Source organism: Pseudophryne corroboree, chromosome 8 (genome assembly GCF_028390025.1).
Source record: "Pseudophryne corroboree isolate aPseCor3 chromosome 8, aPseCor3.hap2, whole genome shotgun sequence".
Taxonomy (NCBI): Eukaryota; Metazoa; Chordata; class Amphibia; order Anura; family Myobatrachidae; genus Pseudophryne; species Pseudophryne corroboree.
This window is the reverse complement of record NC_086451.1, coordinates 436155079-436299257: the sequence shown is the minus strand read 5'-3', so window position 1 is coordinate 436299257 and position 144179 is coordinate 436155079. Positions and strand designations below refer to the sequence as shown.

At 47.8% G+C, this 144179-nt stretch overlaps 1 protein-coding gene and 1 long non-coding RNA gene across 7 annotated transcripts; one reads left to right on the top strand and one right to left on the bottom strand.

Annotated features, from left to right (window-relative positions):
- Window positions 1-30967: 30967 nt before the first annotated feature.
- VARS1 (valyl-tRNA synthetase 1) lies at window positions 30968-76224 on the bottom strand. Of its 6 annotated transcripts, none has more exons than XM_063938052.1 (31): window positions 76125-76224; window positions 74280-74619; window positions 73864-74007; window positions 59356-59470; window positions 57798-57952; window positions 57615-57702; window positions 48716-48816; window positions 47524-47651; window positions 47108-47272; window positions 46929-47010; window positions 46728-46847; window positions 45251-45359; window positions 45037-45125; window positions 44794-44884; window positions 44427-44551; window positions 44145-44248; window positions 43663-43821; window positions 43260-43350; window positions 43002-43107; window positions 42282-42352; window positions 37929-38054; window positions 37620-37724; window positions 37455-37523; window positions 37288-37366; window positions 36545-36672; window positions 35922-36077; window positions 35453-35659; window positions 34142-34253; window positions 32245-32420; window positions 31994-32143; window positions 30968-31217 (listed from the first exon to the last, which is right to left on the bottom strand). In XM_063938052.1, the coding sequence occupies exons 2-31, from the start codon at window positions 74592-74594 to the stop codon at window positions 31149-31151; spliced, it is 3735 nt and encodes a 1244-aa protein (XP_063794122.1). In that variant the 5' UTR covers window positions 74595-74619; window positions 76125-76224; the 3' UTR covers window positions 30968-31148. The 6 variants fall into 6 exon arrangements, with proteins under 6 accessions (XP_063794122.1, XP_063794121.1, XP_063794120.1 ...); XM_063938051.1 differs by lacking the exon at window positions 76125-76224 and adding an exon at window positions 75204-75296; XM_063938050.1 differs by lacking the exon at window positions 76125-76224 and adding an exon at window positions 75192-75292.
- A 130-nt stretch (window positions 76225-76354) lies between these two features.
- On the top strand, window positions 76355-127505 carry LOC134947926 (uncharacterized). The gene is made up of 3 exons (XR_010182863.1): window positions 76355-76411; window positions 90464-90498; window positions 127173-127505. It is a non-coding gene; the product is annotated as an uncharacterized LOC134947926 (long non-coding RNA).
- Window positions 127506-144179: the final 16674 nt, after the last annotated feature.

Here is a 144179-nt window from a genome sequence, read left to right as displayed (position 1 = left end):
GATAACAGATGGGATCCGGTCCTGGAGTGCTGAGCCAGCCTTAGGAGGCATCTGATGGGTAAGAAATGGCGTCCAGATACCCGGATCGTGACAGCACCCCCCCCTTTAGGAGTGGCCCCAGGACACTTCTTTGGCTTTTGAGGAAACTTGGAATGGAATCTCCGGACCAAGGCAGGAGCATGGACATCAGAAGCATTGGTCCATGAACGTTCCTCAGGACCATAACCCTTCCAGTCAATAAGATATTGTAGTTGACCGTAACGGTGACGTGAGTCCAGGATCTTGGCCACTTCATACTCAATGCCTCGTTGAGTTTGGACTTTCGGAGTTGGAGGAAGTGAGGAATGAAACCGATTCAAGATCAGCGGTTTCAACAGGGAAACATGGAATGTCCTGGGTATTTTTAAGAAGGGAGGCAACTGGAGTCTGTAAGCAACAGGATTGATGACTTGTTCAATCTTGAAAGGACCGATATAGCGAGGTGCAAACTTCATACTGGGAACTCTTAACCTCAAATTCTTCGTGGATAACCATACCCGATCACCCACTTTGAGAGCAGGAACTGCTCGACGCTTCTTATCCGCAAACTTCTTGTACCTGAACGATGCCTTGAGCAGAGCTGATCGTACGCTCTTCCAGATATTGGCAAACTGATGCAAGGTGATATCCACTGCGGGAACAGAAGTTGCTGGAAGCGGTTGGAACTCAGGGACTTTAGGGTGGAATCCAAAGTTAGTGAAGAATGGTGTTGAAGCAGATGAAGAATGATACTGGTTGTTATGACAGAACTCGGCCCAGGGAAGTAATTGAACCCAGTCATCTTGAGAGGAGGACACATAGATGCGGAGGAAGGCCTCCAAGTCCTGATTCACCCTCTCGGTTTGACCATTGGTCTGAGGATGGTAAGCCGTGGAAAACTTTAGCTTGACTTGGAGGACTTGACATAAACTTCGCCAGAATTTGGCTGTGAATTGAACTCCTCGATCTGAGATAATTTCTTCAGGAAGACCGTGGAGTCGGAAGATCTCTTGTGTGAATACTTGAGCCAACTTGGAAGCTGACGGAAGACCGGTGAGAGGAATGAAGTGTGCCATCTTGGTGAACCGGTCAACTACCACCCAGATGGTATTGAACTTGTTGCACATGGGTAAGTCTGTAATGAAATCCATCGACAAGTGGGTCCATGGTCGACGGGGAACGGATAGTGGAACCAGTTGCCCCGCAGGCGACTGGCGGGATACTTTATGTTGGGCACACTTTGGGCAAGATGCAATAAACTCCAAGACGTCCTTTTTCAGAGTTGGCCACCAATAGGACCTAGAGATAAACTCCAGGGTTTTTTGGATACCTGTATGTCCGGCAAAACGGGAAGCATGGGCCCAATGCATGAGCTTCTTCCTTAGCATCGGCTTCACAAAACTTTTCCCTGATGGGGGCGTAGAGTCCATCCCTACCGTGGAGAATGCCAACGGATTTATAATAGGATGCTTGTCTGAAGACTCTGACTCATTTTCTTGCTCCCATGAGCGGGAAAGGGCATCGGCCTTGCGATTCTGAGAGCCCGGACAGAACTGGAGTTTAAAGTCGAACCTGGAAAAGAAAAGTGCCCATCTGGCCTGACGAGGGTTGAGACATTGTGCGCCCTTCAGGTATAAAAGGTTCTTGTGGTCTGTAAGTATGGTGATTGAATGAGAAGCTCCCTCCAACAGATACCTCCACTCTTCTAGAGCGAGCTTGATGGCTAGCAACTCCTGGTCGCCAATGGCATAGTTGCGCTCAGCTGGGGAGAACTTCCGGGAGAAGAAACTGCAAGGGTGTAAATGGCCATCTTTAGCCCTCTGAGATAACACCGCTCCTACTCCAACGGAGGAGGCATCCACCTCTAAGATGAAAGGAGAGTCGATGTCCGGCTGTTTCAGAACAGGCGCAGAGATGAACCTTTGTTTTAAAAGATGAAATGCTTGCATGGCTTCTTCAGACCACTTGGACGGGTTAGCACCCTTCTTAGTGAAAGCAGTAATAGGCGCCACAATGGTGGAAAAGTCTCATATAAACTTTCGGTAATAGTTGGCGAACCCTAAGAACCTCTGGACCCCTTTGAGGGTTAAGGGTACCGGACAATTTTGGATTGCTTGTAGTTTCTCAGGATCCATCTCTAGTCCGGAACCGGACACAATGTACCCTAGAAACGGAATGGACTTGACTTCAAAGACGCATTTTTCTAATTTGCAATAGAGATGATTGACACGGAGACGGGACAGAACCTCTTTAACCCAAAAACGATGTTCCTCTAAATCGTTGGCAAAAATGAGGATATCGTCTAGATAGACCACGACATGACGGTATAGAATGTCTCTGAAGATCTCATTGACAAAATGCTGGAAGACAGCTGGAGCATTGCTCAATCCGAAGGGCATGACGAGGTACTCATAATGTCCGTCACGGGTGTTAAAGGCGGTCTTCCACTCGTCACCCTCACGGATCCGGATGAGATTGTATGCACCTCGCAAGTCCAGCTTTGTAAAGATGGTAGCTCCGCTAACTCTGTCAAAGAGCTCAGTAATCAGGGGTAAAGGATAACGGTTCTTGATGGTAATGTCGTTCAAACCTCTGTAGTCGATGCACGGCCGCAGACCACCATCTTTCTTTTTTACAAAAAAGAAGCCTGCGCCGGCTGGAGAAGAAGAAGGTCGAATGAACCCCTTTGCTAGGTTCTCTTTAATATATTCCTCCATAGAATGCGTCTCAGGCAGAGACAACGGATAAGTTCGGCCTCGAGGTGGAACCTTCCCTGGAACGAGATCAATCGGACAGTCCCATTCTCTATGAGGAGGAAGGATATCAGCAGAAGCTTTACTGAACACATCCGTGAAATCTTGATATGGAGGAGGTGGAACATCAGACGACCTGGGGGAGGAAGAACAGACAGGCAATACTTTAAACAAACATGTCTCAGCACAGGAGGAACCCCATGCCAGGATTTGCGTAGTCGTCCAATCAATTGTAGGATTGTGAAGACGGAGTCATGGAAGGCCCAGGACCACAGGATGTGTGGCTCTTGGAATCACTAAAAAAGAAATAAGTTCGGAATGAAGAACTCCCACTCTCAGACGAACTGGTAGAGTCCTTAAAGAAATAACTGCATCAAAAATTTTGCTGCCATCCACGGCAGTTAAAGAAATGGACGAAGGAAGTCTCTCGGTGGGTAGGGACCACCGTTTAACATAGGCTTCGGTAATAAAGTTCCCAGCTGCTCCGGAATCAAGGAGGGCAATGACGTTCCGATAACGTTGAGCAACTTGAAGCGAGACTGGGAGATTACAATCTTGAGGAGATGGAGAGGAGATCATTACTCCTAGCCGGCCCTCTCCTTGGCGAGCTAGGATTTGGAGTTTCCCGGACATTTGGGACAGGCATTAATGGTGTGAGACGGAGCTGCACAATAGAGACAGAGAAACTCGGAGAGACGTCTTCGGCGCTCAGCAGGAGTTAAACGGGAACGGCCAAGTTGCATGGGCTCATCTTTAGATGGTGACAGTTGACGAGGAGGAGGAGCAGAAGATTTTGGAGCAGATGATCTTCCACGCTCAGTTGCTCTCTCTCTGAAACGTAAATCAACTTTCGTGCAGAGTGAGATTAGCTCATCTAACTTAGAAGGTAAGTCTCTGGTAGCTAACTCATCTTTAATACGCTCAGATAAGCCATGCCAGAATGCAGCATACAGGGCCTCGTCGTTCCATGCCAGTTCGGATGCCAGGATCTGGAACTGTATCAGATATTGTCCTACAGTACGTGACCCCTGGCGTAAACGGAGAATCTCGGATGAAGCTGAGGTTACCCGGCCTGGCTCGTCGAAGATGCGCCTGAATGTTGACACGAAGGCAGTGTAGGAAGATAGCAGGGTGTCGGACCTCTCCCATAACGGTGATGCCCAATCAAGGGCTGAGCCACTGAGAAGAGAAATAATGTAGGCAATTTTTGTACGGTCACTGGGAAAATTGCCAGGTTGTAGCTCAAACTGAATCTCACACTGGTTGAGAAATCCCCTGCAGAATCTTGGAGATCCGTCAAATTTTGCTGGCGTTGGAAGATGAAGACGTGGAGCAGAAATGGGTAAGGTGGGTGGGGTTATAGCTGGAGTCACTGTGGTTGACGCACCAGACGCGCCTGATCCACGGAGAGTTGTCTGAATCCCATCCAGCCGAGTAGAGAGATCCTGGAGACAGCGGATGATGTGGCCCTGTGCAGCCTCCTGATGTTCTAGTCGGGCTGCCAGTTCTTGCATCGGCCTGGCCGCTTGATCCTGGTCTCCGGCTGGATTCATTAGGTCAGTGCTTACTGTCACAACTGAGGGCCTGAGCTGATGGAAGGCAGCCTCAGTTGTAGGGGCTGAGATGTACCGGAACCTGGGAGGTTGTATCAGACCCCTGGACATGTAAGTAACATGAAGAGAAACCGCCCGAAGGCGTGACCACGACAACTTGAGTAAAAGTCAATGATATTTATTTATGACAAACTCCATGCATCACAGTAGCAGTAAAAAGAAACATAAAAATCAGCAGAGAAATAATAATACAGTTCCTGGGTACTACAGGGTGGCAGGGGCCACAGAGTTCTGGTGGTATGAGACAGTTCGTATTATCTGCAAGTTGGAAAGTCCTTACCAGGCTCAACTGTAGCAATGAGGAAAGCCCAGGGTCGTACCAGCTGGTGTTCCAGGGAAAGCTGGACTGCTGTAGATAAAATGCTGCTGTGGGTACTGGTTAGAACCAGACAGGTGTTGGCACGGAGTGGATACTGGCTGGAACCAGTTAAATAATAAATAAAGCTTGAGAGCGATGCAATATAGATGAAATGTAGAATTTGAGAGCGGAGAAATAATAATACCGGTGGAGAGTGGTAAACTGCAGAAAGGACACCGGCCCTTTAAGAGAAGCTGTACACTGCTGGAAGCTGAGCTGGAAGCAGGTGATGTTGTAGCTGGAAACAGGTGAGTCCATAATGGATCGGAGAGTCAGGCTACACCGCAGATGGAATGCTGGTGCGGGTCTCTATAGCAGAAGTCTGGAGACAGGAGCTGGAACCTGGAAGACAATCACAGGAGAGAGACAAACTGGAACTAGGTTTGACAACCAAAGCACTGACGCCTTCCTTGCTCAGGCACAGTGTATTTATACCTGCAGCAAGGAAGGGATTGGCTAGGCAATTATGCAGATTATCAATACTGAGAACAGATTGGTGGAAATGATCAGCTGACAGAATCCAAGATGGCTGCGCCCATGCAGACACTTGGAGGGAAGTTTGGTTTGTAATCCATGTGGTAATGAAAACAGTAATGGCGGCGCCGGCCACCGGAGACAGGAGGCGCCAGGCTGACAGATGCACATCCAACCACGCGGACACAGCGGAGGCCGCGGCTGACGTAATCGCCACTCAGACACTCTGCATGCAGAAGTTCAGGGACGGCGGCGGAGGCCGCGGGAGACGCCATGCCAGGTGTAATATGGCGTTTACTGTGACAGCGTCCCAGAGTGACAGGAGAGGATACAGGAATGTACACATCAGGATAACAGATGGGATCCGGTCCTGGAGCGCTGAGCCAGCCTTAGGAGGCATCTGATGGGTAAGAAATGGCGTCCAGATACCCGGATCGTGACAGTTAAGTCCGGGAGAACGGGCATTCGCCGACTTAACTTGAGCTGAATTGAATAGGGACGGGAGCTGATTCCTGAAATTCAGAGAATTGAATCGACCACTATGATTTCACACATTGTTATGAAAATGTGTATTGAAAGTGTTCGCCCTTTGTCATCACTTGCTTGAATGTTTGACGATCATTGTGCTTTAGCTCTTCAATACATGCCATAACAAAATCCAGTAAAAACAGATAAAAAAAAAAACGATTCAACTGTTTAACACTGAGAATGGCTGAGGGATGCTATTGCACCTGAGCAAATATATTTTTTGTGCATGAGTGAACCATTGCATTGTTTTTTTCCCCCAGCATATTCTTTTGATGTGATGGTTAATCACCATTGCATCGAAAGGTTTGATAGCGGGCGTCCCCGCCAACATTTGATAGCAGTCTTCCGATATCCATCCCTAGAATTGCCACTGCTGATAGGTCTCTCTCACATCGAATGAGACGGGGTCTCTGGCAGTCTGGCTGGATGCCAACTCCCTCTATACTGTATGGACTAAGAGGCATCCGGTAATGCAGCCCGGGATCCCAGTTTTAAATGGCCGTAAGGGTGAGATGTACTTAAGCAGTGATAAACGTGGAGAAGTGAGCCAGGGGAGAAGTTGCCTACGGCAACCAATCAGCATTGATGTAACATTTATAATTTGCATACTGTAAAAGTATACAGAGCAGCTGATTGGTTGGCATGGGTAAACTCTGCACTTGCTCATTTCTCCACTTTTATCACTGCTTAGTACATATCCCCCTTCCTGGTGTTGATTTATAACAGCTAACGCCATTTTAACAGGTAGGGCTGTTGGTGGACGGAGTTACCTCGCTTCTGTGTTTGGAAATCATTCATCAAGTAAAGGCCGCCATTGCACCTCGGGCTGTGTGCCAATAGCTCCTCCCATTATACCAGCTCAGTACATATTGCTGGGGCTACATTTTATAGAGGGTGGTGGCTGTTTTACAGGTATATTTTATAGTCTTGCTTGGCATAGTTATCTCTGGAGTTTGTGTATTAAAAGACGATTTTTCTTTTTCTCAGTAAGCAGTGTCTGTGCGAATTGTTCTCTGTTTTCTTCTATTAAAATATGGCAGAAAAAGGGAACGCTTCAACGGCATAAAGCTACTAAGCCATTATATAGTATATACGTGTTCGGGAGGTGGTTGATAGATAGACAGTTACAAGGCCATCAGTCAATAGGTCGACACTATAGGGTCGACAGTCAAAAGGTTGTCAGGGTCAAAAGGTCAACTTTTTTTTTTTTAGGGTTTTTCATGTTTTTTACAACTTTTGTTGCATTTACTATCCAAGTCACAAACTATTACCTTTAGTAACCTTGTGACGGGTGGAGCTAAGCGAAGTGAGTCAGCAGGCCCGAAGCGTGGCAAGCGAAGCCAGGCCGCAAGGGGATGCAGTTGACGAATTTATGGGAAATGTTTAAAACACAAAATAACAAAAAAAAACCCCTACTTTTTTTGTGTCAACCTTTTTCATATCGACCTTGTTGACCATGTCGATCTTTATAATGTCTATCTTCTGTGTTACACCCATGTGTCAGGCATAATTTGGTTCAGGGTTTGCCATAGGGAGCCTCTGCCCAGCTTGTAATATGGTGGATCTGTGCCGAGGATGACTCATCTGATGAGCTCAGGCATTGGTGGGGTTCTAGCACTAAAAAAAAACAGTGCATGGGTGACCTGATGTCCAAATCCAGGTGAGCCAACCATATAATTCTATCAGGGGTGTATCTTCCTATTGGCCAGGATGGCACTTGCCAGGGGCGCCGGCCAAGGAGGGGGCTCCGCATGGCAGTGCCACCCGCGCCAGGGGGTAGAATGACATAGTAGTTCTCACTGAGTACATCCCTTAGCAGTGCTCATCCACTCCTGGACCCTCAGAAGCGTATTGCACTCTGACACTCTCTGTGACTACGGTCTCAATGATGGTGAATATAGCCAGGGAGCGGGGTACTTCCAGGTATGGGGGGGGGGAGGGGGCGAGTCACTTCCTCTTCCTCATCCGCTCGCCTTCTCATTGGTCCCACGCGATCTGTCACCAATCACTACAATCAGCACCAGTCAGCAGTGCAGCGTGACCAGACCTGTACATTTTCTGCGGTACCGTAGCTGCACTGCATGGTCTATCCTGGCAGTCTGGATCACAAGTTACAAAGAGCTCAGTATGGAGAGGTATCTAGACCAGTAACTGTCTGTCCAGCTGTGTTGAGACTACAAGTCCCAGCACACCTTGTCAACTGGATTTGCTGGGACATGTAGTGCCATCACACCTAGAGAGCGTTTTTTAACTGTATGTATGTGTGCATATATCCCCTCAGTGTCCCTGTCCACATCCTCCCCGTAATTCCCCCTCAGTGTTCCTACCCGCACCATACCTGTAACTGCCCCCTCAGTGACCCTGCCCATACACTCCTGTAATTCCTTCTCAGTGTCCCTGCCCGCACCCTTCCCATAATTCCCTCTCAGTGTCCCTACCCGCACCCTTACCGTATTTCCCCCTCAGTATCCCTGCCTTCACACTCCTTGTAATTCCCTCAGTCTCCCTACCTGCACCCTCCCCGTAATTCCATCTCCATGTCCGCACCCTCCTTGTAATTCCTCAGTGTCCCCGCCTGCACCCTCCCTGTAATTCTCCCTCAGTTTTCCTGACCTCAGCCTCCCTGTGACTTCCCCCTCAGTGTCCCTGCTCACACACTCCTGTAATTCCCTCTGTGTCCATTCCAGCACCCTCCCTGTAATTGCCCCTCAGTGTCCTTGACCTCAGCCTCCCTGTAGCCCCTCCCACTCATTTTCCCCACCCAAACCCTCCCTGTAATTCCCCCATAGTGTCCCTGACCTCAGCCTCCCTGTGACTCCCCCCCTCAGTGTCTCTGCCCACACCCTCCTGTAATTCCCCTGACAATGCTAAATTCCTTTGTCGTATAAACAACCCTTTATGAAGCTAAGAACACTGTACGCTGTTTACTTAAGAAGTACCGTAATGGTACGCTAGTTGCGTAACGATCGCTCAGCCGTAGGCGAGACGCTCAAGCGTCACGTTCGCTCACGGCCCAGGGATCACAGGACACGTTATTGGTTATGTCTAGGGTAATGATTCGCTATGGCGTAGCTTACGCTCGAGACCACGAGGAGGTCACCAGCGATGCAGACGCTCACAACACTATACCTTTATGATAAAACCTTATACCAATGAAATACACTGAATACCTTAATGTGAGTACAGGGTGTAAGTGCAACCTTGTGTAACCTGACTAACTACAAAGCTGCTTGAGCGTCACCGACGCTCAAGTGAACACTTAACACTATAGAAAATACACAGATACTGGTTTAGGTTCCAAGGCCTATTAACTGTATTATATCTAATATACTTGTAAAAGGGGATAACAGTACAAATGATACACTACAATATAACAGAGACTTCCTAACCACAGAACTAAACAATAAATACAAAAGGACAATACTACTCTGACCTAAATGAAATACAATACAATACTATCTAATACAATACAATACTAGCCTAGTCTAGGGGAGATATGAGAGAACAGAACAGAGAGAGAGAGAGAGAGAGAGAGAGAGAGAGATATTGGCTCACAGAAAGACAATGATAACGGAGAGAAACTTACGCACAAAGGGTATGATCGCCTGCGCCTCGATATCCAGCTCCCGGCTATCAGCAGATAACCGTTGATGAGAGAGTGAGTGCTGGATGTGGTCGGCCTGCCTATTTATGCCCCACACACAATGCAATCTCTTGGTCCTACAATCCCATTGTCCATTGGCCGAAGGAATTCGGCCCTGCATCATAACAAAAGGTCATAGGGTGATTCATACAGGTGGGCTGTGACGATTTCCAACAGCTCAGGTGGGTGGGAAACTGGGTTTTCCGCCGCATACCTGAGTATGTGTAATTAATAGAAATGGACATAAACTTCTTATGTCCATAACTATTCGCACGAGCGATTAATACACTCCAAACCAACACCGGAATATTGCTAATTAAATACTCTTCCGATGGGTACCAAACACTGCTGTATGATTCCTGTTAGACCCTTCGTACGATATAAAGAGGGATTCCTCAGCTCTGGGACATTGTATTTTAACCAAACTTTCAGAATCTATCAAAGGGACCATGATCTATAAACTTCATTAATTGTGAACATTTGTAACGAATGAGTCGCACGCTACGACTACATAAACTCTACCGTAAATACGCATACCGCGCCTGCGAGTGCACGTTATTGCGGGTATGCGCATCCACGGGAGAGCGCACGCACGCGCAGCGCGGACCAGTGTGCGGTGCAAATATGGCAACGTGCATTGAGACATTTTTCTGACTTTGACAGTCCACCCTTTGGCAGTCAATAATAACTGCCACAAAACATTTAAGGAGAAAAATGTAAGTCAGGGGTTAATTGATTTCCATGGTTGGGTAGGGGAGGAGAGAGGAGAAGGTGTGAAGAGGGTATGACCTAGTGAGATAGCAGAAGCATGTGTGTATGAATCCATGTTTGGGGGGTCATGTATCATCGTGCCGTACGTGTTGTAAATCAAGCTTCGAGGTATTGCGAAGTATACATTTGAATTCCTTCTTATCCTGTGGTACAGGTCTGTGGATGGGCTGTCAAACTCTACCGAGCTCATTTCGGCTGTGGTTGTAACAAAATGGGGATGCACATTTTAGTTGATGATACATGAATGGGGGAGGTATGTGGTTGCTGATATCTGTGCCTGTATTCCCTATCGTCTATGTGTGTCGTTACCTGAGGGTTGTAGAGATGAAGATAAAGAACACTTACGAAAAATGCAATGATATTCTATGTCAGGGAAATGTACATCTGTTGTTGAAGTTGTGTTCGGTATCTGTTGAGAGTCGTCTTCTTTGCGCTGTATTGCTCCTTAGGCATGAGCAACAAGCTTTGTCAGTGCCATCAGATTTACAAAAATGTTGGGCTAGCGTGAGTTTAAAAATACTAGGGAAACTGGGGATCCATGGCAAAGTTCATCAAGTGTCCATATTTAAAGTTGTCAAATCTTCTTCTTTGGTGCTTGTCTGTTGTCTGTATACATCTCGTCTCGTCAGCTTCCTCGTCCAAGGGTGTCTTTGTATCTTGGAGAAAAGCAGAAAAACAGGTGAAAGAAACGGACCGTATAATCGCATTTTCATCACATTCTGGTTTCTATCATTGGGTCATAAATCAAATCCAGGTTAATTACAGTTTCCTCACTCCTCAAGCTCATCACTTTTGTACTTTGTTTGCACCTCATTAAAGCCTGCCCGCATCTAAATATCAATCCAATCGATATAACGACACCCAAGATACATAGTAGAAACTTTCCAACATCCATTATGACTCCTTGAGCCCAGTCCCCCAAACCGGAGAACCAATTTCGCGGGTTCAACCATGACACCCAACCAGTCAGCTCATTACCTACAGCAGCAAGGGTGAGATTGTGTTTTCGACGAAATTCCCACTTCAATTGGAGAATATCGTCCATCTTTTGGTCTATGACCTCTACCGGATCCTCGGTGCTATTTGTGATATACGTGCAACACTTTATGCCGTACTGTGTTGCCAATGTAACACAATATCCGCCTGTTACTGCTGTAAGATAATTAAGAACCATCCTATGCTGAACTAGTTCTGTTTTGTAAGCTTGAAGTTCTCTTCCAGTGTATCTAAACGTGTCATCATACATTTCAGTGATATTATCTAACAAATTGGCGAGTGCGGAAATGTATCTATAATTCATCACTCCCCGAGCGGTACGAGTGAAATCTAACGCTACCAGAACCTGAATCCCGGTGGATTCATGGATAAGATCAGAGGCCGGATGCTCTAACCTTTCTGACAGTTGTCTTTTAACTCGGTGCTCGTAATGAGTGTGAGTATAAGGAGCTTGGGCACCACGGTGTATGTCTTTCATTTTGTCATGTGTAACAGTCATCACTTCAGGCAATACTTTTCCAATATAACACAATCCTTCAGAGTTTGGGGCAAGCCACTTGTACGCCTTTCTCCCGCATATGAAATATGCATCATCGGGGAGAACATATGGGACGGAGAAGGACATGACCATGTTACAAACCTTCCAGGTGAAATCTCCTGACCCTAATTCTTCCATCTGCCTAATGCACGTATCAGTTTGTATGATATGTGCACAGTATCCTGGTGATACCTCTCCAACTCTAGTAATCCTATTTCCTAAGGTATATCGATACCGAAAAGATTTTCCTCTACTGGCTATATGGCGTACGAGCTCTGTATCTGTAGGCATTCTATCTGCTCTGTGTGAAAAGGTCATGGTAAGGTTGCTCCATGACACTTCCCAATTTCCCGGTTTTCTGGGATTGGAGATGTTAAAACATAAGAGGGACCTATCCACATGGTATTGGTGGAGCTTCAAACTAGGAGGGCTGGAGATATTAAACCTCCGGTCCACCGGTCTCCCACCACTTAGCTCAAGTACCTCCCCTAACGTTAAAGGAAATGGTACTAGCCCTGATTTGCTGTGACCCTGAGGTACTTGAGAGCATACCCAACAATCTGTTTGGTTTAACACGTTACCCACTAAGGAGTGATAGTCACTCAATGGATGCCGGTCCATATGGATATTAAAACTGGATTGGCATTACTTTGTTACAGAGCCTACAGATACAACTTTCTTTTTGAACTAACATTCCTTCACAGTTGTTTACAAATAACATGGTTGTTAGATCGTGCCCGGTACTCGCCTTTGCTTGGTGATTGGGTTGCTATTGGAAATTTACACCTCCGTCTCAGTCATCAGGACCTTTCTGGATCCTTTCTCGACCTCACTGGTACTCTCACCGAAACAGACTGCTCTGGTCAACATCATGGTTAACGGGAAAAATCCATATCACAGTCTCTTGGGGCAAGTCCATCTTACAGGAGGAGAAAAGAAGAAATTTGTAAATGGGGTATAAGAAAATCAGTTTGAGGGGGAGAGAACTCGTTACGATAATAAGTTCTCTCGTCTTGTTGTTCTTCTTGTTCTGCTGTCCTCTCAAAGGTGTTGTCTCTCAGTCTTCAAAAACGATCATTCTGGTGATGCAATATTCCTTCCTAACCGACGATCTTTCTGTAAGGAGCAAAAATCTGGCATTACCATTGGTCCAACTGAGGGGTGACATAGCATCTTTAAACCATGGAAACATGAGTGAGAAGAGAGAGAAAAAAAAAAAAAAAAAAAAAGAGATAGAGAACAATTCATGTGCATATATACATTACATAACTCGACAATAACCATCAATAAGAAAAGAGAAACAAAGCATTTTTAAACATTGTAAGAAAACATTGTTAGCATTAGAAAAACATTGTCAGACTTATTAGGCTGTCATATCTATGTGTCTACTGGTCTCCTTGAGCAGTCCCTCCCCACCAGCACCTGCATTACTCCACTGTCTGTATCTGGCCAGAAATACATTGTGGCGGAGGTCATGCTGGGGTTTGGTAGACTTCTGCAAGGACCAAGTGGATATGCAATGTGTGAATTCTTACCAATAATCGTCAGAGATGGGGATAGAGAGAGAAAGAAAAAACATTTTTCACAAATACATTTACAACGTTTAACCTGGTCATTCCTGTGTCTTCAGTGAATGACCTCCCACTTCATTAACCGTTACTTCAGGCTTGCCTCCATTCCTAATAATCACCTTTCCTGCCTATGTGATCCTTGATTATAATGGTGTGTATTGTAATTTTGCTCATTTCTTGGTCTAGGGGGTCTAACTTTATGTGGGTTATTACAGTTGCTAGCATAATGCCCTTCTCTTTTGCACAGATCACAAATCCTTAAGTTCCTCCATGTGCCAATGGCCTGGGGTTTTGGTTGATTTGATGCCTCCTCAAACGCTTGGATGCTCATCACCATCAACCGCTTTCCCTGTACCTACCTGATTCCTTGGATACCATGATTATGTCGTTGTCTAGGGGGTTGGTATGCCTTCTGTGAATCTTTGATCATACAGTTAGATCTTTCCTAGGATCTGGGTAATCAGACATGATTGATCTCAATTCTGTCCGGGACCAGGGATGGCGCATTGCACTGTCCTTGACGGGAATGGTTCCCTGATCGTCAGTCTTCCCATTGGGGACTGTGATCACCCTGACAGGACTAAACTCAATTACATCATCTTGTTTTGGTCTTATAATATGGGGTACATTTGTTTGTGCGTGATATAAAACATTGTACGTACCTGTGGACACGACCTCACCTGACCCTCCGTTAGGGGGTTTGATTATTGCCTTTACCAATTTGGTCGTGTCCACCTGGATGTCTTGTAGGATGGCTTCTGGAAGAGGTGCCGACATCGTTCTGGGCTCACTTTCTTGTTTGTATTCCTGAGGGAGGTTTGACATGGGGTGCAGCTTGCACAGGTTAATAGTTGTACATTCAACAGTATTACAATAATCATTGTTACATTTATTACACTTATTCTTATAATCTATATTACAGTTGCTAAGAGCGTTTTTATTGTTCCACCTTTGTGCTTTTCTCTCCGCAATCAACTCCTCTCCTGCTGCCATATCTCTCCTCTCAAGATAAGAGTCAGAAAAGTCAATAGACTCTTTTTGTAATTCACTTTCCTGTTGCCATAACTGTAAATATTCATGATGTTGAATTCGTCTCTTTGTTGATTTTACGAGACATATCCTCCTCCTTAAATTTTGTAACACTACTGGACTGAAGCTACCTATTCTTGGGAATTTTTCCCTGTCTTGTACAGTCATTCTCTCCCATTCATCACATAAAACTTCACATATCGTGCCGACCCGATGGATCGGTTCTCTGAATCAACCCGAACCGAGGTTGATCGCCCCCTACCTGAACAAATGGCCCCCATAATCTGCAGGCGTTGCCTATTCCTCCTTGAATATCAAGGCTTTCAGCGAACCCTTACAAACAAACCAAGATGTCCTTGGGCAGGCCGGCGGTGGTGGTTTATCAAGTACCCCACTTACTTCTCGCCCACGTTGGCCTGTGCTGCAATCACTGTAGCCAGAGCTGCTGTACCCAACCCAGGGCCCCTGTGAACCTTTATTTACTGGGGCGTGCTGGACCTACCAGTCCCCAGTAAGTATCGGTTGTTGGATAGTTCCCGAGTGACCAGCGAACTTCCCTTCCAAAAATAAAAAATTACACAAATCACGTCAGAATGTACAAATAGCGTTTGTGACCACTTTACTCTAATGGTATTAGGTCAGATTACTAACTACTGCACACAATTACGTGCGGTCCAATCGTTCAGTACACGAGCACTACTTGTCATGTACTGAAAGATCAATGGAATCTATGTTTCCGGCTGCGATTCCTTCAGCCAGAGCTTGTATGGCCTATATGGGTTCTGCACCAACACCCCAGGCGTTGTGCCACTGGACTTTTATAGCGGACCTTTTACCTTACGACCTCCTGGTCTTGTTACCTTATGGTCCGCTATACTCTAATGCTCAAATATTATTTAACCAGGGATGCCTCCCTAGCCACCGTATATGTCACTTACACGTATGTCCCTTGACGAGTACCCGGCTTTCCTTTTGGTTCCACCTTAAAGTTATATAAACTTTTGTATACAAAACACACTCACTCAACACATGTACACTTTTGTTTCTATATCTATTTCTGCGCAGAAATTGTCTTTAGGCCAAAAGTGTTACCAATTAGGAGCAGGATCTGTTAAACTAAATTTCAGATTTTCCAAAAATAGATTCGCGTTATCTACCGCTGTGCGTTACTTATCGCCTTGCGTTAATTATCGCTTTGCGCTAATTCAACTTTTTCGTGACTTGAGCTACGTGAGCGTAACCGGACGCTACGTTGCGTAATGAACGCTGCGTGCGTCTGCCTTTTGGATTGCGTACGCTAGTCTTTGTTAGCGACACGTGTACGCAATGCAAAGGATCCACCGTAACACAATATATTTATTTATCAATGTAGGTGATCCCTGATCATCTACCGCAATCCACACTGACTGCCTTGTATCTTCAGACAAACCGTGTGTTGTTCTATACTTTAACTATTACCTCTACTATTAAATAACAGCAAATCTCCTTTTAGCACTTTCTATCAACTATAAAATTTGGCAAACAGGAATAGTGATATACGAAAAATGAAACAGAAATGCAGATATATGTATGCGTGCGTGTATACGCAGGACAGAAGAGAAATAAAACAGTTTTAAAAGACACAAGCGTTTTGTTCTTACTTCCGGTTACCGGGTTCCTTCAGCACTCTTTATCTAAGCGAAGCAGACGCTTATCCCGCCAGCACTATGAGACAATCTCCCACCCTTTGCTGGAGGGATAGTGTCTGCTGATCTACCTAGTGCAGATATGAGAAGGATAGGACGAGTCCCCAATTGACAATGCTAAATTCCTTTGTCGTATAAACAACCCTTTATGAAGCTAAGAACACTGTACGCTGTTTACTTAAGAAGTACCGTAATGGTACGCTAGTTGCGTAACGATCGCTCAGCCGTAGGCGAGACGCTCAAGCGTCACGTTCGCTCACGGCCCAGGGATCACAGGACACGTTATTGGTTATGTCTAGGGTAATGATTCGCTATGGCGTAGCTTACGCTCGAGACCACGAGGAGGTCACCAGCGATGCAGACGCTCACAACACTATACCTTTATGATAAAACCTTATACCAATGAAATACACTGAATACCTTAATGTGAGTACAGGGTGTAAGTGCAACCTTGTGTAACCTGACTAACTACAAAGCTGCTTGAGCGTCACCGACGCTCAAGTGAACACTTAACACTATAGAAAATACACAGATACTGGTTTAGGTTCCAAGGCCTATTAACTGTATTATATCTAATATACTTGTAAAAGGGGATAACAGTACAAATGATACACTACAATATAACAGAGACTTCCTAACCACAGAACTAAACAATAAATACAAAAGGACAATACTACTCTGACCTAAATGAAATACAATACAATACTATCTAATACAATACAATACTAGCCTAGTCTAGGGGAGATATGAGAGAACAGAACAGAGAGAGAGAGAGAGAGAGAGAGAGATATTGGCTCACAGAAAGACAATGATAACGGAGAGAAACTTACGCACAAAGGGTATGATCGCCTGCGCCTCGATATCCAGCTCCCGGCTATCAGCAGATAACCGTTGATGAGAGAGTGAGTGCTGGATGTGGTCGGCCTGCCTATTTATGCCCCACACACAATGCAATCTCTTGGTCCTACAATCCCATTGTCCATTGGCCGAAGGAATTCGGCCCTGCATCATAACAAAAGGTCATAGGGTGATTCATACAGGTGGGCTGTGACGATTTCCAACAGCTCAGGTGGGTGGGAAACTGGGTTTCCCGCCGCATACCTGAGTATGTGTAATTAATAGAAATGGACATAAACTTCTTATGTCCATAACTATTCGCACGAGCGATTAATACGCTCCAAACCAACACCGGAATATTGCTAATTAAATACTCTTCCGATGGGTACCAAACACTGCTGTATGATTCCTGTTAGACCCTTCGTACGATATAAAGAGGGATTCCTCAGCTCTGGGACATTGTATTTTAACCAAACTTTCAGAATCTATCAAAGGGACCATGATCTATAAACTTCATTAATTGTGAACATTTGTAACGAATGAGTCGCACGCTACGACTACATAAACTCTACCGTAAATACGCATACCGCGCCTGCGAGTGCACGTTATTGCGGGTATGCGCATCCACGGGAGAGCGCACGCACGCGCAGCGCGGACCAGTGTGCGGTGCAAATATGGCAACGTGCATTGAGACATTTTTCTGACTTTGACACCCCCTCAGTGTCTCTGCCTGTACCCTTCTGTAATTCCCCCTCAGTGTCCCTGCCCGCACACTCCCTGTAATTGCCCCTCAGTGTCCCTGACCTCAGCCTCCCTGTAAGCCCTCCAACTCATTGTCCCTACCTGCACCCTCCCTGTAATTCTCCCTCAGTGTCCCTGACCTCAGCCTATCTGTAACTCCCCCCTCTGTGTCCCTAGGTGCGGGAGGTGAGAGGCGCCAGTTCCTTACTTTGGCAGGGGCGCTCAGACCCCTAGATACACCCCTGAATTCTATTACAGCTTTTATCCAGTAGGTACCCCTCCTCTGTGTCAGGATGCTAATCCTTACTGTCACAATAACATTATCTCAACCCTCCTCTACATCCCACTCCATGAGTTTTTGTGTTCATTGCAGCATCTATTGATGGGTTAGGTGATGCATCCTCTTCTTTTATTCCTATATGGCTGTCTAAGGTTCAATTTTTAGAAGAGTCTGAGTCAGATATTTCTCTGGATGAAAAGGAGCATATTTTGGAGGAAGCGGATTGTGATGACAATTTTCCAAGGGAGCAGGGTTCATCTTCTACACAAGCAGACGATGACCATTGGACAAGTCCTCAATTTTGAGCGTTGCACTGTACCTAAAAGTACAGTTTTTCTCATTTAAATGTTTAAAAAAAAGGAAGTTTCTTTCTTTTTCTCTTCTTACTGATTTTTTTTCAGAGGCTTGGAAAAACAGAGAGGTGGATCCAAGTTCTTAGATCTCCCAGTCTTTTTCCTGGGACGATTTAGAAGAATGCGGGTTGATGCACCCATAGAGACCATAGACAGTCTCACGATGGCAATCCCTATTTTTAGACCCAAGGGCTGAAAAGATGCAGCAGACAGAAGATGTGAAACTGCGGTAAAAGCTATTTTTGTCTCTACAGGAACTACTCAACGTCCGGTACTAGCTGCTTCATGGACTAATAAAGCAATAGAAAAGTTTAAGGTAATCCTTCTATAAACAGGTTATAGAAGGATTACCATCTGATACATCTAGAGCAGACATGTAACCTATTCTAGAACAGGTTAGAGTAACTTTATCCTATTCAGGATAAGCTACATGGGAGTCGGCTTTAGGCCTTTCAAGGATATCAGATCTGGCGGTTTCTGCCAGAAGGACTTAGTTAAACCTTGAGAAGCAGACCTTGGGGGGAATGTAATAGGGTGTGAGAATCAGAAAGTGAGAGATTTTTCCTGTTTTTTTAAACTGGCAATCAAAAACCAGGTTGATTTTGCCATGTAAATGGTTGCCACTTTAAAAAAAATAGGAGAAATCTCCCAAAATCTCTCACTTTCTGATTCTCACAACCTATTACATCACCCCCCCCCCCAAACCCCCCAGTGTCTATAAAGACTCTTGAAGCTTTGACCTCTTCAGGTTTGATACCTCTTGGTCCAGATTAAACACTATTATCATTGAAGCTAGTCATGACAGGAATTCGTGTTTACCTGTAAAATCTCCTACACCAGTTTCCAACCAATTTTGTCCCTTTTGGGCATCTTTTCAAACCAGAGCTGCCCCTACTAGTAAATGTTAGGGTGCAGGGAGTGTAGGTCATTAATCAGATGTCCGGCACAAGTATTCAGTCCAGGCTCAAAAACCAGCAAAGAAAACTTGTGCACGACAGCCTCTTTCCCTACCCCAGATCAACCGTGGTGGAATGTTGTCTCCTTATTTTTCGAGATCGGTGGATGGATGCCACTACAGATCACTGGGTAATAGGGATCACCCCTAATGGGGTCTTCTATCAAGTGTTTCTTTGTCACCGCTCCTCCAACAGATCCTACAAAGAGACTTCCTACTCAAAATTCCATTCAGTACTTACATTTTGCAGGAATAATGGTTTAGGTTCAGAAAGAACAGGAAAATTTTACACCAGATGTTTTTTTTCTTCAGAAAATGGATTTATCAGTATGGCCATTTCTAAATGTAACATTTCTGAATATTAAATTACGTAACAAAATTCATGATAGAGTTTCTGCTCAGTAATAAACAGCTGGAAAAGGGAAAAATTCTAGCTATGTTAGATAGAAAGGACACTTTTTCCACATACACATTTGGGAAGGCCATCACTGCCTACTGAGGTTGCTCCAAGAAAACAACATTTTAAGCGTAGAGGGCTTCCAATTGGACTCGCAATAGCACCCTGAATATTTACAAAAAACTGGACTACTCAGAACTCATTGCGTCACAATTATTCCCAATCTAGATGATTTGCAGATAAAGGCAAAATCATCAACAGTTCTTAGTCTCATTTCCAAATAGTGGTGGAGACTTTGCAATTCCGTGGTTGGATTCTAAATTGTCTAAAATCAAATTTGGTGCATCAAAATGCTTGACTTTTTTAAATCTGGTTTTCAACACAATCTCCTTTAGGGTGTTTCTTACAGGAAAAATAAAAAGATTTGTACAATCAGGAGACAGACCAGGCAATCAAGTTTCGGTTCTCCTCAGCATGACGTTACAAGGATTATCTGGAAAATACCCTGCACGGGTCATTTATTCTCCACAATTCATGGTCAGGCGGTCTTCCTAACCTGTGTTCTTAGGGCTTTCTGAATGGCGTGCTGCTATGGTTGTGTCTTTGGCGATACTGCGCATTGTTAAAATGAACCCTACGATACAAAATCCATCTATGACGCGAGTTTTATTCTTTTCTTGAATGCATGGGAACTCAGATAGTTCAGTTGACTCAGGTAGGTCACCAATCAATTCTTTGGTGGTTGACATTAGAGATTCTTGCATGGGGCATCTGTCAGTTACCAATTGGGTTCTTGTGACAATAGCCCCCAATGTACTGGGTTGGAAGGCGGTGACTCTACATCTCTGATTGCGGGGACTGTGGTCACTAGACGGATCATGTCTCCCAATAAATGTCTTAGATTTTCTTGCAATTTAAAAGGTTCTCTTGCAAGCTGATTCATATTACAGTCAGACAATGTCATAGCGGTGGCCTACACCAAGCATTAAGGGGAAACCAGGCAAATATTTCATTGTGTGGAAAGATTGGTCCTGGAAATTTCAGCAATCTAAATCCAAGGAGTCAAACATTGTGAAGCGGAGTACCTGAGCCCCCACAGAATAAATCCAGGTAAGTGGTCTCTTAATCCGGAAATGTTTCTACAGTTGGTAAATTGTTGAGGGAAAGCCATATATGAACTTAATGACATTCAGGTTAAATCACAGGCCTCCTCTTTACAGAGCAAGAGCTCAAGATCCAAAGGCGTTTATAATAGATTCCATTCCATGGAGTTTATCGGGCATAGGCGGTCATTCCGAGTTGATCGCTAGCTGCCGTTGTTCGCAGCGCAGCGATCAGGCTAAAAATCGGCATTTCTGCGCATGCGTATGGTACGTAGTGCGCACGCGCGTCGTACTTTCACAAAAGCCATTGCAGTTTCACACAAGGTCTAGCGACGCTTTTCAATTGCACTGCTGACCGGAGTGATTGACAGGAAGTGGGTGTTTCTGGGTGGTAACAGACCATTTTCGGGGAGTGTTAGAAAAAACGCAGGCGTGCCAGATAAAAACGCAGGAGTGCCAGATAAAAACGCAGGAGTGGCTGGGGAAACGGAGGCGTGGCAGGTCAAACGCAGGGCGTGTGTGTGACTTCAAAACAGGAACTAAACAGACTGAAGTGATCGCAAGGTAGGAGTAGGTCTGGAGCTACTCTGAAACTGCATGTTTTTTTTTTGTAGCCGCTCTGCGATCCTTTCGTTTGCACTTCTGCTAAGCTAAGATACACTACCAGAGGGCGGCGGCTTAGCGTTTGCACTGCTGCTAAAAGCAGCTAGCGAGCGAACAACTCGGAATGAGGGCCATACATCTTTCCACCTCAGAGAAACAGGCATTGGGTTTGCTCATTCATGCCGATCCTTGGCCTTTACCACCACACCCTGGCTTACCAAGTCAGCTGCTTCCCTCCCCTTAAATTTGACTGCTTTGAGAAATTCCTAAGGTAGCAGCAACCCCCATTTCAGAAGAAAAAGAAAACAGCACTCTTTGGGGTACTCATCACTGAATCCGTTCTCTCATCCTCTGTCATGTTTTGTTTCTTGTTCTTTTATTCTTATTGATGTTATGTTTAGTGTGATAGTTATTAAAGTCTTACTGGGCTTTACAAGTTGTTTTGAAGGCTGATTAGCTGTAGCTAACAGGTGGGATGTACAGGGGAGGAACTTTCAAATACAAACAATTCTAATAATGATATTTACAGTATATAGCACTTTTCTCCTAAAAGGACTCAAAGTGCTTTACATTTACAGTTACAGCACAAAATACAAAACAAGCTAAACAAGAGACATTAGTAAAATGCTTGGGGGAACAGGGAAGTCTTAAAGCATTCTAGAATAGAGGCTCTTGAACTGTGCAGGGAAGTGAGTTCCAAAGAGTCAGAGCCGCATGGCTAAAGGCTCGATCAGCAATGAATGACGGGAGATTCTAGGTAATGGTTATAGACCTTCATCATCAGATTGCAGTAATCGACTGGGACAGTAAGAGATCAGAAGCTGCTTCATGAACCCTGGGCCCTGGTCATGAAGAGCTTTGACAGTTAGTTAGCCAACCTTAAAACGATTCACCATTTTACAGACAACCAGTGAAGGGTGTAGATAATGGGTGTTACTGTATGTGGCTGGAACGGGGCTGGTTGGTTAATAGCCTGGCAGGTGCGTTTTCTAAAATCTGCAAGCGGTTCAATTCTTTTGCTGTGAGATCAAAGTAGAGGGCATTGCAGTAGTCCAGGCAAAATGCTAGATTCTGGCTATGTTGATTGTGGCTTATACCTGATAATTGTCAAGCCACCATCCAGGACAAAGCCCATGTTAAGTGTTTTGAAGTTCTGAACCCCCAAGCGTTAAGACCTGTTGGTTGGCTATGCTGCCATCTTGTCCTTTGACCTTTCATCAGGACTTCTGTTTTATCAGGGTTCAGTCTCAGCCAACTGGCACTCATCCAGACAGCCATATAGGGTTGTTATTGGGTTCTCAGTACCTGGAGCAAAACACAGGTACAGTTGTGTATCATCTGCATAGCAGTGGTAGACCAGGCCATGACGTCTGATTATTTCACCCGGTGGTATCATGTATACTGCAAAAGCATGGGAGATAGTATAGAACCCTGTGGAATACCGCATGGCAGTGGCACTGGTGATGATGGGTATAATCCAGAACAAACTCTGTGTGACTTGCCCGTAAGAAATGATTTGAACCAGTTACGGACTGTGTTACCAATCCACAGAATATTTTCAGGCGCTCAATTAGAATCCCAGTGTCCACGGTATCAAATGAGCTCCAGGAGCATTAAGATAACAGTCACCTCTGTCTCTTGCCATCATAAGATCATCAAGCTCACATTCCAGGGCGGTTTCATTGCTAGGTCTTCTTCTAAATCCTGTCTGGAATGGATCATAAATATCATGGCTTGTCAGACGGGTTTCTAGTTTCTCAATAACCTTTCCTAGAAAAGGAAGGTTTGATACAGGTCTGTAGTTGGTCATGCAGTCAGGGTCTAAATTAGGTTTTTAAGAAGTAGTCTAACAATTGCTTCCTTTAGTGGTTCAGGAAAAATGCCAGTAAAAATAAGAATTTACTCACCGGTAATTCTATTTCTCGTAGTCCGTAGTGGATGCTGGGGACTCCGTCAGGACCATGGGGATTAGCGGCTCCGCAGGAGACAGGGCACAAAATTTAAAAGTTTGACCACTAGGTGGTGTGTACTGGCTCCTCCCCCTATGACCCTCCTCCAAGCCTCAGTTAGGATACTGTGCCCGGACGAGCGTACACAATAAGGAAGGATTTTGAATCCCGGGTAAGACTCATACCAGCCACACCAATCACACCGTACAACTTGTGATCTGAACCCAGTTAACAGTATGATAACGTAGGAGCCTCTGAAAAGATGGCTCACAACAATAAACAACCCGATTTTTTTGTAACAATAACTATGTACAAGTATTGCAGACAATCCGCACTTGGGATGGGCGCCCAGCATCCACTACGGACTACGAGAAATAGAATTACCGGTGAGTAAATTCTTATTTTCTCTGACGTCCTAGTGGATGCTGGGGACTCCGTCAGGACCATGGGGATTATACCAAAGCTCCCAAACGGGCGGGAGAGTGCGGATGACTCTGCAGCACCGAATGAGAAAACTCCAGGTCCTCCTTAGCCAGGGTATCAAATTTGTAGAATTTTACAAACGTGTTCTCCCCTGACCACGTAGCTGCTCGGCAGAGTTGTAATGCCGAGACCCCTCGGGCAGCCGCCCAAGATGAGCCCACCTTCCTTGTGGAGTGGGCATTGACAGATTTAGGCTGTGGCAGGCCTGCCACAGAATGTGCCAGTTGAATTGTGCTACAAATCCAACGAGCAATCGTCTGCTTAGAAGCACCCAGCTTGTTGGGTGCATACAGTATAAACAGCGAGTCAGATTTTCTGACTCCAGCCGTCCTTGAAATATATATTTTCAATGCTCTGACAACGTCCAGCAACTTGGAATCCTCCAAATCGCTAGTAGCCGCAGGCACCACAATAGGCTGGTTCAGGTGAAACGCTGATACCACCTTAGGCAGAAAATGAGGACGCGTCCTCAATTCTGCCCTGTCCGAATGGAAAATCAGATATGGGCTTTTATACGATAAAGCCGCCAATTCCGACACTCTCCTGGCTGAAGCCAGGGCCAGTAGCATGGTTACTTTCCATGTAAGATATTTCAAATCTACCGATTTGAGTGGCTCAAACCAATGGGATTTGAGAAAATCCAAAACTACATTGAGATCCCACGGTGCCACTGGGGGCACAACCAGGGGCTGTATATGTAGTACTCCTTTTACAAAAGTCTGGACTTCAGGAACTGAAGCCAATTCTTTCTGGAAGAAAATTGACAGGGCCGAAATTTGAACCTTAATGGACCCTAATTTGAGGCCCATAGATAATCCTGTTTGCAGGAAATGTAGGAATCGACCCAGTTGAAATTCCTCTGTCGGGGCCTTCCTGGCCTCACACCATGCAACATATTTTCTCCAAATGCGGTGATAATGTTGTGCAGTCACCTCCTTCCTGGCTTTGACCAGGGTAGGGATGACCTCTTCCGGAATGCCTTTTTCCCTTAGGATCCGGCGTTCAACCGCCATGCCGTCAAACGCAGCCGCGGTAAGTCTTGGAATAGACACGGTCTCTGCTGAAACAGATCCCTTCTTAGAGGTAGAGGCCACGGATCTTCCGTGAGCATCTCCTGAAGTTCCGGGTACCAAGTCCTTCTTGGCCAGTCCGGAGCCACTAGTATCGTTCTTACTCCCCTTTGCCGTATAATTCTCAGTACCTTGGGTATGAGAGGCAGAGGAGGGAACACATACACTGACTGGTACACCCATGGTGTTACCAGAGCGTCCACAGCTATTGCCTGAGGGTCTCTTGACCTGGCGCAATACCTGTCCAGTTTTTTGTTGAGGCGGGACGCCATCATGTCCACCATTGGTCTTTCCCAATGGACTACAATCATGTGGTGAACACTGCTGACAGTGCTATCACATGATTTTCCGCCCAGCGAAGAATCCTTGCAGCTTCTGCCATTGCCCTCCTGCTTCTTGTGCCGCCCTGTCTGTTTACGTGGGCGACTGCCGTGATGTTGTCCGACTGGATCAACACCGGCTGACCCTGAAGCAGAGGTTTTGCCAGGCTTAGAGCATTGTAGATTGCTCTTAGTTCCAGTATATTTATGTGAAGAGACGTTTCCAGGCTTGACCACACGCCCCGGAAGTTTCTTCCTTGTGTGACCGCTCCCCAGCCTCTCAGGCTGGCATCCGTGGTCACTAGGACCCAGTTCTGTATGCCGAATCTGCGGCCCTCTAACAGATGAGCACTCTGCAACCACCATAGCAGAGAGACCCTTGTCCTTGTCGACAATTTTATCCGCTGATGCATCTGCAGATGCGATCCGGACCATTTGTCTAGCAGATCCCACTGAAAAATTCGTGCATGGAATCTGCCGAATGGAATCGCTTCGTAAGAAGCCACCATTTTTCCCAGGACTCTTGTGCATTGATGCACAGACACTGTCCCTGGTTTTAGGAGGTTCCTGACGAGTTCGGATAACTCCCTGGCTTTCTCCTCCGGAAGAAATACCTTTTTCTGAACAGTGTCCAGAATCATCCCTAGGAACAGCAGACGTGTCGTCGGGATCAGTTGGGATTTTGGAAAATTCAGAATCCACCCGTGCTGTTGGAGCACTACTTGAGTTAGTGCTACTCCGACCTCCAGCTGTTCTCTGGATCTTGCCCTTATCAGGAGATCGTCCAAGTAAGGGATAATTAATACGCCTTCTCTTCGAAGAAGGATCATCATTTCGGCCATTACCTTGGTAAAAACCCTGGGTGCGGTGGACAATCCAAACGGCAGCGTCTGAAACTGATAATGACAGTTTTGTACCACGAACCTGAGGTACCCTTGGTGTGAAGGGCAAATTGGGACATGAAGGTAAGCATCCTTGATGTCCAAGGACACCATAAAATCCCCTTCTTCCAGATTCGCTATCACTGCTCTGAGTGACTCCATCTTGAACTTGAATTTTTGTATGTACAGGTTCAGAGATTTCAGATTTAGAATAGGTCTTACCGAGCCGTCCGGCTTCGGTACCACAAATAGCGTGGAGTAATACCCCTTTCCCTGTTGTAGAAGGGGTACCTTGATTATCACCTGCTGAGAATACAGCTTGTGAATGGCTTCCAATACCGTCGCCCTGTCTGAGGGAGACGTTGGCAAAGCAGATTTTAGGAACCGGCGAGGGGGAGACTTCTCGAATTCCAACCTGTAACCCTGAGATACTACCTGCAGGATCCAGGGGTCCACCTGCGAGTGAGCCCACTGTGCGCTGAAATTCTTGAGGCGACCCCCCACCGCCCCTGAGTCCGCTTGTAAGGTCCCATCGTCATGCTGAGGCCTTTGCAGAAGCCGGGGAGGACTTCTGCTCCTGGGAAGGGGCTGCTTGCTGCAGTCTCTTACCCTTTCCTTTGCCTCGGGGCAAATATGAATGTCCTTTTGCTCGCTTGTTCTTATAGGAACGAAAGGACTGCGGCTGAAAAGACTGCGTCTTTTTCTGCTGGGAGGGGACTTGAGGTAAAAAGGTGGACTTCCCGGCTGTTGCCGTGGCTACCAAATCCGATAGACCGACCCCAAATAATTCCTCCCCTTTATACGGCAATACTTCCATATGCCATTTGGAATCCGCATCGCCTGACCACTGTCGTGTCCATAGACTTCTTCTGGTAGATATGGACATCGCACTTACTCTTGATGCCAGAGTGCAGATATCCCTCTGTGCATCTCGCATATAAAGGAATGCATCCTTTAATTGCTCTATAGTCAATAAAATACTGTCCCTATCCAGGGTATCAATATTTTCAGTCAGGGAATCCGACCAAGCCACCCCAGCACTGCACATCCAGGCTGAGGTGATTGCTGGTCGCAGTATAACACCAGTATGTGTGTATATACTTTTTAGAGTATTTTTCAGCCTCCTATCAGCTGGATCCTTGAGGGCAGCCGTATCAGGAGACGGTAACGCCACTTGTTTGGATAAACGTGTGAGCGCCTTGTCCACCCTAGGGGGTGTTTCCCAGCGCGCCCTAACCTCTGGCGGGAAAGGGTATAACGCCAATAACTTCTTTGAAATTAGCAGTTTTTTTATCAGGGGTAACCCACGCTTCATCACACACGTCATTCAATTCCTCTGATTCAGGAAAAACTACAGGTAGTTTTTTCAGACCCCACATAATACCCCTTTTTGTGGTACTTGCAGTATCAGAGATATGCAAAGCCTCCTTCATTGCCGTGATCATATAACGTGTGGCCCTACTGGAAAATACGTTCGTTTCTTCACCGTCGACACTAGATTCGGTGTCCGTGTCTGGGTCTGTGTCGACCGACTGAGGCAAAGGGCGTTTTACAGCCCCTGACGGTGTTTGAGACGCCTGTACAGGTACTAACTGGTTTGCCGGTCATCTCATGTCGTCAACCGACTTTTGCAGCGTGCTGACATTATCACGTAATTCCATAAACAAAGCCATCCATTCCGGTGTCGACTCCCTAGGGGGTGACATCACCATTACCGGCAATTGCTCCGCCTCCACACCAACATCGTCCTCATACATGTCGACACACACGTACCGACACACAGCAGACACACAGGGAATGCTCTGATAGAAGACAGGACCCCACTAGCCCTTTGGGGAGACAGAGGGAGAGTTTGCCAGCACACACCAAAGCGCTATAATTATATAGGAACAACCTTATATAAGTGTTGTTTCCTTATAGCTGCTTAATATATATAATATCGCCAAAAAATGCCCCCCCTCTCTGTTTTTTACCCTGTTTCTGTAGTGCAGTGCAGGGGAGAGCCTGGGAGCCTTCCTAGCAGCGGAGCTGTGTAGGAAAATGGCGCTGTGTGCTGAGGAGAATAGGCCCCGCCCCCTATTCCGGCGGGCTCTTCTCCCGGTTTTTCTGAGACCTGGCAGGGGTGAAATACATCCATATAGCCTCATGGACTATATGTGATGTATTCTTTTTAGCCAGAAAGGTATTAACATTGCTGCCCAGGGCGCCCCCCCCAGCGCCCTGCACCCTCAGTGACCGCCGGTGTGAAGTGTGCCTGAGCGCAATGGCGCACAGCTGCAGTGCTGTGCGCTACCTCATGAAGACTGAAAAGCCTTCAGCCGCCGGTTTCTGGACCTCTTCTTACTTCGGCATCTGCAAGGGGGTCGGCGGCGCGGCTCCGGTGACCCATCCAGGCTGTACCTGTGATCGTCCCTCTGGAGCTAGTGTCCAGTAGCCTAAGAAGCAAATCCATCCTGCACGCAGGTGAGTTCACTTCTTCTCCCCTAGGTCCCTCGTTGCAGTGAGCCTGTTGCCACCAGGACTCACTGAAAATAATAAAACTATCAAAACTTTTACTCTAAGCAGCTCTTTATGAGAGCCACCTAGATTGCACCCTGCTCGGACGGGCACAAAAACCTAACTGAGGCTTGGAGGAGGGTCATAGGGGGAGGAGCCAGTACACACCACCTAGTGGTCAAACTTTTAAATTTTGTGCCCTGTCTCCTGCGGAGCCGCTAATCCCCATGGTCCTGACGGAGTCCCCAGCATCCACTAGGACGTCAGAGAAAGCATTGAACTATTTTTAAAAATACAGGGCCAATTATGTCTATACAGACCAATCAGAAGCTTGCTTTGGGCAGGACCCATTTCACAAGTGGTGGGATGCAATGTCCAGATAACTTCAGCAATGTCTGTTACATCCATTTTCAAATTGTAGTTTGGAAACGTGCCCAGTTCCTCAATGCACCCTCTACGCCACAAAGTAGTAGTAGTATCGCCTAGCTGGATTCACAGAAACAGATTTAAAGGTGACAGCCTTTTTTTCTATCTATTGAATAACTCCAGCATTAGGTATACACCCTTTAACTCTCTACACTTTTACTCTCCCCCAAGTGTTGATTCATCTCCCCATCAATGAGATCACCAAAACAGCTGGAAGAGGCAGTATTCAGAATTATTTAAATAAGATGTCTGCAATTTCAGGACTTTGGGGTACATTTACTAAGCAGTGATAAGAGTGAAGAAATGAGCCAGTGGAGAAGTTGCCCATGGCAACCAATCAGCACTGAAGTAACATCTATCATTTGCATACTATAAAATGATACAGCGCTGCTGATTGGTTCATGGGGAAATTTCTCCACTGGCACACTTCACTGCTCTTATCACTGCTTAGTAAATGTACTCCTTTGTCTTTTAAAATCAGTTGAAAAGCAACATGTTTAATACCTCTTTCACACCAACATCAAAATCTCGGGTTTTTTCACGTGAATGCACAACAACCCGGGATTTCGGTATGTGTGAATGCAAATTACCTGGGACAAAGTCCCCCGGACCTCCTCTTTGACAGGGTTGGGCTGAGACCTGGGAATTTGCCGGCTTGACAGACCAGCAAATTCCCAGGTTGCATGTGTAAAAGGGGTATAAGTGATCTTTATATAAACTGGTCAAACTTTTGAAATATCCTGGTTCTTTTCTAAAATGTTCTCTCTCTACATTCAATCATCAAGTGCATTTAGGAGGTCATTCAGACCCGATCGCACGCTAGCTTTTTTTTGCAGCGGTCAGGTCTGAACTGCACATGCGTATGCTCCACAATGCGCAGGCGCACCGGCAGCCGCGATCGCCAGACAGCAACGGCTTTTACGAAAAAAGCGATCACAAGAAGATTGACAGGAAGAGGCCGTTTGTGGGAGTCAACTGACTGTTTCCAGGGAGTGTCCGGAAAAACGCAGGCGTGCCCGGCCATTTGGAGGGAGGGTTCCTGACGTCAGCTCCAGGCCAGATCATCGCAGCGGCTGAGTAAGTCCTGAGCTGTGCAGAGACTGCACAAGCGATCGCACCCCAGCACAGAGATTACCCCCTGTAGGCGGCGATTACCTGATCGCAGCACTGCAAAAAAAACGCCTGTGTGCGATCAGGTCTGAATCACCCCCTTAGACCTTTATTGTCAGAGGCATCTCTTTACTGAAGACCCTACTTTACAAGAGAGTTCATGTGTCCCAACCTCCGATACATCCCCAAAAACCAGGCTCCGATACATATAAACTCAAGTAATGGCAGGTATGAGGAAGGGAAGGGAACTTTTCTGATGTCACGCTCCATCTCCTTGCACCTCAATACCCATTTTTGTAGCCAATGGGATCCTCGGAACCTCTCACAGCAGCACAGGACATTTCAGAACAGTGTGGTGGTCTTGTGAGAGGCAGTGCCCTATCCTGCTGTGATTGTGTTAGTGAGGATGGGGGCAGGCTCATAAGGTGAAGAAGGGATTGAAGACAGAAGGAAGTCACAGACTGAAAGTTATGTAGTGGAAGTAGCAGGGTCTGCTAACAGCACAGAATATATTAGGAGATGGGTGATGTGTTATGAGGACAGGGCTACATGTGACAGTGTTATAACGTGAGGAGGTGAAAGGAGGCAGCAGGAAGCCACAGACTAAGTTATATAATGGAAGGAGCAGGGTCCCCAGCAGCACAGAGTGTATCAGGAGATGGGTGATGTGTTATGAGGTCAGGGCTGCATGTGACATGGGCAGTGATATAATGTGAGGTAGGCAAAGGGGAAAGCTACAGAGTTATACAGGAAGGAGCGGTATCCTGGCAGGACAGAGTAGCGCTCTATTACACTGATTGTGATTCAATCTCACTATGGCGAAACACAATTCATACAAGCCAGTTGTAAATGATCCAATCTGCTGGGGCAAGGACATATTTCCGAGAACACTTAAAATATTTCTTATTCCCGACGTTTGTAATGTTACAGCAGATTTAACAAACATAAATGTTCGTGTCCCAGCTGCCCCAGGACACCAGACAGTGTTTTCTTTCTTGGTTTGTAGAGGTTTTATTACATGTAGCAGGGCCTGTGCTGCATCAACGCTCTCACACACGTGACCTCCCTCGTTCAACAGCTGGGGGTTGTTTAGTTTGTTTGTTTTTATTTAAAAAAAGAAAGTTCTAGAGCAGAATATGGGCCGATGAGACCATCCCGGGTCAGGTATCACACCATCTTCTGAAAGCTGATCATGGCTTCCTCCACTTTCTGGTATTCTGTGTCCAGCTGTTTCATCTGGGTAAAGACAGAGAGCAGGAATGTAAGGAAAGAGGTAGAGGTATTAGGGTAGATTTACAAAAAGAAAAAAAAGTCTAACAAGGAAACAGTGGATGTGCTGCACACTAGCAACCAATCAGATTACAGCTATCCTTTACCTAACACCATATACAAAATGAGAGCTCGATAGAAGTTATTAGTAATTCTGGGGTCTATTCATGAAGCAGTGAAAAGTGTGGAGAAGCAAGCCTGTGGCGAAGTTGCCCATGGCAACCAATCAGCTGCTCCATAGAATTGTATAGTATGCAAATTATAAATGTTACTTCAATGCTGATTGGTTGCCATGGGCAACTTCTCCACTGACTCACTTCTCCACACTTTTCACTGCTACACGAATAGACCCCCTCAGCCCCCATAGAGACGTGACATGAAAGGAGGACAGCGAAACATACGAGCTGTGTGCTACATCCATATGTAGGGATTCAGCTGGCACCGAGTGATTCTGTGCTGCATCCTAACACTACTTTAGATATTTACATACTGGGAGGGGCCTACATTATACAAACTGCACCCTCTAAAATCTAGTAGGAAATCAGGATATGGATAGTCAGATGCCAGTTAAAGTTCTGGACTTTGCACATCACTAAAAACATACATTTTAAAAGGTTAAAAATGAACTAAGTAAAACACACAGATGTGAAAAAGAAAAGGGTTTAGAACAGAAGAGAGTATATTTCCCCCTGCAAGACGACTGTATAGGTGTGTTACCTGCAGGAGCTCTCCCCCCCACTCACCTTGTCGGAGTCCTGTTGTTGCACTGCAGAAGGGACCTTGCTGTGATAATCTTCCCCTCCCATCCGCTCGCGCAGTTTTTCTAGCTGTCTTCCCAGCTCGGCCTCTTTTACCTTCAGTTTGGTCAGCTCCTTCTCTGGATCAATTAGTCCCTGCCAAGAATATGGGGGGGGGGACAGGAGTTATTTTCCACAGTACGGCCACATATAACTTGCCTATATCATACAATTTCAGTGTGTGCGAGAGGGATTACCTTGAGAATTAGGTAGACAGTGGCTTTGTCAGCGGCAGTGTTGACGGCGCTCCACTCTGGGGCAGGGTCCTGGGGCTGTAGGATCACCAGAGAGCCCGAGGAAGAGAGGACGGTGATATACTGGGTGTAAGCAGCAACCACGGATTTGTTAGCATCATCATGACACCTCACGTAACCTGGGGAAATCCAAGAAGCACACGTACTGGGGTCACAAATCACTGCGGGACTTGCAGGAACAGAAGCCAGAGCAGAGGGAGGAAAGCAGACAGATCCTAAGGTGAATGCCAGCTGCCCACTACGGAACTAGCATAGGTGGGTACCACAAGTGACAATCCATTACATTTCCTATCAAGTGTATGTTTCCCTACTACATAAATGAGATTCAACCGGCCATGACTATCAAGTTACACATCCCCAGTTCAGCTCTATGCCTAAGGCTTGATGGTCCCTAGGACGTTAGAGAAAGTCTCTATGGCACGGATGTCATGTGATCGCTCAGAGCCAATCGACTGCAGGCTGGCAACCTGATGCCGCAGGTGGTTTCTCTGCAGTTCAGTGAGCATGCTCCCGCCAGTACCTGTGTTGTTCAGCTAAGGAGTCGACTACTCATACCTACAATGGAAGACAGTCAGCTTCATGCTAGTATGTAAAACGGGAATGTAACAAACAGTAAATGCTGTATACATTTAGTTATAGCTTGTCCATTCTTAATGCACAAACTACTATATACTATTACTTGGCAGCCAGCAAACTATTACAGAGCGGACAAGACCCCTAACAGAAGTATGCAGATGACAAGTTCATCTCATATAGGGCGGGATGTACGAAGCCTTGAAAAATGATAATTTCACTGCGATAAAGTAGCAGCCAATCACCTCCTGTCATTTTTAAAACCCAGCCTGTGACATGGCCGTTAGGAGCTGATTGGCTGGTACTTTGATCACTTTTCTTAACTCAGTACATCCCGCCCTAGAGTGCCTTATTCATTTAGAACAGAGCTGCATTTACAGCTCTGTACTGTTAATGTGCAACCTGCATCCTTGCTGCAAGATCTCCTCCTATAGACATATTTAGGGCAAAGTCTGAAGTCTACATAATAGCACAGACCACACCTTGATGGCAAACGATGTGTATATACATTAACCACACAGACCTAACAATGCTCAACAGAGAGGCATTAACAAGGCTTTTACTTCATGCTGAATATATCCCCGGCCTAGATAACTACGCTGGTCTAGCCGGCGCCCCCCTTCAGACTTGATTCATTATCCTGCCGAATGTTTCTGTTCTCCCACTTGAATCACAATATTCCTTTCTGTAAAACGTTCCTCTGTTCTAGCACATACACCACTGTCACACTGGAGCGTGCTGCTGCAGAGTATGGAACCATGTAGGGATGACGGCGCCATCTAGTGTTCCAGCAGCTGCCTGCATGATGTATGAAGAATACAGAGGTCTGTAGTCACAGATGTTTCAATATCAGAACGGTGTTAGGACACTATAAATCACTGCAGTAGACATCGGTCTTTAATATATGGGAAGCGGTTTCTGATATTACGCATCTTGTTCCTATTCACACTATTATCGTTACGGTGGCTACGTCAGTAATTCTTTGTAACCGGAGCAAAAAGACAGATTTAATCATGAGATACAAGGTGTTCTCTTAGATCTCATTTATTCTGACTGCAGAGATGCTTATTCTGATATAGAAAATTTTTACACCTTTTGTAATGGGAGCCACATATTGCCACACTTTCTCCCTCTACTCAGTTATGTTTTAAAGGACCTTTGAATCTACCATGTGGTATCTAGTGCGCCACACTACTTCATTTGGGGTACTTAGTTATCACCTTCTACCAGGGTCGCTGGTTTTACAATGACACCAGTGTGTACTCACAGTCAGCCTTTGTCTTGGTGAGGTTATAGTCAGCCCGCAAAGACCGAATAGACTTTACAATAAGCAAAGCAAGATCCATATTTCTCTCAATTTCCTCATCTCGCCAATGGAACTGCAGACACGAAATTCAAAGTTTAACTAATGTTCAAAAATATTGTTTGAGATAATTTGCCCTCAAAGTGTTCACTGTACCCTCTAGCCAGACTCTCCTTCCCCTGCCAGAGCAGTCGCCAGCACATCGTCCAACCTGCCCACCTGGCACCATTTTCTACCACACACCGTCCACCCCGACAGCATCTTCTCCCACACACCGTCCACCCTGCCGCAGTCATCTCCCACACACCGTCCTCTCTGCCACAGTCATCTCCTACACACCATCCACCCCAACACCACCTCCCACACACCGTCCACCCCAACACCACCTCCCACACACCGTCCACCCCAACACCACCTCCCACACACCGTCCACCCCAACACCATCTCCCACAGTCATCTCCCACACACGGTCCACCCCAACACCACCTCCCACACACCGTCCACCCCAACACCACCTCCCACACACCGTCCACCCCAACACCACCTCCCACACACCGTCCACCCCAACACCACCTCCCACACACCGTCCACCCCAATACCATCTCCCACAGTCATCTCCCACACACGGTCCACCCCAACACCACCTCCCACACACGGACCACCCCAGCACCACTTCCCACACACGGTCCACCCCAACACCACCTCCCACACACGGACCACCCCAACACCACTTCCCACACACGGTCCACCCCAACACCACCTCCAGTACATTGTGTACCCCAACACCACCTCCCACACCCCAACAACACCTCCCACACACCGTCCACTCCAACACCATTGAGTCCACTGTCCACCCCTAAAGCGTCATCTCTCAAACACTGTCTACCCTGTCACCATCATCGTCCCCACACTGTCCACCCCAACACCATCTTTCACACACCGTCCACCCTGCCAGAGTCATCTCCCACACACCATCCACTCAAACACCATCTCCCACACACTGTCCACCCCTACAGCGTTATCTCTCAAACACGATCCACCCTGCTACCATCATCGTCCCCACACTGTCTATCTCAACACCACCTCCCACGCACCGTCCACCCCAACAGTTATCGTCTTTTTTTTTTTTTTTTTTTTTACATAGTATTAGAAACAATCTATTAATGTGTGGTTTATCCTTGCTGAGAAACCTCTCTCCTCAGTTATTACTTATAGTCTCCTTCTATCTGTCCTGTATTTAGATTCTCTCCACCACCCAGGTGCGGCAGCGCTCACCTCAGTAGTCTCAGGATAAGGAGTGACAGAGATACTGGGGAACTGTTGGGAGGAACGTCTGGGGAGTCTCTGATACAGCTCTTCTGTGATAAATGGCATGAAGGGGGAGAGAAGACGGAGACCGCCGTCCAGACACGAATACAGAGTGTTCCGTGCTACCGCTATGGCTATTTCATCCGAGCCGGAGAACACAGGCTTCAAACACTCCTGAGAAAACAGATAGAGGGAAAGCTAAGAGACAGGTGAAGTCTAGAACAAGGACGTGTGGATCGGGGAAAAGAGGATGAAAGAGAGACAAGTAGGGAATGACAGAAAAAACTAGTGCACATCAAAGAGGAGAACACAAAGTCATTGACAGGATGAAAAATATCAAGGTGAAAATCCCGGGGGATTCAGCATAGGGAGGCCAATGTGAAAAGGTGAAGATAACTGCAGGGACCAAGAACCATGGGAAAGGTCGGAGTCTTACTAGGTAGACGTCACACAGATCGTACAGCCAGAAGTTATACACCGCCGTCGTAATCCCCGGGAAATCATAGCTGCGAAAGCCAGCGTTACACAGCTCCACGGCTAAACTGAGGCGGCTCAGGATCCAGAGGTCCGCCATGCTTTCCTGTCCAGTGGGCTGAAATAGATCGACCAGACAGCATTTCTTTTAGGATTAACCGTGTGTAATATTATATCATTTTCCATGCAAAAGAACACAGCTGACATTTTTAAATCAGGGGCTTGAGAAAAGTTGTGTAAAGGAATATGGCAACAGGCAGTGACCAACTTAGTTTCTATGTAAATAGAGCTAAACAAGATCAGGCAAGTTCTGCTTTAAAGGAAATGTGACGGGGGCAAATTTCTACGTTATCGTCACAGTGGGAGTCACACAAACCCTGTGTACAACATCCACGTGACCCCAACCTTTGTGACTACACATACTCATGTATAAAGTGGATTTATTGTTCTCATCATTTGCAACGGGGTGAAGTCAAAAGTGTCCAATTTGTCTGTGCTACAACAAACTAGAAACACAATGAGGACATCACCAGAACCAGAGGAAGAGCCCATAAACCACAGACCCACAATTATTACACTACTCACCAGTGAAGAGTCAGGGGGGGTAAATTTATCTCCCAGGCCTCTCATGGCAAACTTTGTTGCATTCCAGAGCTTGTTGCAGAAATGGCGATAACCAAGGATCCGGTTGACATCCATGTTAATATCACGGCCTGAGAGAGAAAGACGACAATATTAAAAGCCACCAAAGTTACTCAACGAGTTAGGAAACTCTGGCACGTTCCCTAAACCAAACCCGTATCATATACACACAGGACTATGGTGGTCATTCAGAGTTGATCGCTCGCTAGCAGTTTTTAGCAGCCGTGCAAACGCTATGCCGCCTCCCACTGGGAGGGTATTTTAGCTTAGCAGAAGTGCAAACGAAAGGATCGCAGAGCGGCTACAAAGTTTTTTGTGCAGTTTCAGAGTAGCTCAATACCTACTCAGCGCTTGCGATCACTTCAGACTGTACAGTTCCTGTTTTGACGTCACAAACCCGCCCAGCCACGCCTGCGTTTTTCCTGGCACGCCTGCGTTTTTTCGAACACTCACTGAAAACGGTCAGTTGCCACCCAGAAACGCCCACTTCATGTCAATCACTCTGCGGCTGCCTGTGCGACTGAAAAGCTTCGCTAGACCCTGTGTAAAACTTCATCGTTCGTTGTAATAGTACGTTGCGCATGCGCATTGCGCCACATGCGCAGAAGTGCCTTTTTTTGAGTCATCGCTGCACAGTGAACGAATGCAGCTAGCGAACAACTCGGAATGACCACCTATAAACCCACCCTGACTGGTATAGGCGCACAAGGCGAATCTTAGGGCATCCGTTCCACATTCGGGAATTCCGTTAGGGTAGTCCGATTTCTGAGGAGCAAAGATAAGAGATGTGGCTTTAGTTGGCTCCAATTATTAAATACAAATACTAAAATGACTTAACGGTGAGAGGTCCCACCTGCCCGTCCTTGGCTCTCCCCAGCTCCGCAGGGTCCAGGTTACTCTCCAGGAGTTGAGCATGCAGGCCCTGGGAAAGGAGATGGAAAGATCAGGAAACCAGGATAATCGCCGTGGGTAACTTCGTCTTCCTATTCTATCTCCCCGACCCAGACTCCTTCCTTACCTCCAGCGTTATGCCTTTGATCACATCCAAGGGATCAATGACGTTTCCCAGCGACTTACTCATCTTACGACCATGAGCATCACGTACAATGGCGTGGAGGTACACCTGCCAGACAGAAAACGTCAGAGATATGATTGGAGCAACAGAGCCGACACTGGTTGGAGAGACAGTCTAACGTTAATGTCCAAGTTCTGAAGCAGTGGCTTTCCGGTAGGTGATTGGCTGGGACCCGCAGTAAGAGACGTGGGAAACGTTGCTGAGGAAATCAGCGATACAATGGAAAACACAGACATCACAAGGGTACGTTACCTCTTTGAAGGGCAGTTTCCCGGTCAGTGTAAGACCGAGCATCACCATTCGGGCCACCCAGAAGAATAAAATATCATGGCCCGTCTCCAGGAGTGTACCAGGGTAGAAAACCTTCAGGTCTTCAGTCTAAGGGGAGGTAAAGACAACAAGTTTTACCAGCTCATATAGATATAGTAGGTCGTAAAATCCCCCTAGTGGAGGAAGAAGGTAGGTCTACAGACTTCTCATTCTAAGTGCTACTTCCCTTCATCATATAAGTTTTCACTGGATGAATACAGTCACACTGTCTCTTCTAACATAATATAAGCAGGTCGCATAAAACTATATAGAACATGAGTTAGCAAAGAGGAGGATAGTCACTCTGCTGCATCTACTATAATACAGAGAGCATAAGTAAGCACAGGTGAGGAGAGTCACACTGCTGCATCTACTATAACACAGAGCATAAGTAAGCACAGGTGAGGATAGTCACGCTGCTACATCTACTATAACACAGAGCATAAGTAAGCACAGGTGAGGAGAGTCACGCTGCTACATCTACTATAATACAGAGAGCATAAGTAAGCACAGGTGAGTATAGTCACGCTGCAACATCTACTATAATACAGAGAGCATAAGTAAGCACAGGTGAGGAGAGTCACACTGCTGCATCTACTATAACAAAGAGCATAAGTAAGCACAGGTGAGGATAGTCACACTGCTGCATCTACTATAATACAGAGAGCATAAGTAAGCACAGGTGAGGATAGTCACACTGCTGCATCTACTATAATACAGAGAGCATAAGTAAGCACAGGTGAGGAGAGTCACACTGCTGCATCTACTATAATACAGAGAGCATAAGTAAGCACAGGTGAGGAGAGTCACACTGCTGCATCTACTATAATACAGAGCATAAGTAAGCACAGGTGAGGATAATCACACTGCTACATCTACTATAATACAGAGAGCATAAGTAAGCACAGGTGAGGATAGTCACGCTGCTACATCTACTATAATACAGAGAGCATAAGTAAGCACAGGTGAGGATAGTCACACTGCTGCATCTACTATAATACAGAGAGCATAAGTAAGCACAGGTGAGGAGAGTCACACTGCTGCATGTACTAGAATACAGAGAGCATAAGTAAGCACAGGTGAGGAGAGTCACACTGCTGCATCTACTATAATACAGAGAACATAAGTAAGCACAGGTGAGGATAGTCACACTGCTGCATTTACTACAATACAGAGCACATAAGTAAGCACAGGTGAGGATAGTCACACTGCTGCATCTACTATAATACAGAGAGCATAAGTAAGCACAGGTGAGGATAGTCACACTGCTGCATCTACTATAATACAGAGAGCATAAGTAAGCACAGGTGAGGAGAGTCACACTGCTGCATCTACTATAATACAGAGCATAAGTAAGCACAGGTGAGGATAGTCACACTATTGCATCTACTATAATACAGAGAGCATAAGTAAGCACAGGTGAGGATAATCACACTGCTGCATCTACTATAACAGAGAGAGCATAAGTAAGCACAGGTGAGGATAGTCACACTGCTGCATCTACTATAATACAGAGAACGTAAGTAAGCACAGGTGAGGAGAGTCACACTGCTGCATCTACTATAATACAGAACATAAGTAAGCACAGGTGAGGATAGTCGCACTGCTGCATCTACTATAACACAGAGCATAACTAAGCACAGGTGAGGATAGTCACACTGCTGCATCTACTATAATACAGAGAACGTAAGTAAGCACAGGTGAGGAGAGTCACACTGCTGCATCTACTATAATACAGAACATAACTAAGCACAGGTGAGGATAGTCACGCTGCTGCATCTACTATAATACAGAGAACATAAGTAAGCACAAGTGAGGAGAGTCACGCTGCTGCATCTACTATAACACAGAGAGCATAAGTAAGCACAGGTGAGGAGAGTCACACTGCTGCATCTACTATAACACAGAGAGCATAAGTAAGCACAGGTGAGGATAGTCACACTGCTGCATCTACTATAATACAGAGAGCATAAGTAAGCACAGGTGAGGATAGTCACACTGCTGCATCTACTACAATACAGAGAGCATAAGTGAGCACAGGTGAGGTAAGTCACACTGCTGCATCTACTATAATACAGAGAACATAAGTAAGCACATGTGAGGTAAGTCACACTGCTGCATCTACTATAACACAGAGAACATAAGTAAGGTGAGGTAAGTCACTCTGCTGCATCTACTATAACACAGAGAGCATAAGTAAGCACAGGTGAGGATAGTCACACTGCTGCATCTACTATAATACAGAGAACATAAGTAAGCACAGGTGAGGTAAGTCACACTGCTGCATCTACTATAACACAGAACATAAGTAAGCACAGGTGAGGATAGTCACACTGCTGCATCTACTATAATACAGAGAGCATAAGTAAGCACAGGTGAGGAGAGTCACACTGCTGCATCTACTATACTACAGAGAGCATAAGTAAGCACAGGTGAGGAGAGTCACACTGCTGCATCTACTATAATACAGAAAGCATATGTAAGCACAGGTGAGGTAAGTCACACTGCTGCATCTACTATAACACAGAGAACATAAGTAAGGTGAGGTAAGTCACACTGCTGCATCTACTATAACAAAGAGAGCATAAGTAAGCACAGGTGAGGAGAGTCACACTGCTGCATCTACTATAATACAGAACATAAGTAAGCACAGGTGAGGATAGTCACACTGCTGCATCTACTATAACACAGAGAACATAAGTAAGCACAGGTGAGGTAAGTCACACTGCTGCATCTACTATAACACAGAGAGCATAAGTAAGGTGAGGTAAGTCACTCTGCTGCATGTACTATAACACAGAGCATAAGTAAGCACAGGTGAGGAGAGTCACACTGCTGCATCTACTATAACACAGAGAGCATAAGTAAGCACAGGTGAGGATAGTTACACTGCTGCATCTACTATAATACAGAGAACATAAGTAAGCACAGGTGAGGATAGTCACACTGCTGCATCTACTATAACACAGAGCATAAGTAAGCACAGGTGAGGATAATCACACTGCTGCATCTACTATAATACAGAGAACATAAGTAAGCACAGGTGAGGATAATCACACTGCTGCATCTACTATAATACAGAGAACGTAAGTAAGCACAGGTGAGGATAGTCACGCTGCTGCATCTACTATAACACAGAGAGCATAAGTAAGCACATGTGAGGATAATCACACTGCTGCATCTACTATAACACAGAGAACATAAGTAAGCACAGGTGAGGAGAGTCACACTGCTGCATCTACTATAATACAGAGAACGTAAGTGAGCACAGGTGAGGAGAGTCACACTGCTGCATCTACTATAATACAGAGAACGTAAGTGAGCACAGGTGAGGAGAGTCACACTGCTGCATCTATTATAATACAGAGAACGTAAGTAAGCACAGGTGAGGAGAGTCACACTGCTGCATGTACTATAATACAGAGAGCATAAGTAAGCACAGGAGAGGAGAGTCACACTGCTGCATCTACTATAATACAGAGAGCATAAGTAAGCACAGGAGAGGAGAGTCACACTGCTGCATCTACTATAATACAGAGAGCATAAGTAAGCACAGGTGAGGAGAGTCACACTGCTGCATGTACTATAATACAGAGAGCATAAGTAAGCACAGGTGAGGAGAGTCACACTGCTGCATGTACTATAATACAGAGAACATAAGTAAGCACAGGTGAGGATAGTCACACTGCTGCATGTACTATTACACAGAGAGCATAAGTAAGCACAGGTGAGGAGAGTCATGCTGCTCTGTGTACTAATCTATTTTGGGTCCTGAAATAATATGCCTCAGTGATGTCACTAGTGTCCAGCAACCCAATTGGCTGAACTCTCATCATTAGCACAGCCCAAAAAATGCCCACTGCATAACCAACAAAGAGACTTTAGCTGTAACTTTCCTTTGTGCCTACTCACTAAATGGGAAAAAAAACCAAACTACAAATCAATATAAAACCTACTTTATATGCGATATCGGATATAGCGCGCCGGTAAGGCTCCCAGACATCCCACATCCTTATGTGTTCTATATAGGGTAGCGTATATATCGCTGCAAGGTCCCCGGACATCCCACATGAGATAATAATGTGATAGTAACTGACAGTTTCACTGTGACACTTGTTGGTCTATGTGGTTGGAAAATGGCCACCATCAGCTTGTTCAGTGTCACTGTCCAACTAGTGGCGACTATGGACGCTCACCCTCTAGGTCAGTGTTCAGGCCCAGCAGCAATGTAATCCCGTGTGTATTTAAGAAGCCACAAGACATAACAACACAACTATCGCCTCTAGAGAGCCTCACCTCATTGGGCCAACCAAAGATGGAGAATGGAAAGAGTCCGGAGGAAAACCAGGTATCCAGCACGTCCTCATCTGCAGCACAAAAACAAATGGGAGATGCACTAAGAACGGGGGCAAGAAAGTGTTCCCTAAATCACACATGTAATATAATAGTGCATGATACCATAGAGGTGCCATAACTGCTCTATCATATTATCAAACATATAGATCATTGTCTTTCAGTAAACGACTATCTATGCGTTAAATGTGCTCTTCGCTTTTGAAATTTAAAACCACACAAATATTAATCAGTCCGTATATGACCAGTACCCCGGTGAGTTTCACAATGACCGTCCTATGGTGTGAAACTTATATTATTATTCACAATCCCCATTCTTCAGGGGCTACATTATATATTGATACATTCCTGCTATCTGCACTAATTGGGAACGGAATCCTGGCACAATGTCCTAACACTGCGTTAGAATGCCAGTAATAGCTATATGGGCCTTACCTTGTCTGAGTGACTGCCACTGCGTTAGAATGCCAGTAATAGCTATATGGGCCTTACATCGTCTGAGTGACTGCCACTGCGTTAGAATGCCAGTAATAGCTATATGGGCCTTACATCGTCTGAGTGACTGCCACTGCGTTAGAGTGCCAGTAATAGCTATATGGGCCTTACATCGTCTGAGTGACTGCCACTGCGTTAGAGTGCCAGTAATAGCTATATGGGCCTTACCTCGTCTGAGCGACACTTTCTCGGGAGCCACGTTGAACTGTTTAGCGGCCTTCTTTCTCACCTCCTCCTCTGAGCGACCACTGATCCAGTACTTGCCGTCGATGTCCTGTGCAGATGAACGGCATTGGTCAGTGCATGGTCCAATTGTGGCTTCCGTGCTACTGATGCATTCCTGACAGTCACAACTTTGTGTACTTCTATTACCAAGTGTCTAGCTATCCCTCATTACACACCATCCACGCATCCCATCCAGCTCACCTCTCCAGGCGGCACCAATGGGTCATCAATGGTTACAAAGTAGGCTGGGATTCGGTGACCCCACCAGAGCTGCCGCGAAATGCACCAGTCCCTAGGCGAAAAGATACAACATCACTGAAAGGACAACTGGTAGGAATGTCAGGCCAGGAATGAGATTGGAAAAGCAGAAGGGAGTAAACACGGAAAAGCAGATGGGAATAATAATAGAGAGAATGTTAGCTCCCTTGTACAGAAAATGCACATACTCCACTCTTAGTTGCTATTGGTTACGTGAAACGACACTCCGGCAGTTCCGCCCTTGCACCTCGTCTTGGGGTGTCCTTTGCAGCCACCAGTAACTCCTGCAGTGCAATCCCAAACAAGCATATGGAGAGTGACACGGAGTCACCACATAATTGCTCACCTGATGTTGTCCATCCAGTTGAACCAGGTCTTATTGTGGAATTCGGGTATGATTGCCAGATGTCCACCACGCACAGCATCAGCAGCTCTTTTCCCCATCTCGTCACACCGTACATACCACTGAGGCTTTAGGAGGGGCTCAACTATGTCCTTGGAGCGGCTGAGGAAAGCGCACACAGAAATTATTTTAACACCCAAAACAGAGGGGGGATCGGAATAAAACTTATAGGGCGGTATTCAAATGATATATCACGCCCAATCTCCTTTCTAAAATGATCCCCATTATCACGCATATTGCGCCAATAGTAATCAGGTTTAGCTGTGCAAAGGGTTGCGTGCTTCGTTACCCCGGGGGTAGCGAGCTGAAATTATGATACCACGCCTCCGGGGGCAGAAACAGAACGGGTGTAGAAGGGGGTGAAAATAATTGAATACCGCCCATAGAGAGAGCATGGGCGACTGGTCTATGCGTGGCTGTGTTACCTGCATACAGGAACCACCATCGGATTGTCCTTTATCTCCTTAAACAGTCCCTTCTCCTTCAGAGCCTCCAGAACCGCTTTCCTGGCCTCAAAACGCTTCAGCCCCTGAAATAAGAGAACAAGAATCACAGCTCTTCGAGAAAGCCAAAAACAGCGAGGGCACATTTTATTTCATAGTATTACTGTGCTAGATCTGAAGAACCTATAAAGGGAATTAAATAATTTAGATTTCCAAAAACAGAAGGGGTATAAATAACTTGGGAATTCATCCTCATTACTTTACCAAGAATGCAGGCGGCACGTTAACCAGCAGCCCATTGTCATCCATGATGTTAATAAACCCCAAGGAGTGTCGCATCCCAACCTCATAATCTGTTTGGTCGTGGGCAGGCGTGATCTTCACGGCTCCTGAAATCGGGGAAGAGAGAAGAACAGGTTGAGGTCAGGACAGAGGGTGCTTTAAAGTGGAAATCCAATACAGGTGTAAGTGCAGACCGATGCTCCGGTAGTAGTTCCAAGATCCAGAAAGTAGTCATGCACAATGACGTGCTAGGGGGACACGTATGTGCACACACAGAAGTGTCACGGGTACACACATTTAGTTGTTGGTAAATGACCTTTAAGATTTCTAGTCTGTTGGAACCACTAACCTGTCCCAAAACTCATATCCACAAACTCATCGAAGACAATGGGCAGAAGTCGGGAGGAGAACGGGTGAACCACGTGCTTCCCTTTTAAGTGCTGGAAGAAGCAGAGACAACACATTAGAGTTGGTAACTAACCACTCCTCTATAACACACAGACTACGGACCTCCTTTTGGGAGAACAACTGCCATGAGTGTATAGAAATATTGTAAGATCCCTAGAGATAAACGACCCGCTTATCATCTCACCTGATAGCGTTGGTCCTGAGGATGTACAGCCACTGCCGTATCCCCCAGCATGGTCTCTACTCGAGTTGTGGCCACCACAACCTCCTCACCTAGATGGACATCCATGGAAGACACGGGATGAGCAGGATGAGAAGAAAGAGTCACAGGAAACAGAACTTCAGGAGACAGGAAATGGAGGCAGGAAGCAGAAATCAAACCTTTATATCACGCTCACCTGTATCTTGTACTTTATAAGCAAATGAGACCAGAACTCCAAACTCCACACCCTCTTTGTATCCAGGCACAGGCAGCACGGTGTGAGCGGTCACCTCCTTCTTGTCCACCTGAAAAACAGCATCCTGCGAATGTCACACAGTTCTGGCCCATTTCCTGCCCTTACCAGTCGCCAACCAGTGCGCCCTTCACTCATCACTTATTATTACTGGTAAGACACACACCAGTAGATACGTTTAATGAACAGTAACCGCACGGGCAAACCGCGACCATTTCAAGACTTAGCAGGATATCTGAATGGAACATCAAGTTCAATATGTATGTTTGTCCTTATTATTATTTATTAAATGCAGGGTCGTCATTAGAATATCACAAAGTCTTACAGTTTTCTGGACTGTTTATTTGGCTCTGTCAAACCTTCCTATGTGTCCCAATGTATATCTAGATATCAAATTATTTTCTACAGAATCCCAGGGCTAGGAATGACCACAGTAAGGAACATTACTGGTAAGAACTTCTTTTCAAAGGTACTTCAACTCTATATAGGACAACTTCTGTCTATTATAATGTCAGCAAATGCCTTCTCTCGCCCCTCACCCCACCCCCCGGAGGGCCAGAATTGCAGTAATGTGAAAGAAGTGTATGAATAGGGGAATAATGAAGACTTCTTCGTTACCCTATGAATAGCAATGTCACTGTAATACTCAGTAAGATCAAACTAGAAACCAGAAGACCCACCAGTGTCTGAATAACAAACTCCTGTTGTCATCAGACATATGAACCAATGATGAGCACTTAAGTCAACTCCATTTTATTGAAGCCCTGGGTGAGGACAGAGTAGTGATAGTCGGTAGGCTTATGGAGTGGTGGTAATATAGATTCTTCCAATTATTGTAGTTAATGGTTGTAGTTTTATTCAGAAAAGTAAGCTAGTCTATACCCAATGGAATTCATCTGGGCCTCCAAGAACATAAGGCCACTGCCACTCTTGCCCTAGCCACGAGCCATGTCATGGACATGCTGATATGAGGCTGACATAATGCTACACAATAAGGAGACGGGAACATTCTTCAAAGAAAGAGAAGTAGTAGAACACAAGGGCATGCAGAGACTGGAGGGAGGAAGGATCAGGGGAAACTTAAGGAAAAACAACTTCACCAAAAGGATAGCTGATGAGTGGAAAACCCCCTGCCTGAGTCAGTAGAGCAATTTAAATATGCTTAGGATAGACATATGAATAGCCTTACAAAGAACTAAACATCAAATAGGTTACCTAAAGGTTAAAAAGGGGCAGACTAGATGGGCCAAGTGGTTCTTATTTGCCATCAAATTCTATGTTCCTATTTTTTGTTTTTATGTCCAAGGATTCCACAAGGATAAACGAGTCAACTATCACCCGCAGATTAGAAATCAGATTTAGCATTTCTGGGACATCTCTATTGCTTTCATGAACAATAGGGCTTCCGTCTATTCCTCACCTCAATGTCGGATATGGCTGAGTTAAGAGTGCAGGACCAGTTGACGAGGCGCTTGCTGCGATAGATCACCCCAGCTTCGTGCAGGCGGATGAAGGCTTCCTGCACAGCTTCTGACAGTTTCTGAGGACAGAATGGGGATATAAGCGAGAGCAATAGCGCGGAATAGGGAGAGGAACTTACAGGAACAGGACAGTTTCTTACCGGTTCCATAGTGAAACAGGCTCGGTCCCAATCCAGTGAGCTACCTAGAATCCTCAGCTGGTGATAGATCCGGTCACCTTTTCTGAAAGGGACAGAACATAGAAAAGATGTGAAAACCCATACCGAAATATATCCATGAATTACTGATCCAATGGTGCCTCCAACCAGGTGTGACTCACTCTCTCTTCCACTTCCACACCTCCTCTATGAAACCTTCTCTCCCCAGATCATGTCTGGTCTTGCCGTGCTCTCTCCAAAGCTTCTTCTCCACCACCACCTGGGTAGCGATGCCTGCGTGGTCACAGCCAGGATTCCACAGAGTCAGCTCCCCACGCATGCGGTGCCTGGAAGTAGCACGAACAGGGCTTATATGCAAACTCAACACACCGATATGAAACTACATTTTGCCCATACCACTTTCTTTTCTATTAGAAGACCAAGAAGAATTCCTTCACTTGGTCGTATTCAACCTTCTACTTCCATAACCGCCTCTAACATCTTTACTTCAAAATCAAAAATCCTGATTCTGCCTCTTCTACTACCGGCCTTCTACTTAATCAATTCCCACGTATAGTCTTACTCCACCCATACTCACCAGCGGGTCAGACCATCCTGGATGGCGTTGGTGAGGGCATGTCCTAGATGGAGGGATCCAGTGACATTTGGGGGAGGGATACACATCATAAACGTACCCTTCTTACTGGGCTCGGAGATAGTGGTCCTCTGCAACATAAGAATAACGGAGTGGATACACTCACTCTTCACTTTCAAACTTCCGCCACACCCAGTAAAGACACAATATATCTGGGATCTTTGTGGTACCAGCGACATACATCTTTCATGCATTTAACCATAGATAATTCTAGGGCACATGAAGGGTATACGCTAAGCAGCAGTAGCAAGCAATGTAGTCGATTTTTAAGCCCATTCATTTTTCCCTTGGCTGCGGATGATAAAGATGAAAATGCTTCACTGCGATTTATGTACAATACCCCCAACATGAAGCATGTTCACACAGCAATCGTACATTACAATCCACACGAAGAGAAATTAATTAGTAGAACACAATTGATCTAGGGGCCGCTAGCAGTTTTAGCAGCCATGCAAACGCTATGCCGCCTCCCACTGGGAGTGTATTTTAGCTTAGCAGAAGTGCGAATGAAAGGATCGCAGAGCGGCTACAAAAATAAATTGTGCAGTTTCAGAGTAGCTCCAGACCTACTCAGCGCTTGCGATCACTTCAGACTGTTCAGTTCCTGTTTTGACGTCACGAACACGCCCTGCGTTCGGCCAGCCACGCCTGCGTTTTTCCTGGCACGCCTGCGTTTTTTCGAACACCCCCTGAAAACGGTCAGATAACACCCAGAAACGCCCTCTTCCTGTCACTCTGCGGCCAGCAGTGCGACTGAAAAGCTTCGCTAGACCTTGTGTGAAACTGCATCGGCCGTTGTGAAAGTACGTCGCACATGCGCATTGCGCCGCATACGCAGGCGTGACGTTTTTTTGCTCCATCTCTGCGCAGCGAACATTTTCTGCTAGCGATCAACTCGGAATGACACCCTAGTCTTTCCACCATTGCCATAAATACAGAAATTACCAAGAGTAGGGTATAAGTAGAAAAAAACCATGAAACGCGTGAGCTATAGAAAGCCAGGCAACAAGAAAATTAGAATCAGGGATTTACAGGGAACTATAACAAAGTCTTCTAGAATATTAATACAGAATGAATAAATCCATACTTTTACACAACTGGCACACAAGATGTACAATGTCTGCTAGGAACTCACCCCGTACTCTGGTTTGAAGAATCCCTCCTTTTCCCACCATGGGTACCAGGCAGCTTCCACATACTGTGGGCTATAAGATTCCGGCATGGGACCAGAGACATCTGATGTTACAGGTCAGCAGAGAGAGGAGAAATTGGTGGAAGCCAGAGAAGCCACAATTAAGTATTTCGGAAATGTGCAGCACAATATAAATTGTTACAGAATATAAATTTAAGTCTACCAGGTGTAAACAATTTATAGCCTGAATCAAGGTACCACATATCTCTGTGGTTTACACTAAACCGATTTACGCATTTCTTCTATTTCAAATGACTTTTAGACCTTCATTATTCCATCTCTTGAAAACATAAAATGGGTCTTTAACAGTGCATTTCCTTCTCCTGCAGGGTCCACAGGATACCTTGGGATATGGTTGAGCGACAGCGGATTTTGCACCAATCAGTCAAAGCTTTCTGGCCTCCCAGCATGCAGTGAGCCCGTCCATATATCCCCACCTCCTGGCTCAGGCAAATCAGTTTTTTGTTTGGTGCGGCAGGAGCCGGACCATGGTCAGAGGGCTGCTGTTTTTTTTTTAGCAGCCATAAGCTTTTTTATTTTATTTTTCTAGTCTTATTATTTTTTCTGAGTGATCTTTCTAAACAGCGTCTTATACGTAACTTAGAAAGAGTCGCTCCAACAACACCCCGCAGGGTCGCGACAACGCTTACCCACGAGTACAGTGCTGTTTCGGCGGGCATCTGTGTCGGATAAAACTAGCAGGTCTAGGGTTGATGTAAGCAGTGGGGAGTCAGACGCTCCGCTGGTCGCCCCTCCCCTCGGTTCATGACCACTTTCCTCCAAGTCTCCCACCATGAACTGAATTCCCGCTTCCGGCTGAGACGCTGTGTACTAAGGGACCCAGTCGCAGCATAGTCGGCTGTGTGACTGGTACGTCAGTGTTCACTTGGCGTCTGTATTCACTATAGGATCACGGTGCGGCGGTGTACACTTACAGCGTCTGGATCCACTCAGCGTTTGCAAACGTATTGATCGATCCTGGAAGCGGGGTAAGTCTCCCTGTATCCCACTCTCCTGAATACGGGCTATACAGCACTAAGTCTCTATATACCTTTGAGTACGAATAGTTGGATAAATGCATAATGCATGAGTTTGATAATATTACTGTGGTTTCTTTCGCTATGCGTCTGAATACGGTTATAACTTTTTTATAAAGTAATGCAGTAATATGTTTCTCCTACATACTTGAACTGTATCTGTAGTTGATTATGTGCTCATATTGCTTACTAGGTGATTCACTGCACCCTATGGGCGCTCTTCAAACCGTTGTAAGGGGCTACGCCCCCTTAACCTTTGCACGCCCTTGTGGCGTGCAATATTTGTATTACATGGAGTATTACCTCCAATCAGAAAGGGTGTGCGATTGTTAAGGAGTCGTAGCCCCTTGCAACGGCGTGAACAGTGCATGCAGGGCCTGATGAATCACCTAGTAGGTGCTGTGGTTGAAGGAGTGGTTGGTTGCGGGGGTGCCGTGGGTGGGGGAGGAGTGGTTGCGGGGGGGGTGCGGGTGGGGCTGGTGCCGCGGGTGGAGGAGGGGCGGGTGCCGCGGGTGGGGGTTCGAAGTCACCGCAGGTGGGGGAGGTACGGTGGGTGGGTGCTGCAGGTGAGGAAGGGGGTCCAGAGCCACCGCGGGTGGTGGAGGGGGTATGTGGGGGTTCCACGGAGGTACTGCGAGTGGGGGAGGGGTCGGTAATGTTTCTCCTCCTGTCAGCAGCTAAGCTGCTGTCCTCCCTTTGTCAGTGGCTCTTCCGGAGACTCGCACAGCAGCCAGTCACTATTGTTAGTGCCGGTGTCCCAACGCGCCGCATTACAGGGAAGAAGATGCACTCCATAAACTACAGCTCCCAGCAGGCCTTAGCGCCGGAATGCTTCGCCACTAAGGGCTGCTGGAAGCTGTAGTTTATTTAGTGCGTCTACTTCCCTGTAATGCGGCGCGTTGGGACACCGGCGCTAACAATAGTGACTGGCTGGCAGAACTGACTGACTCGCTGAATCAATGTAAAAGGTGAGAGTGCTGAGCACTGTCACCTTTTACATTGATTCAGTTTCCAGACATTACCCTCCACGATATCACCCACTTTATCCGTTACATTAGCCATCTCGGGGCTTCCAGGCCAGCAGCCCAGGTGCTGTGTTGCGGAGTCAGGGCCTCTAAGGATCTGGGCGCGGCTGTGGCGGGGAGGCACTTCTGTGACATCACGCGCAGAGGAGGCTCTGGGGCTCAAAGTATGTGGCGCAGGGAGGGCTATGAAAGCCTTCCGTTGCGCTGCTTTCATACACATCTATGCCGGTGGCCGCAGCAGCTTTTGTTCCACCTGCGCCCCGGCTAGGGAGTGGGGATTGTTGATGACGGAGGGGCAGGCGGGCTGGCAGCAGGACATAGGGGGTAATTCAGAGTTGATTGCAGCAGCAAATTTGTTAGCAGTTGGCAAAACCATGGGGGTCATTCAGAGTTGATCGCTAGCTGCATTTGTTCGCTGTGCAGCGATGAGGCAAAAAAGACGAACAACTCGGAATGACCCCCCATGTGCACTGCAGGGGGGAGATTCAGATATAACATGTGCAGAGAGAGAGATTTGGGTGGGTTATTTTGTTTCTGTGCAGGGTAAATACTGGCTGCTTTATTTTTACACTGCAAATTAGATTTCAGTTTGAACACACCACACCCAAATCTGACTATCTGCCCCCAGCAGTGCACATAGTTTTGCCCAGCTGCTAACAAATTGCTGCTGTGATCAACTCTGAATTACCCCCATAGGACGCTGCAGTAAAAGGTTTTTTTTCCCCTATCTACAGCGCAGAGACTTGCTGCAGATGCAGTGGCATACCCTCTAACTGTACCTTTTTGGCAGGTACAGTCCCTTTTTTTCTGGTCTGTACCGATTTTTGGCTCTCCAAAACATTGAAGGTATAGGAAAGGGGGCATGGTCATGCCACTTTACCCATGGCCACGCCCCCTTTTTGGATTTGTACCAATTTTTATGTGTAAATTGTTGGAGGGTATGTTGCTGCAGATGCAGTGGGCCTCTTTTAGGGTGTGGACATGGAGCTGCAGCTCCATTAGCCCCCTTGTTAAACCTGCTCTGGGGACACACAGCAGTCAAAGGGCAGAGCCTCCCATTGGATGTAACCTGTGTGGGAGGGCACTTCTCGCCCAATCAGCTGTGGACTGGGTGTGATAGACCTGCTGCTAACCCAGTGAGCGCTCCTAGCCATGCCAGCTTTATCCACACAGTCACAAAGTGACAGATCTGGGCTATTATATAGGAGATTATACTAATGTATAGCCTGTGACTGACTGCTAGTGTGATTGCTGACTTTTCTATAAATTTTGTCAGTGTTCTCTTTTTACTCCGATCCTCAATGCTGGTACTAAGCAGGATAGGGTCGGATTTTATGTTACTTTAACACATTTTAAAGTGATTACACAGTCACAAATTGTGTATTACACTGTGAAAGTGTGATTATCATATCTAAGAGCTGCAAACGTGAGGAAAATACACTCACAGCAGCACCGACACCCATATCATGTTTGTCATGTAAAGCTGGGTTAACCTCTCAGGATCTGGTTCAGGATGGGTTGTGTGCAAACTGGTTTAGCTTTCACCAAGTTCTCTTGAAAAATTCAAGGCAGACGCAGGTGCAAGTTGATCCCCCATGTGCTATGTTTGCACAGACATTATCCAGTATAGCTGAGCGGATAATTCCAACTTCTGTACCAGCGATAGGTTACACTATGGACCCTTATGTGCAGCATTCCACCTGTGGTTTATCATTTTCAGCAGGAGAAGCAGTAGCCTCTCAACAGAAACAGGCTGAAAAGCCAATGGTAAATAAATCATTTAGACACGAAACAACATCTTCACAGTCTACACGTTTCATACGATGATTCATCAGAGGACGAAGACTCATTACACTCTGGTTCTGCATGAGGATGAGGAAGAAGTCTCAGCTCAGTGGACATATCCGAGTTGATTACTGCAATGAAATCCATTTTATCCTTAGAACAATCAGCAGAGCCTGTGTTAAAATCCAAGGCACCTGTATTTAAACGTCCCAAAACAGTTAAGACTTAGTTTCCTGGATCAGAACAGCTGACGGAAATTATGGAAGAGGCTTAGGCTACGCTTAGGGGTATATGCAATTAGCGGCGAATCGCGGCAAATTATCGGCCGTTTTTCAATTCGACACAATTCGACAGGCTAATTTCGGCAAGTGGGTGCCGAAATTGACCATATGCAATAAAAAACGGATTCGACAGTCCCGCTGCCGAAAAACGGCCGATTTGACGGATTTGTTCCGCTTTTTTAAAAACGTGTAAAAACGAGAAAAAACTCGGAATAAAATGGCGTGGGGTCCCCCCTCCAAAGCATAACCAGCCTCGGGCTCTTCGAGCTGGTCCTGGTTCTAAAAATCAGGGAAGAAAATGGACAGGGGATCCCCCGTATTTTTAAAACCAGCACCGGGCTCTGCGCCTGGTGCTGGTGCAAAAAATACGGGGGACAAAAAGAGTAGGGGTCCCCCGTATTTTTTACACCAGCATCGGGCTCCACTAGCCGGACAGATAATGCCACAGCCGGGGGTCACTTTTATACAGCGCCCTGCGGCCGTGGCATTAAATATCCAACTAGTCACCCCTGGCCGGGGTACCCTGGGGGAGTGGGGACCCCTTCAATCAAGGGGTCCCCCCCCCCCCAGCCACCCAAGGGCCAGGGGTGAAGCCCGAGGCTGTCCCCCCCCATCCAAGGGCTGCGGATGGGGGGCTGATAGCCTTGAAAAAATGTAAAGAATATTGTTTTTTCCTGTAGTACTACAAGTCCCAGCAAGCCTCCCCCGCAAGCTGGTACTTGGAGAACCACAAGTACCAGCATGCGGGGGGGAAACGGGCCCGCTAGTACTTGTAGTTCTACTGGGAAAAAAATACCCAAATAAAAACAGGAGACACACACCTTGAGAGTAAAACTTTATTACACACCTGCCGACACACACATACTTACCTATGTTGACCCGCCGACTGCCACGTCTCCTGAACCGACGATCCGGGGTACCTGTGAATCAAATTATACTTACCTCAATCCAGTGTCCAGATATAAATCCACGTACTTGGCAAAAAAACAAACCGCATTTACCCGGACCACGCACTGAAAGGGGTCCCATGTTTACACATCAGACCCCTTTCCCCGAATGCCGGGACACCACGTGACTGCTGTCACCGAGGTCCCTTCAGCCAATCAGGAAGCGCTACTTCGTTGCACTCACCTGATTGGCTGTATGCGCGTGTGACCTCAGACAGCGCATCGCACAGCTCCCTCCATTACTTTCAATGGTGGGAACTTTGCCGTCAGCGGTGGGGTTACCCGCGGTCAGCCGCTGACGCAAAGTTCCCACCATTGAGTATAATGGAGAGGCTTTGCGAGGCGCTGTCTGACAGCTCAGACGTCCAGCCAATCAGCAGAGTGCCAGGACGTTGCGCTCGCTGATTGGCTGAAGGAACCTCGGTGACAGCAGTCACGTGGTGTCCCGGCATTCGGGGAAAGGGGTCTGATGTGTAAACATGGGACCCCTTTCAGTCCGCTGGTTTTCGGGTAAATGCGGTTTGTTTTTTTGCCAAGTACGTGGGTTTATATCTGGACACTGGAGTGAGTATAATTTGATTCACAGGTACCCCGGATCGTCGGTTCAGGAGACGTGGCAGTCGGCGGGTCTACATAGGTAAGTATGTGTGTGTCGGCAGGTGTGTAATAAAGTGTTACTGTCACGGTGTGTGTCTCCTGTTTTTATTTGGGTATTTTTTTCCCAGCAGTACTACAGGTACCAGCGGGCCCGTTTTTCTCCCGCATGCTGGTACTTGTGGTTCTCCAAGTACCAGCTTGCGGGGGAGGCTTGCTGGGACTTGTAGTACTACAGGAAAAACCAATATTCTTTACATTTTCACAAGGCTATCAGCCTCCCATCCGCAGCCCTTGGATAGGGGGGGACAGCCTCGGGCTTCACCCCTGGCCCTTGGGTGGCTGGGGGGGGGGACACCCCTTGATTGAAGGGGTCCCCACTCCCCCAGGGTACCCCGGCCAGGAGTGACTAGTTGGATATTTAATGCCACGGCCGCAGGGCGCTGTATAAAAGTGACCCCCGGCTGTGGCATTATCTGTCCAGCTAGTGGAGCCTGATGCTGGTGTTAAAAATACGGGGGACCCCTACTCTTTTTGTCCCCCGTTTTTTTTGCACCAGCACCAGGCGCAGAGCCCGGTGCTGGTTTTAAAAATACGGGGGATCCCCTGTCCATTTTCCCCCCGGATTTTTAGAACCAGGACCGGCTCGAAGAGCCCGAGGCTGGTTATGCTTTGGAGGGGTGACCCCACGCCATTTTTTTCCAGGATTTTACCATTCCATCTAAAAAAAAATAAAAAAAAAAATATTTTTAAAAATATATAAATAATACTTGTGCCTCCCAAAAAGACAAACCAAGTACCTAATCCCTTCTAATATAAATAGATATGCTATTACCAATAAAAAAAACATGTTTTACATTTTTTTTATTAGTTTCACCCACCAAAGTGTGGCGGATTGAAAATGACGAATTTACTGTCTAAAAGCACGGTTGTCGAATTTCCAAACTTCAATTGAATATACTTTTGTCGAATTGCCGCATTTGTACCATTGCAGAAAAGTCGAATTTGACAAAAGTCGAATTTCAAAAAGTCGAATTTGGAAAGTCTGTTTTTTTGCCGGAAAGTACTGTATTGCATTGTCGATTTTTTTTTTTTTTGCCGAAAAAGTCCCGTTTTTCGACAATTTCGGGAATTCGACCGCAATTGCATATACCCCTTAGTAAGAAATTTAGAATTCCTAGGAAATGGAATCCAATTATCCTTTTCCGACTGGGGACTGTTTAAAGAGGGAGGTAGCCCCTAAAGTAGATATGCCTGTGATTTGCTTAGTGTGAAAGGGTTTCATCAGACAATAAAAACGAAGACTATGGTTCTTCCTCTGGAAGTGAGGAGGTCATTAGCCTGGTGGCCACAGACAGCCCATCTGGACAAAGGGAGACCTTTTGGATATCTGATTGGGAAATTCTGACAACAGATGCCAGCCTTCAGGGCTGGAGAGCAGTGTCAGGAAGAAATTGCTTCCAGAGGCAGTGGACCAAGGAAGAAAGTTGCCTGCCAATAAATATATTGGTACTTCGAACCATACACATGGCATTGGCCGCTGTTTCGTGGGCGCGGTCCGGTCAACGCAGGCGTGGCCGGATGTGCGGGTGGCGGGCCGCAGCGGCTGCGTGATGTCACACGCAGCTGCTGCGGGCAGGGGGCTGGGCGATGCTTTTGCACTTCTGCAGGGGGGGGGATGGGGGCGGCAGTGACATGCAGGGCGGGATAGCCCTGTGCTGGGCGTCCCCCCGCATGTCTATGTTCACGATCGTAGCTGTGCTAAATTTAGCACAGCTATGATCAACTCGGAATGACCCCCTATATTCAATGGTCAATGGTGCAGTGAATGGAAACTTAACCCCAGGTCTTTCAGAGTTTCCAGAATCCTAGCATTCCTTCAGGCAGGAATGGATAAAGGTTTAAGGGTGGCTTCCTTGAGAGTGCAGGTGTCAGCACTAACTGTATGGTTCCAAAAGAAAATTGCCAACCTACAGGATGTGCGCACTTTTTTCCAGGGAATGCTGCGCATTCAACCTCCTTTTGTTCCTCCTACAGTGCCTTGGGACCTAAGTTTATTGCTAAAGGCCCTTCAAATTCCTCCATTTGAACCACTTAAAAAAATGGATTTTAAATGGTTGACAGCTAAGGTTCTCTTTCTACTGGACATGGCTTCAGCTAGAAGAGTTTCAGATTTAGGTGCATTATTAGGTCGTCCTCCATTTCTGATTTTTTATCCAGATAGAGCAGTTCTCAGAACTAAATCTGGGTATCTTCCTAAAGTGGTGTCTAAATTCCACCTTAACGAAGAAATTGTAGTCCCGGCTTTCCAGGGGACCTCTCTGCGGAAGATGCATCGTTGGATGCAGTCCATGCCTTAAGGATCTACGTAGATCGTACCAGTGCTATCAGAAAGACAGATTCTCTCTTTGTTCTCTACGGATTTCACAGGAGAGGATGGCCTGCTGATAAGCAGACACTGGCTAGGTGGCTTCGGATGACGATTTCAGAAGCATATTCTCAGGCTGATCTCCCGGTTCCGGATAATGTCTCTGCTCAGTCTACTCGTAAGGTAGGTCCATCATGGGCAGCACAGTGTGGTGCTTCATCAGAACAGATATATAAGCCAGCCAAATGGTCTTCCATTAACGCATTCATTAGACATTATGTCGTAGATACCTTTGCCTCTCAGGACGCTGAATTCGGGCGAAGGATTCTGCTGTCTAATCTGGAGCGTCCCCACCACTACATCCCAATGTATCCTGTGGATACCCTGTGGACCCTGCAGGAAAAATATACGTTATGGTAAGAACTTACCGTTGATAACGGTATTTCTCCTAAGTCCACAGGGATCCCACCCTGACGCACCCGATTTGAGGATCCTTTTACTCACTAAGCTCTTCCCTCTTGTACGGAAGGGTGTGCATGTGTGTTCTTCTCGCCTGATTAGAGCTCTACATGATGCTCCTGCCTTAAGCTTTGGAAAACAACTGATTTGCCTGAGCCAGGAGGCAAGGATATATGGACGGGCCCTCTGCATACTGGGAGGCTAGAAAGCTTTGACCGATTGGTGCAAGATCCGCTGTCGCTCAACCATATCCCAAAGTACGCTGTGGACTTAGAAGAAATACCGTTATCAAAGGTAATTTCTTACCATAACGTATATTTTCCACTATAAACTGCGTTAGTCTTACCTTTCTTCTCCCCTGGAGGAGTTGGGATATCGTACACAATCACTCCGAGCTCTTTCTTGTCCTTCTTTTCAACCTTTGTTTTTTTCTGCTATTGATCACATGTAAAAGGAAAGGGGATAAGCAAAAAAAAAAAAAAAAAATAGAATGGAACACACGCTGGTGTTAGAAGTGGGATTATCTTGCCTCTATATTCTGTCCCTTTATTTTATCCTGTTTCTGTTGAAACCGCTCCAGCTTTTCTTTCTTTTTGGATTCTTTCTTCAACTGGGCTGCCGTTTTGGGGGGACCGCTAGGCAGAACATCTGTTGTGGCTGGGGTCTTGAGATCAACCTTGGCATCTGGGTTGGAAGACAGGTTAGATCAAATCTGTAATCATGTCAATGGACCTTTTCATTCTGCTCAACCAAAACCTCTAACATCTCCAGGCTTCACCCCACACTAGTAGAGAGATGCAAATCTAACATAGTCCCAGCTATCCACCTAAACAGCTCCCTGCTTTCCTTTACTCTAAATATTTTAGGAGCCCAAATCTGCCTTCTATCTTTTTCCACCCTAATCTTACTCTCTTCATACAGTACAAAAGGAATTAAATCAATTCTAATAATCACATCTCACCTTTCTTTTTATATATAACAAAATGTATTTAAATATGGATGACACAATGAAACAGAACTTCATGTATAAATTACTAAGATAATGATAATATAATGGGTGGTACCACCCTAACTTTTACCACTACCCCATGCTGACAACTGATTATTACCCACAATCAGCAAGTCCTGGCATATGGAGAATTGTTACACAAGTCCATAAACGCAATGAACTCTTAGCTTAAAGCAATCTGCCATGATGTCTCTTATGAACCTTTGTTACAAATAGTTTTGTAAGTCACTGTGCTTATTCATATACCTGTAACGATCAGACAAAGGCAATGGCCCCCTTTAATGGCTTCTGTGCAACAACACCTATAGTGATTATGGGGTGTATTCAATAACTGTCGGAAGCTGCCGTCTTGTCGGAAAGACGGCAGCTTCCGACAGAAATAGGTCGGAAAGGGGTTCCGACCTATTCAATAGGGGCTGATTTTTTCCGACAAGTCGGGAATTCCCGTCTTGTCGGAAAACACGTGGATCAGCGGACTAGCCGTCGATCCGTGTGCTTCTGTCGGAAATGGGGCCAAATCCGACAGGTTTTGGCCCCCTTTCCGACAAACTCAATCCGACATGAAAACAAGTCAGATTGAGGTTCTGCGGGCGGCTAGGGGAGCTGAGATCGGTGGCTGGTGAGGGGAGCTGGCTGCGCTGGGACATGTCTGCGGCGGTGGGGGAGGCGCTGCAGGGAGGGAGGTGCCTGGCCATCCGCCGGCCAGGTACCTCTCTCCCTGCAGCGCTTCCCCCCGCCGCTGCAGACATGTCCTCCCGCAGCCAGCTCCTCCCGCCAGCTGCCAATCTCTGCTCCCACAGCCGCCGTCCCGCTCACGGCCGCCGCCGTTAATCCCCCCACCGCCATCTGCACCCCTGGCCGCTGCTGTCAGCGCATCCGCAGCCGCTGACAGCAGCACTGTACCCTGTGTACGGCCAAATCCGACAATCGAATCTGGCCGTCCATTGAATAGGGGTTGTCGGATCCATTCTGACAACTGCATGTCGGAATGGATCTGACTCTTATCGAATATACCCCCATGTGAGGCTGTTCTGCTATGTGTCAGTAGAATAATTTCCAAATTGCAGGGTGTCATTACCTGTACCTTGCAGCGTCACGGTTCCCACAACCTCTTTAAATTGCGGCTGGTTTACACAAGTCAGGAACCAGCGGGTGACATTAGGAAGAGACTGCCTGACGGAAGGTGAGATGACCTATGGAATAAGAGATAGATTACAAATAGAAATTTGGAATAAAAATGTGCAGAGGACAAATGTGTATTGGTTTCTTGTATATAGGCTTTGTAAGATACAAAGGAAATAAGGCAATTAGATGGGTCAGATGGCTTATGTGGCTGCATGAAGAACAGAGAGACAAGCTTTTAACATAAAGATAAGTTTACAACTGTCCTATAACCCACATCAGCCATATTCCGTATTTATTGAAAGTAGCACCAATGAAAATAATGGACATACATGCGAGTGGTTACTATAGACCATAGGTTCCCAAACTTGATCCTCTGGACCCCAAACAGTTCATTACACAAAAATACTCAAGAACAAGGCGCTCAGTGCCGTTTCATAAACAAATGATACTTAAATGTCCTTATGTATTAAAAAGGAGAGGATCCCAATTCAGTACGTCTCCTCTCGTGGTGATGCAAATAGCTCTTCTATTCCACAGATGGTCTCATGATGATATGTAATAAAACATAATAAAAACACATCATAGTGTAATATGTCCCATAATATTTTTCTCAAACTGAAGCTAGTCCACTCGAAGTAAATGGCATACCCCATTCACAATGGAAAAATACGATCTCCACACATAAAGGTATCTTTATCTGAAACAGTGTTGACAAAAATAGATGCGTACCATACTCACACAAAGATAAGCATGGTTCCTCACATAACTGTTTCTTTGTAAGCTGCTCCAATGCTGTCACCTTTCTTTCCCAAATGAGAAACAAGGGAGTGGAAATATAAAAATAAGAATTTACTCACCGGTAATTCTATTTCTCGTAGTCCGTAGTGGATGCTGGGAACTCCGTAAGGACCATGGGGAATAGCGGGCTCCGAAGGAGGCTGGGCACTCTAGAAAGATTTAGGACTACCTGGTGTGCACTGGCTCCTCCCACTATGACCCTCCTCCAAGCCTCAGTTAGGACACCGTGCCCGGACGAGCAGACATAATAAGGAAGGATTTAGAATCCCGGGTAAGACTCTTACCAGCCACACCAATCACACCGTACAACTCGTGATACTATATCCAGTTTGACAGTATGAAAACAACTGAGCCTCCCAACAGATGGCTCAACAATAACCCTTTAGTTAACAATAACTATTTACAAGTATTGCAGACAATCCGCACTTGGGATGGGCGCCCAGCATCCACTACGGACTACGAGAAATAGAATTACCGGTGAGTAAATTCTTATTTTCTCTAACGTCCTAGTGGATGCTGGGAACTCCGTAAGGACCATGGGGATTATACCAAAGCTCCGAAACGGGCGGGAGAGTGCGGATGACTCTGTAGCACCGAATGAGAGAACTCCAGGTCCTGCTCAGCCAGGGTATCAAATTTGTAGAATTTTGCAAATGTGTTTGCCCCTGACCAAGTAGCTGCTCGGCAAAGTTGTAAAGCCGAGACCCCTCGGGCAGCCGCCCAAGATGAGCCCACCCTCCTTGTGGAATGGGCATTTACAGATTTTGGCTGTGGCATGCCTGCCACAGAATGTGCAAGCTGAATTGTACTACAAATCCAGCGAGCAATAGACTGCTTAGAAGCAGGAGCACCCAGCTTGTTGGGTGCATACAGGATAAACAGCGAGTCAGATTTTCTGACTCCAGCCGTCCTGGAAACATATATTTTCAGGGCCCTGACAACGTCTAGCAACTTGGAGTCCTCCAAATCCTTAGTAGCCGCAGGCACCACAATAGGCTGGTTCAGGTGAAACGCTGACACCACCTTAGGGAGAAACTGGGGACGAGACCTCAATTCTGCCCTATCCATATGGAAAATCAGATAAGGGCTTTTACATGATAAAGCCGCCAATTCTGACACTCGCCTGGCTGAAGCCAGGGCCAATAACATGACCACTTTCCACGTGAGATATTTCAGATCCACGGTTTTTAGTGGCTCAAACCAATGTGATTTTAAGAAACTCAACATCACGTTGAGATCCCAAGGTGCCACAGGAGGCACAAATGGGGGCTGAATATGCAGCACTCCTTTCACAAATGTCTGAACTTCAGGTACTGAAGCTAGTTCTTTTTGAAAGAAAATCGACAGAGCCGAGATCTGTACTTTAATGGAGCCTAGTTTTAGGCCCATATTCACTCCTGCTTGCAGGAAATGCAGAAATCGACCTAGTTGAAATTCCTCCGTTGGGGCCTTTTTGGCCTCGCACCATGCAACATATTTCCGCCATATGCGGTGATAATGCTTTGCCGTAACATCTTTCCTGGCCTTAATAAGCGTAGGAATGACTTCTTCCGGAATACCCTTTTCCTTTAGGATCCGGTGTTCAACCGCCATGCCGTCAAACGCAGCCGCGGTAAGTCTTGGAACAGACAGGGCCCCTGTTGTAGCAGGTCCTGTCTGAGCGGTAGAGGCCACGGGTCCTCTGAGAGCATCTCTTGAAGTTCCGGGTACCACGCTCGTCTTGGCCAATCCGGAACCACGAGAATGGTGTTTACTCCTCGCTTTCTTATTATTCTCAATACCTTTGGTATGAGAGGCAGAGGAGGGAACACATAAACCGACTGGTACACCCACGGTGTCACTAGAGCGTCCACAGCTATCGCCTGAGGGTCCCTTGACCTGGCGCAATATCTTTTTAACTTTTTGTTGAGGCGGGACGCCATCATGTCCACCTGTGGTTTTTCCCAACGGTTTACCAGCATCTGGAAGACTTCTGGATGAAGTCCCCACTCTCCCGGGTGGAGGTCGTGTCTGCTGAGGAAGTCTGCTTCCCAGTTGTCCACTCCCGGAATGAACACTGCTGACAGTGCTAGTACATGATTCTCCGCCCATCGGAGAATTCTTGTGGCTTCCGCCATCGCCATCCTGCTTCTTGTGCCGCCCTGTCGATTTACATGGGCGACTGCCGTGATGTTGTCTGACTGGATCAGCACCGGCTGGTGTAGGAGCAGGGATTTTGCTTGACTTAGGGCATTGTAGATGGCCCTTAGTTCCAGAATATTTATGTGAAGGGAAGTCTCCTGACTCGACCATAGTCCTTGGAAGTTTCTTCCCTGTGTGACTGCCCCCCAGCCTCGAAGGCTGGCATCCGTGGTCACCAGGACCCAGTCCTGTATGCCGAACCTGCGGCCCTCTAGAAGATGGGCACTCTGCAGCCACCACAGTAGCGACACCCTGGTTCTTGGAGACAGGGTTATCAAGCGATGCATCTGAAGATGCGATCCGGACCACTGGTCCAACAGGTCCCACTGAAAGATTCTGGCATAGAACCTGCCGAAGGGAATTGCTTCGTAAGAAGCCACCATCTTTCCCAGGACCCGCGTGCAGTGATGCACTGATACCTGTTTTGGTGGTTCAGGAGGTCTCTGACTAGAGATGACAACTCCCTGGCTTTCTCCTCCGGGAGAAACACTTTTTTCTGGACTGTATCCAAAATCATACCCAGGAACAGTAGCCGTGTTGTCGGAACCAGCTGTGACTTTGGGATATTCAGAATCCAGCCGTGCTGGTGCAGCACATCCTGGGATAGTGCTACTCCCACCAACAACTGTTCCTTGGACCTCGCTTTTATTAGGAGATCGTCCAAGTACGGGATAATTAAAACTCCCTTTCTTCGAAGGAGTATCATCATTTCCGCCATAACCTTGGTAAATACCCTCGGTGCCGTGGACAGTCCAAACGGCAGCGTCTGGAATTGGTAATGGCAATCCTGTACCACAAATCTGAGGTACTCCTGGTGAGGATGGTAAATGGGGACATGCAAGTAAGCATCCTTGATGTCCAGGGATACCATGTAATCCCCCTCGTCCAGGCTTGCAATAACCGCCCTGAGCGATTCCATCTTGAACTTGAATTTCTTTATGTATGTGTTCAAGGATTTCAAATTTAGAATGGGTCTCACCGAACCGTCCGGTTTCGGTACCACAAATAGTGTGGAATAATAACCCCGGCCTTGTTGAAGTAGGGGTACCTTGATTATCACCTGCTGAGAATACAGCTTGTGAATTGCCGTTAGCACCGCCTCCCTGTCTGAGGGAGCAATTGGCAAGGCAGATTTTAGGAACCGGTGGGGTGGGGACGCCTCGAATTCCAGCTTGTACCCCTGAGATACTATTTGCAGGATCCAGGGATCCACCTGTGAGCGAACCCACTGATCGCTGAAATTTTTGAGGCGACCCCCCACCGTACCTGGCTCCGCCTGTGGAGCCCCACCGTCATGCGGCGGACTTGGAAGAAGCAGCGGGGGAGGACTTTTGCACCTGGGAACCTGCTGTTTGTTGCAGCCTTTTTCCCCTACCTCTGCCTCTGGACAGAAAAGACCCGCCTTTTCCACGCCTGTTTTTCTGGGTCCGAAAGGACTGAACCTGATAAAACGGCGCCTTCTTAGGCTGTGAGGGGACATGGGGTAAAAATGCTGACTTCCCAGACGTTGCTGTGGAAACTAGGTCCGAGAGACCATCCCCAAATAATTCCTCACCCTTATATGGCAACACTTCCATGTGCTTTTTAGAATCTGCATCTCCTGTCCACTGGCGAGTCCATAAGCCTCTCCTAGCAGAAATGGACAATGCACTTACTTTAGATGCCAGTCGGCAGATTTCCCTCTGTGCATCTCTCATATATAAGACTGAGTCTTTTATATGGTCTATGGTTAACAGGATTCTAATGTGTCAATATTTTCTGACAGTTTATCTGACCAAGCAGCGGCAGCACTGCACATCCAAGCTGACGCAATAGCTGGCCTAAGTATAATGCCTGTGTGTGTATATACAGACTTCAGGATCGCCTCCTGCTTTCTAGCAGCAGGTTCCTTGAGGGCGGCCGTATCCGGAGACGGTAGTGCCACCTTTTTAGACAAACGTGTGAGCGCTTTATCCACTCTAGGGGGTGTTTCCCAACGTGACCTATCCTCTGGCGGGAAAGGGAACGCCATTAGTACCTTCTTAGGAATTACCAATTTTTTATCAGGGAAAGCCCACGCTTCTTCACACACTTCATTTAATTCATCTGATGGGGGAAAAACTACGGGTAGTTTTTTCTCTCCAAACATAATACCCTTTTTAGTGGTACCAGTAGTTATATCAGAAATGTTTAACACCTCTTTCATTGCCTCAATCATACAGTGAATGGCCTTAGTGGGCATCAGGTTTGACTCATCGTCGTCGACACTGGTGTCAGTATCAGTGTCGACATCTGGGTCTGCTTGAGGTAGCGGGCGTTTTAGAGCCCCTGACGACCCATGCGACGCCTGGGCAGGCACGAGCTGAGAAGTCGGCTGTCCCACATTTGGCATGTCGTCGATTTTCTTATATAAGGAGTCTATACGTGCACTCATTACTTTCCATAAGCCCATCCACTCAGGTGTCTGCCCCGCAGGGGGTGACATCCCTTCTAAAGGCATCTGCTCTGCCTCCACATCATTATCCTCATCAAACATGTTGACACAGCCGTACCGACACACCGCACACACACAAGGAATGCTCCGAATGAGGACAGGACCCACAAAAGCCCTTTGGGGGGACAGAGTGAGAGTATGCCAGCACACACCAGAGCGCTATATAATGCAGGGACTAACTGAGTTATGTCCCCTATAGCTGCTTTTTATATTATATATGTATTGCGCCCAAATTTAGTGCCCCCCCCTCTCTGTTTTTACCCTGTTCTGAAGTGTAGACTGCAGGGGAGAGCCAGGGAGCTTCCTTCCAGCGGATCTGTGAAGGAGAAATGGCGCCAGTGTGTCTGAGGGAGATAGCTCCGCCCCTTTTCCGCGGCCTATTCTCCCGCTTTTTTCTGGATTTTGGCAGGGGAATTTACCACATATATAGCCTCTAGGGCTATATATTGTGGTATTTTTGCCAGCCAAGGTGTTTTTATTGCTGCTCAGGGCGCCCCCCCCCAAGCGCCCTGCACCCTCAGTGACCGGAGTGTGAAGTGTGCATGAGGAGCAATGGCGCACAGCTGCAGTGCTGTGCGCTACCTTGGTGAAGACTGATGTCTTCTGCCGCCGTTTTTCCGGACCTCTTCTTGCTTCTGGCTCTGTAAGGGGGACGGTGGCGCGGCTCCGGGACCGAACACCAAGGACTGGGCCTGCGGTCGATCCCTCTGGAGCTAATGGTGTCCAGTGTCACGATCCGGGTATCTGGACGCCATTTCTTACCCATCAGATGCCTCCTAAGGCTGGCTCAGCGCTCCAGGACCGGATCCCATCTGTTATCCTGATGTGTACATTCCTGTATCCTCTCCTGTCACTCTGGGACGCTGTCACAGTAAACGCCATATTACACCTGGCATGGCGTCTCCCGCGGCCTCCGCCGCCGTCCCTGAACTTCTGCATGCAGAGTGTCTGAGTGGCGATTACGTCAGCCGCGGCCTCCGCTGTGTCCGCGTGGTTGGATGTGCATCTGTCAGCCTGGCGCCTCCTGTCTCCGGTGGCCGGCGCCGCCATTACTGTTTTCATTACCACATGGATTACAAACCAAACTTCCCTCCAAGTGTCTGCATGGGCGCAGCCATCTTGGATTCTGTCAGCTGATCATTTCCACCAATCTGTTCTCAGTATTGATAATCTGCATAATTGCCCAGCCAATCCCTTCCTTGCTGCAGGTATAAATACACTGTGCCTGAGCAAGGAAGGCGTCAGTGCTTTGGTTGTCAAACCTAGTTCCTGTTTGTCTCTCTCCTGTGATTGCCTTCCAGGTTCCAGCTCCTGTCTCAAGACTTCCACCATAGAGACCCGCACCAGCGTTCCACCTGCGGTGTAGCCTGACTCTCCAATCCATTGTGGATTCATCGGTTTCCAGCTACAACATTACCTGCTTCCAGCTCAGCTTCCAGCAGAGTACAGCTTCCCTTAAAGGGCCGGTGTCCTTTCTACACTTTACCACTCTCCACCGGTATTATTATTTCTCCGCTCTCAAGTTCTACATTTCAGTTCATATTTCATCGCTCCCAAGTTCATTTATTATTTAACTGGTTCCAGCCAGTATCCACTCCGTGCTAACAACAGTCTGGTTCCAGCCAGTATCCACAGCAGCTGTTTTATCTTCAGCAACCCAGCTTTTCCTGGAACACCAGCTGGCACAATCCTGGGTTATCTCCATTGCTACAGTCGGGCCTGGTAAGGACTTTCCATCTAGAAGATCATAAGAACTATCTCACACTACCAGTGCCCTGTGGCTCCTGCCATCCTGTAGTACCCAGGAACTGTATTTATTCTTTGCTGACTTTTACGTTTTCTTTTACTGCTGCTGTGTTGCGGAGTTGTCATAATAAACATCATTGACTTTTATCCAAGTTGTCGTGGTCACGCCTTCGGGCAGTTATTATTCATGTTACTTACATGTCCAGGGGTCTGATACAACCTCCCAGGTTCCGGTACATCTCAGCCCCTACAACTGAGGCTGCCTCCTGTCAGCTCAGGCCCTCAGTTGTGACAGTAAGCACTGACCTAATGAATCCAGCCGGAGACCAGGATCAAGCGGCCAGGCCGATGCAAGAACTGGCAGCCCGACTAGAACATCAGGAGGCTGCACAGGGCCACATCATCCGCTGTCTCCAGGATCTCTCTACTCGGCTGGATGGGATTCAGACAACTCTCCATGGATCAGGCGCGTCTTGTGCGTCAACCACAGTGACTCCAGCTATAACCCCACCCACCTTACCCATTTCTGCTCCACGTCTTCATCTTCCAACGCCAGCAAAATTTGACGGATATCCAAGATTCTGCAGGGGATTTCTCAACCAGTGTGAGATTCAGTTTGAGCTACAACCTGGCAATTTTCCCAGTGACCGTACAAAAATTGCCTACATTATTTCTCTTCTCAGTGGCTCAGCCCTTGATTGGGCATCACCGTTATGGGAGAGGTCCGACACCCTGCTATCTTCCTACACTGCCTTCGTGTCAACATTCAGGCGCATCTTCGACGAGCCAGGCCGGGTAACCTCAGCTTCATCCGAGATTCTCCGTTTACGCCAGGGATCACGTACTGTAGGACAATATCTGATACAGTTCCAGATCCTGGCATCCGAACTGGCATGGAACGACGAGGCCCTGTATGCTGCATTCTGGCATGGCTTATCTGAGCGTATTAAAGATGAGTTAGCTACCAGAGACTTACCTTCTAAGTTAGATGAGCTAATCTCACTCTGCACGAAAGTTGATTTACGTTTCAGAGAGAGAGCAACTGAGCGTGGAAGATCATCTGCTCCAAAATCTTCTGCTCCTCCTCCTCGTCAACTGTCACCATCTAAAGATGAGCCCATGCAACTTGGCCGTTCCCGTTTAACTCCTGCTGAGCGCCGAAGACGTCTCTCCGAGTTTCTCTGTCTCTATTGTGCAGCTCCGTCTCACACCATTAATGCCTGTCCCAAACGTCCGGGAAACTCCAAATCCTAGCTCGCCAAGGAGAGGGCCGGCTAGGAGTAATGATCTCCTCTCCATCTCCTCAAGATTGTAATCTCCCAGTCTCGCTTCAAGTTGCTCAACGTTATCGGAACGTCATTGCCCTCCTTGATTCCGGAGCAGCTGGGAACTTTATTACCGAAGCCTATGTTAAACGGTGGTCCCTACCCACCGAGAGACTTCCTTCGTCCATTTCTTTAACTGCCGTGGATGGCAGCAAAATTTTTGATGCAGTTATTTCTTTAAGGACTCTACCAGTTCGTCTGAGAGTGGGAGTTCTTCATTCCGAACTTATTTCTTTTTTAGTGATTCCAAGAGCCACACATCCTGTGGTCCTGGGCCTTCCATGGCTCCGTCTTCACAATCCTACAATTGATTGGACGACTACGCAAATCCTGGCATGGGGTTCCTCCTGTGCTGAGACATGTTTGTTTAAAGTATTGCCTGTCTGTTCTTCCTCCCCCAGGTCGTCTGATGTTCCACCTCCTCCATATCAAGATTTCACGGATGTGTTCAGTAAAGCTTCTGCTGATATCCTTCCTCCTCATAGAGAATGGGACTGTCCGATTGATCTCGTTCCAGGGAAGGTTCCACCTCGAGGCCGAACTTATCCGTTGTCTCTGCCTGAGACGCATTCTATGGAGGAATATATTAAAGAGAACCTAGCAAAGGGGTTCATTCGACCTTCTTCTTCTCCAGCCGGCGCAGGCTTCTTTTTTGTAAAAAAGAAAGATGGTGGTCTGCGGCCGTGCATCGACTACAGAGGTTTGAACGACATTACCATCAAGAACCGTTATCCTTTACCCCTGATTACTGAGCTCTTTGACAGAGTTAGCGGAGCTACCATCTTTACAAAGCTGGACTTGCGAGGTGCATACAATCTCATCCGGATCCGTGAGGGTGACGAGTGGAAGACCGCCTTTAACACCCGTGACGGACATTATGAGTACCTCGTCATGCCCTTCGGATTGAGCAATGCTCCAGCTGTCTTCCAGCATTTTGTCAATGAGATCTTCAGAGACATTCTATACCGTCATGTCGTGGTCTATCTAGACGATATCCTCATTTTTGCCAACGATTTAGAGGAACATCGTTTTTGGGTTAAAGAGGTTCTGTCCCGTCTCCGTGTCAATCATCTCTATTGCAAATTAGAAAAATGCGTCTTTGAAGTCAAGTCCATTCCGTTTCTAGGGTACATTGTGTCCGGTTCCGGACTAGAGATGGATCCTGAGAAACTACAAGCAATCCAAAATTGTCCGGTACCCTTAACCCTCAAAGGGGTCCAGAGGTTCTTAGGGTTCGCCAACTATTACCGAAAGTTTATACGAGACTTTTCCACCATTGTGGCGCCTATTACTGCTTTCACTAAGAAGGGTGCTAACCCGTCCAAGTGGTCTGAAGAAGCCATGCAAGCATTTCATCTTTTAAAACAAAGGTTCATCTCTGCGCCTGTTCTGAAACAGCCTGACATCGACTCTCCTTTCATCTTAGAGGTGGATGCCTCCTCCGTTGGAGTAGGAGCGGTGTTATCTCAGAGGGCTAAAGATGGCCATTTACACCCTTGCAGTTTCTTCTCCCCGAAGTTCTCCCCAGCTGAGCGCAACTATGCCATTGGCGACCAGGAGTTGCTAGCCATCAAGCTCGTTCTAGAAGAGTGGAGGTATCTGTTGGAGGGAGCTTCTCATTCAATCACCATACTTACAGACCACAAGAACCTTTTATACCTGAAGGGCGCACAATGTCTCAACCCTCGTCAGGCCAGATGGGCACTTTTCTTTTCCAGGTTCGACTTTAAACTCCAGTTCTGTCCGGGCTCTCAGAATCGCAAGGCCGATGCCCTTTCCCGCTCATGGGAGCAAGAAAATGAGTCAGAGTCTTCAGACAAGCATCCTATTATAAATCCGTTGGCATTCTCCACGGTAGGGATGGACTCTACGCCCCCATCAGGGAAAAGTTTTGTGAAGCCGATGCTAAGGGAGAAGCTCATGCATTGGGCCCATGCTTCCCGTTTTGCCGGACATACAGGTATCCAAAAAACCCTGGAGTTTATCTCTAGGTCCTATTGGTGGCCAACTCTGAAAAAGGACGTCTTGGAGTTTATTGCATCTTGCCCAAAGTGTGCCCAACATAAAGTATCCCGCCAGTCGCCTGCGGGGCAACTGGTTCCACTATCCGTTCCCCGTCGACCATGGACCCACTTGTCGATGGATTTCATTACAGACTTACCCATGTGCAACAAGTTCAATACCATCTGGGTGGTAGTTGACCGGTTCACCAAGATGGCACACTTCATTCCTCTCACCGGTCTTCCGTCAGCTTCCAAGTTGGCTCAAGTATTCATACAAGAGATCTTCCGACTCCACGGTCTTCCTGAAGAAATTATCTCAGATCGAGGAGTTCAATTCACAGCCAAATTCTGGCGAAGTTTATGTCAAGTCCTCCAAGTCAAGCTAAAGTTTTCCACGGCTTACCATCCTCAGACCAATGGTCAAACCGAGAGGGTGAATCAGGACTTGGAGGCCTTCCTCCGCATCTATGTGTCCTCCTCTCAAGATGACTGGGTTCAATTACTTCCCTGGGCCGAGTTCTGTCATAACAACCAGTATCATTCTTCATCTGCTTCAACACCATTCTTCACTAACTTTGGATTCCACCCTAAAGTCCCTGAGTTCCAACCGCTTCCAGCAACTTCTGTTCCCGCAGTGGATATCACCTTGCATCAGTTTGCCAATATCTGGAAGAGCGTACGATCAGCTCTGCTCAAGGCATCGTTCAGGTACAAGAAGTTTGCGGATAAGAAGCGTCGAGCAGTTCCTGCTCTCAAGGTGAGTGATCGGGTATGGTTATCCACGAAGAATTTGAGGTTAAGAGTTCCCAGTATGAAGTTTGCACCTCGCTATATCGGTCCTTTCAAGATTGAACAAGTCATCAATCCTGTTGCTTACAGACTCCAGTTGCCTCCCTTCTTAAAAATACCCAGGACATTCCATGTTTCCCTGTTGAAACCGCTGATCTTGAATCGGTTTCATTCCTCACTTCCTCCAACTCCGAAAGTCCAAACTCAACGAGGCGTTGAGTATGAAGTGGCCAAGATCCTGGACTCACGTCACCGTTACGGTCAACTACAATATCTTATTGACTGGAAGGGTTATGGTCCTGAGGAACGTTCATGGACCAATGCTTCTGATGTCCATGCTCCTGCCTTGGTCCGGAGATTCCATTCCAAGTTTCCTCAAAAGCCAAAGAAGTGTCCTGGGGCCACTCCTAAAGGGGGGGGTGCTGTCACGATCCGGGTATCTGGACGCCATTTCTTACCCATCAGATGCCTCCTAAGGCTGGCTCAGCGCTCCAGGACCGGATCCCATCTGTTATCCTGATGTGTACATTCCTGTATCCTCTCCTGTCACTCTGGGACGCTGTCACAGTAAACGCCATATTACACCTGGCAAGGCGTCTCCCGCGGCCTCCGCCGCCGTCCCTGAACTTCTGCATGCAGAGTGTCTGAGTGGCGATTACGTCAGCCGCGGCCTCCGCTGTGTCCGCGTGGTTGGATGTGCATCTGTCAGCCTGGCGCCTCCTGTCTCCGGTGGCCGGCGCCGCCATTACTGTTTTCATTACCACATGGATTACAAACCAAACTTCCCTCCAAGTGTCTGCATGGGCGCAGCCATCTTGGATTCTGTCAGCTGATCATTTCCACCAATCTGTTCTCAGTATTGATAATCTGCATAATTGCCTAGCCAATCCCTTCCTTGCTGCAGGTATAAATACACTGTGCCTGAGCAAGGAAGGCGTCAGTGCTTTGGTTGTCAAACCTAGTTCCTGTTTGTCTCTCTCCTGTGATTGCCTTCCAGGTTCCAGCTCCTGTCTCAAGACTTCCACCATAGAGACCCGCACCAGCGTTCCACCTGCGGTGTAGCCTGACTCTCCAATCCATTGTGGATTCATCTGTTTCCAGCTACAACATTACCTGCTTCCAGCTCAGCTTCCAGCAGAGTACAGCTTCCCTTAAAGGGCCGGTGTCCTTTCTACACTTTACCACTCTCCACCGGTATTATTATTTCTCCGCTCTCAAGTTCTACATTTCAGTTCATATTTCATCGCTCCCAAGTTCATTTATTATTTAACTGGTTCCAGCCAGTATCCACTCCGTGCTAACAACAGTCTGGTTCCAGCCAGTATCCACAGCAGCTGTTTTATCTTCAGCAACCCAGCTTTTCCTGGAACACCAGCTGGCACAATCCTGGGTTATCTCCATTGCTACAGTCGGGCCTGGTAAGGACTTTCCATCTAGAAGATCATAAGAACTATCTCACACTACCAGTGCCCTGTGGCTCCTGCCATCCTGTAGTACCCAGGAACTGTATTTATTCTTTGCTGACTTTTACGTTTTCTTTTACTGCTGCTGTGTTGCGGAGTTGTCATAATAAACATCATTGACTTTTATCCAAGTTGTCGTGGTCACGCCTTCGGGCAGTTATTATTCATGTTACTTACATGTCCAGGGGTCTGATACAACCTCCCAGGTTCCGGTACATCTCAGCCCCTACAACTGAGGCTGCCTCCCGTCAGCTCAGGCCCTCAGTTGTGACATCCAGTAGCCTAAGAAGCCCAATCCGGCTGCAAGCAGGCGAGTTCGCTTCTTCTCCCCTTAGTCCCTCGCTGCAGTGAGCCTGTTGCCAGCAGGTCTCACTGAAAATAAAAAACCTGAAACTATACTTTCTTTCTAAGGGCTCAGGAGAGCCCCTAGTGTGCATCCAACCTCGGCCGGGCACGAAATCTAACTGAGGCTTGGAGGAGGGTCATAGTGGGAGGAGCCAGTGCACACCAGGTAGTCCTAAATCTTTCTAGAGTGCCCAGCCTCCTTCGGAGCCCGCTATTCCCCATGGTCCTTACGGAGTTCCCAGCATCCACTAGGACGTTAGAGAAACTTTTATTTGCTATAATATATACATGGGCAGTGTAAATCCACATCCACAAACCTCAAGAGTGGAATTGTAATGACTGGTATGGCCATTGGCCAGTGCTGTTTTCGGCCGACGGCCATACCAGTCATTACAATTCCACTCTTGAGGTTTGTGGATGTGGATTTACACTGCCCATGTATATATTATAGCAAATAAAAGTTTTATATTTCCACTCCCTTGTTTCTCATTTGGGAAAGAAAGGTGACAGCATTGGAGCAGCTTACAAAGAAACCGTTATGTGAGGAACCATGCTTGTCTTTGTGTGAGTATGGTACGCATCTATTTTTGTCAACAGTGTTTCAGATAAAGATACCTTTATGTGTGGAGATCGTATTTTTCCATTGTGAATGGGGTATGCCATTTACTTCGAGTGGACTTGCTTCAGTTTGAGAAAAATATTATGGGACATATTACACTATGATGTGTTTTTATTATGTTTTATTACATATCATCATGAGACCATCTGTGGAATAGAAGAGCTATTTGCATCACCACGAGAGGAGACATACTGAATTGGGATCCTCTCCTTTTAATACATAAGGACATTTAAGTATCATTTGTTTATGAAACGGCACTGAGCGCCTTGTTCTTGAGTATTTTTGTGTATTGTATTTCCATTAAGGGTGAAGTGGCCCTTTCATTCTCAAGAGGCTGCACAAGTGTGTTTGCGCCTTGGGTACCTGATTAGATCTTTTGTGCCCAAACAGTTCATGTTTTCCAGGTCTCCTCACAGAATCATTTAATTTTTTTAAATGCGTGAGTAATGAATACATCTGTGCACCTGCTGGGTGACCTGGAAAACGTGAGCTGTTTGCAATCCAGAGGACAGAGTTTAAGAACCAATACTATGGACTGTCCAGCTGCTGGGACCATGTTAAGGTGTAATTCGGCCATTTTGAGAGCTTAACCAATAGTCAAGTAAACGCGAAAGGAACCAGCGATGACGCTTTGCCACAAAGTGTACTTGACATAAGACCTGAAACATGTGATGAGCAAGGTGCGGAATGGAGCAAGTACTATGAACGGCAGATGTTACCTTGCTGAACGGCTGAATGAGACAACAGGAGACTGCAATGTCCGCTATGCTAAGCCTCTCCCCCACCAAGTATGTGCGCACTTTGAGGTGGCTGTCCAGCAACTCCAGTATCCTGTGCAGCTCCAACTGAGAGCGCTCTTCCGCCTGAGGGGCAAAGACATACAGAAATACGCATTCAGGAGAGACTGTGTACAATCTAATGAACAAAAAAGCCTTTGAGGAAGATTACAATATTTTACAAGGGACAGCAGAAGGCTGAATCAAACAACTGAGCATGCAATGTAACTCATAATAACAAATCAGACTGCAGCTTTCATTTGTCTAACGTGGACTAGAATGAAATCTAACAGCCGATTGGTTCACCTTGCTTTGGCACATTTATTATAAGATAAGACGGTGAGACTAACATGCCTTACCTGTTTATGGTCCAGTCCAAAGGCAGCCGGCAGCACTTCAGATTCCGCATAGTTCACCCACTGCTTAATGAGAGAGAAGCCTCTGGCGTCCCTATCTCCCGAGAGACTCTCAGGGGCCAGCATGTAAGAGACAGCCCAAGCTCCCCATACGGAGCCAGTGGAGGGAGATAGCAAGCACGGCAGCGGGAGCCCACGGGGCCCAGTGGCGACCTCATGCACCTCGGGGCGGGGGTGAGGGGAGAACTGTCCAGAAACCCGCACCCAGATGCAACGTGGGTCTGAGGTAGAAGAAAGGGGCAGGTAGAGAGTAGACATGGTGGCAGAGGGAAGCAGGTACCTGCTGAGGAAAGCACAGAACACAGATTATAGCATGTAGCCTTCTGTCACTCCACCACAATCGCTGAGCTACCCAGTGGAAGCTTCAGGCACTATATACACCCCCGCCAGCTGACAGCCTGTGTGACATCATCTATGTTGCACATTATATGACATTATTTCATCACTGATGTGGGTGTGCCCTCCCCACAAAACATTCATCAGTTATTGCAACAAGGAGGAAGCATAGCACATACTGTAGGTAGGTTCTCATGCATAAGTCAGATGCACCCTGGTGACAGATGGCCATTGACACTGACAGCCCTGACATGCACAATGTACACCAATGTCTCTGGTGTAGGCATACAGAGCTGCTTTCCCCTGCTCCTGGGATACTTGCTGGGACTTGTAGTTCCACAACACAATACACATGCTTGCCTAGTGGGGTATTAAAAATCTGCATATGGTGTGCCATACCTCACTCACTCTATTACCCCTATAACCCCCAGCCCCTCCTGACATCTGCCAGCACCTCCTCTATCCCCCCTGCCCGATATTTTCCCACTTGCCCCCTAAGACCCCTCTCCAGTCTCTCACTTTCTCACTCACTTCTCCTCAGCTCGCCTGCAGTGACGTCACCCACATTTCCCCACGTGTAGGCTCTGCTTCCCCTCTCTTACTTCCGCCCTCACTGCACGCAGCCTGAAGGACCCCGGCTTGCCCACACTTAGCTGCCCTTCGTAAATGAAGACCCTGCACATAGCTCGTTCGCTGTTACGTTTGGGTTTTTTAGTTTGTTTTCCCCCCCAATGTTTTTAACTCTGTAATTCAAATCAAAATTGTCATATTTAATATTGGAGTCCTAAACTATCCTTGTCATGGAAAGGCTGATTTCTATCATCCTTGTGGAGCTGCATTTTACAATGGTTTATAATTCTGTCCCCCACTATTCCCCCCTCAGTATTACCTAATGGACCCGAATTCTGGACGTGCATAACTTAATTAAGTGACAGGTTCTGTTCAGGAGAAGACGGACACCCCTGTCTATGGTACATGAGCGACACCTGCCGGCACAGCCCTGTAACTGCAGCCTGATGCAATAGAAATAGAAATAGATAAATAATGATGATTATGTGGCAGATGTATTAAGCCTTGGAGAGTGATAAATTGGAGAGATAAATTGCCAATCAGCTCCAGTCTGCAACATGACAGTTAGGAGCTGATTGGTTGGTACTTTATCTTTCTCCACTTTATCGCTCTCCAAGGCTTAGTAGTACATCTGCCCCTATATACCACAGTATCCATTCTCTGGAAGTAATACTGATAATGATGTATCGCAGCGGTTGATAACCAGAGGGTCCTTGTCACCTAGAACCAGGACCAGGGCCGGATTAACAATGGGGCGGATGGAGCTGCAGCTCCAGGCCCCCCATTGAAAAAAGGCCCACAGGCTTCCCTGCAAAGCAGCCAGTGTTTACAGGAAAGAAACACTGTCTGCATTGCTTTGTCCCCACAGTGGCCTGCACCCACCTTTAAACTGGATTGCTGCCGCGATCGGAGCTTAGCTCCGATCAGGCAGCGTTTGGTAACAGCACCCAGCACAGCCTGTACAACTGATGCTGCAGCCCGTGCTGTTTCTCCGTTCTCACAGTGGCTGGGTTTAGGGCTATGCAGCACTTCCTCCTCGTACTGCAAGCCCCGCCCACTTCATGACATCGTGGAAGGGGTGGGGCCAGCACTGCTGCAGTCTTGTTGTCACATGCAATACCGAGGCAGGAAAGAAGTAGCAAGGGAGGGAGAATAAAGAAGGAATGTAGGTAAGACATGAGTACAGGTAAAGAAGAGTAATGGACAGACAGACAGTAAAGTAAGTAATTAAGGTATGTTAGAAAAGTAAGTAAATAAAGATAAATACTCTATGTAAGAGATTAGAAAGGAAGGCAAGCATGTGATGTGAGAGATTCAGTAATCACAAAACATGCACTACAGGCATTTTGTGACCCTGTTTTTAAAACTGTGCAGGTGCTGCAGGATATGCTGTGCAGTCAGTAACATTTCTCTGTGTCTGTCACCGCTAGCAGAGATCTCATCCAATCGGCGCCTGAGACCTACAGCCTCCCCTCTCTGCTCACCATCGCACACTGCGCCGCTTTACAATTTATATCAAGTGTTACTATGTGCACGTTCGGGAGAGCTTGTCAGTGTGACCCGGGCTGCGGTGTCAGCAGAGCTGTGCTGGTGCTGACAAGGTGCGTGAAGCTGAGCCGGCAGATCACGGTGCTCGGCAGTGCTTTCTGCGTGGCGATCTTCTTCCTCTACCTAATGCTGGACTGGGCCATTTAGGCTATGGGAGGGGAGGGGAGGTTAGGCTGCAGGGAAAGAGGTTAGGGACAAGCACTTGGGGAGGTTACAGTTAGGCTGCAGGGAGGGGACGTTAGGGTTAGGTTGCGATGAGGGGAGGTTAGGGTTAGGCTGCGGTGAGGGGAGGTTAGGGTTAGGCTGCAGGGAGGGAAGGTTAGGGTTAGGCTGCAGGGAGGGGATGTTAGGGTTAGGTTGTGGGGAGGGGAGGTTAGGGTTTAGGCTGCGGGGAGGGGAGGTTAGGTTTAGGCTGTGGGGTGGGAAGGGTTAGGAATAGGCTGCGGGAGGGGAGGTTAGGGTTAGGCTGCAGGGAGGGGAGGTTAGGGTTAGGCTGCGGGGAGGGAAGGGTTAGGGTTAGGCTGCGGGGAGGGGAGGTTGGGGTTAGGCTGCGGGGAGGGAAGGGTTAGGTATAGGATGCGGGAGGGGAGGTTAGGGTAGGCAATGGGGGGAGGTTGGAGAAAGGCTGTAGAAGTGGAGGAGAGGGTTAGGCTGGCGGTACCTATAATTATGGGACACACAGTGACTTGGGACGTCGATGGACACCTTGCACAGGGCAGCACAAAGTCACTGGGTGCAATCCGCACTCCACAGTTTTAACGCACAGGGTTAGGAGCCAGTGTCAGGCGTATCAGCGGTGATAGCAAACGGGATCTCTAAAACGTGGGCCTCTGTCAGGACAGAGAGAGGTAGGAGCCGGACACAGGGGAAGCCTCCTAGTGAAACAGCCTGCCTCCTCCTCTCTCCCCTTCTGCTCTCCCGTCTCCCGCTCACTCACCTTGGTCTGTTTCCTGGTGCCGGCGTCAGGGCTCGGTAGAGCAGGTAGAGGTGCTCTTGTTCGGGCAACATGTCCGCAGTGCCTCTACTACAAGCACCGTGCAGGGAGACAGCAGCGTGCAGATCCACAGGATAATCAGCCCACATCGCCGCCGCCAGTCAGGACATGCTGGGGATGGGTCGCCAGTGTTGGGGGAAGCCCCTTCTGCCCTGAGTGAAGGTGCCACCCCTGTTCATGGGGAAGGGGGGCGAGCGACGCAGCAGGGGGAGAAGGGAACAGCTCCTGCAAGTGACTAGAGAGCGAGTGCCTCACTACTTTTTATTTTTATTTTGGTGCACGCAGAGCCGTCCTTCATGTGCTGACGCCAATAGGCAGCTGCCTAATGGAAGCGCCGGCTCTGCTTACTGCAATGTATCCGACCCGCTCTTTAACCTGCACTGCATCCGTCCTGCACTGTACCTGACTCACACTGTGTGACCCACACTGTAACTGACTCAATATTTAACTGTGTGTCCCAATATATGCCGCACTGTACCCAACACAGTATCCAGCAGGTACAGAGCACTGTTTTTATTGTTGGGGAAATTTTGGGAGCTGCTCAACAAAAAGGCTGATTGATCAGTCACTTTGCATGGGCACAGAGTGACAGTCATCAGTGGCCCTGGGCCCCCAGGAGGCTGGCATAGATTGGGAATTGAGAATAGGCATGTGCACATGCCTAAAGGCCCATACACACTAGAAGATATTGTGAACTATATCAGTCCTTGTGAGCTTTATGAGCGATATTGTTCACAATATAGTCCAGTGTGTATCCAATGACCGATGCGCGCCCCCGCCCTTCATCAGCTAGGGTTTCAGTCTTCTGAACTTGCAGCTCAATTTTGCCTATATCTTGCACGTAAAAGTGTATATCGTTCAGTGTGTACGCGGTGAACGATGAGCGATGGACAATATGAACGATATTCATCATAATAGCCACTCTGTAATGCCAGCCCATTATTTAAATTAGCCACCATTAGTGTCCCAGACGATGCTAGCAATATCGTTCAACGTTCATATCGTTTGAAAAATCATTCAGTGTGTATGCTCAATGTCTTTTATCAAGTATGCCTGGAAGCTGAAGGGAAATCATTCACCAATATCGTTCATTGGTCATATTGTTTAGTGTGTATGGGGCTTAAAAGTCAGCCACCCATGGGCTGATGCACTGTAGTGAGTAAGCAGACACCCAAAGTAGTCCCTCCCATCCCCATCCTCAGGGGCCCACCCCTTCTTACCCCTTATGCTACCTGGACTGCGTCACTGTAATGCTGCATTCAGACTGCAAATGCTGGATCCTACCCGGTAAGACAAACGTGTACTTACCTGGTGGGATCCGGCATTTGCGCTCCGTTGCAGGCTTTCCGACCCGGCAATATACCGGGTCGGTTGCCATAACAACGTAGCGCGCAGCAGGGGCGGAGGTGGAGGCGGCGCCGGGAGATGAGCTCATCTCCTGCGCCGCCTCTCCCTATCTTGTGAATGGGAGCCGTGTCGCATCGACACGGCTCCCATTCACACCGCACCTGACCCGGTAATCAACCCGGGTAAAACCCTTCTTTTTTACCGGGTTGAATTACCGGGTCAGGCGACCCGCTAATTCAGCCAGTGTGCTTTCACATCGCACACTGACCCGGGTCGACACGGCAATATGCCGTGTCGATACCGGGTTATTTGTGCGATGTGAAAGGGGTTTAAACTTCTCCTCCAGAGCTGCTCTGCACGCAAAGACCAGAGCAAAGATAAAAATAAAAATTTTGTGGGGAGGCAGTAGAGTGTTGTGTATAGTGATGTATTGTGGTGAAGTAGTGCAATTATGCAGTGTGAGGGAGAGAGTGTAGTGATGTAGTGTGGAGAGTTAGTGCTGAGATATAGGGGTCTATTTACTAAGCCTTGGATGGAGATAAAGTACCAGCCAATTAGCTACTAACTGTCATTTTTCAAACCCAGCCTGTGAAATGACAGTTAGGAGCCGATTAGCTGAGACGTTATCTCCGTCGACTTTATCTCCATCCCAGGCTTAGTAAATAGACCCCATAGTGCTGAGATGTAGTGTGGGAAGGTAGCATAGTGATGTAGTGCGGGGAGGTAGTGTAGTATAGTGTTGAGGTGTAGTGTGGGGTGGTAAGTGCAGTGATATAGTGCGGAGGTGTAGTATGGGTAAGTAGTGCAGTGATATACTGTAGTGTGGAGATGTAGTGTGAGGAGGTAGCGTAGTGATGTAGTGTGGGTTGGTAGTGCAGTGATATGGTGCAGAGATGTAGTGTGAGGATGTAGCAGGGTGATGTAGTGCGGGGTGGTAGTGCAGTGATATGGTGCAGAGATGTAGTGTGAGGATGTAGCAGGGTGATGTAGTGTGGGGTGGTAGTGCAGTGATATGGTGCAGAGATGTAGTGTGGGGAGGTAGCGCAGGGCCGTAACTACGTGTGTGCCAAGTGGGCTTGGCACACAGCGCAGTTGCCCTGAGGGCGCACGGCCAGCGGCATGTAATGAGTCAAATTGACTCATTACATGCCGTCTCTGCTGTGTGCGCCGCGCTGTGGAGGGCGAAGAGACCAGCGCCGGGCAGCGGAGAAGGAGGAGGAGGGAGGGGGAGCAGGGAGCCGCAGCAGCGCTATTTCATTTGTAGTAAGCACCGCTGCAGCATCCCCCTCTCCTTCTGTATTGGCTGCCCGGCGCTGCTGTGGATGCTGGGATGCGGTTCCTTCATCCCAGCATCCACAGCAGCGCCGGGCAGCCAATACGGAAGGAGAGGGGGATGCTGCAGCGGCTCTTACTACCAATGACATAGCGCTGATGCGGCTCCCTGCTCCCCCTCCCTCCTCCTCCTTCTCACCTCACTGCCTGCACCGAGGGAGCTGCACGAGGAGCCTGACTGCCAGCAGGGAGATGGTAAGTATGTCTCTCTCTCTCTCAGGGGGACACCGTCTGCCGCAATGTGTAAAAAGGGGGCCTGGCTGCCGCAATGTGTAAAAAGGGGGACTGGCTGTCGCAATGTGTAAAAAGGGGGACTGGCTGCCGCATGTGTAAAAAGGGGGACTGGCTGCCGCAATGTGTAAAGAGGGGGCCTGGCTGCCGCAATGTGTAAAAAGGGGACCTGGCTGCAGCAATGTGTAAAAAGGGGTCCTGGCTGCAGCAATGTGTAAAAAGGGGGACTGGCTGCCGCAATGTGTAAAGAGGGGGCCTGGCTGCCGCAATGTGTAAAAAGGGGGACTGGCTGCCAGAATGTGTAAAGAGGGGGCCTGGCTGCCGCAATGTGTAAAAAGGGGTCCTGGCTGCAGCAATGTGTAAAAAGGGGGCCTGGCTGCTGTAATGTGTAAAAAGGGGGACGCTGTCTGCTGTAATGTATAAAAGGGGCTCTACCTGGTGTAGTGGCGCTACTGTGCAGCGTAATTTGAATAATGTAGACTACTGTGCACCGTAGTATGAATTGCTATTATTTTGTAGCCACGCCCCTTCCCCGTGAAGCCACGCCCCCATAATTTTTGGGCGCGCCTGCGGCGCGCACTGCCCCTGTCTTCCTTAGGGGGGAGGGGCGCCACTGTCGTTTCTTGCACACAGCGCTAAAATGCCTAGTTACGGCACTGAGGTAGCGTAGTGGTATAGTGATGAAATGTAGTATAGGGATGAAATGTAGTATAGGAAGGAGGTTCAGGGATATAGTATAGGGGTGTAGTGTTGGGAGGTAGTTTGGGTATGTATAGTGCTGGGATGTAGGGTGGGGGGGTAGCGAAGTGATATAGTGCAGGCATGTTGTGCAGAGATGTAGGAGTGCTATAGTGCAGATATGTATAGTGAAGATATGTAATGTGGGGAGGTACTGTAGTGCAGTGATGTAGTATGCCACCACACCACCCTGGACACACAGGGAGAACTTCTGTGCGTCGATCACACGGTGGCGGCACACAATAGGCCCTTTGTAAATTTCAGCTCCAGGCCTATGTGGACCTTAATCTGGCACTGACCAGGACTATCCATTTCCCAGCAAAGCTTAGATTGGGTTTGGTTGTTTAATGTTAAGGGTTGAACCTAATATTTAGTGTGTGGCGGACTGACTGTGTATGCAGAGACGCTCCGAGCGGCTCCTGAACAAACTCCTTCCCAATCTTAGCAATTGCGGTAGCTAATGTGCACAGCGGTTCTATGTCCTAGTGGCTAGTCCTCATTCACCCATCCTGAGACTCATGGCATGACTCCGCCACGGGTAGTGATTCTCGGACATTCGTATCTGTATTTTAATTTAGCATCTCTGTCGCAGGATGTGGTGAAGATAACGGCTTTCGGGATCCCGGCAGTCAAAATACAGACGCCGGGATCTCTGTTGGAATCCCAACACAGTTACTCCGAAAGGGGCAGGATTCCCGACAGCCGGCATCCAGACATAAGAACAGCCATCGCGTTAAGTTTAGGGATGGGAAAGGGGTGGGGTTAGGGCTAGGCTGTGGGGGTGGGGATGTTAGAGATAGGCAGCAGGGAGGGGGGGTTAATGGTAGGCACCCATGAGGGGGGGGGGGGGGGGGGGTCAGGCTGCTGGGGAAGGATAGTTAGGTTTAAGCAGGGGGATGGGGAGTTAGGGTTAGGCACCTCCTGGGGGTAGGTAGAGTCAGGCACTAAGGGGGGTGGATAAGGTTAGGCTGCGGGGGGTGGGGTAGTTTATAGTTAGGCTGCAAGGCGGGGAGGTTAGGGTTAGGCACTCCTGGGGGGGAGGTTAGGGTCAGGCTGTGGGGAAGGGATAGTTAGGTTTAGGCAGCGGGGATGGGGGGATTAGGGTCAGGCACTAAGGGGGGAGGTTAGGGTTAGGCTGCGGGAACAGAGGGTTAGTGGGTAGGGGAGAGGAGGGAATAGCGTCTACTCACCCCTGTCAGAATTTCATACATCGGGATCCCTGCGTCGGTATTATGAACGCTGGGATCCTGGCTGCCGGCTTAAACATACTAATTTCTTCTGTTACATCGCAGCTGCATCCAAGCTTGCTTATAGTGTACTTGGTGCTTTTTTTTATAGCAATCAAGTTGGAATAAAGTTACAGATTAAGAACAACACTGTGTGGCGGGATGCATGGTGTGGCACAATTGTATCAGCCCGCTGGCTGTTGTGTTTTTGCCAGGTTGGTGACTGAGTTGCATACCACTGCTGCATGCAAACCCAGTGACGGTGTTCAGGGTACTCGTACTTTGTACTTTTGATGCAGTGATGGTGCAAATAAGATGCACTTTCCGCATAAAACTGTATGTGGCATGCACGGTGCGGCTTAGTCAGGGCTATTTGGAGCAGTTTTTGAACAGCTTAGAGAGGACACATCTGGACGAAACAGGTAACAGTTTTGTTAGCTAGGTCGCAATACAGAACCCAGTCCAGATTCTATCACTACCTACTCCACTGCTTTGAAGGCCATTTTCTGGCCTTTTGCCAATCACAGTAAAGATTCATACACACTAGAAGATATTTACCATCGATATGAGTGATAATGACAGTTGTGTACGATCTATCACTCAAATCGTCTAGTGTGTATACACAGCGAACGGTGAACGATGCGCTCACTCGCGCTCCTTTGAAGCAGGTTGTCAGTCCATACATGCAGCTCAATCCTCTCAATCCCAGCAGAGCAGATTGTTCGTCGTCCGGATCGTTTGTAAGATCGCTCAGTGTGTACACTAAGGGGTCTATTCATGAAGCAGTGAAAAGTGTGGATAAGTGAGCCACTGGAGAAGTTACCCATGGCAACCAATCAGCTTTGAAGTAACATTAATAATTTGCATACTATAGAATTGTACGGAGCAGCTGATTGGTTGCCATGTGCAACTTCGCCACAGGCTCACTTCTCCACTCTTTTCACTGCTTCATGAATAGACCCTTCAATATAGTTTGTCAGGGAGCTCAAGGGAAATCGATCATCTTCCAAATTGTTCATCTTTCAAGTCCTGAACTATTTCCATAAGGAAAGCAGGGTATTGCAAAGTGAATCATACTTGCCTACTCTCCCGGAATAGGCGGGAGGCTCCCGGAAATCGGGTGACCTACCCGGACCCCCGGAATAGCAGGCAAGTCTTCCGATTTTTCAAGTCCCCCCCTGCCCGGCCGCCCACTTAGTGAGTAAAGTAGGTGGTCCGGCCAGTCGATAATGCGATTCTTGCTGAATCACGTCATCATAGCCACGCCCCCTGCTGTATAATGCCGGCAATCGCGGCATTACAGAGCAGGGGGCGTGGCTTAAATGATGTGCCGTGATAACCACACACCCATTCCGCCCCCTAAGCCTGTCATAGCCCTGCCCCGCTCCCCTGCTGAGCAGACCTGGCTGCTCTCTCCCGAAGAGAGCCGCCAGGATGCCGGCATGTATGAAGTGAATGTTGCCTCACAGAAAAGTGGGCAGGAACTGGCAGAATTTCTCAGGAAGAGTTGGGGTTTGGGGAATAGGACCAGGGTTTATTTTGTCTTCATATTGCTTATTGAAATGATGGAAATCACTCTGAGCTATTACACTAATGAAATAAACTATGACAAGCAACAAGGCACAACTAAAGATTACCACAGACAAGAGGCGGGCACATTGGAGTCCTGACTGCTGGGAACAGCACAAGCACGGGAAAGCATACCCTCCAGCTGCACCTATTTGGTAGGTACAGTACGTTTTTTTATGGTCTGTACCGATTTTTGGCTCTCCAAACTTCCATTGAAAGTATAGGAAAGGGGGAGTGACCACGCCCTTTACCCGTGGCCACACCCCCTTTTAGTATTTCAACCGATTTTGGGGGATCATTCCGAGTTGATCGCACGTAGCAACTTTTTGCTGCCTATGGGGGAAGTGTATCATACCTTCCAACTTTTGGCCGGGACTCTTGTGCGGCGGCGACACATGCCCACCCGAAAGGGGCGTGGCCTTGCTCGATGAGGCGTGGGCTCGCCAAACGGGTCATTTTCCTGCCTTTTAGGGGCGTGCCCAGCGCTCTCCGAGTAGCTGGGCAGCCCACGCTTCCCTCCTAGCTCTGAATACATGCCGTGCGCACAGCATGTACTCAGTGATCACCGGCTGCTTTGCAGAGCAGCGGGTGACCAAAGCCTCCTCCAAATGCCCCCCCCACCCGCGGGACACTGCTGCTGAAAGCGGGACAGTTGGGAGGTATGGTGTATTATAGCATAGCAGGGCTGCAAACGCTTGTGCAGCTCTGCTATGCTAAAAAAGTTTCCTGCAAAACAAGACCAGGGTGAGACTTACTTACCCTGTGCGACGGATCCAGCGACGAAGGTCCCGGAATTGATTTCAGACATCCACCCTCCAAACGCCTGGACGCGTCGGCGTTCGACTCACCACGCCTGAAAAACGGTCAGTTGACGCCCCCCGGAACGCCTCCCGCCTGTCAGTCTTCTTGCGATCGCCGCTGCTATCACTTTTTCGTCGCCTGGCTGCGTCGCTGCTCGGCGACGAAAGTCGCTGGGCAAAGACGCGCGTGCGCAATGCGTCTGCGGCACATGCGCAGTTCCGGCCCATTCGCACCGCTGCGACAAACTGCATGACCCCCTTTAAGTGTGTAATGTTGGAGGGTATAGGAAAAGTGTGCGCAGGTAAGTGTTTTGCTGTAATCTATTTGCATCACACTTCAGAGATGAATGTGGTGCAAACTCTAAAAATGCTGCAGGTGCTGCTGTGGCACCAATTTCCCCGTAGCAGACAGCACAAATCAGGCAGAGGCGGTCGCGGGGCGGCAACGCTCTATTTCCAGGGCGGAGACGGACGTTGCGGAGGCGGCGATGGAGAAATGGGGGCGGCGATGGAGAAATGGGGGCAGCGACAGGGAAATAGTGGGCGTGATCGCGCCAGCTGCTTGACGTCACACGCAGCCGGCGCGATCAGAAACATAGCGGCAGGCCTCCTGTGGGCGCAGCTAAGTTGCGCCGACAGGAGGCAACCTTAATTTTTGCTAACAAGCAGAAATTGCGATGTGATCGCAATTTCTGCTTGTTGAAGGGGGGAGGCGGCGGTCAGCATGCTGGGCGGCCTTGCCCTGCAATGGGCGGCGCCCAGCATGTAGAATTTGCAATCCTTACTGAATTAGGCCCTACATGCAAAAGCAGCTTGCATTTACCCTGCACAGAAACAATATAACCCTCCCAAATCTAAATCTCTCTGCACATGTTACATCCGCACCACCTGCAGTGCAGTATGGTTTTGCCCAGATGCTTCCTTTGTTGCTTTACTTACACACATGAATCTGGCCCAGAAAGCGTGACAAGTGTAAGAGGTGCCAGTGTGCCAGCTCAGCATCTGCATGAAAACAGGGGTTTAACACTTGTAATCAGTCACACCAGTGTCTGCAGCACCTTCAGAGCAGACATTTGCCCATCTGATAGGCAGGGGAAATGCTAGATGTATGTAAGTAGCCATGTTCTAAATGCACAGACAGGACTCCAGCAAACAGTCAAACTCTGCCACTCACCCTGTGATTTGGTCGAGGAATCCACCGGTGTGTTCAGAGCTGGATCTCCGGAGATAGTGATCGAGGAATCCACCGGTGTGTTCAGAGCTGGATCTCCGCAGATAGTGATTGAGGAATCCACCGGTGTGTTCAGAGCTGGATCTCCGCAGATAGTGATCGAGGAATCCACCGGTGTGTTCAGAGCTGGATCTCCGGAGATAGTGATCGAGGAATCCACCGGTGTGTTCAGAGCTGGATCTCCGGAGATAGTGATCGAGGAATCCACCGGTGTGTTCAGAGCTGGATCTCCGGAGATAGTGATCGAGGAATCCACCGGTGTGTTCAGAGCTGGATCTCCGGAGATAGTGATCGAGGAATCCACCGGTGTGTTCAGAGCTGGATCTCCGGAGATAGTGAGGGAAAATTGTTCTGGGCTTCTCTGGGATACGAGAAATTATCATCAAAGGCGAGGACAGAACCGGCTCACACGTCCCAGCAGTTACTCATATGTCCTGCGTTACATGTCAGGAGCCGGTCCTGTCCCTGGGTGTAATGACACTTTAATACAGTCTTCTGAAGTACAGAGCACGTAATATGCTTTCCCTCACATGTCAGTAGTTGTCTGACTTCAGTAGCTGAGGGCTATTAAATGACCCCTCCCTCCCACATGTGCTGTGCGCAGATTCTCACCCCCTATATTTATGCTAGTGTAATTTCATTAGACAGATTATGTCACTTTGATCATTTATAGATCTTTCCTGTAACAGCCACCTCAGTATAAGCAGGACTATTGCTGCTGCCATTAATCCAACTCAGTGTTTCAGGGGTGCCTAAAATGTCTCATTTGTATTTTTTTATTTTTCCCAGAAGCCCCTCACTGAGCGCCGACTACCCCGGGGATTGCAAATAATACACGCCCCACCCCCCATTTTAGCATCTATGTAGCACTGACATACGTACTATACAACACTGAACAAGGGCCCTCATTCTGAGTTGTTCGCTCGCTAGCTGCTTTTAGCAGCATTGCACACGCTAGGCCGCCGCCCTCTGGGAGTATATCTTAGCTTAGCAGAATTGCGAACGAAAGATTAGCAGAACTGCTACTAAATAATTATTTGCAGTTTTTGAGTAGCTCCAGACCTACTCACAGATTGCGATCACCTCAGTCCGTTTAGTTCCTGGTTTGACGTCACAAACACGCCCTGCGTTCAGCCAGCCACTCCCGCGTTTTTCCCTGACACGCCTGCGTTTTTTAGCACACTCCCGGAAAACGCTCAGTTACTACCCAAAAATGCCCCTTTCCTGTCAATCATTTACCGATCAGCAGTGCAACTGAAAAGCGCCGCAGGATCCACAGCAAATCTACTAAGTTTTTAGTTAAATAACTAAGCGCATGCGCAATTAGCAACAAATCACAGCATAGCAAAAATCGGCAACGAGCGAACAACTCGGAATGACCCCCAATGAGAGAATCATGACACAACAAACGACATCATTCTCACTGTGGGGAACAGCCAGCATGGTTGATGTCTCAGGTGGAGATTACGGGGGTAATTCAGAGTTTAATTCAGAGTTGATCGTACGATCAGTTACTCTGATATGCGGCGGGACGCCCAGCAAAGGGCTAGTCCGCCCCGCATGCCTGGCTCTGCTCCAACCCCACCCCAGCCCCTGCACAAATACAAAAGCATTGCACGGCGGCAATGTTTTAGCACCTGACGAGTAGCTCTCTACCAGCGCACCTCCTGCGTGCTGGCAGGGAGCTACCCGTCGCTGTCCGGGTTGCAGCGGCTGCGTGTGACGTCACGCAGCCACCTCAGCCCGCCCATCCAACGGTCTGGACATGGCTCCGTTGTCCGTAACACGCCCCACCAACGGCGTTCTAATGCCGTTGGCACGCCCCCTCCCGCACCGCGACTGCCTCTGCCTGTCAATCAGGCAGAGGCGATCGTAAACCCAGAGATGCTTAAGCATCTCTCTGGGCTCCTGGGTTGCGCATACGCAGTGCAGCTGCTGCTCGTGCGCACTCCACAAAAAGATTCAGACTGGGATCTGAATTAGCCCCTACAAACATGGAAATAGCAATGACAGAGGAGCTGACACTTATTGACTAACAATGGGGGGGATAATGGTCAATTGATGCTTTATTCCATATATTCTTAAGAATTGTTCCACCTCTCTGTTGAGATATTCTCCGCCGTTATTAGAACTCAGGGATTATGGGGGACATTTACTAAGCAGTGATAAGAGTGAAGAAGTGAGCCAGTGCAGAAATTGCCCCATCAACCAATCAGCAGCTCTGTATCATTTTATAGTATGCAAATTATAGATGTTACTTCAGTGCTGATTGGTTGCCATGGCCAACTTCTCCACTGGCTCACTTCTCCCCTCTTATCACTGCTTAGTCAATGTCCCCCTATGTAGAAGCCTCTTGTATACCGCAATCTTTTTCACCACTTCATATTTCTACATGATGAGGTACACGACATTCATGACGATTCATATTAAGGCCCAGATTTATCAAGCCTTGGAGAGTGATAAATAGCACGGTGATAAAGTACCAACCAATCAGGTCCTGCCATTTTTAAAACACAGCCTGTAACATGTCAGTTAGGAGCTGGTTGGTACTTTATCACCGTGCAATTTATCACTCTCCAAAGCTTGATAAATGGGCCCCTAAATCAGGGACGTTATGAAATACCTCCAATCAAAATCCCGACGGTCGAAATCCCGACAGCAATTGACCGGCGGTCAAAATACCGACATGGACAAAATACCGACATGGACAAAATACCGACATTTAAAATACCGACATGGTAAAAATACCGACATGTATAATGCCGACAGGTCAAAATACCGACATGCGGTTTTCTTTGTTTTTGTGTGTGTATGTCGACATAGGTCAACATGGACACCATATAGGTGTACCGTGTCCCCTCGCTTCGTGCTTCGGGCACGGTGCCTCGCTGCGCTCGGTACACTATTATATTCCCCCTCCAGGTCCACTGGGATGGTAAAGTATAAACAAGTCGATTTCAATGAAAAAAATCATGAAAAACTCATGTCGGCATTTTGACCTGTCGGCATTTTTCATGTCGGTATTTGGACCTTGTCGGTATTTTAAATGTCGTTATTTTGTCCATGTTCGGATTTTGACCGTCGGTCAATTGCTGTCGGGATTTCGACCGTCGGGATTCTGATTGGAGGTAAATTGACTGCATCCCCCTAAGTAATCTATTAAAGTCACATAGTATCTTTGGTTCCGGTATGAATGGTCGACCATGTTATGGTCGACAGTCATTAGGTCGACCACTATTGGTCGACATTGACATGGTCGACATATGAAAGGTCGACACATGAAAAGGTCGACATGAGGTTTTTTACTTTTTTGGGTGTCGTTTTTTGCGTAAAGTGACTGGGAACCCCAATTAGTGCACCGCGTCCCATCGCATGGCTCGCTTCGCTCGCCATGCTTCGGGCATGGTGCCTTCGCTCCGCTACCGCTTCGCTCGGCACAGATTACCGTTCCAATCGTAGTCCACGTGGATCGTAAAGTATGGAAAAGTTCCCCAAAAGAAAAAAAAAGTTAAAAAAACTCATGTCGACCTTTTCATGTGTCGGCCTTTCACGTGTCGACCATTTTCATGTGTCGACCATGTCTCCATGTCGACCATGTCAATGTCGACCAATAGTGGTCGACCTAATGACTGTCGACCATAACATGGTCGACCATGTGAACGGATACAGTATCTTTATCCACTTACTAACTTTACTTCCGCACATATGAACTCTTGAGTAGTGCTGTAAGCTCTGCTTGCTGACTTTGGAAATGGCTGACAACTACTCAGCTCTCACTTACGTATTTCTCTGCATTAGTCACCAACATTCCTGTGACCATGCCATTCTGTAGCTTCTGAATACTGTCATTTCAGGTGACCAAATCTTCTATGCCAGAGTTCTAGTGGCTGAAATTCACTTGTCATCATCGTGTAGCAGTGCTGTATATCAAAGACGTACAATTGCTGACACATTGTGCCTGTAGCTGTTATGATTCCTTTTTTGTTTTACACAATTAGTCTGGCTGACCATAATATCCCTTTAACCTGGGACACTCATGAATTACACAGGTTCTGTGGCTGCTTAAAACCAGTTGAAATGCAGGCCTGTAGTCAGCCAGCCACAGAACCTGTGTAATTCTTGAATGTCCCAGATTAAAGGGATAATATGGTCAGCCTAGCACAATGCACTTTAGTGAAGTGAACTCTGTGGCTTCTCCTTTCTAGGACACAGATGGCGATAAGATTTGTTCCAATCTCTGGTACGTAAAGCACGTCTTGGATTTCTGTGACTATTGTTCTCGTTCCAACTTTTGTAGTAGTAAGTACTTGATTGTCAATCCCTTTGAATTGGTTAACATGGTGAACATCTCCTAATTGCAGCTTAAATGCCTTGCACCCAAATCGATATATCAGCAGCCTTTTCTGCGGTTGTCTGTAACAATCAGGGTGCTTCATATTTGCCGTTTCAATTCTTGCTTTTTGTTTTGCTTGCACTCAACTTTCTTGTGAAAATTGTATACCTGGATTTGAATTTTATGAATTTTTCACAGGACACACACTCTTGAAACTGTAGAAACTTTTCTCTGACTGTATCTGTGGTTAGCTTTGCTGTGTTTGCTTCCAACACCACAACTTGGAAGTCAGACTCATGCTTCAAATTCTGTAACATTGCTGTAGCAATCTCTTCATCATCCATGTCACTCCAACAGATGTTAAGAGAAACAGACATAATTTTATCTATGTAATCACTCATACAGCTGCATTCATTAAATGATGTGTTATAAAATACACATCTTAAATTTACTCTCCTTTTGAGATAACCATCCTGGTATGCTGCATGTATTGATCTACACGTCTTTAGCTGACATCTTCCCATATATAATAAAGTACACATGTTGCTCCACACTTAAACTAATGGTGCCCATGGCCCTCTCTCTACATCATCTGTGTTTGGTTCTGTGCCAGGATGTATTGTAACCTTCCAGAACCTTTCATATTTTAATTGTCTTTCTATAGCAAACTTCCAGGTTGCATAATTTCCTGCACATTTTAGCTTGATAACCCCCATTATGGATGTTGCATCTGTATTCATGCTTATCAGACATACAGTAACAATGCAGCTTCTGTGCACTAAACAGCTTCTGTGCTGCTATACTGTGCTGAAAACACTCTGTGCTGGCTTCACTCTGTGCTCTTTAGCGGTTTCCACTACACATGTGCTTAAGATGGCGTCTATATGCTGGGCATCCTAGTAGCTCACCACAGTGAATAACTTAAACTATGAACAGCCGAGTTACTTAAACAGAGTTGTTGATTTAATGATAGAAGGCACAGCTGTACTCACTGTTATACACACTGATAGATGGAATGTAGTTTAAGCGGAGCTGGGTTTCAGACAGTTCGCAGTAGCGGCACTCAGCGACGACTTCTCCAAGGAATTAAAACACCATCACTCTGGATTATGTAAACGTTTCAGCATCATTTATTTAGACCCTTTCATCAGTACTATATACAATTTATCCCTTGTGGGATTAGATGGCACCGGGAGTCGGGACGCAAGTATTTATGTAACAAAGGAGTGCCGGTCTTTTAAACTGTGTATATATATATATATATATATATATATATATATATATATATACATACATACACATACACACTGCTCAAAAAAATAATGGAAACACTATAACAACACATCCTAGATCTGAATGAATGAAATATTCTTATTAAATACTTTATTCTTTACATAGTTGAATGTGCTGACAACAAAATCACACAAAAATTATCAATGGAAATCAAAATTATTAACCCATGGAGGTCTGGATTTGGAGTCACACTCAAAATTAAAGTGGAAAAACACACTACAGGCTGATCCAACTTTGATGTAATGTCCTTAAAACAAGTCAAAATGAGGCTCAGTAGTGTGTGTGTCCTCCATGTGCCTGTATGACCTCCCTACAACGCCTCGGCATGCTCCTGATGAGGTGGCGGATGGTCTCCTGAGAGATCTCCTCCCAGACATGGACTAAAGCATCCGCCAACTCCTGGACAGTCTGTGGTGCAACGTGGCATTGGTGGATGGAGCGAGACATGTTGTCCCAGATGTGCTCATTTGGATTCAGGTCTGGGGAACGGGCAGGCCAGTCCATAGCATCAATGCCTTCGTCTTGCAGGAACTGCTGACACACTCCAGCCACATGAGGTCTAGCATTGTCTTGCATTAGGAGGAACCCAGGGCCAACCGCACCGGCATATGGTCTCACAAGGGGTCTGAGGATCTCATCTCGGTACAAAATGGCAGTCAGGCTACCTCTGGCGAGCACATGGAGGGCTGTGCGGCCCCTGAAAGAAATGCCACCCCACACCATTACTGACCCACTGCCAAATCGGTCATGCTGGAGGATGTTGCAGGCAGCAGAACGTTCTCCTTGGTGTCTCCAGACTCTGTCACGTCTGTCACATGTGCTCACTGAGAACCTGCTTTTATCTGTGAAGAGCACAGGGCGCCAGTGGCGAATTTGCCAATCTTGGTGTTCTCTGGCAAATGCCAAACGTCCTGCACAATGTTGGGCTGTAAGCACAACCCCCACCTGTGGACGTCGGGCCTTCATACCACCCTCATGGAGTCTGTTTCTGATCGTTTGAGTAGACACATGCACATTTGTGGCTTGCTGGAGGTCATTCTGCAAGGCTCTGGCAGTGCTCCTCCTGTTCCTCATTGCACAAAGGCGGAGGTAGCGGTCCTGCTACTGGGTTGTTGAACTCCTACGGCCTCCTCCACGTCTCCTGATGTACTGGCCTGTCTCCTGGTAGCGCCTCCATGCTCTGGACACTACGCTGACAGACACAGCAAACCTTGCCACAGCTCGCATTGATGTACCATCCTGGATGAGCTGCACTACCTGAGCCACTTGTGTGGGTTGTAGACTCCGTCTCATGCTACCACTAGAGTGAAAGCACCGCCAGCTTTCAAAAGTGACCAAAACATCAGCCAGAAAGCATAGGAGCTGAGAAGTGGTCTGTGGTCACCACCTGCAGAACATCTCCTTTATTGGGGGTGTCTTGCTAATTGCCTATAATTTCCACCTGTTGTCTATTCCATTTGCACAATAGCATGTGAAATTGATTGTCAATCAGTGTTGCTTCCTAAGTGGACAGTTTGATTTCACAGAAGTGTGATTGACTTGGAGTTACAGTGTGTTGTTTAAGTGTTCCCTTTATTTTTTTGAGCAGTGTATATATATATATATATATATATATATATATAGTTATGCCCCTGGACCTGCTCATTGTACTGTGGAGTAAAATGAACTGTAGGGCATTATAATGTTGCATAATATGAACTGGGGCACTGTAATATGGCATGGGATGAAGTCGGGGCACTATAATGAGGTATAATATGAACTGGGGGCACTGTATGTCATAATGTGAATTGGGGGTAGTGTGTTGCATAATGTGTACTGGCAGCCCTACAATGTGACATAACATGACCTAGGGCACTACTATGGTTCAGAAAATGAACTAGGGCACTACTATGGGGCATTAAATTAACAACTGCTGCAGAGAGTTCTCTCTCTAGAGGCATTGGGTCAGGGCCCCTTCAAAATGTTGCAATTGTGCCCACAAAGATCTGGCTAAGCCCCTGCACACACACATACTTTATTGTATTTTTAATTTACAATGACAACAGGTCCCGGGTACTGCGTGGGAAGGGGGTACGTGACCAAATCCGGGGGGCGTGGACATGCCCCTTGTAAAAAAATATATACTGTGTGCGGTGCTGCAAAGCGGCACCGCGTGCTGCAAAGGGGAACATTTGTCCCCCTCAGCAGCTGATCCGGGCCTTTCCAATAATCCCAGGCCCACATAATCAGTACCCACCCTCACCCTTCTCGGTGTCCATGTTTATATATAGCAGAGTAATAGCTTCATCCATGTCTGTACCACCATCTCCAATGAACCAACAAACAAGTGTCAGGAGCTACAACCAACAGATATCAAACATCCCATGAACGAAAGTCAAAATGGCGCCTCAATAAGCTTCAACCCACACACAACATGGAAAGAAATGTCTTTATGATTTGTACATCTTTCACAATCCAGCTTATGCATTTAGGGCAGTGAGGTCTATTGTAAATCCATCTCACCTGAGATATACCTTCCCTCCCATATTTCCTCATCAAACACAGGTAGTTAGAGCTACCACCTTACTGGGGCCTACCATGTTGCAATTTAGTATAAACCCCGGATTATTGTACTTTCAGTTAATTAATGTCAATTCTTGTTAAAATTCCTACAATAGTCCAGACTAATCTCAACATAACTACACAATTCCGAGTCGCAGCAAGCAGCAGTGAGGAGGCGGCCATCTTGAAACATTCCAGAAATATTCACTCATTAAATCATAGAACAGACAGTCATTAGCTTGTCATGCCTTATACAACAGTCCTCCCACACTCTTAACAAGTTGTTAAGGTATGTCCTTTCAGAAGATAATGCACTGTTTATGGGTAATGATCTCATTAGATATGTTATAAAGACCACCCGTGAACCCTCCCTGTTATTTATTAGCATTGCAAGGCTGACGTGTCCACGACAACCATCGTCAGCGGAAGAAAGTCTGAAGGAAATTTAGAATGCCAAAAACATTTTCACACATTTTTATCCAAAAGTACAGGGATTTGGCAAGGTGTGACGATGGGCCACAGTGCTATTAAGCACAAAATAGGATTTATAGATATGTCCTAAATCCCAGGCTAACGCAGCCCTGACTCCACCTTACTCCTGTAATGTCACGTACTCTTTGTTTACTATTACTACCTACTGGTATTGGTGACTATTGTATACTTATCAACTAAAAATTTAATGCTGTGACATTTTATATCGTTTCAGTCACACATGCACATAGGTATAAAAATATATATCAGGAGTCAGGGAACGTTTTTATCTATTACCCCAAAATATATTTAGGTACGCCGACGTTACCCCCTTGACTCAAAAGGAAGGAAATCATATATTATTGTGCATGTATACTGGTTATTACTGTTTATATGGCATTTCTGTGAGTGTGTGTGTGTGTGTGTGTGTGTGTGTGTGTGGTTTTATATATATATATAAAAAAAATTATTTTTTTCGCCAATTATTTTTTGGCAATTAATGGGTTATTTAACGCTTTCTCCCCAAAACACCAGAATGAATGTAAGAAAGATGGATGAGGGGGGAAGGGGGGACATGACTTTTAGGAGACAGATGGTCACATCCTCACCTCAGTAATGTCAGTGGGAATTTCCCACTGTTATGTGGGCCACTGTCTGATCCTGCAGAACTCCATCAGCGGTCAGCCACAGAACACTTCAAGTTCTGTGTGTGGGTTGGCGGGCCGTGGGCGGGAGGACAGGACAGGACGGGCGTGAGCGCGGAGTGACGTCAGCACATCACACCGCGGCCAGGTACACAGCACAGGCCGGCCAGGAGCATAGCGCAGGGCGGACAGGAGGGAGCGCGGTGTGACGTCAGCATGTCACATCGCAAGCTGGCCGGTGCTGAATGGGGCTGTGTCTCAGCAGCGCGACCGTCCGTTACCCCCAGGAATTTACTTTTTACCCTATTTGGGGTAATTTACCACTGTTACCTGACCACTGATTTTATATATATATATATATATATATATATATATATCAGTGGTCAGGTAACAGGGGTAACAGGATCCCCTGGATGTACTGTGATCCCTGTTTTCATTTGCAAAATCTAGGTTTCTATGTTGGGCTGTTAAACCGCCAATTTATCAAGCTCTCGGTGCTTGTCCTTGTGGGGTGCAGGGTGTGTGGTGCACACAGGCTCCTGGGGCCCACACCACACACCCATATATAGTTATACTTACCAGTCCACTGTTTCCCTCCCAACGCTGCAGAGCAGCAGAAATCACAGGGAAATGGCGCGGTGGCCATTTTCCCACTGATTCGCGCATGTGCAGTATATACAGGGCCGGATTAACAATGGGGCGGATGGAGCTGCAGCTCCAGGCCCCCCACTGAAAATAGGCCCACAGGCTCCAATGCAACGCAGCCAGTGATGACAGGAAAAAATATTCCTGTCATCACCAGCAGCACAGCTCCCTCACCTCCCGGCTACTCAGTTACCTTCCACACCGAACCAGCTGGCTGGGCACAGATCAGAGTTCAGCCCACGAAACTGCCACTGCCTGAATCTGCTCGAGGCCACGCCCCTGAACCCGTCCGTAGCTCCGCCCCCCACCCGGTCCAAAGCTTCGCCCCCTCATCTGATGTGATACTGCTGGCTGTGAACGGGTGTGGTTCATCAAATCGACAGTGTCTAGGTCGACAATGTTTAGGTCGACCACTATAGGTCGACAGTCACTAGGTCGACATGGATGGAAGGTCGACAGGGTTTCTAGGTCATGTGCTAGGTCGAAAGGTCTAAAGGTCGACATGATGATTTTTTATTTTTTTTGTGTCGTTTTCTTCGTAGAGTGACCGGGATCCCAAATTAGTGCACCGCGTCCCCTCGCATGGCTCGCTTCGCTCGCCATGCTTCGGGCATGGTGCCTTCGCTCCGCTACCGCTTCGCTCGGCACACTTTACCGTTCCAATCGTAGTCTACGTGGATCGTTAAGTATGAAAAAATTCAAAAAAAGAAAAAAAATGTGAAAAACTCATGTCGACCTTTAGACCTGTCGACCTAGCACATGTCGACCTAGAAACCCTGTCGACCTTCCATCCATGTCGACCTAGTGACTGTCGACCTATAGTGGTCGACCTAAACATTGTCGACCTAGACACTGTCGATCTTCAGACCGGATCCCCTGTGAACAGTAAGGTTAATTCACCTTTGCTTTGCCCTGTCTGGTTGCAGCACATAATACTGTATATTATTTAACATGCGATAGCAGTACAAGGTAAATTAATATATAAGGGGGTAGATACAAGTTAAATTAATATATAGGGGAGGGAGGGGCACAAAGTAAATACATATATAAGGGGGGCAGGTACAAGTTAAATTAATATATAAGGGGGGGGGTGGCACAAGTTAATATATAAAGGGGGACAGGATGCTCAACTTAAATATAAATGGGGTGCAGGTAGCTGAACAATATTATCAGAGGGGGGGCAGTCTATGGGGCTTACATCATGTGTAAGCCTCATTGACTGTGGGGATGATTCAGGGGCGATTGCTGCACTCTGAAGGCTTTTGAGGAGTGCGCCCACGCACCCAGTAAGCACCAGTGAGATGCATCTCACTGGTGCGATTGCCTTTGCCTGATTGACAGGCTGAGGCGGGGCAGGAGGGGGCGTGCCAACAGTGTTAGAACGCCGTTGGTGGGGCACGGTACGGACAATGCAGGCATGCCCGGTCCGTTGTGGGAGTGGGCTGTGGCGGCTGCTTGACGTCACACGCAGCCACTGTCTCCCGGAATGTGGCGGGTAGCCGCCAGCCAGCAAATCTAGGTTGCACAGGTAGGGAGCTACTTGGCAGGTGGGGGTGAAGGGGGGTTGCAGGGCCTGACATCGACATGTGGGGCGGACTAGCCCTGAGCTGGGCGTAACCCACGTCAGAGAAACTGATCGTAGATGTGCTAAATTTAGCACATCTATAATCAGCTCTGAATCACCCCCTGTGTTTCCTCCACAAGTTTTATGGTGATTGTTGTTGGTTAATGTAGGGTGTGTCTGGTATTGTTCTCATCAGGGCTGTAACTAGGTGTGTGCCGATGGTGCCTTGCCCACAGCGCAACTACACTGAAGGTGCACCATCAGGCAGCACACCCCAACATATGAGCGTTTTAGTGAGTGAGGGCGTAGTGAAAGTCACGCTGTCCGCCGGCGCCTGCGTCCCGCCGCTACCTCGGTAAGAGATGGGGAGCGGTGGCGCAGGCATCATTTGGTGTTACACAGTACAGTCCCCCATGCGGTAATTCCGCCAGTGAGACTCGCCACCGCTGCAAAGGAGAGGGAGCGCTATTGAAACCGCCAGCTGCCGTATATGACCCGCCTCTGCTGATTCCGCCTGTTAGACCCACCGCCGCATCAGGAATGGAGAACGAGTGGGAGCATCTGTAGAACAGTGTCTGCGCCTGGCAGGTCTGGATGCCGGATCGTCCCCACAGGTGACAAAACACACAGACACACACAGACACACACAGACACACACACACTCCCTGCCTAATGTGACACACACTCTCCCTTCCTAATGTGACACACACACACACACTCTCCCTGCCTAATAAGTAGAAAAAAGGTGGCTCTGTTGCTTTAATATATAAAATAGGGGACCTCTGCTGCCTAATGTGTAAAAAAGGCGGACTCTGCTGCTGTAATGTGTAAAAGGGGGACTATATCTGCCTAATGTATAAAAGGGGACTCTACCTGCCATACTGTGTAAAAGGGGGACTCTACCTGGCTAATGTGTAAAAGGGGACTCTACGTGCCGCACTGTGTAAAAGGGGGGCTATGTGGCCACGCCCCTTCCCCATGAAGCTTTTCCCTTATATTTTTGGCACACGCCTACGATGCGCATCAGCCCTGTTTTGTATTTGGTGGGGAGGGGGGCGATGCTGTTTCTTGCACACAGCGCTAAAATGTCTAGTTATGGCACTGGTTCTCATGTCAAAGAATGGATCTCGTGTCAATAATCTGAAAGTGTATTATAGAGGAGCGGAGTTCTCTCCTATTAAAGGTCGTTTATGTGTCATAAAATTATAGTTGACTACATTTATTCACAGCACTGAGGTTGTGGGTTTGATTCCCACCATGGGTCTGTGTGGAGTTTGTATATTCTCCCCTTGTGTGGGTTTCCTCCCACAGGTTGTTTCCTGACATAAATTAACCTTAGTGTGTAAGTGTGCGTGTGTACAGTACATGAGGTAGCGAACATAGATTGTAAGCTCCACTGGGGCCAGAACTGATGTAAAAGGACAAATGTTCTCTGTAATGCGCAGCGGGATATGTGTGCGCTATATAAATAACTGGTAATAATGATAATAATTTTTCTTGGCCAGAAAATGCAGTTCAGTGGTGATTTTATACAGTGAGACACTAAAATAACTTTATTCTGTGATCTAAGTAATAACAGTAAGGTGAATGTGACTGTATACTGTATATTAATAATACAATGTAGAGCCATTGTTATTGTTGAAGTGCGGTGATAGGTAGCAACATTTTCTTCTCACCCTATGGTATTGGCCTGCCCCATCCCAAGCCTAGAGCTCCATAGTATGGACGGCACAGCCCTGTGCCCTTAGCCATCGGCGGAACATCTGTTCCGGCCTGCGCTGGAATATTCTAGCTCAGGGATTCCCCCAGACATTCCTGCCACTCTCCCGTCTCCTCCTTTTCATTGAGCAGGAAAATACGCCACAATGCAAGGAGTGTGCACTGTGTATGATGGTGGGGAGCACAGGATAGGGATTGATAGCTATCCCACCCCTACCCACACACTTGTAGCTCAAATAGTCATAAACTGCTCACTTGTACGGTGCCTGGGCATAGAAAAAGTGAATCACAGGGGAGAGACCAATGTTAATGTATTTACATAATTTGTGTTTACAGAGTGGGCTTATTTAATAACCAGTATTAGCATTCCTGTAGACTTTGGGGGTCATTCAGACCTAATCGCTGCTGTGCGTTTTCGGTCAGCGACGGGATGGCCGAAGAAAGTGATCACATCGGCAATCGCAAGAAGATTGACAGGAAGAGGCTGTTTGTGGGTGTCAACTGACCGTTTCCTAGGAGTGTCTGGAGAAATGCAGGCGTGCCCAGCTGTTTGAAGGGAGGGTTCCTGACGTCAGCTCCTGGCCGGATCATCGCAGCGTCTGAGTAAGTCCTGAGCTGTGCTGAGACTCCACAAACTTTTGTTTGTGCAGCTCTCTTTGCTCCCCTTTCCACCTTCTTTGCATGTTGATACAGCTCTCTGTATTATATGGCAGTCGCTGCGATGCTCCCTGTATGATATGGTGGTCACTGATGCTCTGTATTATATGGTGGTCACAAACTTTCTTGTTATAGTTAACTATTAAGTAGTTAAAGATAAGCACTAGCTACTGTATGACCTCCACAACGATAGCCACACTCATGGCACAGACCACACCCCCTATTTATACCAAACTGGTCACATCACTAGTCACACCACTGCAGCGCTTGTCACACCTCCTTCCGAGGCTCACAATAGGCCCTTCATAAATTACAGCTCCAGGCCCACGTGGACCTTAATCTGGCACTGAGTATATACCGTAAGTCCTGGGAACAAGGTGCCCCGCGCGTCGCTATCGCTGACTCTAGATTTGGCATGCATCCATGCCAAATATAGTTAGATCGCTCATTTCACCGCTGGGTGAAATGAGAGCCCCCCCTCACTCAGCATACAGCGCGCTGTGTGCTGAGCGGTCTGTGCTAGATCGCTCAGCACACATCTCCCCTGTGTGTACGGGGTTTTACAGTACAAGACAATGCAGGACACATACATGGTATATAAACTGCTGTATCAGCGGACATGACAGTGAAATAATCATCAGGGTGGCAGACACCGAGGGCTAGGTGCTTTCGCCATTTACAGAAGCTTCTAACATTTTACTACCCACAAAAAAATAAATCCTCCTCAATAATGATAATATTATCAATACACTAGTCGTGTATACTGTCATTTCAGGAACTTTCATATTTAAATCTGTTTTTATTCTCTCAGAGGATAATATTAAATAATTTGAAGTACACGAAAATCTAGACTAAAGCTAAGTACACACTATACAATTATTGGGCCAATTTGCTAATAATTGGGACATCAGCCTGATTTAACGAACAGTGGGGTATATTTACTAAGGTCCCGATTTTGACCGAGATGCCGTTTTTTCATCAAAGTGTCATCTCGGTAATTTACTAAGCAATAATCACGGCAGTGATGAGGGCATTCATAATTTTTTGGAAGTCCAACAAAAAAAATACGAATGAATACACCATCGGTCAAAACGGGGCTGTTTAAGTATGAATCTCGGTAATTTACTAAGAACTGCAAAGCAAAAAAAAAACAAACACTGCCGTAAAAAACGGGAAAAAAACACGAATGACATTGACATCGGAACAAATGAAAAATCCGAATACGACAGCTTAGTAAATTAGGCGTAATAAATTCAAAAAGTTGCAGTTTTACACTTTCGATGTCATTCGTGATTGAACTTTGACCTTTTTCCGAAAATTACGAATGTTAGTAAATATACCCCAGTGTGTACAAACAATCGTTTCAGCGTTTCGCCGATAATTCTGGAAAATCTTGCCTACACACACGAACGATCGATTTTCCGATCTGTAGTCCCAAACCAAAAATCTCAGCCACAATCTCCCAATATCTATCACTGTGTATGCCTTCTCAATAATCTGCCCATATTTCCTATGTTTTCCTGTCACGATGTCATCCTCCTTGTGGGCAGACATATGCAAATGCAAGTGGGATGTGGCAGAAAATTGTAACTTTAGAAAAAAAAAAATCTTTTAGTGTGTACCTCAGATATTAGTGACTACAATTTCCCGAAAATTGTCCGATTGTCGGGCAGACCAAAAAAAGTCACAGTGTGTACCTAGGGTCTATTTACTAAGCCTTGGACGGAAATAACGTACCAGCCAACCAGCTCCTGTCATTTTTCAAACACAGCCTGTAACATGACCGTTGGGAGCTGATTGGCTGGCACCTTTATCTCCATCCAAGACTTAGTAAATAGTCCCCTTAGGTAACTTAAAATAAACCGATAATGAAACTATAGCTTACATTTTGTGTGAGTATATTCACATAGATCTGAATAATGTTTACTTAACAATGTCCAGAGCATAAGATTCAGCTTTTCTTCTCTATAAAAAAATATTTTGTGACCCACACTAGTTCCCCCCAAATACACATTGTCTGCACGTACCTCTCCCAGGAGTTGATGTACTTCATTTCCCTGTCTGTTTTGTGTAATACTTGGGGGAGAAAGATGAAAAAACGTCGTCAACAGATGTATATTGTAGTGAGTCAGACGTCCGCATCCACTGAGTCTCTCACATGATGAGCTCCTGTAGCTGTGGAATCTTCTACTGAGAGATGTGCGTGTGTAGAACCGCCTTACCTGTCATCTGCTTCCCCTATAAAACCTGTCACTAACCATTGTGTCAGGTCATAAATCTGACACTGTTTATGTAGGTCCACCCAATGCATCCTACGTAATGAATCTCACACATTCTATCTATCTAGTTGGTGCAAGCATTATCAAGGCACGTAGGGGGTCATTCCGACCCGATCGCTCGCTGCGGTTTGTCGCAGCGCAGCGATCGGGTCGGAACTGCGCATGCGCCACAGTGCGCCGGCACATGGCAGCTTTCGTTACCTAGCGATCGCCTCTGAGACAGAGGTGGTCGCTAGGCAGGAGGGGGCTGAACGGCGGCGTCAAGCCGCCGTTTAGGGGGAGCGGTCCGGCCAATGCAGGCGTGGCCGGACCGTTACGGCCAGCGTGAGCGACGAGCAACTCCCGGCCAGCCGCAGGAGATGCGCTGGCCGGGAGTTACTCCTCAGATACAAAGGCATCGCCTCTGTGCAATGCATTTGTATTCTTAAATCCTGGTCAGTGATTCCGTTCCTGGTGGCAGACCTCCATAAACAGGCCACATATACATTTAACAGGTGTTTGTAAAGCAAGCTAAGGGGGTCATTCCGAGTTGATCGCCTCTGTGCAATGCATTTGTATTTGTGCGGGGGGTCGGCACTGACATGCGGGGCGGACTAGCACTGTGCTGGGCATCCCCCCTGCATGTCTGAGTTAACGATCGTAGCTGTGCTAAATGTAGTACAGCTACGATCAACTCGGAATGAACCCCACTGTGTATCTGACCCCTATAGCGGGATGTAATGAAGTCCGATGATCGCCGGAGGTGCGAGAGGCCGGCCGATATCTGATTTTTTTGGTTTTGCCTTGTAAGTGTTTGACCCTTAAACAAAAACTCCATCATTTGCCTGTAGTGTTGAATGTGCACGGCTGTGCGGTTGTGGCATACTGGAATGTTAGGAGACAAGAGATATTGGAAAGTTCCAAAAGCCATTTAATTCTTATCAGTGAGTGGGGGAGTTTTATGGCCCCAACCAGTTACTTGCAGACCCTGTGACATGTAAGAGGTTAGGACAGGAAGTGTAGGGGGATTTTAGAAGAAGGAACAAAGCACAGGACAGGGCAGAGTGAGCTGAGGACTGAGGATGGAAGGCACAGGCTAAGTGTCCAGGAGAAACGCAGGCTGGGGACTGTGGAACAAGAATGGCACTCCACAGTCCCTGGCATGATGGAAAGAAGAGCAGCGTGTGGGTGTTGCTATGAAGAGAGGGAGAGCCCATATCTGCAGTGTGACAGGAGAGCCAGCAGCTTCAGTGAGAGATGGAGAGTGCAGTGTGAGAGCCACAGTATGCAGAGTACAGTGGAAGGAACCAGGAACAAAGGACCTTCAGGGGTACCCAAGAAGCAGGACGGGAGGTGTGAGTCTGCGGGATAGGACGAGCTGGGTGAGTGGTAGGAACCACGTTTGGCGGAAGGCCCCCAGTAACGTGAACATGAGATCCCGTTTAGATAGAGCCCCTAGCGAATGGGGGAGAGCACACTAAAATGAATTTCAGTTTGCGGAAGCCGCACTACTGATTCCCAGAGACTGCGCTGGTATGTACTGTACTGTAATGATGTCACATCACTGTAAATGCTGTTATTGCCCGTGAAGCAAATGAAAGGAGATGTAACTTGATGTAACCCATATGAATATTGCGCTGGAGAGGAGAACAAGGAGTTAAATGTTACTGTCGTGATAACCCTGTCTGAACTGTGAATAAACTGCTTGCTTATGTGATGACATGGCCTGGTGTGCAATGCATTTTTTAAAATCACTGATGGGACGGCCCCTCCTCGGCTATCACAACTTGGCGTCCACGAACAGGATCGGTACCGAAGATTTATTTGACAAATTTGGGGAAAACTTTATTGGGAGGGGCCCATGAAAGCCACCTACCTCTTTTGACCCAGCGAACTGGGGGAGATAAGGGCCGGCACGGGCAGGTTCTAAGTGTTTGCCACAATTGCCAGAAGATGTTGGAACATTCATGATCATCTGTGACCCAGGACTGTAATTCACAGGAAAAAGACAGCAGTATATGTGATTTGTATTTCATGTGATGCCATGTTTTTCTGCTCATGTGATTGTTATATTGTGTGTTTGCATGCCATGTTTTTCTGCTCATGTGATTGTTATATTGTGTGTTTGCATGCCATGTTTTTCTGCTCATGTGATTGTTATATTGTGTGTTTGCATGCCATGTTTTTCTGCTCATGTGATTGTTATACTGTGTGTGATGTATACTGCAATTATGCTTGTTTATTGTGTTATGTTTTGACCTTGCTGTAGAGTATACAGTAAGAGACTAGTCCTTGCTAGACTTTTTGCAAGCTCATAGGTATATTGCGTGGGGACACGCAAGATTTTAGCAGGGGTGTATGTGGCATACTGGAATGTTAGGAGACAAGAGATATTGGAAAGTTCCAAAAGCCATTTAATTCTTATCAGTGAGTGGGGGAGTTTTATGGCCCCAACCAGTTACTTGCAGACCCTGTGACATGTAAGAGGTTAGGACAGGAAGTGTAGGGGGATTTTAGAAGAAGGAACAAAGCACAGGACAGGGCAGAGTGAGCTGAGGACTGAGGATGGAAGGCACAGGCTAAGTGTCCAGGAGAAACGCAGGCTGGGGACTGTGGAACAAGAATGGCACTCCACAGTCCCTGGCATGATGGAAAGAAGAGCAGCGTGTGGGTGTTGCTATGAAGAGAGGGAGAGCCCATATCTGCAGTGTGACAGGAGAGCCAGCAGCTTCAGTGAGAGATGGAGAGTGCAGTGTGAGAGCCACAGTATGCAGAGTACAGTGGAAGGAACCAGGAACAAAGGACCTTCAGGGGTACCAAGAAGCAGGACGGGAGGTGTGAGTCTGCGGGATAGGACGAGCTGGGTGAGTGGTAGGAACCACGTTTGGCGGAAGGCCCCCAGTAACGTGTACATGAGATCCCGTTTAGATAGAGCCCCTAGCGAATGGGGGAGAGCACACTAAAATGAATTTCAGTTTGCGGAAGCCGCACTACTGATTCCCAGAGACTGCGCTGGTATATACTGTACTGTAATGATGTCACATCACTGTAAATGCTGTTATTGCCCGTGAAGCAAATGAAAGGAGATGTAACTTGATGTAACCCATATGAATATTGCGCTGGAGAGGAGAACAAGGAGTTAAATGTTACTGTCGTGATAACCCTGTCTGAACTGTGAATAAACTGCTTGCTTATGTGATGACATGGCCTGGTGTGCAATGCATTTTTTTAAATCACTGATGGGACGGCCCCTCCTCGGCTATCACACGGTGAAGTGTGAGTACTCTGGACAGAATTGTGCCTGTGTTCACAGAATATGCTATTACGCGCACACTCTCAGCACAGAGTACTGTGATTACGTCACATAAAGGAGTAAACACTGACTCCCGCCTGTCACATATTCTCTGTACGTGTAATTCTTAAATCCTGGTCAGTGATTCCGTTCCTGGTGGCAGACCTCCATAAACAGGCCACATATACATTTAACAGGTGTTTGAAAAGCAAGCTAAGGGGGTCATTCCGAGTTGATCGCATGTAGCAACTTTTTGCTGCTCGTGCGATCAACTAGACGCCGCCTATGGGGGAGTGTATTTCTGCATAACAGGGCTGCGAATGCTTGTGCAGCCCTGCTATGCAAAAAAGAAATTCCTGTAAAAGGAGACTGGGGTAAGACTTACTTACCCTGTGCGACGGATCCAGCGACGAAGGTCCCGGTCCTGACGTCAGACATCCACCCTCCAAACACCTGGACACGCCTGCGTTGGACTCACCACTCCCAGGAAACGGTGAGTTGCCGCCCCGGAGCGCCTTCCTGCTGTCAAACTTCTTGCGATCGCTCCAGCAATCGCTTTCTTCGTTCTTTTGGTCGTTGCCTGGCGACGTCCGCCGCTAGGGAACGATGCACGTGCGCATTGCGGCTGCCGCGCAGGCCCGACCCATTCGCACCGCTGCGACAAACAGCAGCGTGCGAACGGGTCAGAATGACCCCCTTAGTGCATTAAATGGATGTGATAATATATACAGTATATGCTCCCTTTGTGTGCATTTAGCTTGTGTTTTGCAGGGGTATATTATTGTGAAAGTCTCATCTTTCAGCTTGGACCTATCAGCTTTATCTAGTTAGCATCCCTAATTCGAGTACAGTTCTAATGGTGGGTACACACTGATAGATATGATCAATTGATCTGCAGATATATCTATGGACGGATCAGGCAGTGTGTTGAGCATACACACTGCCCGACCCGTCGGGGACTGACGTCATGAACTGGGCGGGCGTGTACAAGCATCATGTGTACGGGCGGTCGGCTGATCGCCCGTACACACACAGCGATGCGCCAATATATCGCTAGATATATTGGCCGTCGGCTGTGCTGCATGGCCGACGCAATATGTCTATGAACGATGGAGTTCACAGCCATATTGCCCGTACACACTGGCCGACGGACCCGCGATATATCGGCCATTCAATAGAACGGCTGATATATCGGCCAGTGTGTACGGGCCTTAAGGCTCATAATGACAAAAAAAAATTCAAAGTTCTTAAAAAAAAAAAAAAAAGAGACTTAGGCTGGGCATACACTGGAGCGAGGACTGCGCTCCCCGCGGTCACATGCAACAGACGCTTGGTTTGATGTGCTGAACCTGTGTTATGTTAATGAAGGACAGAACATGGTCGCTTTGTCATTTATTAACATTGCCCCAGTGTGTATGGGCATTCTGGGCTGACAGGGATTCGTTCCTATGTCGGAACGAATCCCCTTCGTCCCAGTATGTAGCCAGCTTTAGGGGTAGATTTACTAAAGTACGAGTTTTTAGAAGTGGAGATGTTGCCCACAGCAACCAATCAGATTCTACTTAACTTTTAACTAGCACCTTCTGGAAGATAAAAGCTAGAATCTGATTAATTGCTAGGGGAAACATCGCCACTTCTAAAAGCCGCACTTTAGTAAATATACCCCTTAGAGCAGAGAGAGAAAAACACAGACATAGAGGAGGGAGAGGCATAGAGCAGACAGCGAAAGACACGGGGAGAGAGAGAGAGAGAAAGACACAGAGGAGGAAGAGGCATAGAGCAGACAGCGAAAGACACAGGGGAGAGAGAGGAATAGAGCAGAGAGAGAGAGAGAGACACACACAGGACAGAGAGAGACAGACAGAGAGAGAGCGAGAGAGATACGGGAGAGAAAGGAATAGAGCAGACAGCGAAAGACACAGGGGAGAGAGAGGAATAGAGCAGAGAGAGAGAGAGACACACACAGGACAGAGAGAGACAGACAGAGAGAGAGCGAGAGAGATACGGGAGAGAGAGGAATAGAGCAGACAGCGAAAGACACAGGGGAGAGAGAGGAATAGAGCAGAGAGAGAGAGACACACACAGGACAGAGAGAGACAGAGAGAGAGCGAGAGAGATACGGGAGAGAGAGGAATAGAGCAGACAGCGAAAGACACAGGGGAGAGAGAGGAATAGAGCAGAGAGAGACACACACAGGACAGAGAGAGAGACAGAGAGAGAGAGAGAGAGAGATACGGGAGAGAGGAATAGAGCAGACAGCGAAAGACACAGAGGAGAGAGAGGCATAGAGCAGAGAAAGAAAGACACAGGGGAGGGAGAGGCATAGAGCAGAGAGAGAGACACACATAGGGGAGAGAGAGGCATAGAGCATAGAGAGAGACACACACATAGGGGAGAGAGAGGCATAGAGCATAGAGAGAGACACACACAGGAGAGAGAGAGAGAAACACGGGAGAGAGAGGCAGAGAGAGAAAGACACAGGGGAAGGGTAGACATAGAGCAGAGAGAAAGACACACACAGACACAGAGGAGGGAGAGGCATATTGCAGAGAGAGAAAGACACAGGGGAGGAAGAGGCATAGAGCAGAGAGAGAGACACACACACACACACACACACACACACAGGACAGAGAGAGAGATACGGGAGAGAGAGGAATAGAGCAGACATCGAAAGACACAGGGGAGAGAGAGGCATAGAGCAGAGAGAGAGAGAGAGAAACAAAGTAATGAGAGGCATAGAGCATAGAAAGAGAGACACGGGAGGGAGAGGCATAGAGGAAAGAGAGAGAGAGAGAGACACGGGAGAGAAGCATAAAGCAGAGAGAGAGAGACCCGGGAGGGAGAGGCATAGAGCAGAGAGAAAGACACAGGGGAGATAGAGAGCAGAGAGACACACACAGGGGAGAGAGAGGCATAGAGCAGAGAGAGAGAGACACGGGAGAGAGAGGCATAGAGCAGAGAGAGAGAGAGCCATAGAGCAAGGAGAGAGAGAGAGAGACACGGGAGAAAGAGAGGCATAGAGCAGAGAGAGAAAGAGACACGGGAGAGAGAGGCATAGAGCAGAGAGAGAGACACACGGGAGAGAGAGAGGCATAGAGCAGAGAGAGAGAGAGCCATAGAGTAGAGAGAGAGAGAGAGAGAGACAGACACGGGAGAGAGAGAGGCATAGAGCAGAGAGAGAGACACGGGAGAGAGAGACAGAGCAGAGAGAGAGACACAGGAGAGAGAGAGGCATAGAGCAGAGAGAGAGAGACACGGGAGAGAGGCATAGAGCAGAGAGAGAGACACGGGAGAGAGGCATAGAGCAGAGAGAGACACACAGGAGAGAGAGGCATAGAGCAGAGAGAGATATGGGAGAGAGAGAGGCATAGAGCAGAGAGAGAGAGACATGGGAGAGAGAGGCATAGAGCAGAGAGAGAGACATGGGAGAGAGGGGCATAGAGCAGAGAGAGAGAGACATGGGAGAGAGAGGGGCATAGAGTAGAGAGAGAGAGACATGGGAGAGAGAGAGGCATAGAGCAGAGAGAGAGAGACATGGGAGAGAGAGAGGCATAGAGCAGAGAGAGAGAGACATGGGAGAGAGAGAGGCATAGAGCAGAGAGAGAGAGAGAGACATGGGAGAGAGAGAGGCATAGAGCAGAGAGAGAGAGAGACATGGGAGAGAGGGGCATAGAGCAGAGAGAGAGAGAGACATGGGAGAGAGAGGGGCATAGAGCAGAGAGAGAGACACGGAAGAGAGGCATAGAGCAGAGAGAGAGACACGGGAGAGAGGCATAGAGCAGAGAGAGAGACACAGGAGAGAGGCATAGAGCAGAGAGAGAGACACGGGAGAGAGAGGCATAGAGCAGAGAAAGAGAGAGACATGGAAGAGAGAGAGGCATAGAGCAGAGAGAGAGAGACACAGGAGAGAGAGAGGCATAGAGCAGAGAGAGAGAGACATGGGAGAGAGAGGGGCATAGAGCAGAGAGAGAAATACACAGGAGAGGTAGATGCAGAGAGAGAAATACACAGGGGAGAGAGACACACAGGGGAGGAAGTTAAAGGGGGTAATTCCGAGTTGATCGTAGCTGTGCTAAATTTAGCACAGCTACGATGAGGCACTCAGACATGCGGGGGGACACCCAGTACAGGGCTAGCCCGCTCCGCATGTCAGTGCCGCCCCCCCCCCCCACCGCAGAAATGCAAAAGCAGCGCACAGCTGCGATGCTTTTGCACCTCAGGAGTTACTCCAGGCCAGCGCAGCTCCTGCGGCTGGCCAGGAGAACCTCTTCGCTGCCCCGGGTCGCAGCGGCTGCGTGTGACGTCACGCAGCTGCCGCAGCCCGCACCCCCAACGGTTCGGCCACGCACCCCCTAAATGGCGGCTTAACGCCGCCGTCCAGCCCCCTCCCACCCAGCGACCGCCTCTGCTTCAGAGGCGATCGCTAGGCAAAGACGGCCTTCTGGGATGCACCGGCGCACTGCGGCACTGGTGCAGTTCCGACCTGATCGCTGCGATAAACCCCGAAAGGGGAGTGAGATGCATAGAGCAGAGGGAGAAATACACAGGGGAGAGAGAGACACACGGGGGAGCAAGATAAAGGGGAGAGAGAAAGACAAAGGGGAAGGACAGGCCTAGAGCAGAGAGAGAAATACACAGGGAGAGACATAGAGCAGAGAGAGAAATACACAGGTGAGGGAGAGACATAGAGCAGAGGGAGAAATACACAGGGAGAGACATAGAGCAGAGAGAGAAATACACAGGTGAGGGAGAGACATAGAGCAGAGGGAGAAATACACAGGTGAGGGAGAGACATAGAGCAGAGGGAGAAATACACAGGGGAGAGAGAGACACACGGGGGAGAAAGATAAAGGGGAGGGAGAGACATAGAGCAGAGAGAGAAATAATAAGAATTTACTTACCGATAATTCTATTTCTCGTAGTCCGTAGTGGATGCTGGGGACTCCGTAAGGACCATGGGGGATAGCGGCTCCGCAGGAGACTGGGCACAAAAGTAAAGCTTTAGAACTACCTGGTGTGCACTGGCTCCTCCCCCTATGACCCTCCTCCAAGCCTCAGTTAGGATACTGTGCCCGGACGAGCGTACACAATAAGGAAGGATTTTGAATCCCGGGTAAGACTCATACCAGCCACACCAATCACACCGTACAACTCGTGATCTAAACCCAGTTAACAGCATGATAACAGAGGAGCCTCTAGAAAAGATGGCTCACTACAGCAATAACCCGATTTTTTGGTAACAATAACTATGTACCAGTATTGCAGACAATCCGCACTTGGGATGGGCGCCCAGCATCCACTACGGACTACGAGAAATAGAATTATCGGTAAGTAAATTCTTATTTTCTCTAACGTCCTAAGTGGATGCTGGGGACTCCGTAAGGACCATGGGGATTATACCAAAGCTCCCAAACGGGCGGGAGAGTGCGGATGACTCTGCAGCACCAAATGAGAGAACTCCAGGTCCTCCTCAGCCAGGGTATCAATTTTGTAGAATTTTACAAACGTATTTGCTCCTGACCAAGTAGCTGCTCGGCAAAGTTGTAAAGCCGAGACCCCTCGGGCAGCCGCCCAAGATGAGCCCATCTTCCTTGTGGAGTGGGCATTTACAGATTTTTGGCTGTGGCAGGCCTGCCACAGAATGTGCAAGCTGAATTGTACTACAAATCCAACGAGCAATAGTCTGCTTAGAAGCAGGAGCACCCAGCTTGTTGGGTGCATACAGGATAAACAGCGAGTCAGATTTTCTGACTCCAGCCGTCCTGGAAACATATATTTTCAGGGCCCTGATAACGTCTAGCAACTTGGAGTCCTCCAAGTCCCTAGTAGCCGCAGGCACCACAATAGGTTGGTTCAGGTGAAACGCTGAAACCACCTTAGGGAGAAACTGAGGACGAGTCCTCAATTCCGCCCTGTCCGAATGGAAAATCAGATAAGGGCTTTTACAGGATAAAGCCGCCAATTCTGACACGCGCCTGGCCCAGCCAACAGCATGACCACTTTCCATGTGAGATATTTTAACTCCACAGATTTAAGTGGTTCAAACCAATGTGACTTTGGAACCCAAAAACTACATTGAGATCTCAAGGTGCCACTGGAGGCACAAAAGGAGGCTGTATATGCAGTACCCCTTTTACAACGTCTGAACTTCAGGGACTGAAGCTAGTTCTTTTTGGAAGAAAATTGACAGGGCCGAAATTTGAACCTTAATGAAACCCAATTTCAGGCCCATAGACACTCCTGTTTGCAGGAAATGTAGGAATCGACCCAGTTGAATTTCCTCCGTCGGGCCTTACTGGCCTCGCCCCACGCAACATATTTTCGCCAAATGCGGTGATAATGTTTTGCGGTTACATCCTTCCTGGCTTTGATCAGGATAGGGATGACTTCATCCGGAATGCCTTTTTTCCTTCAGGATCCGGCGTTCAACCGCCATGCCGTCAAACGCAGCCGCGGTAAGTCTTGGAACAGACAGGGTCCTTGCTGGAGCAGGTCCCTTCTTAGAGGTAGAGGCCACGGATCCTCCGTGAGCATCTCTTGAAGTTCCGGTTACCAAGTCCTTCTTGGCCAATCCGGAGCCACGAATATAGTGCTTACTCCTCTCCATCTTATCAATCTCAGTACCTTGGGTATGAGAGGCAGATGAGGGAACACATACACTGACTGGTACACCCACGGTGTTACCAGAGCGTCTACAGCTATTGCCTGAGGGTCCCTTGACCTGGCGCAATACCTGTCGAGTTTTTCCCAACGGTTTATAATCATGTGGAAGACTTCTGGGTGAAGTCCCCACTCTCCCGGGTGGAGGTCGTGTCTGCTGAGGAAGTCTGCTTCCCAGTTGTCCACTCCCGGAATTGCTGACAGTGCTATCACATGATTTTCCGCCCAGCGAAGAATCCTTGCAGCTTCTGCCATTGCCCTCCTGCTTCTTGTGCCACCCTGTCTGTTTACGTGGGTGACTGCCGTGATGTTGTCCGACTGGATCAACACCGGCTGACCTTGAAGCAGAGGTCTTGCTAAGCTTAGAGCATTGTAAATGGCCCTTAGCTTCAGGATATTTATGTGAAGTGATGTCTCCAGGCTTGACCATAAGCCCTGGAAATTCCTTCCCTGTGTGACTGCTCCCCAGCCTCGCAGGCTGGCATCCGTGGTCACCAGGACCCAGTCCTGAATGCCGAATCTGCGGCCCTCTAGAAGATGAGCACTCTGCAACCAACACAGGAGGGACACCCTTGTTCTTGGTGACAGGGTTATCCGCTGATGCATCTGAAGATGCGACCCGGACCATTTGTCCAGCAGGTCCCACTGGAAAGTTCTTGCGTGGAATCTGCCGAATGGGATTGCTTCGTAGGAAGCCACCATTTTACCCAGAACCCTTGTGCATTGATGCACTGAGACTTGGCTCGGTTTTAGGAGGTTCCTGACTAGCTCGGATAACTCCCTGGCTTTCTCCTCCGGGAGAAACACCTTTTTCTGGACTGTGTCCAGGATCATCCCTAGGAACAGAAGACGAGTCGTCGGAACCAGCTGCGATTTTGGAATATTGAGAATCCAATCGTGCTGCCGCAACACTACCTGAGATAGTGCTACACCGACCTCCAACTGTTCCCTGGATCTTACCCTTAACAGGGAATCGTCCAAGTAAGGGATAACTAAAATTCCCTTCCTTCTAAGGAATATCATCATTTCGGCCATTACCTTGGTAAAGACCCAGGGTGCCGTGGACCATCCATACGGCAGCGTCTGAACTGATAGTGACAGTTCTGTACCATTAACCTGAGGTACCCTTGGTGAGAAGGGTAAATTTGGACATGAAGGTAAGCATCCTCGATGTCCCGAGACATCATGTAGTCCCCTTCTTCCAGGTTCGCAATCACTGCTCTGAGTGACTCAATCTTGAATTTGAACCTCTGTATGTAAGTGTTCAAAGATTTTAGATTTAGAATCGGTCTCACCGAGCCGTCCGGCTTCGGTACCACAACAGTGTGGAATAATACCCCGTTCCCTGTTGCAGGAGGGGTACCTTGATTATCACCTGCTGGGAATACAGCTTGTGAATGGCTTCCAAAACTGTCTCCCTGTCAGAAGGAGACATCGGTAAAGCCGACTTTAGGAAACGGCGAGGGGGAGACGTCTCGAATTCCAATTTGTACCCCTGAGATATCACCTGAAGGATCCAGGGGTCTACTTGCGAGTGAGCCCACTGCGCGCTGAAATTCATTGAGACGGGCCCCCCACCGTGCCTGATTCTGCTTGTAAAGCCCCAGCGTCATACTGAGGGCTTGGCTGAGGCGGGAAAGGGTTTCTGTTCCTGGGAACTGGCTGATTTCTGCAGCCTTTTTCCTCTCCCTCTGTCACGGGGCAGAAATGAGGAACCTTTTGCCCGCTTGTCCACGAAAAGACTGCGCCTGATAATACGGCGTCTTCTCATGTTGCTTCCAAATGCCGTTTGAAAACCGCATCACCTGACCACTGTCGTGTCCATAACCCTCTACTGGTAGAAATGGACAACGCACTTAGACTTGATGCCAGTCGGCAAATATTCCGCTGTGCATCACGCATATATAGAAATGCTTCTTTTAAATGCTCTATAGGCAAAAATATACTGTCCCTATCTAGGGTATCAATATTTTCAGTCAGGGAATCCGACCACGCCAACCCAGCACTGCACATCCAGGCTGAGGCGATTGCTGGTCGCAGTATAACACCAGTATGTGTGTAAATACATTTTAGGATACCCTCCTGCTTTCTATCAGCAGGATCCTTAAGGGCGGCCATCTCAGGAGAGGGTAGAGCCCTTACAAGCGTGTGAGCGCTTTATCCACCCTAGGGGGTGTTTCCCAACGCACCCTAACCTCTGGCGGGAAAGGATATAATGCCAATAACATTTTAGAAATTATCAGTTGTTATCGGGGGAAACCCACGCATCATCACACACCTCATTTAATTTCTCAGATTCAGGAAAACTACAGGTAGTTTTTCCTCACCGAACATAATACCCCTTTTTGGTGGTACTCGTATTATCAGAAATGTGTAAAACATTTTTCATTGCCTCCATCATGTAACGTGTGGCCCTACTGGAAGTCACATTTGTCTCTTCACCGTCGACACTGGAGTCAGTATCCGTGTCGGCGTCTATATCTGCCATCTGAGGTAACGGGCGCTTTAGAGCCCCTGACGGCCTATGAGACGTCTGGACAGGCACAAGCTGAGTAGCCGGCTGTCTCATGTCAACCACTGTCTTTTATACAGAGCTGACACTGTCACGTAATTCCTTCCAACAGTTCATCCACTCAGGTGTCGACCCCCTAGGGGGTGACATCACTATTACAGGCAATCTGCTCCGTCTCCACATCATTTTTCTCCTCATACATGTCGACACAAACGTACCGACATACAGCACACACACAGGGAATGCTCTGATAGAGGACAGGACCCCACTAGCCCTTTGGGGAGACAGAGGGAGAGTTTGCCAGCACACACCAGAGCGCTATATATATATACAGGGATAACCTTATATAAGTGTTTTTCCCCTTATAGCTGCTGTATCTTTAATACTGCGCGTAATTAGTGCCCCCCCTCTCTTTTTTAACCCTTTCTGTAGTGTAGTGACTGCAGGGGAGAGCCAGGGAGCTTCCCTCCAACGGAGCTGTGAGGGAAAATGGCGCCAGTGTGCTGAGGAGATAGGCTCCGCCCCCTTATCGGCGGCCTTATCTCCCATTTTTCTATGTATTCTGGCAGGGGTTAAATGCATCCATATAGCCCAGGAGCTATATGTGATGCATTTTTTGCCATCCAAGGTGTTTTTATTGCGTCTCAGGGCGCCCCCCCCCCCAGCGCCCTGCACCCTCAGTGACCGGAGTGTGAAGTGTGCTGAGAGCAATGGCGCACAGCTGCAGTGCTGTGCGCTACCTTGTTGAAGACAGGACGTCTTCTGCCGCCGATTTTCCGGACCTCTTCTGTCTTCTGGCTCTGTAAGGGGGCCGGCGGCGCGGCTCTGGGACCCATCCATGGCTGGGCCTGTGATCGTCCCTCTGGAGCTAATGTCCAGTAGCCTAAGAAGCCCAATCCACTCTGCACGCAGGTGAGTTCGCTTCTTCTCCCCTTAGTCCCTCGATGCAGTGAGCCTGTTGCCAGCAGGTCTCACTGAAAATAAAAAACCTAAAACTAAACTTTTCACTAAGCAGCTCAGGAGAGCCACCTAGTGTGCACCCTTCTCGTTCGGGCACAAAATCTTAACTGAGGCTTGGAGGAGGGTCATAGGGGGAGGAGCCAGTGCACACCAGGTAGTTCTAAAGCTTTACTTTTGTGCCCAGTCTCCTGCGGAGCCGCTATCCCCCATGGTCCTTACGGAGTCCCCAGCATCCACTTAGGACGTTAGAGAAACACAGGTGAGGGAGAGACATAGAGCAGAGAGAGAAATACACAGGTGAGGGAGAGACATAGAGCAGAGAGAGAAATACACATGTGAGGGAGAGACATAGAGCAGAGGGAGAAATACACAGGGGAGAGAGACACACGGGGGAGAAAGATAAAGGGGAGGGAGAGACATAGAGCAGAGAAATACACAGGTGAGGGAGAGACATAGAGCAGAGAGAGAAATACACAGGTGAGGGAGAGACATAGAGCAGAGAGAGAAATACACAGGTGAGGGAGAGGCCTAGAGCAGAGAGAGAAATACACAGGTGAGGGAGAGACATAGAGCAGAGAGAGAAATACACAGAGAGAGACACGGGGGTAATTCAGACCTGGTCGCTGCTGTGCGCTTTCGCACTGCAGGCAATCAGGCACAAACAGCGCATGCGTATGCACCGCAATGCACAGGCACGTCGTAGTTACAAAGCGGATCACAGCTCAGCGATGGGTTTGTGCGACGTATCCATTCGCACGGGCGATCGCAAGGAGATTGACAGGAAGAAGGCGTTTGTGGGTGGCAACTGACCGTTTTCAGGGAGTGTCTGGAAAAACGCAGGCGTGTTCAAGCGTTTGCAGGGAGGGTTCCTGACGTCAATTCCGGTCCCGGACAGGCCGATGTGATCGAAGCGGCTGAGTAAGTCCTGGGCTGCGCAGAGACTGCACAAAATCTGTTTGTACAGCTCTGCTACACATGCGCTCGCACACTTGCACAGCTAAAATACACTCCCCCTGTAGGCAGCGACTATCCGATCGCAGCAGTGTAAAAATCGCTTGCTAACGATCAGCTCTGAATTAGGCCCACACCCACAGAGCAGAGAGAAAGAGAGAGAGACGGACACAGGGGAGGGAGAGACAGAGTAGGGGGAGGGAGAGACACAGGGCCTAATTCAGACCTGATCACAAAATCTTTCTCTAATGGGCAAAACCATGTGCACTGCAGGTGGGGCCGACATAACATGTATAGAGAGAGTTAGGTTTGGGTGGGGTGTTTTGTTTCTGTGCAGGGAAAATATTGGCTGCTTTATTTTTACACTGCAATTTAGATTTCAGTTTGAACACACCCAGTAGCGGATCTTGCCACGGGCAAGCAGGACTTTTGCCCGGGGCGCCGCCTTCCGGAGGGCGCTGGCGCCATCCGGAGGGCGCCGCACCGTGGCAAGATCCGCCACTGCTGCCCGCTGTGTCCCCCGTCCGCCTCAAATGCCCGCTGCCCGCTGCCGTCCCCTGTGAAGGGAACTAGACGCTATGCGTCTAGTTTCCCTTCGTGGAGAGTAACTTTGCTGAGCGGTGCGCGATGACGTCATCGCGCACCGCACAGCAAAGGTCCTCTCCACGAAGGGAACTAGACGCATAGCGTCTAGTTTCCCTTCGTGGAGAGGACCTTTTGCTGTGCGGTGCGCGATGACGTCATCGCGCATCGCTCAGCATTCAAGCGGTGCTAGAATGTACAGGGGGCGTAACTGACCACGCCCCCTGTATTAGACCACGCCCACTTTCCTGCCCGGGGGGCGCTATGCGCCCTTGAACCGGCCCTGAACACACCCCACCCAAATCTAACTCTCTGCACGTTATATCTGCCCCCCTGCAGTGCACATGGGGGTGGGGGGGGGGGTCATTCCGAGTTGTTCGCTCGCTAGCTACTTTTAGCAGCCGTGCAGACACATAGTTGCCACCCATGGGGGAGTGTATCTTCGCTTTGCAAGTGTGCGGACGCGTGTGCAGCTGAGCGAGGCAAAAAAGTTTTTTGCAGTTTGAGTAGCTCTGGACTTACTCAGCCCTTGCAATCATTTCAGCCTGTCCGGTCCCGGAATTGACGTCAGACACCCGCCCTGCAAATGCCTGGATACGCCTGGGTTTTTTCCAAACGCTCCCTGAAAACGGTCAGTTGACACCCACAAAAACCTTCTTCCTGTCAATCTCCTTGCAATCGGCTGTGCGAATGGATTCTTCGTTAAATCCATCGCCCAGCAACGATCCTCTTTGTACCAGTATGATGCGCGTGCACATTGCAATGTATACTCATGCGCAGTAGTAACTTGTTCACTGCGCTGCGAAAAACGGCAGCGAGCGATCAACTCGGAATAACCCCCATGGTTTTGTCCATTAGAGAAAAAGTTTGCTGTTGCGATCAGGTCTGAATTAGGCCCATAGGGGGTAATTCAGAGTTGATCGCAGCAAAACATGTGTTAGCAGTTGGGCAAAACCATGTGCACTGAAGGTGGGGCAGATATAACATTTGCAGAGAGAGTTAGATTTGGGTTATATTGTTTCTGTGCAGGGTAAATACTGGCTGATTTATTTTTACACTGCAATTTAGATTTCAGTTTGAACACATCACACCCAAATCTAACTTTCTCTGCACATGTTACATCTGCCCCACCTGCAGTGCACATGGTTTTGCCCAACTGCTAACAAATTTGCTGCTGCGATCAACTCAGAATTACCTTTATAGAATGGAGAGAAAAAGTCACAGGGGAGAGAGAGACACGGGAGGGAGAGTAGGGAGACAGAGTAGGGAGAGAAAGTCACAGGGGAGAGAGAGACACGGGAGGGAGAGTAGGGAGACAGAGTAGGGAGAGAAAGTCACAGGGGAGAGAGAGACACGGGAGGGAGAGTAGGGAGACAGAGTAGGGAGAGAAAGTCACAGGGGAGAGAGAGACACGGGAGGGAGAGTAGGGAGACAGAGTAGGGAGAGAAAGTCACAGGGGAGGGAGAGACACGGGAGGGAGAGTAGGGAGACAGAGTAGGGAGAGAAAATCACAGGGGAGGGAGAGACACGGGAGGGAGAGTAGGGAGACAGAGTAGGGAGAGAAAGTCACAGGGAAGGGAGAGACGCAGAGGAGAGGCGGAGAGAGACAAAGACGAGGGGGGGACGGGGACATAGCGGAGAGATACAGGAGAGACAGAGGAGGGAGTTATACAGAGATGACCGCAGATTGCTGCATACGCAGCCAGATATAAGAGAGAAAGACTAAGGGGAGGGAGGGAAAGGAGAGAGAGAGCGGAGAGAGAAAGACTAAGGGGAGGGAGACAGAGGAGAAAGACACAGGGGAAGGAGAGATACTGTATAAAGCAGAGAGAGAGAGAAAGACACAGAGGAGGGAGACAAAGGAGAGAGAGACACAGGGGAAGGAGGCACAGAGCAGAGAGAGAAAGACTACGGGGAGGGAGACAAAAGAGAGAGACACAAGGGAAGGAGAGAGCAGAGAGATAAAAACTAAGGGGAGGGAGAGAGAGCAGAGAGAGAAAGACTAAGGGGAGGGAGACATAGGAGACAGAGAGAGAGACAGACGGGAGGGAGACAAAGGAGAGAAAGACACAGGGGAAGGAGAGACAGAGCAGGGAGAGAAAGACACAGGGGAAGGAGGCACAGAGCAGAGAGAAAGACACAGGGAAAGGAGAGAGAGCAGAGAGAGAAAGACTAAGGGGAGGGAGACAAAGGAGAGAGAGACACACGGGGAAGGAGAGAGCAGAGAGAGAAAGACGAAGGGGAGGGAGAGAGAGCAGAGAGAAAGACTAAGGGGAGGGAGACACACACACACACACACACACACACACACACACAGGGGAAGGAGAGAGCAGAGAGAGAAAGAAAGATAATGGAGGGAGAGAGAGCAGAGAGAGAAAGACTAAGGGGAGGGAGACAAAGGAGAAAGACAGGGGAGGGAGACAAAGGAGAGAAAGACACAGGGGAAGGAGACACAGAGCAGAGAGAGAAAGACTAAGGGGAGGGAGACAAAGGAGAAAGACAGACAGGGGAGGGAGACAAAGGAGAGAAAGACACAGGGGAGGGAGACAAAGGAGAGAAAGACACAGGGGAGGGAGACAAAGGAGAGAAAGACACAGGGGAGGGAGACAAAGGAGAGAAAGACGCAGGGGAAGGAGGCACAGAGCAGAGAGAGAAAGACTAAGGGGAGGGAGACAAAAGAGAGAGAAAAAAAACAGGATTTTGATAACCTACCTGTAAATCCTTTTCTCCTAGTCCGTAGAGGATGCTGGGGTCCACTTCTTGACCATGGGGTATAGACGGTTCCGCAGGAGCCATGGCACTCTTAAGACTTTTCAATGGGTGAGAACTGGCTCCTTCCTCTATGCCCCTCCTCCAGACCTCAGTTATAGGAACTGTGCCCAGGGAGATGGACATTTCGAGGAAAGGATTTACTTTAATACTAGTGGTTAGATACATACCAGCTCACCACTGTTGAATGCCACACAACATGGCATTCAACAGAACACTCGCCAACAGGCATGAACCAATTTCAGCAACATGCTGAAACTAATATAACACAACTTGTGTAACTCGAATAACAAAACTGCAGGTAAAGTACGCACTGGGACCGGTGCCCGGCATCCTCTACGGACTAGGAGAAAAGGATTTACCGGTAGGTTACCAAAATCCTGTTTTCTCATACGTCCTAGAGGATGCTGGGGTCCACTTCTTGACCATGGGGTTTATACCAAAGCTCCAGTACGGGCGGGATAGTGCAGATGACCCTGCAGCACCGATTGACCGAATTTGAGGTCTTCGTCGGCCAAGGTGTCAAACTTGTAGAATTTTGCAAATGTGTTTGACCCCGACCAAGTAGCTGCTCTGCAAAGTTGCAATGCCGAGAATCCCCGGGCAGCCGCCCAAGATGAGCCCACCTTCCTAGTGGAATGGGCCTTCACCGACTCGGTAACGGCAATCCAGCCGTAGTATGAGCGTGCTGAATAGTACCTCTGATCCAACGCGCAATAGTCTGCTTGAAAGCAGGAGACCCAATCTTGTTGGGAGCATACAGGACAAACAAGGAGACTGTTTTTCCATAGCGACATAAATCTTTAAAGCCCTAACCACATCTAGAGACTTTGACTCAGTGAACGTGTCAGTAACTACTGGCACCACAATAGGTTGGTTTATGTGGAAAGATGAAACCACCTTTGGAAGAAAATGTTGATGAGTTCTCAACTCTGCCCTATCTTCATGAAAGATCAGGTAAGGGCTCTTGTGAGACAAGGCCCCCAATTCCGACACCCGCCGTGCGGTTCCCAATGCCACAAGCATCACCACTTTCCAAGTGAAAAACTTCAACTCTATCTCTTGTAGAGGCTTAAACCAATCCGATTGAAGGAACTGCAACACCACGTTAAGGTCCCATGGTGCCACTGGAGGCACAAATGTAGTCTGGATGTGTAGAACCCCTTTCACGAAAGTCTGAACCTCTGGAAGAAAGGCCAATTGTTTTTGGAAGAACACTGACAAGGCCGAAATCTGGACCTTGATTGAACCCAATCGGAGGCCCACCTCCACACCAGCCTGCAGAAAATGGAGAAAACGTCCCAACTGAAACTCTTCCATAGGAGCCTTCTTGGATTCACACCAAGATACATATTTTCTCCAAATACGGTGGTAATGTTTCGACGTTACTCCTTTCCTGGCCTGAATAAGGGTGGGGATGACTTCTTTGGGAATACCCTTTCGGGCTAGGATCCGGCACTCAACAGCCATGCCGTCAAACGTAGCCGCGGTAAGTCTTGATACATGCATGGCCCCTGCTGCAGCAGGTCCTCGCGAAGAGGAAGAGGCCGAGGATCTTCTATGAGCAACTCCTGAAGATCTGGGTACCAAGCCCTCCTTGGCCAGTCTGGGGCAATGAAGATTGCTCAAACCCTTGTTCTTCTTAAGATCCTGAGAACTTTTGTGATCAGCGGAAGTGGAGGGAAGACATACACTGACCGGAATACCCACTGGGTCACCAGTGCATCCACTGCTATTGCTTGAGGGTCTCTCGACCTGGAACAATATTTCTGAAGCTTCTTGTTGAGACGAGATGCCATCATGTCTACTTGGGGAACTCCCCAAAGACTTGTCACCTCTGTGAAGACTTCTTGGTGGAGGCCCCACTCTCCTGGATGGAGATCGTGTCTGCTGAGGAAGTCTGCTACCAAGTTGTCTACTCCCAGAATGAAAATTGCCGACAGAGCCTTTACATGTCTTTCTGCCCAGAGGAGGATCTTCGTCACCTCTGCCATTGCCGCTCTGCTTTTCGTTCCGCCCTCCCTGTTTATGTAAGCGACTGCTGTTAAACTTTCCGACTGGATCTGCATGGGATGATCTTGAAGATGTACCGCTTGTTGAAGGCCGTTGTAAATGGCTCTCAATTCCAGCATGTTTATGTGAAGGCAGGCTTCTTGACTTGATCATTTTCCTTGGAAGCTTTCCCCCTGAGTGACAGCTCCCCAGCCTCGGAGACTTGCATCAGTGGTTACCAGGACCTGAATCCCGAACCTGCGTCCCTCTAGTAGGTGAGAACTGTGTAGCCACCACAGGAGCGAAATCCTGGCTTTTGACGACAGGATTATCTTCCGGTGCATGTGTAGGTGGGAACCCGACCACTTGTCCAACAGGTCCCACTGGAATACTCTGGCATGGAACCTGCCAAACTGTATGGCCTCGTAGGCCGCCACCATCTTCCCCAACAACCGAATGCACTGATGGATCGACACACTTGGTGGTTTTAATATCTGTTTCACCATTTTCTGGATTTCCAGAGCCTTTTCCACTGGAAGAAGTACTCTCTGAACTTCTGTGTTCAGAATCATCCCAAGAAAAGACAATCTTGTCGTCGGTTCCAACTGTGACTTTGGATAATTTATGATCCAACCGTGTTGTTGGAGTATTGACAGGGAGAGTGTGATGTTTTGTAACAACTGCTCCCTGGATCTCGCCTTTATCAGGAGAGCGTCTAGATAAGGAATTATACTGACTTTGGTGAATACCCTTCGGCGCCGTGGAGGGACCGAAAGGTAACGTCTGGAATTGGTAATGGCAATCCTGAACCACGAATCTCAGATAAGCCTGGTGAGGAGGATAAATGGGAACATGCAGGTAAGCATCCTTTATGTCTACGGACATCATGTAGTCCCCCCTCCTCCAGACTGGAAATCACTGCCCTCAGTGATTCCATTTTGAACTTGAACCGTTTCAAGTAGAGATTCAGATTTTTTAGGTTTAGAATCGGTCTGACTGAGCCGTCCGGCTTCGGAACTACAAAAAGGCTTGAATAAAACCCCTCCCTTGTTGTGACAAAGGTACCAGGACTATGACCTGATCCTGACATAATTTTTGTATTACCGCTGTTACTGCTTCCCTTTCCGGAAGAGAAGCTGGCAAGGTCAATTTGAAAAATCGGCATGGGGGAACGTCTTGAAACTTCAGCTTGTAACCCTGGGATACTATTTGCAAAACCCAGGGGTCCAGGCCAGACAGAATCCAACCTTGGCTGAACAGTTTGAGACGTGCCCCCACCCGAGCGGTCTCCCGCAAAGGAGCCCCAGCGTCATGCTGAAGATTTGGCAGAAGTAGGGGTAGACTTCTGCTCCTGGGAACCTGGAGCCGCTGTGGACTTCTTTCCCTTTCCTCTTCCCCTACCTGCAAAGAAGGGGGAAACTCTCGCTTTTTTGTATTTATTGGGCCGAAAGGACTGCATGTGCGGGAGATATGTCTTTTTTGCCGGTGCAGGCGCAGAGGGCAAAAATGTCGACTTACCTGCGCTAACCGCCGAGACAAATGCATCCAGTCCATCGCCAAATAAGGCCTCACCTTTATATGGGAGAGCCTCCATATTTCTTTTGGAATCTGCATCCGCGTTCCACTGGCGAATCCACAACGCCCACCGAGCTGATACTGCCATGGTAGCGGCTTGTGAACTCGAGTCCAATATCTTTCATCGCTTCTACCATGTATGCGGCATCGTCTTTGATATTCCCTAACTTAAGGAGTATCTCATCTTTATCAATCGTGTCAATTTCTGATGACACGCTTTCTGACCATTTTTCAATAGCGCGACTCACCCATGCGCAAGCAATTGTGGGCCTGAGCAGCGTACCATTGGCAACATAAATGGATTTTAATGTAGTCTCCATTTTGCGGTCTGCTGGCTCCTTTAGTGAAGCTGTGCCAGGTGCAGGGAGAATTACCTTCTTTGTCAACCTGGACAGTGCACTGTCTGACACAGGGGGTGACTCCCATTTTTTCCTGTCCTCCACCGGGAAAGGATAAGCTATCTGAATTCTCTTGGGAATACGAAATTTCTTTTCGGGATTCACCCACATCCCTTCAAAGAGAGTATTAAGCTCGTGGGAAGGAGGGAAAGTGACCTTGGATTTCTTTTCTTTATAGAAATAAGCCTTCTCTTGAGGTACAGGAGTGGCTTCCGTGACTTCCAGAACTTCCCTTATAGCTACAATCATATATTGTATATTTTTTGCCAATTTATGATCTATTTCTCTGGAGTCACTATCGTCGACACAAGAATCAGTGTCCGTGTCGGTATCAGTATTCACAATGGGGGTAATTCCAAGTTGATCGCAGCAGGATTTTTGTTAGCAATTGGGCAAAACCATGTGCACTGCAGGGGAGGCAGATATAACATGTGCAGAGAGAGTTAGATTTGGGTGGGTTATATTGTTTCTGTGCAGGGTAAATACTGGCTGCTTTATTTTTACACTGCAATTTAGATTTCAGTTTGAACACACCCCACCCAAATCTAACTCTCTCTGCACATGTTACATCTGTCCCACCTGCAGTGCATATGGTTTTGCCCAATTGCTATCAAAAATCCTGCTGCGATCAACTTGGAATTACCCCCAATATTCGCAAATGGTCTCTTATGTGACCCAGAGGGGTCGCCTGTGGATGGAAGAACGGAGCCCTGAAAAATCACATCCTCCACAGATTTTCTCCAGCACTCAGCATGAGATTCAGACTTATCTAATCTCCTATTGATATGATGCATACTATCACGTATTTCTTTCACCCATGCAGGCTCTTGGTGTGCCGGCAGCACCACCACATTACAACTATGTGTCCCTAAAATGCCTTCTTCCGGGGAGGAACTCCCTGCCTCAGACATGTCTTACACACGTGTACAACACACACTCACAGACACACTGGGACTTATAGGGGACAGACCCACAGTAAAATCTGTCAGAGGGACACAGTTTAGGAGCAGCCAGTTAGCAACCCAGTGCCAAAGAAAAAATCCCTGTGCCGCGTACTTTGTACACAGAGACAAAATCCTCGTGTTGCGTACTCCGTACACAGAAACTCTTAAGCACTATTATATTATGCACAATATGTATTAACACCTAGCCCCCCCCCCCCCCTTTTATCACCTTGATACTTGTTCAGAAGTGGAGTTGAACCAGCTTCTTCTCTGCATTCTGTGAATGAGAGAAAATGGCCCTGAACAGTGTGCTGGCTGCTTGAGGAAGCTCCGCCCCCGCAATGGCGCGTTTCTCCTCAGAGATTTTTCACATAATATTTATACTGGCGGGGGTAGGGCTGTGCCTTGTCATCTTATGCCCCCTTTTATCCAGTTTACGAGGTTATTTGCTGCCCAGGGCGTCCTCCCCCCCAGCGCTTTGCAGTGCCTATGTATGTGTGGGAAGCAATGGTGCGCTGCGCTCCCTCCAGCCGCGCTGTACCTCAGCCATCACTTTGCTTGATTGAAGATCTGTCTTCATACACTCACCTATCTTCTGACTTCTGGCTCTGTGAGGGGGGTGACGGCGTGCTGTGGGAGTGAGCATCTAGACACGGCTAGCGTTCAGTTCCCTTCAGGAGCTAATGGTGTCCTGTCAGCCAGAAGCAGAGCCATGAAACTCTTCAGGAAGTTGGTTCCTACTTCTGCCCCCTCAGTCCCACGAAGCAGGGAGACTGTTGCCAGCAGTTCTCCCTGAAAATAAAAAACCTAACATAAGTCTTTTCAGAGAAACCCAGTAGAGCTCCTCAGAGTGCATCCAATCTGCCTGGGCACATTTCTAAAACTGAGGTCTGGAGGAGGGGCATAGAGGGAGGAGCCAGTTCACACCCATTGAAAAGTCTTAAGAGTGCCCATGGCTCCTGCGGAACCGTCTATACCCCATGGTCAAGAAGTGGACCCCAGCATCCTCTAGGACGTAAGAGAAACTAAGTGGAGGGAGGGAGGGAGAGAGAGCGAGCGAGAAAGACTAAGGGGATGGAGACAAAAGGAGAGAGAGAGAGAGAGAGACAGGGGAAGGAGAGAGAGCAGAGAGAGAAAGACATGGAAGGGAGAGACAGATCAGAGAGAAATACTGATGCCCCCTACACACTTGGCAGGGGGGGGGGGAGGTGACGGAGGGAGTGAAGTTTCTTCACTCCCCCAGTCACCCGGATCCATAGCACTGCATGCTAATATGGACGAGATTGTCCATATTGGCCTGCATGCATAAGCGACCCGGCACAAACGACGAACGAGTACGTTCATATTGTTCAGTGTTATCGACTAATGTGTAGGGCCCTTAAGGGGAGGGAGGGAGGGAGGGGAGAGAGAGAGAGAGACAAAGGAGAGAGAGACAGGGAAAGGGGAGAGAGCAGAGAGAGAAAGACACAGGGGAAGGAGAGACAGCAGAGACAGAGCAGAGAGAGAGAGAAAGAGAGAGCGAGAGAGCGAAGGAGAGAGAAAGAGAGAAAGAGAGAAAGAGAGAAAGAAAGAAAGAAAGAAAGAAAGAGGGGAAGGAGAGAATTTCAATTGATATGTTTTAGGGGATATAAGTATAACATACATTTACTTACAGATTTTTTTCTATTGATTTTGAAATTTTAGAAAAATGTGTTATTTATCCTGATACACCACATTGATTTACCCCATGGGTACATAAAGAAAGACATAGTGACGGAGAGAGACTTGTGGGATGGGAATGGGAAGGTGAAGGAAGAGAGGAGATCGGAAAAATTAAACCACTAAGGCACAATAGCTAGCGATCACCAAACACTAATATATATATATATATATATATATATATACACACATACATACACACACACACACACACAGACACACACACACACACACACACACACACACACACACAATACTGTTTGCCGAAATGCTGGAGAGCAGTGCAATAATGAATGTCTGCAGGCAACAGTGAAGCATGGTTGCTTGCAAGTCTGGGGATGCATTTCGGCAAATGGAGTTGGGGATTTGGTCAGGATAAATGGTGCAGGTACAGTACTTATCCATCATGCAATACCATCAGAGAGGCATCTGATTGGCTCCAACTTTATTCTGCAGCAAGACAACAACCCTAAACATACAGCCAATGTCAATAAGAACTATCTTCAACGTAAAGAAGAACAAGGAGTCCTGGAAGTGATGATATAGCCCCACAGAGCACTGATCTCATCATCGAGTCTGTCTGGGATTACATGAAGAGACAGAAGGATTTGAGCAAGCCTACATCCACGGAAGATCTGTGGTTATTTCTCCAAGGTGTTTGGAACAACCTCCCTGCCGAGTTCCTTCAAAAACTGTGTGCAAGTGTACCTAGAATTGATGCTGTTTTGAAGGCAAAGGGGTGGTCACGCCAAATATTGATATGATTTAGATTTCTCTTCTGTTCATTCACTTTGCATTTTGTTAATTGATAAAAATAAACTGTTAACACTTCAATGTTTGAAAGCATTGTAACTTTTCAGCATTTTTTCCCACACCTGCCTAAAACTTTTGCACAGTGCTGTGTGTGTAGATAAACATTTCAATTGCCAATGTGCCTGTAGAATAAAGGATGAGTAACTACAGTGATCTAAGAAATTGTGCTTTCGGGATTAAGGAAGTGACCTAAGAATACTAACAAAGTACCTATTGGCTATCTAAAATCCTATAGAACATTGGTATGACCGTGACAAAGCACTCTGCATTTCCGCTGAGGCAGCAAGTGGTCCTCTTTCTCCTAATGGGCGTGTGCTGTGTGTGCCCCAGCTGACGAAGAACCATCCAGGTAGTGTGAACGCTGAACCCCATGGTAACCATTTTTGGGTGATGATATTCCACCTAGAACTGGATGTTCCATTTCAGGTGGTATCCTCCTTTAAATGCACATTGACCCCAATCTGTATAATTTTCTTATTGCCTTTGTCTAACAGGCAGGTGGTCTGATGTCATTGGGGGATGATGTGACGTGATTAGGAAGGGTAGAAATGTCAGGAAGGTCCGGAAATAAACAGGGTGCCTGATTGACAGGTGGACACTGCTGCAAAATTATGCAAATGCTAGTTTTAAATGTACAAGTTCTGAGCCACTTTCAGTTCCCGTGCGCACTATAACATCGCTGGTGATTCCTGACGCACCATCAGTGCACCATTGCATGCACTATTGGTGCTTACACCAGCTCTATGGCAAGTGCCTTTCTCTGTCTGAACTCAGCCTCCGACATCTGATGGGGGCCAGATTCTTCTTGACATAAGGCCTCTCACTGCACGATGCTGCAAACTGTAGGGTGTACAAAGAGAAGACAGGGACAAAATACCCCAACTGTCATGGAGCTGCCAGACGCAAGAGGCCAATGTCTGAAGTCGGCACCTGAGTTGCACTGCACATACATCTCATGGTTACTTCTCTGAATACAGAAGACGTTTAGGGCTCGACTTAAATTTACATAAGTTCAATATTTACATTAATTTCCGAGGTTTTCAGATCTGCGTACGGAATATATTGACCATCAGATAGGAGCACATATTGCTTTTCATAAATAAAGACAGCACCTTTACTGTTGAAAATAGGATTTTAATTACCTGCCGGTAAATCCTTTTCTCGTAGCCCGTAGAGTATACTGGGGTCCATTTTAGTACCATGGGGGTATAGACGGTAACGCAGGAGCCTTCGGCACTTTAAGACTTTTTAACAGTGTGAACTGGCTCCTCCCTCAATGCCCCTCCTCCAGACCTCAGTATAGGAACTGTGCCCGAGGAGATGGACATTCTCGAGAGAGGAATTACTATTAAAATTGTGGCGAGATTCACACCAGCTCACACCATACATAAAAAACATGTCGGCTAACATGGCCTTTAACATAACTCATGCCAACCAGCATGTATAACGCAACAGCAACAGCTGGTAAACTCTGAACACATGTGTGCAAAAAGATAAATGTAATCAGCAGGAAAAAGGAGCACTGGGAGGCGCCCAGCATCCTCTACGGACTACGAGAAAAGGATTTACCGGCAGGTAAGTAAAATCCTATTTTCTCTTACGACCTAGAGCAGGCATTCCCAACCACGGTCCTCAAGGCACACCAACAGTGCAGGTTTTAGTGATATCCAGGCTGCAGCACAGATGGTTAAATCAAAATAGCTGAGCTACTAATTAAGTCACCTGTGCTGAAGCCTGGATATCACTAAAACCTGCACTGTTAGTGTGCCTTGAGGACCGTGGTTGGGAAAGCCTGTCCTAGAGGATGCTGGGGTCCATTTTAGTACCATGGGGATATACCAAAGCTCCCAGTACGGGCGGGAAAGTGCTAATGTTCCTGCAGAACTGACTGAACCAAATTTTAGGTCGTCAGCAGCCAAGGTGTCAAACTTATAAAATTTAGCAAATGTGTTAGCACCTGACCAAGTAGCAGCTCGGCAGATTTGTAAAGCCGAGACACCCCGGGCAGCCGCCAAGTACGAACCCACTTTCCTAGTAGAGTGGGCTTTTACCGAAGTCGGAAACTGCAATCCTGCCGTGGAATGAGCGTGCTGTATGGTATCCCTGATCCAGCGCGCAATAGTCTGCTTAGAAGTAGGACCCCCAATCTTGTTGGGGTCATAGAGGATAAACAAAGATTCTGTTTTCCTTATGCTAGCCGTTCTTGCAACATAAATCCTCAACTCTCTGACGACATGCAAGGATTTTGAGACGGCTGAGGTGTCAGAAGCCACTGGCACCACCACTGGTTGGTTGATATGAAAAGAAGAGACAACCTTCGGAAAAAAGTGCTGACGTGTTCTCAGTTCAGCCCTATCTTCATTAAATATTAAGTAAGGACTCTTGTGTGAGAGAGCTCCTAACTCAGACACCCGTCTGCCTGAGGCCAAGGCCAACAGCATGACAACTTTCCAAGTGAGAAACTTCAACTCTACGTCTTGTAGAGGCTCAAACCAGTCCGATTTAAGGAACTGCAACACCACATTAAGATCCCATGGCGCCGCAGGAGGCACAAAGGGAGGATGGATGCGCAGAACCCCCTTAACAAACGTCTGGACCTCAGGAAGAGAAGCCAATTGTTTTTGAAAGAAAACTGACAAGGCCGAAATCTGAACCTTGATAGATCCTAATCTCAATCCAGCATCCACACCCGCCTGTAGAAATAGGAGAAGACGTCCTAATTGAAACTCCACCGCAGGAGACTTGGATTCACACCAATATACATATTTTCTCCAAATACGATGGTAATGTTTAGACGTTACCCCTTTCCTGGCCAGAATAAGTGTGGGAATGACTTAATTGGGAATACCCCTATGGGCTAGGATCTGGCGCTCAAAAGCCATGCCATCAAACGCTGCCGTGGTAAGTCCTGATAAACTAACGGCCCCTGCTGAAGCAGGTCCTCGCGAAGAGGACGAGGATCTTCCAGTAATATCTCTTGAAGATCTGGATACCAGGCCCTCCTTGGCCAGTCTGGAGCAATGAAGATTGCTCGAACTCTTGTTCTTCTGATGTTTTGGAATAAGCGGAAGTGGAGGGAACAGATACACCGACTGAAACACCCACTGGGTCACCAGTGCATCCACTGCTATTGCTTGTGGGTCTCTCGCCTGGGACAATATTTCTGAAGCTTCTTGTTGAGGCATGATGCCATCATATCCACTTGGGGAACGCCCCAACGACTTGTCACCTCTGCAAAGACCTCTGGCTGGAGGCCCCATTCTCCTGGATGGAGATCGTGTCTGCTGAGGAACTCTGCTTCCTAGTTGTCCACTCCTGGAATGAAAATTGCCGACAGAGCTTTTGCATGTCTTTCTGCCCAGAGGAATATCTTCGTCACCTCTACCATTGGCGCTCTCCTTTTTGTTCCGCCTTGACGATTTATGTAAGCCACTGCCATTACATTGTCTGACTGGATCTGTATGGGACGACCTTGAATAAGGTATGCCGCTTGATGAAGACTGTTGTACACAGCTCTCAACTCCAGAATGTTTAAGTGAAGGCGAGTTTCTTGACTTGACCATCTTCCTTGGAAGCTTTCGCCTTGCGTGACTGCTCCCCATCCTCGGAGACTTGCATCCGTGGTCACCAGGATCCAGGCCTGAATCCCGAACCTGCGTCCCTCCAGGAGGTGAGAAATTTGTAGCCACCACAGGAGCGAAATTCTGGCTTTCGCTGACAAGATTATCCTTTGATGCATGTGGAGATGCGACCCTGACCACTTGTCCAGTAGGTCCCACTGGAAGACCATGGCATGGAATCGGCCATATTGTAGCGCCTCATAAGCCGCTACCATTTTCCCCAACAGGCAAATGCACTGATGAATTGATACTGTTCTTGGTCTTAAAAGTTTCACCATGTTCTGGATCTCCTGAGCCTTTTCCAACGGTAGAAATACTCTCTGTACCTCGGTTTCCAGTATCATTCCCAAAAATGATAATCTCATTGTAAGTTCCAACTGGGATTTTGGAAAGTTGATGATCGAACCATGCTGTTGAAGCACCTTCAGGGATAATGCTATGTTCTGGAGTAGCTTGTCCCTGGATCTCGCTTTTATGAGGAGATCGACCAAGTATGGAATTATGTTGACTCCTTGTTTGCGAAGGAGAACCATCATCTCCGCCATCACCTTGATGAATATTCTCGGAGCCATAGAGAGCCCGAACGGTAATGTCTGGAATTGGTAGTGGCAACCCTGAACCGCAAACCTCAGGTATGCTTGATGTGGCGGGTAAATGGGGACATGCAAGTAAGCATCCTTGATGTCCACTGACACCAGAAATTCCTTTTCTTCCAAGCTGGAAATCACCGCTCTCAAGGATTCCATCTTAAATTTGAATCTTTTCAAATAAAGATTCAGAGATTTTAGGTTTAAAATCGGTCTGTCCAAGCCATCCGGCTTTGGTACCACAAACAGGCTTGAATAAAAGCCTTGATTCCTTTGTTCGGCAGGAACCAAGGCAATTACTTTGTCTTGATATAATTTGTGTATTGCGTTCAGGACATTTGTGCTGTCTTGAGCAGAAACTGGCAAGGCTGATTTGAAAAATCGGCATGGGGAAGGTCTTGAAATTCCAACTTATAACCTTGGGATATTATCTGTAATATCCAAGGATCCAGGTCTGAGCAAAGCCAGACCTGGCTGAAAAATAGTAGACGTGCCGCCACCTGATCGCACTCCTGCAGAGGAGCCCCAGCGTCATGCTGTGGCTTTTGCAGAAGTAGTTACTGACTTCTGCTCCTGGGAGCCTGAGGGTGTTGTAGGTTTTCTACCTTTTCCTTTTCCTGTGAAAAAAGGGGTAGTTTTAGCCTTTTTGTACTTGTTGGGTCGAAAGGACTGCATAGTATGAGAATGATATACTTTTTTAGCCGGTGCAGCTACCGACGGCAGAAATGCCGACTTGCCAGATGTAATAGTTGATATCATGGCATCTAATTGATATGACCTAGAATTTGCAGCATGTCATTTTTATCGACCGTGTCAATATTAACAATCAAGTTATCTGCCCACTTTTCAACTGCGTTACCTACCCACACAGAAGCAATTGTGGGCCTGCGTAATATACCCGTAGCAACATAGATGGACTTTAAAGTCGTCTCTAATTTGCGGTCAGCAGGTTCTTGTAAGGAAGCTGACCCTGGGGCAGGTAAAATGATTTTCTTTGACAACCTAGAAACTGAGGTGTCTATCATTGGGGGGTGACTCCCACTTACGCCTGTCCTCTTCAGGGAAAGGGTACGCTACCCGCAACCCTTTAGGGATAGCAAATTTATTTTCCAGGTTAGCCCAGGAGTCCTCAAAAAAATAAGATTTTACTCACCGGTAAATCTATTTCTCGTAGTCCGTAGTGGATGCTGGGAACTCCGTAAGGACCATGGGGAATAGCGGCTCCGCAGGAGACTGGGCACAACTAAGAAAGATTTAGGACTACCTGGTGTGCACTGGCTCCTCCCTCTATGCCCCTCCTCCAGACCTCAGTTAGGAAACTGTGCCCGGAAGAGCTGACACAATAAGGAAAGGATTTTGGAATCCCGGGTAAGACTCATACCAGCCACACCAATCACACCGTACAACTCGTGATACTATACCCAGTTAACAGTATGAATAACAACTGAGCCTCACGAACAGATGGCTCATAACAATAACCCTTTAGTTAGGCAATAACTATATACAAGTATTGCAGACAATCCGCACTTGGGATGGGCGCCCAGCATCGACTACGGACTACGAGAAATAGATTTACCGGTGAGTAAAATCTTATTTTCTCTGACGTCCTAGTGGATGCTGGGAACTCCGTAAGGACCATGGGGATTATACCAAAGCTCCCAAACGGGCGGGAGAGTGCGGATGACTCTGCAGCACCGAATGAGCAAACTCAAGGTCCTCCTCAGCCAGGGTATCAAACTTGTAGAATTTAGCAAACGTGTTTGAACCCGACCAAGTAGCAGCTCGGCAAAGTTGTAAAGCCGAGACCCCTCGGGCAGCCGCCCAAGAAGAGCCCACTTTCCTCGTGGAATGGGCTTTTACAGATTTAGGATGCGGCAGTCCAGCCGCAGAATGTGCAAGTTGAATCGTACTACAGATCCAGCGAGCAATAGACTGCTTTGAAGCAGGAGCACCCAGCTTGTTGGGCGCATACAGGATAAATAGCGAGTCAGTTTTCCTGACTCCAGCCGTCCTGGAAACATAGATTTTCAGGGCCCTGACTACGTCCAGTAACTTGGAATCCTCCAAGTCCTTAGTAGCCGCAGGCACCACAATAGGTTGGTTCGAATGAAAAGCTGATACCACCTTAGGAAGAAATTGGGGACGAGTCCTCAATTCCGCCCTATCCATATGGAAAATCAGATAAGGGCTTTTACATGACAAAGCCGCCAATTCTGACACACGCCTGGCCGAAGCCAAGGCCAACAGCATGACCACTTTCCACGTGAGATATTTTAGTTCCACGGTTTTAAGTGGCTCAAACCAATGTGACTTAAGGAAATTCAACACCACGTTGAGATCCCAAGGTGCCACTGGAGGCACAAAAGGGGGCTGAATATGCAGCACTCCTTTAACAAACGTCTGAACTTCAGGCAGTGAAGCCAGTTCTTTTTGGAAGAAAATCGACAGAGCCGAAATCTGGACCTTAATGGAACCCAATTTTAGGCCCATAGACACCCCTGACTGTAGGAAGTGCAGAAATCGACCCAGCTGAAATTCCTCCATTGGGGCCCCTCTGGCCTCACACCACGCAACATATTTTCGCCATATGCGGTGATAATGGTTTGCGGTCACCTCCTTCCTAGCTTTAATCAGCGTAGGGATGACTTCCTCCGGAATGCCCTTTACCCTCAGGATCCGGCGTTCAACCGCCATGCCGTCAAACGCAGCCGCGGTAAGTCTTGGAATAGACAGGGTCCCTGCAGCAGCAGGTCCTGTCTGAGCGGCAGAGGCCATGGGTCCTCTGAGATCATTTCTTGAAGTTCTGGGTACCAAGCTCTTCTTGGCCAATCCGGAACCACAAGTATAGTTCTTACTCCTCTCCTTCTTATTATTCTCAGAACCTTGGGTATGAGAGGCAGAGGAGGGAACACATAAACCGCCTGGTACACCCACGGTGTCACTAGAGCGTCCACAGCTATCGCCTGAGGGTCCCTTGACCTGGCGCAATATCTTTTTAGCTTTTTGTTGAGGCGGGACGCCATCATGTCCACCTGTGGCCTTTCCCAACGGTGTACAATCATTTGGAAGACTTCTGGATGAAGTCCCCACTCTCCCGGGTGGAGGTCGTGCCTGCTGAGGAAGTCTGCTTCCCAGTTGTCCACTCCCGGAATGAACACTGCTGACAGTGCTACCACATGATTTTCCGCCCATCGGAGAATCCTTGTGGCTTCTGCCATCGCCATCCTGCTTCTTGTGCCGCCCTGACGGTTTACATGGGCGACCGCCGTGATGTTGTCTGACTGGATCAGCACTGGCTGGTGTTGAAGCAGGGGTCTTGCCTGACTTAGGGCATTGTAAATGGCCCTTAGTTCCAGAATATTTATGTGTAGGGAAGTCTCCTGACTTGTCCATAGTCCTTGGAAGTTTCTTCCCTGTGTGACTGCCCCCCAACCTCGAAGGCTGGCATCCGTGGTCACCAGAATCCAGTCCTGTATGCCGAATCTGCGGCCCTCTAGAAGATGAGCACTCTGCAGCCACCACAGCAGCGACACCCTGGCGCTTGGAGACAGGGTTATCAGCCGATGCATCTGAAGATGCGACCCGGACCACTTGTCCAACAGATCCCACTGAAAGATCCTTGCATGGAACCTTCCGAATGGAATTGCTTCGTAAGAAGCCACCATCTTTCCCAGGACTCGCGTGCAGTGGTGCACCGACACCTGTTTTGGTTTTAGGAGGTCTCTGACTAGAGACGACAACTCCTTGGCCTTCTCCTCCGGGAGAAACACTTTTTTCTGTTCTGTGTCCAGAACCATCCCCAGGAACAGTAGACGCGTTGTAGGAACCAGCTGCGACTTTGGAATATTCAGGATCCAGCCGTGCTGTTGTAGCACTTCCCGAGCTAGTGCTACTCCGATCAACAACTGTTCCCTGGACCTCGCCTTTATAAGGAGATCGTCCAAGTACGGGATAATTAAAACTCCCTTTTTCCGAAGGAGTATCATCATTTCGGCCATTACCTTGTGTAACACTGTAGGGGTGCAAGGTGCCTTTTCCTGGGGAATATGGCAGCACGCAGCAGCTGAGGAACAACACAAGTCCAGTTTCTGGTACAACTGACCCCGGCCAGTTTTATTGAAACAGAAAATAAAACAAACCCCAAAATAAAAATACCTTGCCTGTCCGGCACTAACTAAACATAAGATGTTCCTAACTGTCACTAAACAAAACACAGAGTTCTTCAGTACATACTGTATAGCTTACTTGCATCAGAAAGCGTGTCTCTCACACACAGATCCTGCAGCCTTCCCAGGCAGTCTGCCCATACTAATCAGGTTAGAAGCCCTATAACACTCTTACACAGCTGAAACCCTGATTAGCCCTCTGTGAGGCCAAAGACCCGAACTGGGCCCAATGTCTAGAACTCGCCTTATCTCTCTCTCAGAGCCTTTACCCAGCTTTTACAGCAAACTGAAAAGGTTCAGACAAAACAAAAAGCATTTTTCCTAGAAGTTAACATTTTCTAAAACATGTAAGACAAGAACCTGGGACAAATATACCTGCCCTCAAACACTATCCCAGTGTTCTTGTCACATATCCCCCTCCCCTGTTTCGACCTAGGGGCCGGAACACTTGTAGCCCCCAAACAGAAGATGCGAGACAATGCATCTGCGTTGGCCAATTGTGTTCCCGGTCTATGTTCGACAGTAAACTTAAAGTCCTGCAACGCTAGAAACCATCTAGTTACACGAGCATTCTTGCCTCTATTTACATACATCCATTTTAAAGGGGCATGGTCTGTCACTAGTCTGAATGGTCTACCCAAGAGGTAATATCTCAAGGTATCTAGTGCCCACTTAATGGCCAAAGCCTCCTTTTCCACAATGGCATACCTTTTTTCATGCTCATTGAGTTTCCTACTCAAATAAATGATAGGGTGTTCGTCCCCATCTCTGGTTTGGGACAGCACAGCACCTATCCCTACCTCTGAGGCATCTGTCTGTACCACAAATTCTTTTGAAAAATCTGGTGTTATCAACACCGGTTGTGAACACAAAGCCACTTTTAACGCTTGGAACGCCTTTTCTGCATCAGGGTTCCATTTCACCACATTTGACTGCTTCCCTTTGGTAAGGTCTGACAACGGCACCGCTGTGGTCGCAAAATTAGGAATAAACCGTCTATAGTACCCAGTAATTCCCAAAAAAACCCTTACCTGTTTTTTATTCACTGGACGAGGCCAGTTTTGAATAGCATCAACTTTATTCAATTGGGGCCTAATCAGACCTCTGCCTATGGTGAAGCCCAAGTATTTGACCTCCTCCATTGCGAGGCAGCACTTCTTTGGGTTAGCAGTTAACCCTGCCTCTCTGATTGAGTCCAGTACTGCTTGTACTTTAACCAAATGTGACCCCCAGTCTGTACTGTGAATTACCACATCATCCAAATAGGCAGCTGCATATTTTCTATGGGGCCTCAAAATTTTATCCATCGCCCGTTGAAAGGTTGCTGGAGCCCCATGCAACCCAAAGGGTAACATCTTATACTGGTACAGCCCCTCCGGAACCGAAAAGGCTGTTTTTTCTTTGGCGCTATCAGATAAAGGTATTTGCCAGTAACCTTTGGTCAGGTCCAATGTGGTGAGAAACCTGGCTGTTCCCAGCCTTTCTACAAGCTCATCCACACGGGGCATGGGGTATGCGTCAAACTTGGACACCTCATTTAACTTACGAAAGTCATTACAGAAGCGTATGCTACCGTCGGGCTTCGGGATGAGCACTATGGGACTGGACCACTCACTGTTAGACTCCTCTATGACTCCAAGTTCTAACATGGTTTTAACTTCCTTAGAAATAGCTTCTCGCTGAGCTTCAGGAATCCTATATGGCTTTAAATGAACCCTGACCCCTGGTTCTGTGACAATGTCATGTTTTATTATGGTCGTTCGGCCAGGCAGCTCTGAAAATACCTCCCTATTTTGGATGAGAAATTCTTTAACCTGATTGTTCTGATCAGCTGATAATGTCTCTGACACCTTCACTGCGGGAAGCAACCGGGGTGAAGACACCGAAGGGCAAGGCTCCGCTGACAGAGACAACCTATCTTTCCAGGGTTTGATTAAGTTAACATGGTAGATCTGTTCGGGTTTTCTCTTTCCCGGCTGGTATACTTTGTAATTAACCTCATTCACTTTTTCCCTAATTTCAAATGGACCCTGCCATTTAGCTAGGAATTTGCTTTCCACAGTGGGTACCAAAACAAGAACTCTATCTCCAGGAGCAAATTCCCGTATCTTGGCACTCCGGTTATAGACCCTCTGTTGAGCACTTTGGGCCTGTTCCATGTGCTCTCTGACAACAGGTACCACGGCTGCAATCCTATCCTGCATTTGTGTTACATGCTCAATAACGCTTCTATAAGGAGTGGGCTGTCCTTCCCACGTCTCTTTGGCAACATCCAACAGCCCTCTGGGGTGTCTACCATACAACAAATCAAATGGAGAAAACCCCGTAGAGGACTGAGGAACTTCTCTGATGGCCATTAACAAGTAGGGCAACAAACAATCCCAGTTTTTCCCATCTCTCTCAACAACCTTTTTTAACATACTTTTTAATGTTTTATTAAACCTTTCCACCAACCCGTCAGTTTGGGGATGGTAGATGGACGTCCTGAGGTGAGTGACCTTAAATAACTTGCACAATTCTTTCATGATCCTTGACATAAATGGAGTACCTTGGTCAGTCAAAATTTCTTTTGGTATTCCCACTCTACTAAATACCTGCACCAGCTCCCTAGCTATCGCCTTGGTTGTGATAGTGCGTAAAGGGACAGCCTCAGGATATCGAGTGGCATAGTCCATAATTACCAGGATATACTGATGGCCCCGAGCAGACTTTAACAAGGGCCCCACGAGATCCATGGCTATTCTGTCAAACGGGACCTCTATAATAGGCATGGGAACTAGTGGGCTCCTGAAATGGGGTCTAGGGGCATGATACTGGCATTCAGGACAGGAAGAACAATATTCAGACACTTCTTTATAAACCCCTGGCCAAAAGAACCTTTGTAAAACTCTTTCAGTGGTTTTTTCTGCCCCTAAATGTCCTGCGGTAACGTGACTATGAGCTAAATCTAGTACCGTTCTCCGATAAGGCTGGGGAACTACCAGCTGTTCCACCACATCCTCACCCCTTTTGACAATGTGGTACAAGAGCTCATTACAGATGGCCATGTGGGGATACGTAACCCTGTCACCTGGTACCACAGGTTCCCCATTAACAATCTTAACATTCTCTCTAGCCTTTATTAAGGTAGGATCCTTTAACTGTTCAGACGCAAACAGATCCTTCTTTACCTCCAGGTCAGGCACGCTTTCAGTTCTAACTACTATGTCTCTGTTCCCGGCAAGAGGGTCCTCACTGGACTCCCCATCTGTCACTTCCCCAGCCAAACTAGCAAAAGGCAAAGGGCCAGAAAGTTCCGAAGACCCACGTACATCCATAAAATCACCGGTATTATCAACTGGCTTTTTACTTCTCACATCTGTTGATAACCGTGATTCCCACAGTTTCCAAAAATGAGGAAAATCCCTCCCTATTATGGCCTCATGCACCAAGGTAGGGACCAGTCCCACTTTAACCATTGCTGACCCACAACAAGTTTCTATATTCACCTCAGCAGTGGCATAATGTTGGGTATCCCCATGTATGCAAGTTACCCCAATAGGTATTTGCTGGACCTTTAAGGGGTTCACTAACCCAGCTTTCACGAGGGTAACTAAACTTCCTGAATCTAGCAAGGCCTCTACCCGGTTACCTTCTAAGAACACATCACACATTTGTTTTTCCAGCTCAGGTGAAGGTACCACAGTACAGACTAACCTAGCAAAGAAAGACATTCTGCGACATTCAAAGGCAGCATCACATTGCATGGGTTCTTGCGTGACTGGGCAATTGGCAATAACATGACCTGGCATACCACACCTAAAACATTTAACCACACGATTATCAACCCATTTGGGCAGCATAGACCGTTCTAGCCCCATTGGCCTGTTTCCAGGGCCAGTGTTTACAGTCTCTCCAGCCTTGCGTTCTCTTAACCGCCCAGCAACGTTTTCCCACGGAACAGTCTTACCAGTCTTTACTGAAGGGCGCTGTCGAGGATCTATGGGTTGCTGGGTGGTCATCAGTAGTTCCTCTGCTGCCAAATACCTCTCTACCATGTCCACTAATTGGTCAGCAGTACCCGGGTTTCCATGGCTCACCCACTTGCGCAGGACCATGGGCAAAGATCTCAAGTAGCGGTCCATGACGACTCTTTCCACCATCTGGGGACCAGTTAATGTCTCTGGCTGTAGCCATTTTTTTGTTAGCTGAATAAGGTCGTGCATCTGGGAGCGCGGAGGCTTCTCCATGGCGTACAGCCAACGGTGCACCCGTTGTGCTCGTACTGACAGCGTGACTCCCAGGCGGGTCAGGATCTCAGTCTTTAGTTTATCATAGTCCCGAGCCTCAGCAGGGCTTAAATCAAAGTAAGCTTTTTGGGGCTCACCTGACAGGAAAGGTGCCAGCAGACTGGCCCACTGTGCTTTCGGCCAGTTCTCACGCTCGGCAGTCCTTTCAAACGTGGTCAGATAGGCCTCCACATCATCAGCCTCTGTCATTTTCTGCAGGAAGTGACTGGCTCGTATAGAACTAGAGCTGGTTGGAGCACTGACGGCCACATCTCCAACCCGAGCTGCAAGTCTCTGCACCACTTCTGCTAAGGCCTCTCTATCCTGACGCTGTTGCCTGTAAAGTTCATCAACAACTGCCTGCTGTTGTCTCTTATTTTCCTCCATTGCCACCTGCTGCTGTCTGTTGGCCTCCTGCTGTAGTCTCCAATTTTCCTCCATTGCCACCTGCTGCTGTCGGTTGGCCTCCTGCTGAGCCGCTGTAGCTTGCAGCAAGGCTTTAAGCAGATCCTCCATGTCAACAAATTTTTCAGGCGGCTTTGCAGCTGCTTTCACCCAGGACATATATCAAACCCTCAGGGGTGAGTCTCAGTAACTTCACACTGGGCTGTATCTGCATAAACCACCGTTTTCTGCAGGCCTCACAAAGCTGCTGCTTTCACTTATACGCAGAACGGCCTGCTCGCATTCTCCACCAAGTTGTAACACTGTAGGGGTGCAAGGTGCCTTTTCCTGGGGAATATGGCAGCACGCAGCAGCTGAGGAACAACACAAGTCCAGTTTCTGGTACAACTGACCCCGGCCAGTTTTATTGAAACAGAAAATAAAACAAACCCCAAAATAAAAATACCTTGCCTGTCCGGCACTAACTAAACATAAGATGTTCCTAACTGTCACTAAACAAAACACAGAGTTCTTCAGTACATACTGTATAGCTTACTTGCATCAGAAAGCGTGTCTCTCACACACAGATCCTGCAGCCTTCCCAGGCAGTCTGCCCATACTAATCAGGTTAGAAGCCCTATAACACTCTTACACAGCTGAAACCCTGATTAGCCCTCTGTGAGGCCAAAGACCCGAACTGGGCCCAATGTCTAGAACTCGCCTTATCTCTCTCTCAGAGCCTTTACCCAGCTTTTACAGCAAACTGAAAAGGTTCAGACAAAACAAAAAGCATTTTTCCTAGAAGTTAACATTTTCTAAAACATGTAAGACAAGAACCTGGGACAAATATACCTGCCCTCAAACACTATCCCAGTGTTCTTGTCACACTTGGTAAATACCCTCGGTGCCGTGGACAGACCAAACGGCAACGTCTGGAAATGGTAATGACAGTCCTGTACCACAAATCTGAGGTACTCCTGGTGAGGAGGGTAAATGGGGACATGCAGGTAAGCATCCTTGATGTCCAGTGATACCATGTAATCCCCCTCGTCCAGGCTTGCAATCACCGCTCTGAGCGATTCCATCTTGAACTTGAACCTTCTTATATAAGTGTTCAAAGATTTTAAATTTAAAATGGGTCTCACTGAACCGTCCGGTTTCGGTACAACAAACATTGTGGAATAGTAACCCCGTCCTTGTTGAAGGAGGGGTACCTTGATTATCACCTGCTGAGAATACAGCTTGTGAATCGCCTCCAGCACTGCCTCCCTGTCCGGGGGAGCTGTCGGCAAGGCAGATTTGAGGAAACGGCGAGGGGGAGACGTCTCGAATTCCAGCTTGTACCCCTGAGATACTACCTGTAGAATCCAGGGATCCACCCGTGAACGAGCCCACTGGTTGCTGAAGTTCTTGAGACGGGCCCCCACCGTACCTGGCTCCGCCTATGGAGCCCCAGCGTCATGCGGTGGACTTAGAGGAAGCGGGGGAGGACTTTTGTTTCTGGGAACTGGCTGTATGTTGCAGCTTTTTCCCTCTACCTCTGCCTCTGGGCAGAAAGGACGCGCCTCTAACCCGCTTGCCTTTCTGGGCCCGAAAGGACTGTACCTGATAATATGGTGTTTTCTTTGGCTGTGAGGGAACATGGGGTAAAAATGCTGACTTCCCAGCTGTCGCTGTGGAAACGAGGTCCGAGAGACCATCCCCAAACAACTCCTCACCCTTGTAAGGCAAAACTTCCATGTGCCTTTAGAATCTGCATCTCCTGTCCACTGCCGAGTCCACAATCCTCTCCTGGCAGAAATGGACATTGCGTTTATTTTAGATGCCAGCCGGCAAATATCCCTCTGTGCATCTCTCATGTATAAGACTGCGTCTTTAATATGCTCTACGGTTAGCAATATAGTGTCCCTGTCTAAGGTATCAATATTTTCTGACAGGGAATCTGACCACGCAGCTGCAGCACTGCACATCCATGCTGAAGCAATAGCTGGTCTCAGTATAATACCTGAGTGTGTATAAACAGACTTCAGGATAGCCTCCTGCTTCCTATCAGCAGGTTCATTTAGGGCGGCCGTGTCCGGAGACGGTAGTGCCTCCTTCTTTGACAGGCGTGTGAGCGCTTTATCCACCCTAGAGGATGTCTCCCAACGTGACCTATCCTCTGGCGGGAAAGGGTACGCCATTAGTAACTTTTTAGAAATTACCAGTTTCTTATCGGGGGAAGCCCACGCTTCTTCACATACTTCATTTAATTCATCAGAAGGGGGAAAAACCACTGGTAGTTTTTTCTCCCCAAACATAATACCCTTTTTTGTGGTACCTGGGGTAATATCAGAAATGTGCAACACATTTTTCATTGCCATAATCATGTAACGGGTGGCTCTATTGGAATGTACACTAGTCTCATCATCGTCGACACTGGAGTCAGTATCCGTGTCGACATCTGTGTCTGCCATCTGAGGTAGCGGGCGTTTTAGAGCCCCTGATGGCTTTTGAGACGCAGGCACGAGCTGAGAAGCCGGCTGTCCCACATCTGCTATGTCGTCAAACCTTTTATGTAAGGAGTTGACACTGTCACGTAATTCCTTCCACATGTCCATCCATTCAGGTGTCGACCCCGCAGGGGGTGACATCACATTTATCGGCCCTTGCTCCGCCTCCACATAAGCCTCCTCATCAAACATGTCGACACAGCCGTACCGACACACCGCACACACACAGGGAATGCTCTGACTGAGGACAGGACCCCACAAAGTCCTTTGGGGAGACAGAGAGAGAGTATGCCAGCACACACCAGAGCGCTATATAATGCAGGGATTCACACTACACAGTGATTTTTCCCCTATAGCTGCTAATATTACACAAATTGCGCCTAAATTTAGTGCCCCCCTCTCTTTTTTACCCTATGGAGTCTGGAAACTGCAGGGGAGAGCCTGGGGAGCGTCTTTCCAGCGGAGCTGTGAGGGAAAATGGCGCCAGTGTGCTGAGGGAGATAGCTCCGCCCCTTTTTCGGCGGGCTTCTCCCGCTTTTTTATGGAAGTTATGGCAGGGGATTTTACACATATATAGTCTTAATGACTATATTATGTGGTAATTTGCCAAGTAAGGCACTCTTATTGCAGCCCAGGGCGCCCCCCCCCAGCGCCCTGCACCCATCAGTGACCGGAGTGTGTGGTGTGCATGGGGAGCAATGGCGCACAGCTGCAGTGCTGTGCGCTACCTTAATGAAGACCGAAGTCTTCTGCCGCCGATTTCCAGGAACGTCTTCTTGCTTCTGGCTCTGCAAGGGGGATGGCGGCGCGGCTCCGGGACCGGACGACCGAGGCTGGGCCTGTGTTCGATCCCTCTGGAGCTAATGGTGTCCAGTAGCCTAGAAGCCCAAGCTAGCTGCAAGCAGATAGGTTCGCTTCTCTCCCCTCGGTCCCTCATAGCAGTGAGTCTGTTGCCAGCAGATCTCACTGAAAATAAAAAACCTAATTTATACTTTCTTTTCTAGAAGCTCAGGAGAGCCCCTAGTGTGCATCCAGCTCGGCCGGGCACAAAATTCTAACTGAGGTCTGGAGGAGGGGCATAGAGGGAGGAGCCAGTGCACACCAGGTAGTCCTAAATCTTTCTTAGTTGTGCC

Bases quoted from the DNA above. Each gene is read 5' to 3' on its own strand.
- VARS1 (XM_063938047.1), bottom strand. From the start codon at position 74,925: ATGTCAGGGCTGTCAGTGTCAATGGCCATCTGTCACCAGGGTGCATCT. The intron at 74,620-74,851 runs GTATGTGCTATG...TGCTTTCCTCAG, and splicing joins TGCATGAGAACCTACCTACA to CAGGTACCTGCTTCCCTCTG. The intron at 45,360-46,727 runs GTGAGGAATAGA...GCTGTTTTTCAG, and splicing joins CAGCCATATCCGACATTGAG to GTGGACAAGAAGGAGGTGAC.